Source organism: Sus scrofa, chromosome 14 (assembly GCF_054392235.1).
Source record: "Sus scrofa isolate SSC_HxYL_T2T_F1_AM1 chromosome 14, Sscrofa_HxYL_maternal_Yorkshire_Landrace_v2.0, whole genome shotgun sequence".
In the NCBI taxonomy this organism is placed as follows: Eukaryota; Metazoa; Chordata; class Mammalia; order Artiodactyla; family Suidae; genus Sus; species Sus scrofa.
Genome location: NC_139396.1, coordinates 6,511,925 through 6,656,103, shown reverse-complemented (window position 1 = coordinate 6,656,103; position 144,179 = coordinate 6,511,925). Strand labels below are relative to the sequence as shown.

Sequence of the window (144,179 nt, the reverse complement as noted above, 5' to 3'; positions counted from 1 at the left end):
AACAACAAATATTCACAGACATAAAGGGAGATATTGATGAGAATACAATCACAGTAGGAGACCTTAATACCTCCCTCACATCAATGGACAGATCTTCACAGAAAACCAATAAAGCAACAGAGATCCTAAAGGAAACAATAGAAAAGTTAGACTTAATTGATATCTTCAGGACATTACATCCAAAAAAAGCGTAATACACATTCTTCTCAAATGCTCATGGAACATTCTCAAGAATCGACCACATATTGGGACACAAAGCGAATCTCAACAAATTTAGGAGCATAGAAATTATCTCAAGTGCTTTCTCTGACCACAATGCCATGAAATTAGAAATCAACCATGGGAAAAGCAAAGAGAAAAAACCTACTACATGGAGACTAAACAACATGCTACTGAAAAACCAATGGGTCAATGAGGAAATCAAAAAGGAAATTAAAAACTACCTTGAAACAAATGATAATGAAGACACAACCTCGCAAAATCTATGGGATGCTGCGAAAGCAGTGCTCAGAGGGAAATTTATAGCAATACAGGCCTTTCTCAAGAAAGAAGAAAGATCCCAAATTGACAACTTAACCCTCCACCTAAGTGAATTAGAAGAAGAAGAACAAAAAAGACCTAAAGTCAGCAGAAGGAAGGAAATTATAAAGATCAAAGAAGAAATCAATAAAATAGAGACTCAAAAAACAATAGAAACAATTAATAAAACCAAGAGCTGGTTCTTTGAAAAGGTGAACAAAATTGACAAACCCCTGGCCAGACTCACGAAAAAGAGGAGAGAAAGAACCCAAAAAACCAAAATTATAAATGAATAAGGAGAAATCACAACGGATACAGCAGAAATACAAAAAACCATAAGAGAATACTATGAGCAAGTATACGGCAACAAGTTTGACAATCTGGAAGAAATGGACAATTTTCTAGAATCTTACAGCCTGCCAAAACGGAATCAAGTAGAAACAGACCAAATGAACAGACCAATCACTAGAAATGAAATTGAAGAGGTCATAAAATCACTCCCTACAAATAAAAGTCCAGGACCAGATGGCTTCACAGGTGAATTCTATCAAACATATAAAGAGGAATTGGTGCCCATCCTCCTTAAACTCTTTCAAAAGGTTGAAGAAGAAGGAATACTCCCAAAGACATTCAATGATGCCACCATCACCCTCATGCCAAAACCAGACAGAGATACCACCAAAAGAGTAAACTATCGCCCAATATCATTGATGAATATAGATGCAAAAATTCTCAACAAAATCTTAGCCAACCGAATCCAACAACATACCAAAAAAATTATACACCATGACCAGGTAGGGTTCATCCCAGGTTCACAAGGATGGTTCAACATACGCAAATCAATCAGCATCATACACCACATTAACAAAAAAAAGGTCAAAAATCATATGATCATCTCAATAGACGCAGAAAAAGCATTTGACAAAGTTCAACATCCATTCATGATCAAGACCCTCGCCAAAGTGGGTATAGAGGGAACATTCCTGAATATAATCAAAGCCATTAATGATAAACCCACAGCAAATATAATCCTCAATGGGGAAAAACTGAAAGCCTTCTCACTCAAATCTGGAACAAGACAGGCCCACTCTCACCACTGCCCTTCAACATAGTTTTGGAAGTCCTAGCCATAGCAATTAGACAAACAAAAGAAATAAAAGGCATCCATATAGGAAGAGAAGAGATCAAACTGTCACTGTATGCAGATGACATGATACTATCCATAGAAAACCCTAAGGACTCAACCCCAAAACTACTTGAACTGAATAATAAATTCAGCAAAGGAGCAGGATATAAGATTAACATTCAGAAGTCAGTCGCATTTCCGTATACCAGCAATGAAACATGAGAAAAGGAATCCAAAAATACCATACCTTATAAATTGCACCTCACAAAATCAAATACCTCGGAATACACCTGACCAAGGAGGTAAAGGACCCATATGCTGAGAACTATAAAATCTTAATCAAAGAAATCAAAGAAGATGTAAAGAAATGGAAAGATATTCCATGTTCCTGGATTGGGAAAATCAATACTGTAAAAATTGCCATACTACCCAAAGCAATCTACGGATTCAATGCAATCCCTATCAAATGACCCATGACGTTTTTCACAGAACTAGAACAAACAATCCAAACATTTATATCGAACCACAAAAGACCCAGAATCGCCAAAGCAATCCTGAGAAACAAAAACCGAGCAGGAGGCATAACTCTCCCAGACTTCAAGAAATACTACAAAGCCACAGTCATCAAAACAGTGTGGTACTGGTACCAAAACAGACAGACAGACCAATGCAACAGAAGCGAGAACCCGGAAATAAACCCTGACACCTATGGTCAATTCATCTTTGACAAGGGAGGCAAGAACATAAAATGGGAAAAGGAAAGTCTATTCAGCAAGCATTGCTGGGAAACCCGGACAGCTGCATGCAAAGCAATGACACTAGAACACACCCTCACACCATGCACAAAAATAAACTCAAAGTGGCTGAAAGACTTAAATATAAGACAGGCCACCATCAAACTCCTAGAAGAAAACATAGGCAAAACACTCTCTGACATCAACATTATGAATATTTTCTCAGGTCGGTCTCCCAAAGCAATAGAAATTAGAGCAAAAATAAACCCATGCGACCTCATCAAACTGAAAAGCTTTTGCACAGCAAAGGAAACCCACAAGAAAACAGAAAGACAACTTACAGAATGGGAGAAAATAGTTTCCAATGATGCAACCGACAAGGGCTTAATCTCTAGAATATATAAACAACTTATACAACCCAACAGCAAAAAAACCAATCAATCAATGGAAAAATGGGCAAAAGACCTGAATAGACTCTTCTCCAAGGAAGATATACAGATGGCCAGCAAACACCTGAAAAAATGTTCAACATCTCTGATTATAAGAGAAATGCAAATCAAAACTACCATGAGATACCACCTCACACCAGTCAGAATGGCCATCATTAATAAATCCACAAATAGCAAGTGCTGGAGGGGGTGTGGAGAAAGGGGAACCCTGCTGCACTGTTGGTGGGAATGTAAACTGGTATAGCCACTATGGAGAACAGTTTGGAGATACCTTAGAAATCTATGCATAGAACTTCCATATGACCCCGCAATCCCACTCTTGGGCATCTATCCGGACAAAACTCTACTTAAAAGAGACACATGCACCCGCATGTTCATTGCAGCACTATTCACAATAGCCAGGACATGGAAACAACCCAAATGTCCATCGACAGATGATTGGATTCGGAAGAGGTGGTATATATACACAATGGAATACTACTCAGCCATAAAAAAGAATGACATAATGCCATTTGTAGCAACATGGATGGAACTAGAGAATCTCATACTGAGTGAAATGAGCCAGAAAGACAAAGACAAATACCATATGGTATCACTTATCACTGGAATCTAATATCCAGCACAAATGAACATCTCCTCCGAAGAGAAAATCATGGACTTAGAGAAGAGACTTGTGGTTGCCTGATGGGAGGGGCGGGAGAGGGAGGGATCGAGAGCTTGGGCTTATCAGACACAACTTGTAACAGATTTACAAGGAGATCCTGCTGAATAGCATTGAGAACTATGTCTAGATACTCATGTTGCAACAGAAGAAGTGGTGGGGGAAAAAATGTAATTGCAATGTATACATGTAAGGATAACTTGACCCCCTTGCTGTACAGTGGGAAAATAAAAAGAAATTATAAAAAAAAACATAAGAAACAAAAATGTACACAATAAGAAAGTTTAAAAAAAATAAAATAATATTGAAAATCTATGTCCAAAAAAAAAAAATGTCCTATATGTACATACCAAGTGATGCCTGAATAGTCTGGCTTGACACATACTTCCAACCAAACACACAGATGAGTGGTATGCTGTAAATGCTTATATAAAGCTGTTTAAAAAGTCAGGTAAGGCTTCATTTATGATATCTACATGGTATAAGAATTCCAAGCAAGTGCATATTCAAACTACCAACTTGATGTAACTGAACACAGAGATGACTATCCCAAGCTATTATGAACTAGTTCTGCAGCTACTAACAAATAACCACAGCCCATGTTTCTCATACCTATAAATGCAAGTCTCCAACTCCTCCGAATAAACACAGAAACTCATCTCTCCTTTAGAAACACACATACTCAATTCCCCAAATATTTAATCCTAAAATGTCCCTACTGAAAAATCCAAGTGCATAGCCCCAGCAAATATTCCTCCAAATGACCATGCCCCTTGAATACACACTCAAACTCATACACACAACTATTCTGCATGAGCCCCAAATGTACCCACAATTACCCAGGACCCCACAAATATGGCAGTGTATCACCCTATGCCTTTTGTTCCAAATACATATATAATACACTCTCTGCATCTACAGAAAATCACACTCCCCCTTCCATCATGCAGAATATAGAAGTACAGAAACACAGCACACCTACCTATATAATATTCACCAGTCCCATAAAATAGTCAGACTTGCCCTGTACACATCAAAATACACATACGCAGCTCCTGAAAAATTACTACACAAAAAAGCAAATAACCACACAACATGCTGCAAATATGCAAATAACCATCCTAACGAGAAGGATAGATTCAGATACTTAAAATAGATGAAAAGTCCCACTGGAGACTAAAGACAAGGTTTAAGTTTAGGAAACTGTTGTAAGCTAATGAGCACTCAAGAAAAGTAACCCAGCTGTGATTACAACGGCCTTCACATAATTAATTCTAACCACAGACATGACTGGCCCTGCCCCCAGGCAGGCCACCCCTTGGGAAACTGCCCTCTGCCCTCGTGCATGTGCTACTGGCTTCTCAAGCAGACCAGCCTCAACAGACCCTAGGAGCAGTTGGAGGATGGTAGTCACTGCGCCAGACAGCACCGCCACTGGTGGGCATGTGCATGCTTGCTGGCATGGGATGTGTGAATAGCTAGCCCAAGACGTCGTGCAAGAGAGGAATATTATGGAGGATTGGCATCCCCTGGGGAGATTTCTTGCAATGTGTTCTCATTGGGATCATTTGTGGCCATCTCTGTTTAAAACTGTCTCTTGGGGATGGGATTAAGATGGCAGAATAGAAGGACTGGAGCTCAACTTCTCTCCGAAAAACAACAAAATCCACAACTAAAGACTGAGCACTCTTCACCAAAATGGATCAGAAACCTTAAAAAAGATACCCTACTCCAAAAGAAAAAGAGAAGGCCATATCAAGAGGTAGGAGGGGCAATTTCATGATATAAACAACCCCATACCTCCTGGGGGGGAACATCCACAGACTGGAAATTAACTGGTTCACAGAGACTCACCTACAGGAGTGAGAGTTCTGAGCCACACATCAAACCCTCACATGTGGGGGATCCAGCACAGGGAGAAAGAGCCCCAGAGCATCTGGCATTGAAGACCAGTGGGGCTTGTGTGCAAGAGCTCTATGGGACTGGGGGAAACGGAGACCCCATTCTTAAAAGGCACACACAGACTTTCACATGCACTGAGTCCCAGGGCAAATCAAAGTCTCCAAGGGAATCTGGGTCAAACCTGACTGCAGTTCTTGGAGGACATCCTGGGAAAACAGGGGTGAACGTGGCTTATTGTGAGGGAAGGACATTGAAAGCTAAGGCTCTTAGGAATATTCAGCAGCAGTGCCTTTCTCTGGAGGTGTCCATTTTGGGAAAATCTGGCCACACCCATCAGCCAGCTGTTGAGAAGCCCCAGGGTGAACAACAACCCAGGTGGGATCACAGCCCCACCCCTCAGTAAACAGACTACCTAAAGATCCCTCAGGCACAAAGCTGCCTCTAATCTAATCAGTAAGCTAAGCCACAGCCACCAGAGGGAGTAGAATCAGCTCCTCCTACTGGGGGCAGGCATCAGCCCCTCCCATCAGGAAGCCTACAGCAAGCCCCCATGCTGACTTCAGCCACAGGGGGGAAGACATCAGAAGTAAGAGAGGCTACAACTCTATTATCCATAAGAAGTTCACCACACCAAAAACATATAAAAATGAAAAGACAGAGAACTATAACTCGGATGAGGGATTAAGGAAAAACCCCAGAAAGTCAGCTAAGTGAGGAGGAGATTCTTAGCCTCCAGGAAAAAAGAGTTTAGAATGTTGTTGCTGAAGATAATGCAAGACATTGGGAATAAACTGGAGGCAAAGATGGATAACTTACAGGAAACACTGACCAAAGAGATACAAGATATAGAGCTTAATCAAGAAGAGATGCAAAATACAATCACTGAAATAAAAAATTCACTAGAATCAGCTAACAGCAGAATACAGGAGGCAGAAGAAGGAATAAACAAGGTGGAGGACAGATTAGTGGAAATGATGGATGCAGAACAGAAAAAAGAAAAAAAGATTGAAATGAAATGAAGAGAGTCTCAGAGAACTCTGGGACAACGTGAAATGCACCAACATCCGTATTATAGGGATACCAGAAGGAGAAAGAGAGCAGGGGACAGAAAAAATATTTCGAGAGATAATAGCCAAAAACTTCCCTAACAGGGGGAAGGAATCACTCATTCACATCCAGGAAGCGCAATGAGTACTATATAAAATATACCCAAGGAGGAATACACCAAGACACATACTAATCAAACTGACCAAAATTAAAGTCAAACAGAAAATCTTGAAAGCAGCTAGGGAAAAGAAGCAAATAACATACAAGGGAACCCCAATAAGGCTATCATCACATTTTTCAGCAGAAACTCTTGCAGACCAGAAGGGAGTGGCATGATATACTCAATGTGATGAAAGGAAAAAACCTCTAACCAAGAATACTCCACCCAGCAAGGCTCGCATTCAGATTTGAAGGAGAAATCAAAACCTTCACAGATAAGCAAAAGTTGAGAGAATTCAGCAACACTAAAGCAGCCTTACAACAAATACTAAAGGAACTTCTTTAGGCAGAAAAGAACAAGAGAAGAAGGAAAGGAAAAAGAGCAGCAAAAACAAATCCAAAGTAATTAATAAAATGGCAATAAGAACATACATATCAATAATTACCTTAAATGTGAATGGACTAAAAGCCCCAACCAAAAGACATAGACTGGCTGAATAGATACAACAACAAGACCCATATATATGCTGTCCTCAAGAGACCCACTTCACTTCTAGGGACACATACAAATTGAAAGTGAGAGGATGGAAGAAAATATTCCATGCAAACGGGGATCAAAAGAAAGCTGGAGTAGCAATACTCATATCAGACAAAATAGACTTTAAAATAAAAAATATTTTAAGGGAAAAAGAAGGACATTACTTAATGATCAAAGGATCAATCCAAGAAGATGATATAACAATTTTAAATATCTATGCACCCAACAGCTTCACCACAATATATAAAGCAACCACTAACCACCTTAAAAGGAGAAATCGACAATAACACAATCATAGTGGGGGACTTTAACACCCCACTTACAGCAATGGACAGAAAACCAGACAGAAAATCAATAAGGAAACACAGGCCCTGAATGAAGCATTAAACCAGATGGACTTAATAGATATTTATAGGACATTCCATCCAAAAGCAACAGATACACATTCTTCTCAAGTGCACATGGAACATTCTCTAAGATTGAGCACATCCTGGGCTACAAATCCAACCTCGGTAACTTTAAGAAAATTGAAATCATATCAAGCATCTTTTCCAACCACAATGCTATACGCCTGGAAATCAACAACAAGAAAAAAACTGCAAAAAAACACAAACACGTGGAGACTCAACAACATGCTACTAAACAACCAATGGATTGCTGAAGAAATCAAAGAGGCAATTAAAAATTACCTAGCGAAGATATGACATTCCAAAACCTATGGGATGGAGCAAAAGCTGTTCTAAGAGGAAAGTTTATAGCAATACAAGCCCACCTCAGGAAACAAGAAAAAGCCCAAATAAACAAGCTAACTTTACATCTAAAGCAGCTCGAGAGAGAAGAACAGACAAGACCTAAAGATAGTAGAAGGAAAGAAATCATAAAGATCAGAGCAGAAATCAATGAAAGAGAAACAAAACCATTGAAAAGATCAATGAAACGGAAAGCTGGTTCTTTGAAAAGGCCAACAAAATTGATAAACCCTTAGCCAGACTTATCAAGGCACAAAGAGAGAGGACTCAAATCAATAAAATTAGAAATGAAAAAGGAGAAGTAACAATGGACATCACAGAAATACAAAGGAGCATAAGAGACTACTATATGCAACTATATGCCAATAAAACGGAAAACCTAGAAGAAATGGACAAATTCTTAGAAAAGTACAATCTTCCAAGACTAAACCAAGATAAAATAGAAAAGATGAATGGACGAATCACAAGAACTGAAATTGAAACTGTGATTAATAAACTTCCAACAAACAAAAGTCCAGGACCAGATGGCTTCATAGGCAAATTCTATCAAACATTGAGAAGAGCTAACACCGATCCTTCTGAAACTATTTCAAAAAATTGCAGAAGAAGGGATACTCCCAAACTCATTCTATGAGGCCACCATCACCCTGGTACCAAAACCAGACAAAGACTCCACAAAAAAAGAAAACTATATGCCAATTTCACTGATGAACGTCAATGCAAAAATCCTCAATAAAATCCTAGCAAACCACATCCAACAATACATTAAAAGGATTGTACATCATGATTAAGTGGGATTTATCGCAGGGATGCAAGGGTTCTTCAATATCTGCAAATCCATCCGTGTGATACACCACATGAACAAACTGAAGAATAAAAATCATATGATCCTCTCAATAGACGCAGAAAATGCCTTTGACAAAATCCAACTCCCATTTCCGATAAAATCCCTTCAGAAAGTGGGCATAACATGATAAAGGCCATATACGACAAACCCACAGTGAACATCATTCTCAATGGTGAAAAGCTGAAAGAATTCCCGCTGAGATCAGGAGCAAGACAAGGATGTCCGCTCTCACCACTATCCTTCAACATAGTTCTAGAAATCCTAGCCACAGCAATCAGAGAAGTAAAAGAAATAAAAGAGATACAAATTGGAAAGGAAGAAGTAAAACTATCACTGTTTGCAGATGACATGATACTATACCTAGAGAATCCTGAAGACTCTACCAGAAAACTGTTAGAGCTCATCCATGAATTTGGCAAAGTCGCAGGATACAATATCAATACACAGAAATTGATGGCATTTCTATACACAAACAATGAAAGAGCAGAAAGAAAAACTAGGCAAGCAATCCCGTCTACCATTGAATCCAAAAGAATAAAATACTTAGGAGTAAACCTACCTAAAGAGACAAAAGACCTGTACTCTGAAAATTATAAGACACTGATGAAAGAATTCAAAAATGACACAAATAAATGGAAAGATATACCATGCTTGTGGATTGGAAGAGTTAATATTATCCAAATGACTATACTACCCAAGGCAATTTACAGATTCAATGCAACCCCTTTCAAATTACCAAGGACATTCTTCAGAGAACTCAAACAAAATATTTTAAAGTTTGTTTGGAAGCACAAAAGACCCAGAATAGCCAACGACATCCTGCAAAAGAAAAATGGAGCTGGAAGAATCAGGCTCCTGGACTTCAGACTATACTACAAGGCAAAAGTCGTCAAAACTGCATGGTACTGGTACAAGGACAGAAATATAGATCAGTGGAACAGGATAGAAAGCCCAGAATTCAACCCAAGCACCTACAGACAACTCATCTATGACAAAGGAGGCAACAATAGACAAAGGAGAAAGGACAGCTTGTTCAATAAGTGGTGCTGGGAAAACTGGACAGCCACATGGAAAAGAATGAGATTAGAACACTCCCTAACACCATACACAAAAATAAACTCCCAATGGATTCAAGACCTAGATAGAAGACCAGACACTATCAAACTCCTAGAGGAAAACATAGGCCAAACACTCTCTGACATAAACGACAGCAACATCTTCTCAGATCCACCTATCGGAGTATTGACAATAAAAAGAAAAATAAACAAATGGGATCTAATCAAACTGAAAAGTTTCTGCACAGCAAAGGAAACCCTAAACAACACAAAAAGACAACCCACAGAATGGGAGAAAATCTTTGTGAATCAACTGACAAGGGATTAATCTCCAACATTTATAAACAACGTCTGCAGATCCATACCAAAGAAACAAACAAGCTTATCAAAAAATGGGCCGAAGATCTAAACAGACAGTTCTCCAAAGAAGACATACATATGGCCAAGAAACACATGAGAAGATGTTCAATGTCACTCATTATTAGAGCGATGCAAATCAAAACCACTCTGAGGTACCACCTTACACCAGCCAGAATGGCCATCAACCAAAAGTCTACAAACAATAAGTGCTCAAGAGAGTATGGAGAAAAAGGAATACTAGTACACTGTTGGTGGGATTGTCAATTGGTGCAACCACTGTGGAAAGCAGTGCGGAGATTCCTCAGAAAATGAAAAATACAACTCCCATTTGATCCAGCAATCCCACTCCAGGGCATCTATCCAGAGAAAACCACAAAGACACATGTACTCCAATGTTCATTGCAGCACTATTTACAATAGCCAAGACATGGAAACAACCTAAATGTCCATCAACAGAGGAGTGGATCAAGAAGAAGTGGTACATATACACAATGGAATATTACTCAGCCATTAAAAGGAATGAAATACCAGCATTTTTAGCAACATGGATGGACCTAGAAACTATCATGCGAAGTGAAGTCAGCCATACAATGAGACACCAACATCCAATGCTTTCACTGACATGCGGAATCTGAAAAAAGGACAGACTGAACTTCTTTGCAGAACAGATGCTGACTCACAGACATTGAAAAACTTACAGTCTCCAGAGGAGACAGTTTGGGGGGTGGGGGGATGTGCCTGGGCTGTGGGATGGAAATCCTGTGAAATCAGTGTTATGATCATTATACAACTACAGATGTGATAAATTCATTTGAGTAATAAAAAAATGGAAAAAAAAGATTGCAACACAGAAAAAAAAAAAAAGAAAACAGATTCTTTTCCATCATAAGATGTTGAGTATATAGCTCCCTGTGCTACACAATAGGTCTTTGTTGTTTACCTATTTTATACGTGTGTGTATATGTTATTCCCAAACTCCAGATTTATCTCTCCCCCACTATCCCCTTTGGTTTCCATAAGTTTGTTTTCTATACCAGTGAGTCTTTATCTGGTTTGTAAATCAATTCATTTGTATCATTAAAACAAAAAACAAAAACAAACAAAAAAATAAAATAAAATTGTCTCTTGAGAGATGAGCCCCCATGTTAAAATTGCAAACATGAAACTCATGCATTTAGATATGATCCCCATGGAAGAGTTTGGAGAGCTCCAGCCTAAGCACGGTATCCTCAAATTGGGCCAAGTACATTCAAGCCCTTTGGGCTGCAGTTCCTTAGGTTTCCTTACTGTTTTTGTTGTTGTTGTTGTTTTCCCTAGAAATAGAAGGTTCTTTTCCCTATCAAGCCTGAGGGGTCAATTAAAAAGAATGTCTAGCAATGAATTTTAGACCCGGAAAACACTCTGAACGAAATTTCTCCTGTTTCCATGCCTAGAGTTTTTCCAAATGTATTTGTTCTCCTTGAATGTTTTTTTTTCTCAGGGTAGTTAGTTAATGCCTGGAGGTTTTTTAATAAAGGTGGATTCACAGGTGTTTCTTTTGTAAGGTTTTGGTTATTCTGGCTATGCTGGTGAACTAAACTTGACCCTCTTGGCCAATGACAAAACAGCAGGTACTTTGGGAACAATTTTACTCTCCCTCCTTACTTTTTGACTACATCACAGAATTTCAGCTGGCAATCAACATACAAATAAGTAGGAGCAGATTCACTGTACTGACCTGACATTGTAATGTGTGCTAAAGAAACCTGAACCCTCAGATCCCTTTTATGGTCAGTTGCAACATCAGAGCATTTCTTACTCCACAGGATACCTCCGAAGACACTTACATCTAACAACATGAAAAGCCCCCAAGGGCACAGACTTGAAACGTCCACAAGACACAAACCTGGTATTTCTCTGTGTCCTTAATGTCCATGCAGAAGTGGAAGATTCACTGTCTCCTGATGCTAGTGATCCATTTCCAGAGATGTTTCTCCTCAGTTGCCACTGCCTGACCTGAAGCTCCCGGCAGGAATAATCAGAGATCAGGGTCCAAAGGACATTGAAATACTTACTTCCATGACTGGTTTTCCCTAATTATATGTCAGCTAATTTGATTATCTCTGCCTCTAGGATGTAGAATTTTGATGTAGTGAAAAAATTGATTGTAGAATTGGGGATGTCACTTTTCCACCATGCATTTTATGCTATCATTGTCCCTGGGAAGACTCATCAAATACTATATCAGAGCTATGAGTGAGGATCTTGTAAGTGATTGATTGAATGGCTGAACAAGGGGAGGAAACAACAAGGAGCCTGCCCTTCTTGAGAGCCTGTGTAGAATGCTTGCCTCACCAATCCTCTCATATGAAGGTATTGGTTGAAAAACATCTAAATTTCTCATTATAAAAGCTCAAATACAGAGAAGTAGTTCCAGGTTATTTTTTTTAACCCCCCATCAAGAGTTTCTTGATACAAGGCTCACCATTATATTGCTTGAAATCCTCTCACCTCAGCTTTTCACCCTCTTCTGAGTCCATCTTCCTTTGCAAGGGGCAAGAAGCTTCTGAAGCATCCACACAAGTCTTTTTCTCATTGTGGAACAGTCCTTTAAACCTCTCTCTTTCCTTCCCCAACGCCCTAACATTAGTAGGAGTTGTAGTGGGGTTACAGCAGAGAATGAATTTGGCCTCCCAAGAGATTTGGTTGCAGTCCTATTAGATTTCACCCCTCATCTCCCTTGATGAGTTTCCTAAGAGTCCTCTCTTCTCACCACACAAAACATGAATACTCATTCATATCATTTGGATAGTGATAAGCTGACATTAATTCCCAACACGATAATAAGGCTCAGAGAACTTTTTCTTATTTGTGTCTCTGTTTTGTTTTCTAAGGGATGCTACCATGATTCCCATGCAGTCAGGACCATAGGTAATGATGAGCTTAGATTCTAAAGTGGAAGGTTATGGGATGCAGACAGGAAATTCACCAGCTTATAAGCAGGGCTTGCAGGCCAGGACTTAGATGGGATTGGCTTTGTCCAAAAGGAGAGTGGACAATTGTGGGTAAAATACTGGCACTGTGCCAAGGGAGTTGATTTTTTTTAATCCTAGAAATACGAGGAGTTCCATTGTGGCTCTGCAGAAATGAACTTGACAAGTATCCACGAGGATGTGGGTAGGATCCCTTGCCTCCCTCAGTAGAATAAGGATCTGGTGTTGCCTTGAGCTATGCAGTAGGTCACAGACACAGCTTACATCCCACATTGCTGTGGCTGTGTGTAGGCCTGCAGCTGCAGGTTTGATTTGTCTCCTATTCTGGAACTTCCATATGCTGAAGGTCTGGCCCTAAAAAGAAAAATAAATAAAAAGAAGGGACTCCCCCCCACCACAGATCTCTAGGATATTTACTTCTTTAACATATGGAAAGAGAAGATTTGTCTCCTTGCCCCTTACTTCTGTCCTTAACCCCACTAAGCAAAAACACTCGGTAGTATAACCTGGCTCTTCCATTTCCATTTCATCCAAAGAGCCTGCAGATTTTGGATCCCTTTGTCAATTTATTTAGTGTTGGACCAAAAGGTACATGTCAGTCTCTACTCCAAGTTCTCATCCTCTCAAGAATTGCCCACAACTAATAGTCTAATGTGTTACCCTTTATGGCTAGTGTTCCAGATAAATGCCCATTCTGAGGGAAAGGTAAATTTCAGATAAATATGGAAAGTACTTGCAGTAAAGGTATGTCTGAAATGTTGCACAGGGTATAGTTAAGGCTAAATTAATGCACTATATGTGAAATGAAAAATTCAAATTTAGCTGGACATGTACTATTATTATTGCTTGCCTATGATCAACCTGATCTTTCAGTACATTGAATTTCAATAACTGTAGAATTTCTGGTTATAAAAATTAGGCCAGAAATAAAGGAGCCAGGATATAAGGATGAAGACAACTTTAAATATACTCAAATACATCAGATTATATTTTAATTTTCTTTTTAATTTTAAAAGATAAACTATGTTGTTATTTACAGAATGACTTTTATTTTTTTCCACTACATGTGGTTTACAGTGCTCATTCAAATTTCAATTGTTAACACTTAATTGTTTCCATCATAGTTGATTTAAAATGCTTTGCTCTATTCTGGTGTAAAGTAACCCACTAAAAAGGATATATATTCGGTCTCTTACATTAGCACCATCATTATCCATCACAATGGAAAATCCAGGGATGCATATTTGGGATAGAGGATCTGTATGATAAAAGGAAACAAGGCCTACAACAATGCGGACATGTATTATACCCATGGATGGGAAGACACAACAGAGAAAATGGTCAAAATCCAACAGAAGTTTTTTTTTTGTCAACATGGACAAACCTATTCTAAAATGTACAAAGAAAGATAAAGGAGCCAGAACATCAAACATAATTTCGAGAAAGCACATTAAAGTGCGAGGTGATTCGGCATATGAGAACGCTCTATGGAGGGCAGCTTGGCATTGTTGGAGGGATAGAAGCAGACAGAGTTCAGTGTACAGAGAGAGAATGCAGAAATAGATCCATAGCAATACAAGAGCCTGCGATGTTCTAATACGGAAGCTCAAGGGCAGTAGAATGGAATAGGGATAGGGTTTTTATCCGATACGAAAATGAACTCATCATGGAACATTCAGTGCAAATGTAAAATGTGTATAAATACAAACGATGCAACGTTTACCACACCTAAGAAAAAACAATTGGAGCAAACCTCTGGGTCCTCAGGCTTGGCAAAGGGGTCTTCCACATGACAAGAAAAACATTATCCCAAAAGGGAAGGAAAGAACAGAAAGTTGGACTTCATCAAAAGGAAAGAAAGGCCCTTCAAAACATACATGCACCCCAATGTCCACTGAAGCACCATTTGCAATAGCCAAGACAAGGGAGCAAGCTAAATGTCCATCGGCCGAGGCATGGATAAAGAGGATGAGGTTCATATGTACGGGGGGACATCACACAATCATACAAGAGAATGGAATCATGAACGCTGCAGCAGCAAGGATGGACCTGGAAATTATCATCCTAAGTGAAGGTGGACAGGGAAAGACAAACATCGTATGATGCCACTTCTAAGTGGAACCGAAAGAGAGGACACAAATGAACGTGTGCACGGAACAGAAACAGACTCCCAGCCTTGGAAAGCCCGATGGGTACCAAAGGAGCCAAGTCCGGGGCAGGAGGGACTGGGGGTTTGGGACTGGCTTCTGCACACGGAGTACATGGAATGACCGGCCAACAGGAACCTGTGGTAGAGCCCAGGGAACTCTAGCCAACAGTTAGCGATAGTCGATATGGGCATAGAATCTGAGGGAGAAGGGGTGTGTGTGTATGTATGACCGAATCACTTTGCGACACAGCAGGAAATAGCACAACATGCTACCTCACTGTCCTTTCAATCAAACTGAAGATAAGTACATCAATACTGCTGGAATAGGCAACAACAACATCAGCAACAATGAAAAGATAAGCGTTCTTCCCCATGACAGCCAAAACCCTACCCCAGACAGAAAACGGACCTCATCACATGGAAACATTTTCCTAGGTGAAAAGAAGCTACAGGTTTGGAGAAACTACCTGCCAACCACACATCTGACCCAAGTCTGGTGTCTCGAGGGAAGAAGGCACTGCCAAGACACGACCATAACAGCGGGACCTATTCCACCAGAAAATGGGCAAACGTTAGGAAGAGATGGGTCACCCACCACAGCACTGTGAGTCCTGAAGGCTGGGTCCACTGTGAGGCTTCCCGGGATCCTGCTGGCTACATGAGAACACTGGGTCAGGCAGAGGGCAGGAAGGATTGCAACAACACTGCTTCCAGGAACTCCCTTTGGTTTAGCCTCAGCCAGCTAAGCTGAAAAGGTGACAGCAGGCTCCAAGTGCTGGAGGTGTGGACCCCTTGGGCCAGGCTGGCTGGGACCCTTGGACCGAAGGCAGGTGTTCATGTGGGGGTGGGGGCCAGAAAGGTGGGCAGTGAGTTGTTCCCCATCAGGCTATGGAGAGCGGGGCCATGGGCATGCTTAAAGGAGGGTGCTGGGAATCCAATGTAGGAGCAGAGTTCTGTGAGGCCTGGACCTCATCTCACAGCCTGGCACTGGAACTCCCCTCTCAGCTTCCCTCTCAGTCACCTAGACTCCGTTCCTTCCAGAGCCTTATATGCCATGTGCTGTTACCCCCTGCCTCATGGCCTTGGGTCATGGGCTCTGATCCGGCTCGAGTGCCCTGCACTCTGGAAACGTCCCTCCCTCACTTTGGGGAGTCGATCCTCTTTCATCCCAACCCCAGGACTGATGTTCCTTTACTTTCAAAAGACCCTTCATCCCTTGCACTGGAGACACCTGCCAAAAGGGGCTACAACTCTATCACCTGAAGTTCATATGTGCAAGGCTTCTCCCCCAGGACCTCAGAACATGACCTTAGGTGGAGCAGTCTTTTCTTTGTCTTTCCGTTGCCTACGTTTGTTTGTTTGGATGGGGCAGCTGGGGCGGCATATGGAAGTTCCCAGGCTTGGCATCGGAACAATCCATCGATCGATCGGAGCTTTGGCAGCTGGCCTATGCCACAGCCACAGCAATGCCACATTTAAGCCGGGTCTGAGACCTACACCACAGCTCATGGCCACATTGGATCCTTCCCTTCCTGAGCGAGGCCAGGGATCGAACCTGAACACTCATGGTTCCTTCTCGGGTTCAGTTCCAGGGCACCACCACCGCAAGCCCTGCAGCAGAGTTTGTACAGGACGAGCTGAAATCAGGTCACTAAAGTGGCCCCGAATACAATCGGAAGGGTGCCCCTATAGAAAGGGCAAATATAGACCCTGAGTCCAACAGAGGGAGCTGATGTGAGGGCGCAGGCTGGAGATGGGCATCTGGAATCCAAGGAGAGTGGCCTCAGGGCCAACCCAGCTGGTTTATACCAGGATCTCAGAAGGCTGGTCTCCAAAACGGTGAGTTGATACATTCTTGTTACTTAAGCCCCATTGCCCGTAGGATTGGTGAGGGCAGCTGGAGCTGACCAATTCCCTCTGAAGGCCTGGGCACTCCCAGGGCAGGAAGGAGTCTCAAGGGAAGACACCCTCTCTGTCCCCAGCTGGGCTCCACCAGCATCCCCACTCCTACCTTCATCCTGGGACACTCTCCCTCTCATGTCCTCTCCCTTGTCCAGGGAGTCAGATGGAGGACCCCAACACAAAACGTAAGGACGGAGGACAGGAGGGGCTGTAGGGCCCCAAGGCAGCAGCAGGAGGAGACTTTGCTTTGGTTATTGGAGATTGCAGGCGTGGTTTGTGGGGTGGCCACTGTTGCACAGGAAGGCCAAGATGGGGCCCTGGACAGCTGATGGAGCTGGTGGGGGAGGGGTGGCTGTTTGCCAAATGGAGACTGGAGTTTGAGGCAGAGACAGGAGCACAGGAGCTCGGGGGGTCTGCACCAGGCCTGCTGCAGGACCTCGAGCATGAACAGCAGCAGGGGCCAGTCTCTGGGGGCACAAAGCCTGTGCCAGGCCCAGGAGAGCCAGCAGCCTGCAGAGACTGCCATGGAACCTTGGTGTGAGGAGGAGGGACCGTGGTCTCAGGGAGAGGCATGTGCTTCTGGATCTCATCGGTCCCATGGGAGAAGCAGGTGATATTGATGAAGATGCTGGGGTAGGGGGCATGTCAGCCATCTAAGCCCCAGCAGGCAATCCCCACGAGACACCCTGAAAAAGGGAGGTCACAGATGAGGGCACCCCCCCTGGGACCACCCTCCGGAGGACAGGGGACTTAGGCTGCAAGCAACAGAGCTAGGTCAGAGGAGTCTCTGCCATGCACGGTCACTCAGTTGTACTTCTGGGAAGTTCCAAACACTGGCATCCCATGGCTGATGAGCCTGTGTAAGCCATGCAGGCAGGCATGGGCGTCCTGATGGAGGAAGCTCCTGACTGACCCTCAGGACAATCACAGGTTTCAATCTATCAGCAGATGGGCCTCTGTGCCTGGAGAACCCCTGGAGGTCCAGAAGAAGGCACTGTCCAAGGCCGAGAAGGGACATAGGTACCAACAGGGCCCAAGAGAGCTGGTGTGGGAGTGGAGCCTGGCCAGCTCAAGCCCCTGCAGACCTCAGCTCTGGCAAGGCCCTGGGCTGCACCAGCACACCCCTAACCGGGACCCTCTTCCTTTCTCATTCCTTTAGACATCTGGTGTTCTCTCAAGGTCTTGGTTGAGCCTTTGCAGAAGATGCCCATACCCAGGCCTGGTGGAGGCAGACCGTCTTGCTCGGGATCAGTGGGGCTTAGAAACAGAGCAGCTGGGACTTCCTAGAGTTAATGTGCTCAGGGCCGGGCCATCTGGTGGGAAATCTCCTCATGTCATCAGCCAAAGGGAGGGTCTGGTCCTTGTGGCTGGGGGAGAGGGGCAGGGGCCATTGCCAGTTTCCAGGGCACCACAACAGGGAGTCCTGCAATCGAGGTTTTAAAGCAACAAGTGCAGGAGAGTGATAGCAACATACGGGAAGGACAGAGAGCCCCAAACAAGTTGAACCCAAACAGGCACGCAGCAAGACCTATTCTGATAAATATGGCCAAAGGTAAACAGAAAGGGAGGAGGCCAAAGGAAGCAAGAGAAAAGCAAGGCATTCATGATGAGGGAACCCCAATAAGGTTATCAGCAGTTTTCTCTACAGAAACACTCCAGGCCAGAAGGGGGTGGCGAGACCCACTGAAAGCACTGAAAGAAAGAACAAATAATCTGCCTCCTCCAAATACCCTCTCCAGCAAGACTATCATTTCAAATCGAAGGGGAAATCAAGAATTTCTCCAACAAACCAACACTGAAAGAGTACTGCAATAGAAAACCCATTCTGAAAGAAATACTCAAAGAGTTCTCCAATTATAAAAAAGGAAAATAGAAAAAACCATTGGAAAGCAGTGACTTAGAGAAGCCAGTGTACAGATTTAACCATGAAGATGTCAAAAACATAAAATGAAATAAACTACATCAAATCATACAATGAGGGCGAGGAATGGAAGAAAATGTAGATCCTTTGTCTTGTTTCAATGACGCGTTTGGTCCTATGTAACGGTCAGGCTAAAGTGAGCAGACAAACGAAGGGGTTAACATAATAACAAAACAGGGCAACCCCAAACCAAAAGCCACCACTACATTCAAAAATCGGAAATGGAAAGGACTCCAGCAGAGAATCAACGGAACAGAACCCATCCACCCAAAGGAAAAGAAAGAAGAAAAGAGAAACATAGACTCAACGGGAAAACAAGGCTTCAAATGGCAATCAAGAAACATCTATCAATGACCACCTGAATTGTTCCTGGACCAAACGCTGCCATCAAAAGACACAGATTGCCAGATTGGGTACCAAAGCAAAAACCTTCAATCTGCTGCCTAGAGAAGCTCACCCGAGGGCAAAGGACACGTGTAGATAGAAAGGGAGGGTATGCAAAAAGATATTTCATGCCAATGGACAAGACAGGAGATCAGGAGTAGCGCTGCTCATATCCAACAAAATCGCCTTTAAAACGAAGGCCATCGAGAAAGGCAAAGAAGGACACTAGTTCACGGTTAAGGGATCCATTCCAGAAGAGGATACCACACACTTATATCTGGAATCTCATATACGGCACAAATGAACCTTTCCACAGAAAAGCAACTCATGGACTTGCAGAATAGACTTGTGGTGGCCAAGGGGGAGGGGAGGGGGAGGGAGTGGGGTGGATGGGGAGCTTGGGGTTAATGCCTGCCCACTATTGCCTTGGGAATGGATTAGCAATGAGATCCTGCTGTGTAGCGCTGGGTACAATGTCTAGTCACGTTTGACGGAGCATGATAATGTGAGAACATAGAATGCCTACAGGTATGTGTAACTGGGACACCACGTTGTACAGTAGAAAACAAGATTGTATCGGGGAAATAACACTTAAGAGCCAAAGAGGACGCGGTATATACACACAATGGAATACTCCTGCGCCATAAAACAGAGCACCCTAATGCCATCTGCAGCAACATGGGTGGAACGAGACACTCTCATCCTGAGTGAAGGAAGTCCGAAAGAGAAGGACGACTACCATACGACATCACTCATATGAGGAGTCTCATATACAGCCCAAAGGAACCTTTCCACCTAAAGGAACTCATGGGCTTGGAGAATAGACTTGTGGTTGCCTAGAGCGAGGGGAGGGAGTGGGATGGATGGGGAGCTTGGGGTTATTGGATGCAAACGACTGCTTTTGGAAGGGATTAGCAAGGAGATCCTGCTGTGTAGCACTGAGGACGAGGTCGAATCACTTATGGTGGAGCATGATAATGGTACAAAGACGAATTATACATGTATGGGGAACTGGGTCACAATGCTGGACAGTGGAAAAAATTGTCTAGGGGAAATAACAATCAAAAAACACCTAACAAACACCACACTAGAGGCAGTCATCAAACCACAAGAGCAGAGAACAAGGGAGGACGGGAAAAGACCAACAAAACCCAATCAGACACAGCTAATAACATGGCCGTAAGAACATACAGATCAAGAAGCACCTTCAATGGAAATGCACAAAATGCCCCAAGCAAAAGGCATCGACTGGCTGCATGCATACAAAAAGAAGACGCATCTCCTTCTCTCTGGGTCGAGATCGAGAGCTCCGTCTCGTTCTCCATCTCGATCTCCATCATCTCGATCTCGATCCAGATAGGTAGAGGGATAGACAGATAGGTAGACCTGCTGTCTTCAAGAGACCCCCTTCAGTTTGAGGGACATATACAAATTGAAAGTGAGAGGATGCAAGAAAATATTCCTCGTGCGTGGGAATTAAAAGAGAGACGGAGTAGAAATACCGCCATCACACAAAAGAGACCTTCAAATAAAGCATATTAATAAGACACAAAGAAGGTCATTACGTAACGGTCAAGGGTTAATCCAAGGAGAGGAGATGGGAATTGGAAACCTATATGCACCCAATACAGGATCCCCGCAATGTAGAAGGCAACTGCTACAACCGTAAAAGGAGAAATGGACACTAACACAGTCAGAGCAGGGGGCCTTCACACCCGACTCCCATCAACGCACGGGTCCTCCAGACATAAAATCAACAAGGGAACCCAGGCCTTCAATAATGCATTGGACCACAGGGAACTTCCTCCATAGGTAGAGCGCTTTCCATCCCAATGGAGCAGCATACACACTCCTCTCAAGGGCACACCGGACATTCCCTAGGACAGATCACATGCTGCGTCACCAAGCAAGCCACTGTACATGGAAGGAAATTGAAATCCTATCCCACAGCTTGTAGGAACCCAACGCTATGAGGCTCAAAATCAACCACCAAGAAAACAATGGCAGCAAACACCAACGCATGGAAACTCGACAACATGCTACTCAACAACCAAGGGAGTGCTGGAGAAACCAAAGAGGAAATCTGAAGAACCCAAGAAGCAAGTGACACCAAAGACATGACAATCCAAAGCCTATGGGACGAAGCAAAGGCAGGTCGAAGAGGGACCTTTCCAGCAATACAAGCCTACCTCAGCCAACAAGGAAAACCACCAACAAACAACCTGGCCTTACGCCCAAAGCAACCAGAGAAAGACAAACATAAGGAAAGACATCCTAATGATCAGAGCAGAAAGGAAAGAGCAGCGAAGAAAACCATCGGAAAGATCAATGCAGCTACAACTGCTTCTTTGAATACATCCACCATATGGATAAACCCTTAGCCAGACTCATCAGGGAAAAAAGAGTGGACTCAAATCAATAACCATCAAAATGCACGCCAGCTTCCAATGGACATCCCAGAATACAGAGGATCAGAAGAGACTACTAAAAGCAACTATAGGCCAAGAAAACAGACTTCCTAGACGAAATGGACACCTTCCTAGCAAAGTACAATCTGCCAAGACTAAACTCCGATGACCTAGAAAAGATGACTGGGCTGATGCCAAGAACTGAAAATGACGTTGTGAGGAAAAAACTTCCAGCAGGCATTCCCGTCGTGGCTACACTGGAATGAACCTGACCCGTATAGGAGAGAATGCAGGTGCAATCCCTGGATCCAGGATTGCCTTCAGATATGGAGCAGGTCCCAGATGCAGCTCGGATCTGGGCTTGCTGTGGCCGTGGCTGGCAACTGCAGCTGCAGCTCCAATTCCACCATAGCCAGGGCATTTCCAAAGGACATGGGTCTGCCCTGAAAAGACAAGAAAAGGCCAACCCCCCACTCCACCCACTTCCCCACAAACAAAACTAGACCACCTGAGGTCTTCACATGCACATACCCAACAGGGGCCTGAACACAAACATCGACCAGTGGTACACATTGACTACTACGAATACAGGCTCACTACCACCAGCTCCTACACAGTCGTCTCACGCACAGCCCATAGGCAAGGCCACAGCCCTACAGTACGTCTAGGCCAGGATTCCAGAACACACACATCGCCTATGAGATTTCTTTGTTTCCAAACACACACACCTACCTCTGGCATCCCTCCAAATACATACTACAGAAGCCCCAGGACCTCAAATACACACACAGCCACAATCCGCCTACACGTACTAATACACATGTACACGTCTCAAACACCTATGGACACACACAGACAAATATTTCCAACCATTGAACATACAGATGCCCCAAACACTAGACATGGTGCCACCTCTCCAGAAGAAAACCGCCCTGCCCCACCGCCAAAAGAGACACAAAAGGACACTGCACATGAGTGGGTGTCAACTGCATATGCATTTCAGCCCTCACACTCAATGAGGACACACCATCTCTAGGTGTTTCTACAGGTATCTAGGACCTGTAGAAACACCTCGGCATTCTGCCAAGAAGCAACGTGGCACACTCCCAACACCTCCATACCATAGGAACACAACCTGGTCATGCATGCACCTGGTGATAGACACACAAACGAGTATACACACGTAGGACACATGGACCTATCGCCAGCAAACCACACAGGAAATGACTTCCACATATCCAATGATCCTAGGACCCAGCTCATCCATCTGCAAACTCGTAACACATAACCACAGCACATATTTCTCACACCAAGAAATGCACGTCTCCCACGCCCCTGTAGAAACACAGAACCTCATCTCTCCAGCAGACACACACTTCCCCACGTCCCCACATATATAAGCCTAACATGTCCCTCCTGAAAACTACAAGGGCATAGCCCCAGCGAATATGCCTCCAAATGCCCATGCCCCTGGAATACACACTCAAACGCATTCTACACACAACTCTCCAAAACACCCAAGCAGACCCGCAATTACTCAGTACACGACACAAGTGCAAACCTAGCACCCTACGTCCTTTCCTCCAAACACGCATATAACACACTCTCGGCATATCCATAAACCCACACTCCCCAAGGCTCCATCCAAGGGCATGCACTCTTCCAGCATGCAGAATCCAGAAGCATACCAGTACGGCACCCCGACCTATATAGCATTCACCAGTCCTAGAAGATAGGCCGACTCGCCCTCTACACATCAAAAGACACATGCACGGCTCTGGAACATGTGCTACACACAAAAAAGCAAAGAGCCATATGACAGGCCATGAACACACAAATAATCATCCTAAAGGGAAGGGCAGAGGAGGATCCTTAAAGAGCAGAAACCGCCCACGGGGGATGTGTTAAAGACAAGCTTTAAAGGGGTCTTCGAAATGGTCTAAATGCTGATGATCACTCAAGAAAAGGAACCCAGCCATGACTTACCCGACTTGAAGGAAGACCAGATGCATCGAAGTGCCAGACACGCTCAAGACACAACCCCCAAGAGTTCAAGCACAAGACAACAGATATGGAGGTGGAGTCCTGCTGCATGAGGTCAAGGAGAGAAGAGGTCAAGGAGAGAAGAGTCCTGGACAAGGAGCACCTCACCCAGACAGAAACACAGGGGAGAGGGGACACGCCTAGGTAACAGAGGACAGTAGATGGAAACCTGAGATGAATTACCCCAGTTGACATACGACCAAACTCCTGGGAATACACACCGATTTGAACAAGCACTGTGACAGCCCAGGGCACACCATCCATATAGGGCACAAGGAGGAGCTGGAGATGGAAGCCTTGATATCCACCCCCAAATGAGGAAGAAGGCAGTCTTCTCCCCTCCCCACTGGGCCTTGGATTCTAGATATGTAGCTCTCTTGGTTCTTGGGGCTGCTCTGCCCCCTGGCCAGCTTACATGTATCTCCCCCCAGGGTCTTATGCTCCTAAACTCACTCTTTACCTGGGGCTTCGCTTCATGCCAAATGCTTCCTGCCACGAAGCAGAAGAACCAGAGCTTCATCAAATCCTGACACCTGGTGAGGGGTCTGACAGTGCAAAGACAGTGGGTTTGAGCAGGTCGAGGCGTTCCTTTGTGGCACGGAAGGCTAAGGATTCTGAGTGTTCACTGCAGTGGTCCAGATTGCTGCTGTGGCACTCCGTCCGTGGACGGGGAAACTCCACATGGGGCAGATGCCACCAAAAAGAAGAAGTCTGTGCGCTAGAATCCTCTCTGAACCTGGGATCCTGGATTCAGGTGCCAAGCTGAGGGCAAGGTAGATTCCAGTCCCACTCTCAATTTTGGCTGGGGTCAAGTCCCAACCACGAAATTTCACTACAGGCCCCAAAGGTACAAATACACAGATCGGCCCCTGTACATCCCTAACATTGCCCTGAGGCCTAGGCAGATAATCCTACCAAGTCCACCAGGAGACACACAATCCCCAACTTCATGGCGGAAAACATCCCTGAACACCAACATACAAACACCTAAACGCCAGCTCCTGGACTATGCCTCTGTTACATCTCAGCACCCTCCAAAGACAAACGCTCACCCAAACACGGGCATGATCTCCCCTTACACACATATCCATAGACAAAACACAACCAACCCTCACATTTGACGCATTACCAGATTCCCAACAACCAGGTGGCCTTGTACCAATCCCCCTAGGCTTGCAAATCCATCACGATTTACATCCGACTACAACTAGGTGGTCAGCACTACATTCAGCAAGGCTGCCCCCAAAGAGACCCAAGCATGCCCTTTGAACAGAAGTGCTGACAGACATTGGGATGTGAGAAAGGAAGACACCAGTGAAACCAGGAGCCTGGATGGTACATCTTCACTCCTTTTCCCGTGCCCTGAGCTACTTCTTGTGAACCCCATGAGGGTTTTCAAATTGGAATTTCTTCCTTCGTGCTTTCCTACGCTTTTGAATGGCGGGCACACTGGAATGTCACCCATTTTAATCACTCACACACTTTAGTCCCCTGCCTCCATAGGCCCCACAGTCCCTCAAGTCTCCCAGCAGCCTGATCCACAGTGCTGCTAAAAGCTGTGGTGGAAACACTGTTCCGGACCTGAGATCCATGCGGGCATGAACCCACATGGAGGAGTGCACAAGGAGTCTGCAGCGTTCACAAGAGCACACAGCGGTCACACCCAATGGCTGAAGAGTCCCCATATTCCTTAGCAGGGCTGTCATGGAATGAATGCTAAAGGCCACCATGATGGGCCCCACCCTCAGGCAGGCCACCCCTTGGGAAACCACCCTCTTTGCTCCCACGTGCACTACTGACTACCCAAGCGGACCCTCCTCAACAGACACTAGGAGCGTTTGGAGGATGGGAGTCTCTGTGCACAACAGCTCAGTCAGCAGTGGACAGGTGGGAAGAGGAGGAAGGGAAGGAAGCATCAGAAGAGCTGGCCCAGGAGCTCCCTCCAAGACAGGAATGTCATGGAGGATTTGCATTCGCTTGGAAGCTCTCTGGGGTTGTCTTCCTGTCTTCTCCCCGGGAGCTTCTGTGGCCATCTCTTCTTAAACCCTATCTCTTGGAAGATGAGCCCCCACAGTCACACTGCATCGGTGAAACCCATGCATTTAGATAGGATCCCCATACAAGAGTTTGCAGAGATCCAGCCTAAGCACAGAATCCTCAAAGTGGGCCAAGGACATTCATGCCCTTTGGGCCACAGTACCTTAGGCTGTGTGGACTCTTTGGGTTGGGATTTGCTTGTCTAGAAAGAGAGGGGTCTTTCTCCTAGCAAATTGGATGGATCCATTAAAGAACCATTCTAGCACGCAATTGGAGATCTGGGAACCTCTCTTCAGAGATGGTGCTCCTGTCGCCATGCCTAGAGAATTTCCAAATGCCTCGATTCTCCACGCATGTTTGTTCTTCATGTCTTTCTTTAATACATGGAGCTTGTTCAATAAAGGTTGGTGCACAGGTGTGTCTCCTTTGTACGGTTCTGCTTGTCCTGGTTATGCTGGTGAGCTAAACTTGACCCTCTTGGCCAGTCACAAGACAGCAGGTTCTTTGGGAACACTATTCCTCTCCCTCCCTACGTCTGGCACGACATCGTGGAAGTTAAGGTGGCCATATACCCACAAAGAAGTAGGAGCAGATTCAACATACTGACCTGACTTGGGAATTCTTGCCAAAGAAACCTGAACCCTCAGATCCCTTTTCTGGTCCATGACAACATCAGAGCATTTCTTCCTCCACAGGATACCTCTCAAGACCCTTATATCTCTCTGACAACACCCAGAGCTCCCAAGGGCACAGACTTGAAACGTCCACAAGACACAAACCTGGGATCTCTCGGTGCCTTTCAATTTCCATGTGGGAGTGGAAGGTTCACTGTCTCCTGATGCTAGTGATCCATCTCCAGAGATGTTCTCCTCAGCCGCCAGTGCCTGCCCCGAAGCTCTCTGCAGGAACAATCAGAGGTCATGGTCCAAAGGACGTTGAGACACCCACTTCCATGACTGGTTTCCCTAATTACAGTGCCGCTGATTTGACAACCTCTGCCTCTCCAATGTCGGCATGAAGGGTTCTGAGGTAGTATAAAATAATGAACAACAGAAGGAGTTCGTGTCATGGTGCATCAGAACCGAATCTGACTAGGAACCATGAAGTTGCGGGTTCCACCCCTGGCCTCGCCCGGTGGGTTAAGGATCGGGTGTTGATGTGAGCTGCGGTGTAGGTTGCCATCACGGCGGGGATCTGGCATTGTTGTGGCACTGGCATAGGCCAGGGACCACTAGCCTGATTGGACCCCTAGCCTGGCAATCTCCCGATGCCATGGATGCGGCCCTCAGAAGTCCAAAGTCATTCAAAAATAATGGAAGAAGTGGGAGCACCTCGTTTCCACAATGCAACTTTTGTATCAGTGTCCCTGAGAAGACTCATGCCAATAGGACATCTGGGGAGGGAGTGGGGTGGATTGGGAGCTTGGGGTGAAGGGATGCAAAGGATTGGCTTTGGTGTGGATTAGCAATGAGATCCTTTTGTGTAGCACTGGGAACTTGTGATGGAGCATGCTCATGGGAGCGACTAGAATGTGTACATGTGTGTGTACCTGGGTCACCATGCTGTACAGTAGCAAAACCATTGTCTTGGGGGAAGAACAATTCAAAACCAACCAAACAAGAAACCCCCACAAATACTACATCTGAGCTATGTGTGAGAATCTTGTAACAAATTGCAGGAGTGGCTGAAGAAGGGGAGGAAGCAACAAGGAAGCCTGGCCTTCCTGAATGACTGGGTACAATGGGTGCCTCAGCAATCGTCTCATATGAAGGTCTTGTTTGAAAACCCTTGAAATGTTTCTTCAGTATAAACGCTCCAATAGAGATCCCTATTCCCATGGTGGTCAGTTTTGCAGTGCCCCATCCAGAGTTTCTTCCTACAAAGCTCACCATGGCATTGCAGGAGATACTCTCGCCTCAGCTTCTCACCCTCTTTGGAGTCCATGTTCCTTTGCAAGGGGCAAGAAGCTTCGAAAGCACCCACACAAGGCCTTTTTCTCAATCTGCAACAATCCTTTCAACCTCTCCTTCCTTGCCCAACACCCTAACAGCAGGAGGAATTGTAGTTCTGCTACTGCACACAGGGACTCTTGCCTCCCAAGAGATTTGCTTGCAGTCCTGGGAGGTTTTCACCCCTCACCTCCCTTGATGATGTTCCCGAGACCTCGCTCTCACCACACAAGATGGACATATGCATTTCTATCACTTGCATCGTGATAAGCTGACCTTAACTCCCAATCTGAACGTTTCTTCAGGTGTGTTTCCATTTGGCTGTGTCAGGGATGCTACGTTGATTCCCATGCAGACAGCACCATAGGCAAGGACGAGCCTTGATCCTCAAGAGCAAGGGTATGGGATGCAGACAGGAAATGCACCAGCTTTCAAGCAGGGCTTGCTGGGGAGGACTTTGATGCAAGTGGGTTTGGACACGTGGAGACTGGACATTGGTGGATAAAAAGCTGGCACTGTGTCAAAGGGCACACCCACATCACAGGCAGTCGATGTTGTCACACCTACAAAAGCCAGCAATTCCCATCATGGCTCAGCAGACATCAACCCCCCTAGGATCTCTGAGGATGCACACTCCATGCCAGCCTCCTTCAGTAGAATAAGGATCCGGGGTTTCCCTGAGCTGTGCTGTAGGTCCCAGACACAGCTTGGATCCCACATTGCTCTGGCTATGGCAGAGGCCTGCTCGTGCAGGTCTGATGTGACTCATAGCCTAGGAACATCCACAGGCAGCACGTGTGTCCCCCAAAGGAGAAAGCAATTAAAACAAGAGACCACCCCACACACACATCTGGTTCTTTCACATAAGGAAAGAGAAGATTTTGTCTTCTCCTCCCTTACTTCTGTCCTTAACCACATAAAGCTCAAAGACGCAATAGTATCTCTTGGCTCTTCCATTGCCATTTCATCCAAAGAGCCTACAGATTTGGGGTCCCTTTGCCATTTTCTTTTGGGTTGGACCAAAAGGCACCTTTCGGTCTCCACTCCAAGTTCTCATCCCCTCAGGAACTGCCCACTCCCTGTAGCCTAATATGGTACACTTATGGGCGAGTCTTGCCAGATGCATGCTGATTCCGAGGGAAAGGTAAACTTCAGATACACAGAGAAAGTACTTGCAGTAAAGATACGTCCAATATGGTGCATGGGACACAGGTCAGGCTAAATGCAGGCCCTGTGTATGGGAAATGAAAAACTCAAATGGAGCTGCACATTTACTATTCATATTGTATGGCTTTGAGCACTCTGCCCTTTCAGTACATTGAATTTCAAGAGAATTGAGGAACTCCCATGTTAAAAATGCATCCAGTAACAGAGGAGCCACGATATCAGTAGGAAGGCAACAAAAGTAAAGATACTCAGGTCTACGGGGATGCAATTTAATTTTCTGGTTTCCTTTTTTACTTTTTCTCAAGAGGAACTCTTTGATCTTACAAGAGGTTAGGTTTTCCACTGCAGTTGATTTACAATGTTTGGTCTACTTCTGCTGCGTACCCAAAGGACCATGTCCTACAGACAGATGTATGTATATATGATATATGATACATATATATCTATATAGGATACATATGTAATCACTTTCTCACATTATCCCCCAACCTTTTCCATCACAAGTCCAAGATGGAGTTCCCTGTGCACATGGTACATTTCAACCAGAGACAAAGGAATACTACCTGCAAAGGCAAACGGATGGCATTCAAAGTTGCTTGCCCAAAAGATCTCTGAAAAGATGGGAATGAAACAGGTATCTCTAATCCCTGGTGGGAACGAGGACTGAGTGGACAGGGGAAAGAGGGGAGAGGAGGACTCAGCACTCCGTATGCTATTAGACACACGTGGACTGTGATCCCTGAGAAGGGAGGATTTGTTGAAAATGTTACATTCAAACATTTAACAGGGAAAAGCTCCAAGACGTACCAGCAATGTCATCATACGGGAAACACGTCAGACTGATCTCTGGTCTTGGACACGTGGGCTGTGCAGCAGCTTTTTGGAGAGGCTGGGCCTTTCCAGCACAAGGGAACCTGAAGAAGGTGAGTCCTGCTGGATGCTGGTAGGCACACAAGGACGGTTTCCTTAGGAAAGACGGACACACACCAATCACAAATGGTGGGTCTGCTGAGAGAAGCCAAACCATAAACATTGGGTTCCAGGTGGCCATGAAAACCTAAGTGGTTATCAGATGATAAAAGGTGAATTTTGTTCCGAAAGTTTGGCCTCTGTGGAAGGGAGCCTGGAGCCAGGATGGAAGCTGAGGGGGTTGAAGGACAACAAACAAGTTGATGAATAACAAAGGGAAAGGGAACATCAAGACAAACCTTGGTGCTGTGACTCTGAAAACCAACACATACTTTGCCTGACAAGGCACTCGACAATTGTCTGGCCCCTGCATAAGGTGGAAGAAACGTCTGGTTCTTGCCTCCCTGCAGAGGCCAGCATGGAATGGCACCCCACCCCCACCCAGGCTCACCTGCCCTCGGCCCCTCCCCCACTGCAGAATGACTGGAGGCCCGCATTCTACTGTTGAGATTCAAACTTGGGCTCCTTTACTTGCGTCCTGAGCATCTGTTGGGGCAGGTCCCTCGCTGGGTCCTGCTCTTGACTGCCACGTTGAGGCCACCAGCCCATGGTGGTCCAGGCCCATGCCTGTGGGAATGGCTTCAGAAGGCGGTAAGCCTCTAGACAGGGGCTGTTTTCCAAGAGAAAGGGCCTCCCTCAAATCCCTGGGTTTCTGTTGGGACCCTTCACTGTGGACATGATGTTGGACGGAAGGAGAGGAAGGCGATAGCACTGCACCCCAGGGACATCTCAGCTGGGGAGCCTGTAGAAACCTGAGGCTGCCCTGGGGAGGACAGCTGCTTGGAGGTGGTTCAAGAGGCCTTGCTCTATTTGGGGAGGCGGGATGACAGCAGGCAGGTTGGCGGTTTCTAGAAGGGAGACAAGCCACTTGGAACGTGTGTGTAGCCAGTGTCCTGTGGCTGGCCCTGGGTGGGTCATGGGGAAAGCCTAGCCCCGCCTTGTGGTCCTCAGGCATCTGAAGCTCGCCTCACCAGACCTCTCTAAGGGATTGGAACTGGCGTATACTCTGGCTAATGGGGGCGTGGAATGGGAGGGTATAGTCAGAAAATGATTCAGTGCTGGTGGGTGTTGTCTGTGGCCACATGCTCAGGAAAGGGTCTGCTCTGAGCTGGGCAGGATGTGACTCTCGCTGCCACGGCCCAGAACGTTTCCCTCTATCCCGCCCAGAACTCACTTCTCAGGTCAGGCAACTGTGGCCTTGGATCCCACAAGGGGTGGGCAACCAGGTGACTTCACCCAAGCTAGGACTCGTGGGCCTGAGGTGTTCTGTATTGGTTTCCCTTTTGTGGAAATACGTCTCTGCAGACATGGCACAGCGTGTCAGGTGGCTCACAGCAGAAGCTGAGGCCTGGCTTTGAGATGAAGAGTGTGTTCCTATTTCAAGTCACTACTACTACATGTGGAGAGAGGCTGGTGCAGGTGGAATGCCTAGGAAGGCTGCTTCCTTTGTAAAGGGGGGGTGAAGCAGTGTAGCACAGAAGCAGGAAGATGATCTAGTCTGCTACTCTGAAACATCCAAGGACACCTGTGGAGGTCAATTCGGTGCCTCGTGGTATGTACCTCCTTCTCCTGAATGGGCGGTTTTCTCACAATGGCACCTGACTCCTGCCTGCTTCTCAGTTTGTCCTCACTTTCCATTATTGGGAGCTGGAAGGGGAAGCACCCCAGGCAGCCTCTACTCCGATGACGCATGTCACATGAGCCGCCCTGGGCCCGTGCTCATCTTCGGAAGCCAACCCTGGATGGGAAGTGTCAAAAATGCAGGGAACACACACCGACTTCTCAGACTTCTCTCTGAGGAGCAGAACTGCATGTTGGGAGGGATTCAGGGCCATCGGGATGGGGTGGCACACCTTAGCCCCTGTGAAGTGTCCACTCTGGGTGGTTCGGAGAGGCAGGTGCATGCTTGGTGGGGCTGTTCTGTGTTTGTCTAAGGGTTCTGTGTCCAGAGCGAACTTCACAGCCTTTGAGAGGTGTTGTGTGAGGTCAGGACAGAATGACAGAACAGATGTGTGCTGAGCATCCCGAGAGGAAGGGTTGAGGAGGATGTGAGGCCCTTCGACTTTAGACAGTGGAGTTCCATCAAAGGCCTCACGGTGCCTGGAAGCACCTTGGAGAAGGCCCTTACCTGCCAGTGACCTTGCTGAGGGGCATGCTCAGAGTAGATGGCCTCTCAGGTCCAGGACATGGGGACAGCCTGTGAGGACGAGGTGTCAGGGAGCTCCTCAGGGAGGCTCTCCAATCCCTGCTGCTGAGCTGAGCATTTCTCGGTAGACAGGGGCAGGGAACTTGGTGTGGGGGATCAAGGTCACCAGGGAAGTCATTCTCAAACACAGGTCAGACCATGAAAATCCCCCCACGACATCTGCACAACACACAGCTTCCTCGGGCCAAATGCCCTCTCGCACTGAAGTCAGAACATGAAAATCCCTCCATGACATCTGCACAACACACAGGTTCCTCGGGCCAAATGCCCTCTCCCACTGAAGTCAGAACATGAAAATCCCTCCACGACATCTGCACAACACACAGGTTCCTCGGGCCAAATGCCCTCTCCCACTGAGGTGTGCCCTCTGAGTCCCCAGAGAACTTCCGTCCATTTCACCCCTTCTCCTCTTCCATTCACCCCTTTCCTTTCTGTCCACAGCATCTCCACTGCTGGGCACGGATGTGGTCATGCACCCTGGGGCCTCACGCTCCTATCCTCCCCACACTCCTGGCTCCCAACCCCAGCCAGCTTGGGAGCAGCACCTGCCACCGCCCATGGCCCCATTACTCCTGCCTGGAAGCACCCTATTGCAGCCACCTCACCCCATGACACCTCGGGTGACTCCTGCTGACCATGGCCCCATTGCCCCAGGGCTTGGCAACATCCCTTTCCCAGTCTGGTCAGGAGGGAGGTCAGCATTGCCCCACCAATCTCAGGCCTTTGGGCGTCCTCAGGCCCCCCTCAATGGGAATGCTTCCAGGGCCCTCATGGGGAGTGCTTGGTGTCCTGCACCGCTTTGCATAGCAAGCCCTGTGGGGGACAGTCGGGTGGCTGCCCCGGCTATTGCAACAGCTCAGCCTGGCAAGGGAGACTTGGCCCCAGGCCTTCCTCCTCAAGCTGCACCGCCAGCTGCCCAGATGGCCTTCATCCTTCCCCCAGGGACCTCTGGGCCGTGGCCACATGGCACCTCTGGGGCAGGCAGCCTGCATGCCTCCCAGCACACGGGCCCTCAGGAGGACACCTCTCACCATAAGAGCGTCTATCAGAACTTCCGACGCTGGCAGCGCTTCAAGTCCCTGGCCCTCAGCCACCTGCCCCAGAGCCCCGATGCAGAAGCTCTCTCCTGCTTTCTCATGTAAGTGACCTCTCAGACCCTCATTAGCTCAGCTGGAGCCTTCGCATATACAGGACCTTGGCATGGCCTCCCTGCTTAGGTTTCCAGGCATCCTTTCACCTCGAGAGAAGGAGGGTTGACAGCAATGTCCATGCTATGAGGAGGCACGTCTGCACTCAGATGTGTCCCACGTCCAGTCCATGACATCCCGTCCGTGCCTTAGCTCAGCTACCACCACCATGCAAGACCAGTTCTCTCACTTTCTGCAGTGCCATGATAACATTGAGTGCAGGAGAGCAGTCCGAGTGGGTCCTGCTCGGATGTGAGGAGCCAGAGTTTGAATGGGACCTGCTTCTCTGGTGCTACCTCCTTTCAACATGGACCTGGGCCTCTGGCAGCCAGTGGGTATCACTTCAGATAAGGCTTAGGACATTCACGCCCAGGACAGAGCATTCTGCATGCCCGGTCCTTGTTGTTCTGAAGAAGTCCAGTGTGAACGGGGAGGTGGTCGAGCTGTCCTAAGGGCAATGCTCTTTCCTCCTAGAGTGGTGAGCCTGGCAGGAACATCCCTTCTAGACCCGAGGTCCCTCCGAAAAGGGGGACTAGGCCATCTAGTGCAGATACCTGGGCAGAAGAATCCTTGGAATTCTCAAACCTGTTAGCAGGTAGACTGGTGCCTTCCCTCCCTCATTGAGGGGGCTGCATTTTATATGAGATGGCAAACCCCCCAGTCAGAGTGTCCCAGCTATAGCCAGGGAGTGGACAATCATCCTCTGGTGAGTGGGAGGTGGTGGCACCAGGCACCAGGAAGGCTTGACTTTGCTCTCCAGAGAACCTTGTCTCCCCCCCTTGAGCCTGGGTTTGGCAGGGGTGGGGCCCATGGAGGCCTTGGAGCTGGGTGGGGTTGGGCAGTTGGGGGCTGGGCTGTACCAAGAGACTGACCCTGAGGGCTTACAGCCCAGTGCTTCGCACCCTGGCTCGCCTGAAGCCCACCATGATGCTGGAGGAGGGAATGTGGCAGACCATGCAGGAATGGCAGCACATGAGCACCGTTCAGAGGATGGCCTTTTATGAAATGGCAGCAAAGTGAGTCAGGGTCCTGGACCATGGGCGACATGGTGGGGTGGGTGTTGGGTGATGGGCAGGCCCCAGGGCAGGATCTGGCCCTGGTGCTAGCAATCAGAGAGGATGCAAGAGGAGGCTGGCACCTGACACCTCCTGTTCCCTGAATCCCCAAATCCTATTGGCCTCCAGAATCCCCTCTGCCACCTGGAGAGCTTGGCTCTTCCAGCCTGCCTGTCCCAGGAGCTCTGCCCTACCGTGATGCTGATGTGGGGAGGCCTCAGGATGGCCTTGGGGAGCACGGCAGCCCAGGAGGGGGTCCCCTGAAGGCATGGGGGCTGTGCAGGGGTGAGGACTCCACCCAGCAGCCTGGCACCCCTTCATGCTGGGTGCCTGGCCGTCACGGACCTAGCGTATGGTAGGCCTCTCCTCATCAGTGGTGGCTGGAATGGGTAACCGGCCATCCTTGGGGAAGCCCATGGGTCTCTGGCCCTCCCTGTCATTTCTGCATGTGAACCTCCTAGTTTCCAAACAAAACCAAAGGAGCAGCTAGCTCTCAGTGGCAAGAGATGCCTCACCTCTAATGGTAGGATCCCCACTCCAGCCTGTGCTGGGCCCTGTCTCATGTGTGCTTTCCCGCAATCTCACTCCCAGCCCCAGTTTCTGGGTTCGGGCAAGGGCTCTGTGGGGATACGTGCCTGACCAGGCCACTGGCCATCTCCATTGTTTGGGTCAGACAAGGTCCAGGGGCACATGAGCAGGGGCCCCCACTGCCCACCATGTGTCCCTAAGCCTGGTCCCAGAGATTGACCTGGGTCTCTGCTGGGCCATGCCCTCCAGCTCCAGGGCTGGTCAGGCAGGAGGAGGCCCAGATCCTGGACCTGCGCCAGAGCAGCTCCCTGCTGTGACAGCACCGCACAGGGCCCTGACAGCCCCAAGGACACCCTCTCCTCACCCCCTCAGTCCTGCTGCCCTCGGTGGGCTCCAGAGCCCAGGTGGTTTTCTCACTGAGGCCTGTCCCTCAACACCCCCCAGGTTCATGCAATTTGAGGCAGAAGATGAGATCAGGATTGGGAACGTGACCTGCACAACACGGGCACAGGGCATGCCACCTCCAGCTCCACCAAAGCTGGCTCCTCAGGAACCCACATCCGGCAAAAAAGGCGCACTCAGTCTGTGAATCGCCTTCCACCTGGAGGTCAAGGCACAGGTAAGAGAGGCCTAGGCCTGGTCCCTGTTCCCAGATTGGTCCTTTTCCCTCAAAGGGGGAATTGGTCTTTCTGCATGGATAGCACCCGAGGGGGTCTCAGTCACCACTTTCCTCTCTGGGGTGTGGACCTGTTCCATTTAGAACCTCATCACCCTCCTCCCTGTCTAAGGGGCCCCTGTGAAATCTGCCTAACAAGTGTGCTGGTGGGGAGACCCTTGATCATTAGATGTTCCACATGTTCTCACACCTGACTTTTACCTGTCCCTGACTTGAATCTGGCCTCCCACAAAACCTGAGGCTCTGGCTGCTCCTCCCTCTTCCCACATGCATATCCATTGTCCCACAACAATGCCCTCCCCTGTGCCTGCTCAGGGGTCAGCATCTGGGCGCTGGGTCCCCTCACTTGCCCTTCCTCCTGCTCTGCCTCAGCCTGTGCTCCAAGGAAACACGGCCCCAGGGTCCAGCACACCCACCCAAGGCCACGCAGAGCCTGGCAGCTGCTGGAGAACAAGGCCCCCAAGGAGATTCCCCCTGAGGCTCGCAGGGAGCATGGGGACATCCTGCAGGCACTGGTGGGTCCTGGCCCCTCAGCCACAGGGGAGTCAGATATGGAATGTCGAGAGGATGGATATGAGCTGCCACAGGACGAGGACGGCTGCTTCCCAGACCCGGATCTCCTCAGCTACGTGGACAAGCTGTGTTCCCAGGAGGACTTTGACACCAAGGTGGGCTGGGCCTGGAGTCTGAGACTCCAGGATTCCAGGGAGAGATGCTCTTAGCACCCTAGTTCTGGCTTTGGCCAAGGATAATGGGATTTAGGCTCTGGTCCTTGACCCTGACATCTGTGTGTCTTCCTGTGTGTCTGAGTGTACTTTGGTGCATAGGATGTGTATATGTGGATGTGTTAGTTGTACTTGTGTGTGTCTCTCTCTTTGTAGGCCTTTGTGTGTCTGTGTCGGTGCCTATGTGTTGGTGCTTTGGAGCACATGTGTCTGCATGTACACCTGCTTGTGAGCTTTACGTAAGAGTAGACAATACCTGTGGGAGTTTGAAAGCTCCCCCTTTGTGAGGGGGACTCTGGATTGGCCTCTGCCAGTCACGTTTTTCCCAGACCTTCCTGCCTCCCAGGGCACTCCTGCCAAGGCTGCTAACAGTTTCTTCCTTCCATTCCAGGTGGAGGCGGTCATTCACCCCCGATTCCTGGCAGAGTTGCTTTCCCCAGAAACAGAGCTGGATCTCTCGGGCCTGGCAGAGGAGCTGGAGCAGGAGGAAGGACTCTCCCCTGAAGAGGTGGCCATGGGAGGGACTGACACTTGGGAGATTGGGGGCAGGGGGGGTAGCCAGGTGACCCTGGAAATACAGGAGGAAAGGACCCAGGTCAGCCAGAGCCGAGGAGGGTCCTAGAGCAGGAGGCCCTGAAGGCTCTGTTCCTCCCTCCCCTGATGGAGAGGCCCTGCACCCGGGAGGCTGCCCAGGTGGGTGCAGGGCAGGAGGAATGGAAGGGGAGGAGGGGAGCCGGGGACAAGGCAAGGACCTTGCTGGGGAGAAGGTGCAGGAGGAAGGCTGGAGTGCCACAGGCTCTGTCTGTGGATGTGAGTCCCATCTCATCTCCCCCTGCCCATAAGCCCTGGAACTCCCTGGAGGGTGCTGAGCTTTCACTGTCCACCTCTCTCCCACCAGCTAGTGCAGACACAAGTCCTGGCCTCAGAGGAGGACGACGGGGTGCCAGCCACCCCCAATCACAATGTACCCCATCTGGACTCAAGACCTTCAGAGTCTTTGGCCCGACAAGATGCCCAGAGGAACGAGCAAGGCTCACAGCCCGTGGTCAGAGATGAAACCTGTACACCCCAGATGGATTTCCATGGCCATGTAAGGCACCCCCAAACAGACAGGGGCCTGTTCAGGCACAAAGGCTCTGTGCCCTCTCCAGGATATCAGGAACCCACTCAGGCTGGAACAGCACAGCCATTTCCTCATTAGGGCACAAAGCGCTCGGGCCCTCCATCAGGACCCAGGGCCAGCAAGGTTCTCAGGGAGGCCTCTCCTCTTAGTGAAGCCCCAGGGCTGGTTCACAGGTTCAGTGAGGATGAGGAGGAGCTCCCCAGCCTGGCCTTCCTCTTGGGCCTTCACCACAGCCTGCTGCCCTGGGGGCTGCCACAGAGCCCTGTCCCTGCCTCGGGTCTTGTCTGCACTGCAGGGCAGAGGGCCCAGAAAGCTTCCCAGGCCCCCTTTCCCCAGAGAATGGGCCTCAGCTCAGGCCCCCTGGAAGCTGCCAAGTCTAGAAAGCGGGCTCAGTGTGGAGGCCTGGCTTCTGCTGAGGACCTGGCCAGGCCTAGGGCTGACCTGCGGGGCTCTGGGAGGCACACCCTGGCTCTGGGGCTGGTTGACCCTTCCCAGCCCAAAAGGAGCAGGTGTGACCCATGTGTCACACGGAGGAGGAGGAAGTGGCACTGCAGCCTGTAGGGAACGGTGGGCCAGCCTTCCAGGGCCAGTCCAAGTGGGCAGCCCCCATGGAAGCCTTGGGCTCCTCCAGGACCTAGCAACCATCCTGGCTGCCATAGGGGTGGGGAGGAAGGACAGAATGACCAGAGCCAGGAGGGCGTGTGGGTGGGTGGGGTTAGGTGGTGGGGACTTGGGTCTGGGTGTGTGTGGGTGGGCACAGTAGCTCCTTTGCGATGGGGGATGTAAAACATGGATAAAATCGTTCTGTTGTGAAATGCACTTGGTCCACTGTCGTCTTGCATGTGCCTGTGTCCTCAGAGACGGGTCCTCTGAAGACAGAGAGGGGATCTGAGAGGAACAAAGCATGTGTGAGATCCCAGGCAGTCTGGATCCACAGGTGAATGACTAAGTCTTTCCTCCACAGAGACAAGGATGCCCAGGCTGCTCCTGGGAGTACACAGCTCTCACTAGCCCCAGGGACAGCCTCATCATCCCTGTCTCTCCAGCCTGCTGGGCTAGGGGCCCTCTGGGGCATCGGTTCCATGCTCTGCATCCCGGAACACTCTGGGGATAGAGAGCTGTTTTTGTGCCGTTCAGCCCTCTGGACACTCACCAGTAGTGAGAATGGAGGCTGGAGGCAGCACTTACCTCTAGAGAGTTTCTCTCTGCCTCTCTGAAGTGGGCAGATGACAGGCTGGGGAGATCCTCCACTCCTCCAGTGTGTCCTGTGTGGTTTGCCAGGTCAGAGAAGAAAAGGCTTGGCTGTAAGAATAGGACTTTCTGCTTCAGTGTCTTGTGGGTGGGGGAGCATCATATCGTCTTAGTTGTGTTGTTGCAATGTTCAAAATGGTGGAGGCAGCAGCCTCTTCGCCCCAGTGAGGACCAAACCATGGGGGGAATGAGTGACTCAAATTTCTTGGCCCGTTAATGTATTGGGGGGAGACTTAGATCATGTCCAGCCCACTGGCTTCCACCCCCAGGAAGTTTTTGATAAAGGAAGTCCTAAGACCTTATATAACCAGTGATAATTTTCTGATTTTAGTGAAGAGGGTTAAGGATCTAGGGTTTTTCCTGGGAACTTTCATATGCCACAGTGTCAGTGAGGGAAAAAAATGGTTTTAATTTAATACATAAGGTCTTTGATCAATTCTTTTGAAACCTGAATATATTTTATCTAATGTTTCTTGTGGAAATAAAGTTTTAGCTTTAGTAAACAAATGTACGTATTTGCAATGCAGTAACTTTACTTCTATTCTTTTCTACAAATATTGTGGGTCAGCGAAAATGTCTTGTAAAGGATCACAATGTAAACATTTTCAGGCTTTAAACACTATATTTCATCTGTTTTAAATTGTCAACTCTGCTGTTGTAGGATGAAAGCAGCCACAGGCAACACTTATTTTTAAGTGTGACCATGTTAAAACAAATCTGTATTTACCTAAACAGGCTGTTGGCCTGACTGGACACAAAGGTCGGTATACTCTCACCCCTACATGCATAATCCTTGGTCTTTTAAAACTTAAGTTCTGGCATCTTACATTATCAATGTAGAATTTACATTATCTTTATATCCTATGTTGGAATTTATTTATGATTGAAAAGTAAACTTTAAATACCTTACATAATTTATGCATGATTATAGAATGTCTACACACACTAACAGTGACAATGCCAGATCCTCTCACCTCCTGAGCCATGAAGGAACTTCTACATGTTTTGTTTAATGTACTCATGAATATTCTGCCTTATCCTGAGCAACAAAACACACTTCAACTAATTCAAGAGAAATGAAATCATGAAGAATACATTCTTCAACCACAATGGAATCAAACTACACTTTTAAATAACACACAACAGGAGAACCTCTAAAAACGTTGAAAGTTAACCACATAGTCATAAAAGATGGGTCAAACAGGAAGTCATTTCAAAGATAATAACAAAAAAATACATAGCACTAAGTGAAAACAGTGCAACATATCAAACTTGTAGAACCCTGCTGAAGCCAAGATGAGAGGAATATTTATAGCACTAAATGCTCACATTATGCGATTAAGAAATGTTTCAAATCTGTAGTTTAAATTTGTACTTCAAGAAAATTGAAAGAGCAAAATAAACTCAAAAGAGATGGATAGAAATAATAGAGATAAAAGCAGAAATCAATGTAATTCACACAGAAAAACAACAAAAATGGAAAAAATTTCATTCTTCAAATGGTAAAATACAATTCATTAACCTGTTGTAATTATGACAAAATTAATAGACATGATACAAATCATCAATATCAGGAGGGAAATGGGCTCTCATGATAGATCCTGTAGTCATTAATATGCCAATGAGAGATTACTATGAACAGTTTTACTGTTCTCATGAATTGTGTCCTAGAGAAAATGGAACAACCCCTCAAAAATCAGATACCAACATACCTGATAAAATAGATAATCTGAAAAGTTACATAATCATTAAGGAAACTAAATTCATAATTTAAATTTTTCTGAAAAAGAAATGTCCTGGTCCAGATGATTCCCCTGAAGTATTCTACAAAACATTGGAAGTAGAACTGTCCATCATCTCTTCCAGAAATTAGAAGAGGGAACTTTTCCTAATCTTTTATGAGGCCAGTACTAATTTGATACCAAAAGCAGACAAAGAAAGTACAAAACTGTAAAGGTATAGATGAGTATCTCTCATGAAGATACACACAAGCTCTCTCAAAACATTTAGCATTTTAAATCCATCATGTATATATAGAATGATACCTTATGACCAAGTAGAATTAATTCTTCATATGCAATGTTGATTCAATATTAGGAACTCCGCAATGAAAAAGAGTCCCCTGCTGCTAAAAATAACAACTTAGGTAAATTACCATGCAAGTTACACTGAATGAAAAAGCCCACCCCGAGAGGTTACATCCTGTATGATTCCACTTATATAATACTCTCGAGCTGATAAAATTAGGAAGAAATTCGTCAGGGTTACCTTTGCTTAAAGATGAAGTTAAGGGGACAGAAGAAAAGTGGGTGTGACTAAAAGGGCAACATGAGGGATCCTTATGGGAATGAAACTCTTGTTTTGTGCCTTTACTTTGGTGGCGAATACATGGATACATCCATATGATAAAATTGCATGAGGTAAATACATGCACAGACACACACAGACACATACACACACAAAATTCATATATGAGAAACTTGGAAACCTGAATATAATCGATGGACTGTATCAACGTGAATAATTTTGTTAAACTCTTGTACTATAATTTTGCAAGATGTTGCCACTGGTGAAAACCATGAAGGGTACACAGGAGCGCTATAATTTCTTACAATTGTATGTGGATGTATAACTATCTCAAAATTCAGTTTAAATTTCTCAAAGAGGAAAGGTACATTTTAAGTATGAAAACTAGGTAGAGACTCCTGCTTTGATCTTGCATATCTTCCAACCCTTTAGGGTTAGAAAAGAAAGTTTATGACATATTTCAGGAAATTTTCATTGTGTAAATTTTACAGTATTTGAGTTAGTTGGAACTCAAGTATTCCTGCTACAACATGATGGAACAGAGTAACCAGAAACGAAGAAAACATACTTCATCTCTCTCTGTGCACATGCCTTTCTCCTCACCACGAGTTCTCTTTATATGATGGTTAATTTAGGTGTCAATGTGGCTGGGGCTCAGTGCCCAGATACATGATCAGATGTTCTGGATGTTTCTGTGAAGGTATGTTTTGGATGAGATTAACATTTAAATGGTTGGGCACTTTAAGTAAAAAAGATTACCCTCTATGATATGGGTGGGTTTCATCAAAGCAGCTGAAGGCTGTAAAAGAACAAAGAATGATCTTCCCTGAGCAAAAAGGAATTTTGCCAGCAGACAGCCTTTGGACCCATCAAAATTCTTTCCTGAGTCTGCAGGCCTGCTGGACTCCCCATCAGATTTTGGGTTAACTGTGCCTCCAAAATCTCATGAGTCAGTTCCTTAAAATGAACCAATATCTATCCCTATACACATTTCTATTGGTTGAACCTTCTCTGGAGAACCCTGACCAATACACTTCATATTTCTGCCCTTCCCCCTCTTTTTTCTTTCCTTTCCCTTTCAGAAACACTCACTGCTTTATCTCCCTCTGCATAGAGATGCACTGACATTCTAGGGTCTTAATAAGTTTGGTCTCTCTCTCCCTCCCTCCTCTTTTCCTTTCTTTCAGTCCCATGTTCTTCGATTTGTGAAAAACATCATGAAAAGAATTAGGTGGTAGTAGTTGCAAGTTTTGTCAACTGTGCGAATTATCCCTACCCTTGGTGGAAATTACAAGGGTGCAGCTAGATGATAGCAAGTTAAATGCTCTCTCCATACATCAGCTGTCTCCACAATCCATGGGTTACATATTGGAATCAGAGCTGTATGGCTTTTGGAATATAATGAGGGTTTGAAGCTATGATAAGAGTACACAGACCTCAGCTAGCTGGAAGCAGACAGAGAGGTCATCACCTGGAGGAATCCCCAAGACACATGGACATCCTTTGTAACTGAATAGCTGGGTGCCAGAGTGTTTGGACCACTGATCTCCCCGCCACAACAGGTGGTGGGCTTACTTACCATTTCCACAAGAACAAATCTCAGTTGCATTTCTTGAAGATGTGGTTGATGTAAGGATGCTCCAATAAACCTCAGCCAATTTGGTGTTTTTCATCATCTTGACATTGTGTCACTCCTGACTTCATCCTGCAAAACTGAGCCAAGAGTTGTACCTTGCTGAAACTGTACTTCTTAACTTGGGAACATAGCCAATGCAAAGTATACTGCTAGAAAACCTAACACAAATTCTGAGGCATATGGTTACAGGCAGAATCAAAGTCCAAAACAACTCTTGGAAATTGAAAGTATTCCTGTGAGCCACAATTAAGCTTATTTTCCTTGAGTGTACAAAAGCCAACAATATTAATTTCTTCATATGGGGAAGAGCTAGTACACACAAAGTCACAGTATTCATGTCCTTCCTTTTTTCATATGCCACCTTTTATTTCTTCTATCATCATTCCTGTGTATGTGTGTATGTAGGCATTTATAATCATGCATAAATGATGTAAGATATGTAAAACTTTAATTTTCAATCATAAATAAACTTAAACTTATTAAGAAAATGTAAATTCTGCATTGAGAATGTAGGACTCCAGAATTTAAGCTTTTAAGGAACAAAGACTATGGGAGTTCCTGTCATGGCGCAGTGGTTAGTGAATCCAACTAGGAACCGTGAGGTTGTGGGTTTGATCCCTGGCCTTGCTCAGTGGGTTAAGGATCCAGCAATGCCTTGAGCTATGGTGTAGGTCACAGATGTGGTTCGGATCCCACGTTGCTGTGGCTCTGGTGTAGGCCAGTGGCTATAGCTCTCATTGGACCCCTAGCCTGGGAAACTCCATATGCCATGAGAGCAGCCCAAGAAATGGCAAAACGACAAGAAAAAAAAAAGACAAAAGATGATGCACATAGGGGTTGGCACAGGCCAGCCTGTGGGTCTAGTCTGGCCCACTATCTGTTTTGGTAAATACAGTTTTACTGTAACATGGTCACACTTGTTTGGGTGTTGCCTGTGCCTGCTTTCATGCTGCAACAGCAGAGTTGATTATTTGTAACAGGTAAGGTATAGTCTTTAAAGCCTAAAATATTTTACAGAACATTTTTGCTGACCCCTGATATTTGTAGGAAAGAATAGAAGTAAAATGATTGCATGGCAACTACATATATTTGTTTACTACATTAAAAAATTCTGATTTCCAAAGAAACGTTAGCTAAAATACATTTATTAGGGATTTCTCAAGGTTTCAATTAAAACCTTTCATATTAAATTTAAAAAAAAAAAACATGTTTGCTACTCCCACAGCTTACGGAAATTCCCAGGAAACCTATGCCTGCTGAGGCAATGCCAGATCCCGAAGCCATTGTGCCACAGAGGGATCTCCAAATTCAACAAGTTTTTAAAGAAAAACACGTCAATTTTGATGTTAAAATCTTTAAGGCCACACTTTTAGAATTCATATACACTGTTTATAGGGAAGCTGTATAAGGTCATATGATTTGTACCACTCACTGCAAATCACTGAACCACTGATTTTCTGATCAGTTATAAGGCATATTTGCATTTTATCTTAAATTTGTTGTTGTTTTATCTGAGCAAAAAAACATATGTTCGAAATTTGATATATTTCAGTTAATTAGGCTTTTCATGGGAAAATAGGTCAGAATCTATTATAACGTATATTATGCTCAGTATATTTCACACTATGATATAATCATGAAGATATATTATGAAAGTTGTCTAGTACTAAAAATGTTTCCCTTTATAGACCAAGTCTTAAAATTTTTTAATTGTTTTACAGCAGTGAATGCACAGCATTCTTGATTTTATTGTAACCTAGTGCTGTGGTCATTCATTTAACTCACTGCTATACAGTTCCTCACAATTACAATTGCAGCTAGAGAAGGCGATGTGTCTTTAAGGAGCCCATTGGCATGGATATTTTTTGCTTTTTGTTTGGAACATTTGAGATTATGTATAATTATTGAAGTACGTATTGGTTTGAAAATATCAACTGGTACAAGAACAGCTTTAGATTATTTAACAGAGTTTATACATTGATTTTTTCCTACATTCTGGAAAATGGTATGATTAACTGAAAACTATTTTTAGGTCTCTTTTTATTGAGGAATTTCTGGATGTGGAAAACCGTGTTAAGGTTTAGGGTTTCCCAAAGTGGATATTGTCATTTTTAATCACTTTTAGCTAAACTTTGACACACTGTGAAGTAAGGACAAAAATGATGAGGAGTGAACAGTCTGATTAGAAGCTTTGGCTCCCAGAAGGGCAGTGTTAGCTGTATTTAAACCCATCACCATATTTAATACAGAAGACACTGAACAGGGCGTCTGCAATGATGTGTAGTTTCTTGTTAACCTTAGATTTTGGTAACCCAGCTGGGAACAAAAACAAGCCAAGAGGAAGGCAGTGGGTGCTCTTCTCTTCCCATCACATCACAGACAAGGAGACAAGAGTGAAATGCTGAAAGATCAGCTGTCAGAACCTTAGCATCACAACTAAGTATGGAACCTGCTGGTCAGAAATGCACACACCTGCCATGAGTTCTGAACACGTGGGCAGCCATGCTTAACAAGGAAATTCCCTGAGAGTTCAGTGAGCTGAACTAGAGCACATTCAATGCTGAGAGACCAGCCATGGTGGGACCCATGATGGCCAGATCTGTACACCAAGACTGAAAGGACATGCACAGTCCCAGTGGAAGTCCAGCAGGGCCAGCACTTGTGGATGACTATCAGGGCCATTTCTCAGGAGCCTCTAGATCTAGCAACACCTACACACATATACAGAGAGAGGAAATCACTGAGGAAGGGAGGAGAGAGGACACAAACTAAGTTTACTGGATGGCTTGCCGAGGAGGTAATGGAGGAAGGGGTTTCCTGGAAGCTCTTCTTGTTAGTATTGGTAGCTAGGGTCTTTCCCCAGATGGGAGGAGTAATTTTCTGTAAAGGACCAGATTGTAAACATTTTAGGTGTTGTAGTCTTTATTGTCAGTGTTGCAAGCACTCACCTTGGCTGTTGTATGTGAAAACTGCCATAAACAGTACAGAAAGATCAAGTGCGGCTGTGGGCCAACAGACCTCCACTCACAAAACCCGTGGTTAATTGGACTTTGCTGACCACTTTTGTAGAGTGTTTATTAAACACATCTCATGTTTGGTGAGTCAGGTAGGTCTGCCAAGGCCTGGTATATTGCACTTATAGTTCACAGTATTTTTCCTCATCTTAGGGTGAAAAAAAGCAGTGTAATGGAACAAGGCCTGCAAATTTGATATCTTTAAGAGCTTTTTTTTGGGTGGAAATATTATTTCTTTTTCTTTGTTTTTGTATCTTAGGGTTGCACCTGTGGCATATAGAAGCTCCCAGGCTGGGGGTTGAGCTGGAGCTACAGAGGCTGGCATATACCACAGCCACAGCCATGCAGGATCCAAACCACATCTGAGATGTACACAGTAGCTCATGGCAACATTCGTTCCTGACCCACTGAGCAAGGCCATATATGGAACTTACAACTTCATGGATAGTAGTCAGCTTCATTTTTGCTGTGCCACAATGTGACTCCTGGAAATTCTCCCATTTACAATAATTTGTAAAGGGAAGAAAAGAAAAGAGAGGATCTCAGATTGACTGGGGTCACCACGAACCAAAATCCTTAAAGGGATTGCTGGCCTAGACTGTGTCTCTGAGTTTCTCTACCTAGTCCACATGCCATGATCAAGAACCGAGGATGTAATCCTCTGAAATACTTGTTAAGGATGGAGGAAGAACCTTCCAGGTCATTTCCAACACGCACCTCTCAGCACCTCCTTTAGACTGCTATAACTCATTCCCTCAACTGTTGAGAACACCATGGTATTTGCTGTCTTGGGAGACATGAAAAGAATCAGTGGGTTTTTGTTCTGAATGCTGGCCCTGTGTGAAGGGAGATATGTCTTAAAATGGCCTTCATTCTCAACACTTCCTCAGTCTTCCAACAGCTAAATGAGAGCCAGAAGCTGCACACTCATCTTCCCACAACACAAGTGAAGGACATCTTCCCCCACTGCCAGCCCTGTGATCACTGGCCTCATCCTGTGAGTCTTGCCCCTGTGCCAGCCACCCAGACCCAGGACCAAGGACCTCAGGCAAACCCTCCCCAGTCATCTAGTCACAGGCTAAGGAGCTGGATACCCACTCCTATATCCAGCTCAGGCCATGCCTCCTCAGCCAGGCCCTCACACTCACATCTTCAATACCCCAGTGCTCAGTCTGGGACTGGCCACTTTCTTTTGCCTTTGGCCCTGAATGATCATGCACGATCAATCTCCACAGGCCTGAAGGCTTTGGTGGTACAGGGGGATTTGCATGGAATAAAAGCAGAGTTTGTAGTTTGGGGAAATTAGAAAATCTTGACTGGATGGATTTTAGAAGAACAGATGAAACACTGGTTCTAGTACCTCAACTGGAGTTGTGGAGAATTTGAGTGGACCTTGGCCAGCTTTGTTGGGGGCATCTTGGGAATACCTGGAGATGGAGACTGGGGCACCCTGTTTCCAATGAGGCCTCTTGGCTTTAGTCATGTCTCCCAGACCCAGAGCTAAAAGGGAAGGGATGTGTGTGTGTGTGTGCGCTTATATTCATGTATTCCTGCACTTGAACCCCTTTGCTAGTATATACTTGTACATGTGTGGTGTGGTGTGTTTTGGGGCCAATACAAAGAGAAAGTGGCACCTCTTTCTTCTAAGAAAGTGGTGATAATTGTCTTCCATATGGAATCAAGCAAAGGAACAAAAACCCTGTCAACTTCTTTGTTAAAATGGTTGAATGAAAGGAAACAACACTCTTCTGTTAAATATGCAGAATCCTTTAGAGGCACTGTAATGCCTGGTTTATGGCTGTGCCCAGCCAAGGGCAGGATAAACAGTCTATCTGGTCAGTCTATGTAGGAAGTTTCTGGGTTCCTCACCAAGCCAAATTTTATTCCTTCTTGGGAGGCTGGGGGTTAGGAATGGCACCTACCCTGCCCTGCCACCTACCTCCATGGCTCCTCTGAAGAAATGGTCTGAGGAGAAGAGGTGGTACAGAGGGACATGTAGCTCCAGTATATAGGAGGCCCATGGGTTTCCCACAAGGGGGGATTTCAGGCTTTGGAGAAAGAATTGGGTATTCATTTATGCTTTTAGACCATGAATCTCCTACTCCAATGGCTACAGGGGCTGAACCATTTCTTTGCATGAGAGGCCCAGGCCCACAGTGGGGATTGAGAATGGGGGGCTTAAGCTAACTTTGAGACAGTGCTTGCTCCTTCTAGTCCTGCCCTTAGCCCTTCCTCTAAGTTTTTTGAGCTCCATTGTTTTACTTTATTTTATTTTTAGTGCCAGACCTGTTGCATATGGAAGTTCTCGGGCTATGAGTTGAATCAGAAGTACAGCTGCTGGTCTACAGCACAGCCACAGCAATGGCAGATCCAAGCTGCCTTTGTGACCTACACCATAGCTTATGGAAATGCCTGGTCCTTTACCTACTGAGGGAGGCCAGGGGTGGAACCCACCTCCTCATAGATACCTGTCTGGCTCCTTATAGCTTAATCAAAATGGGAATTCACTTTTTTTCTTCTTTCTTTCCTTCACTTTTTTTTCCATTCTTATGGCATGCATAATTTCCTAGGCTAGGGATTGAACCTGAACAGCTGTAACCAGGGCCACAGCTGTAACCAGGGCCACAACAGTGAAAATACCAGATCCTTAACCTGCAGAGCCTGAGGGAACTCAAACTCCATGGTTTTTGTCCTTCCCTTTAAAGGTCTGTGGCAGAGGCTCTTGGTGGCACCTGGTTTCCTTCACTGGGGTGCCTCTTTCCTGGTGGCTGAGTGTTGTTGCTAAGGGTTCACAGCTGCTTCCTTCACAGGGCATTACCCACACCCAGGCACATACTTCCTTATTCAAGAAGTCACAAGCCTATGCTATCAGCAGAAACTGGTATCTGGCAGGGGGTAGGGTCAAATTGAGCCCTTTCATCTCCAGGGGGACCAACTCTGTGTTCTTCATGCTCCAGAGAGAGGTCCCTTGAGGACCAGGATAAGGTTCTGTTTCGTCCCCTGCCTTATCCTATTTTCCTCAGTCCCCAGTTCATGAGCACATTTTCAAGGATTTTCCCAAGTGTCCCCATCTAAGATTCACGTCTGGTGATCTTGTTCTAATGCACTGGGTATGAGAAGAGTCCTAAGAAACACATGCAATTCTAGAAATGGATCACCTTTTAGCACACAAGCAAGGATGACTCCATGGGTATGTTGTATGGAGTATTCCTAACCTCTGGTGTGCTTCAGCAGTAACTGTCCATGAAGTGCAGACACTGGCCAGGTCATCCTTTAGTCCTGGGTAATAATAACTAAGAGGATAGTAACTAAGGACAATGGCCTTATGCCTTTGTAGATTCATGCCAATGCTCTACTGAGGGAAGATAATAAAGCCTCATATCCCTTACAGGGGAATTCACAGTGTCTCTCTGGGAGTATGGAGGACACTTTCCTCCCAAATCAGCCTCTCCGTGAGTCAGGAGATAGATGGGATCGAGCATAAACATTTCCTATCAGCCACCTATTTACACCTGAAGATAAAAATGCAAGAACAAGTTAAAGAAGTGGAATTGGCCTTTTTGGACACTTAAAGCAATGAACACATCATGGGCATTTAGGGCCTAAGCCCTGCTTGGGTCAAAGATAAAGAGGTCACACACTTCCTATCCTTAGGGCGAAGGAGAACCAACTTCACATGCACAGAAAGACTCCTCTGGGTCAGAAAGGGAGGGGTCACCAGCCAATAAAAACTTAGGCTATGTTACTGCCAGTGAGGAATCCATCTTGACCCAAAGATGTGCACGCATATTGGGGAGGGCCTGGGTCCGATCAGGTGTGAAAAGTGAAATAAGAACTTTGGCCAATGGGAAACAAAGACCCAGATGAACTTCCCTAAATGTTTTAAATCACTTCTCTGGGACACTCCTCAATGATGGGGATGATTGCATTCTCACTCCTCCTTTGTGTGTATCCTACTGCTTTGCCTCTGCCTTAGACAAACAGACAACATAGCTAAGTGTACTGTGTTTCTAACAATAAACTCTGTACCTGATTTCACAGACTTTGCTGGCTTTAAATATTCTTGCCTTCAACAGGGGTGAGAATCAAGGCAATTCAGTTGGTAGTCCCCAGCTCGTCGAGTGGCTAATATTCCTGTTTCATCCAGGCTTCCCAGCTTCCATTCCTGAGCAGAGAATTAAGATCTCACTTCAAGCCATCACTCTCTGCCATCTCTCCAAAATCATCAGCATCCTCATCCATCCAGGCCAGATGTGACCTGAGTTAAACTCATGTGCAGGATTCCAGTTTGTACTTTGGTACATTCCACATGTGAAGAACATCAACGTTTCGCTAAACCCTTTGAAGCTGGTTAACCCTGTGCATCTATCAGCTGGTCTCTATGATCTTTCCCTTCTTCCCTTGAGCCAATTGCCATGGGGCAATTCTGAAAAATACCAGCTATTTGCTTAAGAAGGGCTGGGCAGCCTCATCCTAGGCCCTGTAAATATGGTTGTAGCTACTCTGTAACCTTTTCACTTTGGGTTATATGAAGTGGTGTAGGTTAAGTTTGGAAAGCATGGAAACTGCAGCCAGGCAGGTAGGCTTCAAATCCTGGCTTATTTAACTATGGCTTAAGGGAAAGTTACTTAACTTCTCTGCAACGCTGTTTACAGAACTTTAAATGGAGTAAGAGTGTTGCAGTAATGGCATCCATCTCCAAGGGATGCTGTGAGAATAACATATGTTAATAAAGGTAAAGTGCTTTGATTAGTGTCCAGCAAGCAGGATGTGTCATATAATGTTAGCTGTTATTATTGCAAGTCATTACTCTTGAGTAAATACAGACTGCAATCTTCAGTTACAGAATGTTCTTTTGATAAAACTATATTTCATTCTTCCATGTGTTAGGCAGATTGGTCCCTAAGTCTGAAGTCATCCTAGACTTTGAAGATAGCATAGAAAGTAGGAAAATATTACAAAGCTATATTAAAATTCTAGATCTTTTTCTACATTTCTCTTTATCCGATAGTTTATGTCCTAACATAAGTAGGTATCTGTCCAATCACACCTTTATCACCTTGTATTAAAGAGCTCTAATTTTTCTTTTCTTTCTTCTTTTCTCTCTTTCTTCTTTCCCTTTCTTAAGGCTGCACACATGACATATGGAAATTCGCAGACTAGGGGTTTGTTGACTTCCACTGTGCCACAGTGGGAACTCCTAGATCCCTAATTCTCTTGCCTAGAACAAATTGATATTCTCTCATACTTACCCCATCCAGACTATTTAAAATAGCAAGGTCTGCACCTTGAAACTCCATTTCCTGGTGGGTCATTCTTTATCAAGAGTACAAGCAATACAACACTTTGCTGCACAAAAACAAAATCAAAATGGGTTAAAGACCAAAATGAAAGGCCAGAAACTTACATCAAAGTTCTTGGAGGAAAACAGGCAGATCACTCTTCGATAAGTATGGCAGCAAACCCTTTTTGATGCCCCCTCTAGAATAATGAAAAAGAAAACAAAAATGAAGAAATTGGGAATCGCCCTTTTGGCACAGCCTGTTATGAAACTGACTAGTATTCATGAGGACACAGGTTTGATCTCTGGCCTCACTTAGTGAATTAAGCATCTGTGGTATAGGTCACAGATGAGGCTCGGATCCCACTTTGCTGTTTCTGTGCTGTAGGCTTGCAGTTGCAGCTCCAATTCCACCCCTAGCCTGGGAACTTACATATGCCACCATGCCCTAAAAGGAAAAAAAAATGGACCTATAAACTCAAAAGCTTATACACAGCAACGGAATCCATAAAGAAATGAAAAACAACCCACACAATGAGAGAAAGTACTTGAAAATGAAGCAATTGACAAGGTATTCACCTCCAAAATATAAAAATGGTTCATATAGTTCAGGTTAAAAAATAAACAATCCATTGAAAAATGGGCAGAAGACCTAAATACACATTCCTCCAAAGACAGAATGATTTCCAAAAAGCACATGAAAAGATGCTAAGTGTAAATAATTATGGGAGAAATGCACATAAAAACTACCATGAGGTCTCACCTCACACCAGTCAGAATAGCCATCATCAAAAAGTCTACAAATAAGGAAAGAGAACCCTCCTATCATGTTGGTGGGAATGTAAATTGGTACAACCGCTAAGGAAAACGGTGTGGAAGTTCCTCAGAAAATAAATGTACACCTGTCATATGATACAGCAGTCACCGACAGCCCAAGGTATGGTGTGGCTGTGTGTGTGTGTGTGTGTGTGTGTGTTTGTGTGTGTGTGTGTGTGTGAGTGTGTGTATTTATTCAAAATATCTCCAAGGAAGATATACAGAAGGCCAACAAGCACATGAAAAAATGATCAACACCACTCATCACTGATTATTAGAGAAAAGCAAACCAAAACTACCATGAGATACCACATCACACCAATCAGAATGGCCATCATTCATCAGTCCACAAATAACAATTGCTGGAGCAGGTGTGGAGAAAACGGAACCCTCCTGCACTGTTGGTGGGAATGGAAACTGGTACAGCCACTATGGAGAACTGTATGGAAGTACCTTAGAAATCTATTCATAGAACTACCATATGATCCAGCAATTCCACTCACGGGCATATATTTGGACAAAATGTTCCTTCAAAAAGACACATGCACCCACATGTTCACTGCAGCTCTATTTACAATAGCCAAGACAAGGAAACATCCCAAATGTCCATCAACAGATAAGTGGATAAGGAAGATGTGGTATATATACACAATGGAGTCCTATTCGGATATAAAAGAGAATGAAATAATGCCATTTTCAGCAACATGAATGGAACTAGAGGCTCTCATCCTGAGTGAAATAAGAGAAAGACAAATGCCATATGATATCACTCACATCTGGTATCTAATATACAGCACAAATGAACCTTTCCACAGAAAAGAAATTCATGGACTTGGAGAATAGTCTTGTGGTTGCCTGGGGGGAGGGGGAGGGAGTGGGAGGGATTGGGAGTATGAGGTGATCTGATGCTTAAGTTTAAACTATTGCTCTTGGAATGGATTAACAATGAGATCCTGCTGTGTAGCACTGAGAACTATGTCTAGATACTTACAATGGGAGAAAAATTATGTATATATGTATGTGTAACTGGGTCCCCATGCTGTACATTGGGAGAAAAAAGTGTGTTGGGGGAAATAACCATATAGGATACATTTTAAAAATATATCACCATTGGATACTTCCAAACAAACACTGTGTTTTTGTTTTTGTTTGTGTTTTTTTAGGGCCAAACCTGTAGCATATGGAGGTTCCCTGGATAGGGGTAGAATCAGAGCTCTAGCTGCTGGCCTCCACTACAGCTACAGCAATGCCAGCTCTGAGCCATATCTGTGACCTACACCACAGCTCATGGAAATGCTGAATCCTTCACCTGCTGGGCAAGGCCAGGGGCTGAACCTGTGTCCTCATGGATGCTGGTCAGATTCATTTCTACTGAGCCATGAGGGGAACTCCCAATCAAATACTTTTAAAAGGAAAAGTCCTAGGTCACCATGTATTTAATACTCTTTGTTAAATATTTGAATCTTAAATGTTCGTAGAATGGAACATGAGAATATATCCTCAAAGTAACCCTTTATATTAATTTGCAATCAATTCCCAAAAGCAGTAGAGGCATCTCATATCAGAAAACTTCCAACCAGTAACAACCATTACATCTTCCCAAATGCAAGCTAGACTTGAAGAAACAGGAGCCATACCACCACCAACAACAACCAGACAAACAGCATTAACATCAAATCATGATGAGAAGGGAGAATCTGATTTCTACAATGTCTCCTTACATTTTTTAACACAAAAGGTTTCAACAAAGAATTATGAGGTATGGAAATTAAAAAAGGAAATATGATTCATGTGGTGAGGCATTACAAGGACTTTTAGTCACTCTCTTATATATTCCCATAGTACAAAGTGAAATTTGGGACCAAGAACTAAAAAAACTCAGGAAACTGGTGCCTAACCAAATGGAGAATGCTAATAGAGAGACAGAAATTACAAAAAGGAATCAAATGTATATTCTAGTGTTGAAAAGTACAGCTGGAAATGAAAAAGGCATTGGGGGAATTACTAACAGATTTGAGCTGGCAGAATAATGAATTGGCCTATTTGAAGAAGAACTGACTGAGACTATCCACTCTGAGGAGTGGAGAGAGGCAAGAATGGACAATATTGAGCAGAATGTAACAGACATATAGGACACCATTAAGTAGGCCAACATACATATAATAGGAATCCACATGATACATATAATAGGAATTACACCCAGAAAAGGGAATCAGAAGTCAGGGAAAATATTGGGAGAAAAATGCCCCAACTTCTCAAATATGATGAAATACATGAATGTATACATCCAAGAAACTCAATGAACTCCAACAAGATAAACTACAGGTCTACACAGATACTATAGTTAATTGACAAAACACATGACAAAGAGAATTTTGAAAGCATCAAGGAAAAAGCCTAGTAGATTTTCATATTTACGGAACGAAAAAGAAGAACTATGAACCATGAATTCTGTATCTGATAAAACTACCTTTCAAAAATGAAGGAGAGGAGTGGTATAGGCAAGATGGCAGATTAGGAGGCTCCAGGTCTTTAACCCCATGAAAATATCAAGGAAACAATCAGGTAAGAATAGCTTTGTGGAAGCTCTAGAAGACAAAGAGTAATCTGAAGCAATCAAGTGAATAGCCAATTGAGAAAGGGTCACACTCAAAATGATAGCAAATTCCATGATATTCTGCCTCCTCTATTCCTCACCCATTGTGAATGAATATGGTGCAGTAGAGGACCCAACCACTGGTCCTCCATTGGGAGAAACACAAGAGTGCAATTTGATTGCAGGGTTTGGCAGGCCAGGCACTGTCTCCAGAATCTGATTTCTGTCTCACATGATTTGAAGTTGAGATAGGGATGGTGGGACATTTTACATATCAGTAAAATGATGATGGATTCAATGGCACAGGAGAAGTTCATGGCAACTGTAGACCTGCACACATGTGGAGGTCAGAGATGACTGACAGAAGAATGCAATAAAACATGTAAGGGCCAAGAAGACAAAGGTGAGGTTTTTAGGGAAATTAAATACTTAAAAGCAACTGTGTGTGGGGGAGAGGATTAAGGCGCTGGGGAAGCACACACACACTCCCAGTGAAGGCACATCCTCAGAAAAGACCTGAGAGCACTGGTCTGTTTAGTAAAGGTCTTCATTTGCACATATCCAAGATACAAGACTGGGTAACGTGGTGTTTGTTTGTTTTTGTTTTTTTTTTCCTGCATATGCAACTTTTTTTAAATTTTTTTATTTTTTTATTTTTTATTTTTTTTGTCTTTTTGCCACTTCTTTGGGCCGCTCCCGCAGCATATGGAGGTTCCCAGGCTAGGGGTCGAATCGGAGCTTTAGCCACCGGCCTACACCAGAGCCACAGCAATGCGGGATCCGAGCCGCGTCTGCAACCTACACCACAGCTCACGGCAACGCCGGATCCTTAACCCACTGAGCAAGGGCAGGGACCGAACCCGCAACCTCATGGTTCCTAGTCGGATTCGTTAACCACTGCGCCACGACGGGAACTCCTGCATATGCAACTTTTGATAAATGCTCACAAAATATAGAAATAAAAAGGTAGATGTGGCTCATTCAAAGGAACATTAATAAATCTGAAGCAAATGAGCATAAAGAAACATAGGCTTCACAGTGGCTAGATGAACTTTTTGTTCTTTTTTTCTTTTGTCTTTTTGCCTTTTCTAGGGCTGGTCCCATGGCATATGGAGATTCCCAGTCTAGGGGTCTAATCGGAGCTATAGCCACTGGCCTATTCCAGAGCCATAGCAATGCAGGATCCAAGCCACATCTGCAACCTACACCAGAGATCACAGCAATGCTGGATCCTTAATCCCTGAGCAAAGCCAGGGATCAAACCCGTAACCTCATGGTTCCTAGTCAGATTTGTTAACAACTGAGCCACAACAGGAACTCCTAGATGAACATTTTAAACAACTGCCTTAGGTATTCTGAAATAGCAAAAGAAGAACACACATAATTAACAAAAGGAAGTCAGCAAGGTGGAAGGTGGTGAATGAATAAACGAAGAATATAGACAAAGACATAGAATTTATTTCAAAAAAGAAACAGAGGGTCTTGATCAGGAATGGATGTTGGACTTTGTCAAATGCTTTTTCTGCATCTATGGAGATGATCATATGATTTTTGACTTCTGTTAATGTGGTGTATGATGTTGATTGATTTGCATATGGTGAACCATCCTTGTGAACCTGGGATGAACCCTACCTGGTCATGGTGTATAATTTTTGGATATGTTGTTGGATTCAGCTGGCTAAGATTTTGTTGAGAAATTTTGCATCTATATTCATCAAAGACATTGGCCCGATAGTTTTCTTTTTTGGTGTTATCTCTGTCTGGTTTTGGAATTCGGGTGATTATGTCATCGTAGAATGGTGGGAGTATTCCTTCTTCTTCAACCTTTTGAAAGACTTTAAGGAGGATGGGCACTAGATCCTCTTTATATGTTTGATAGTATTCGCCTGTGAAGCCAGATGGCCCTGGACTTTTATTTGTAGGGAGTGTTTTTATGACTTCTTCAATTTCATTTCTAGTGATTGGTCTGTTCAGTTGGTCTGTTTCTTCTTGATTCAGTGTTGGCAGGCTGTAAGAGTCTAGAAAATTGACCATTTCTTCCAGATTGTCAAATTTGTTGGCATAGAGTTGTTCATAGTATTTTCGTATGGTTTTTTTGTATTACTGCAGTATCTGTTGTGATTTCTCCTTTTTCATTTTTAATTATATTTGAGTTCTTTCTCTCCTCTTTTTAGTGAGTCTGCCCAGGGGTGTGTCAATTTTGTTTACCTTTTCAAAGAAACAGCTCTTGGTTTTATTAATTTTCTCTACTTTTTTTTGAATTTCTACTTTATTGAATTCTTCTTTGATCTTTATAATTTCCTTCCTTCTGTTGACTTTGGGTGTTTTTTGTTCTTTTTCTAATTTGCTTAGATGGAAGTTTAAGCTGTCAATTTTTTGGGATCTTCTTTTTTGAGAAAGGCCCGTATCACTATAAATTTCCCTCTGAGCACTGCTTTTGTGGCATCCCATAGATTTTGAGAGGTTGTGTCTTCATTATCATTTGTCTCAAGGTATTTTTAATTTCCTTCTTGATTTCCTCATTGACCCATTGGTTTTTTAGTAGCATGTTGTTTAGTCTCCATGTAGTAGGTTTTTTCTCATTTCTTTTCCTGTGGTTGATTTCTAGTTTCATGGCATTGTGGTCAGAGAAGATACTTGAGATAATTTCTATGCTCCTAAATTTATTGAGGTTAGCTTTGTGTCCCAATATGTGGTCAATTCTTGAGAAGGCTCCATGTGTTGTTGACAAGAATGTGTATTCTGATTCTTTTGGATGTAGTGTCCTGAAGATATCAATTAAATCTAACTTCTATTGTTTCCTTCAGGATCTCTGTTGCTTTATTGGTTTTCTGTCTAGAGGATCTGTCCATTGGTAGGTATCAAGGGAGCATTCCTGAACATAATCAAAGCCACTTATGATAAACCCACAGCAAATATAATACTCAATGGGGAAAAACTGAAAGCCTTCTCACGCAAATCTGGAACAAGACAGGGATGCCTACTCTCAGCACTGCTCTTCAACATAGTTTTGGAAGTCCTGGCCACAGCAATTCGACAAACAAAAGAAATAAAAGGCATCCATATCGGAAGAGAAGAGATCAAACTGTCACTGTATGCAGACGACATGATACTTTACATAGAAAACCTTAAGGACTCAACCCAAAAACTACTGGAACTGATTAATAAATTCAGTCAAGTAGCAGGATATAAGATTAACAGTCAGAAGTCAGTCGCATTTCTGTATACCAGCAATGAAATATTAGAAAAGGAATCCAAAAATACGATACCTTTTAAAATTGCACCTCACAAAATCAAATACCTCGGAATACACCTGACCAAGGAGGTACCTTTACCTTATATGCCAAGAACTATAAAACTTTAATCAAAGAAGATGTAAAGAAATGGAAAGATATTCCATGTTCAAGGATTGGAAGAATCAATATTGTAAAAATGGCCATACTACCCAAAGCAATCTACAGATTCAATGCAATCCCTATCAAATGACCCATGCCGTTTTTCACAGAACTAGAACAAACAATCCAAACATTTATATCGAACCACAAAAGACCCAGAATCGCCAATGCAATCCTGAGAAACAAAAACCGAGCAGGAGGCATAACTCTCCCAGACTTCAAGAAATACTACAAAGCCACAGTCACCAAAACAGTGTGGTACTGGTATCAAAACAGACAGACAGACCAATGCAACAGAAGAGAGAACCCGGAAATAAACCCTGACACCTATGGTCAATTAATCTTTGACAAGGGAGGCAAGAACATAAAATGGGAACAAGAAAGTCTATTCAGCAAGCATTGCTGGGAAACCTGGACAGCTGCATGCAAAGCAATGACACTAGAACACACCCTCACACCATGCACAAAAATAAACTCCAAGTGGCTAAAAGACTTACATATGAGACAGGACACCATCAATCTCCTAGAAGAAAACACAGGCAAAACACTCTCTGACATCCACATCATGAATATTTTCTCAGGTCAGTCTCCCAAAGCAATAGAAATTAGAGCAAAAATAAACCCATGGGACCTAATCAAACTGAAAAGCTTTTGCACAGCAAAGGAAACCCAAAAGAAAACAAAAAGACAACTTACAGAATGGGAGAAAATAGTTTCAAATGATGCAACTGACAAGGGCTTAATCTCTAGAATATATAAACAACATATACAACCCAACAGCAAAAAAAGGCATTCAATCAATGGAAAAATGGGCAAAAGACCTGAATAGACATTTCTCCAAAGAAGATATACAGATGGCCAACAAACACTTGAAAAAATGCTCAACATCGCTGATTAGAAGAGAAATGCAAATCAAAACTACCATGAGATACCACCTCACACCAATCAGAATGGCCATCATTCATAAGTCCACAAATAACAAGTGCTGGAAGGGCTGTGGAGAAAAGGGAACCCTCCCGCCCTGTTGGTGGGAATGGAAACTGGTACAGCCTCTATGGAGAACAGTTTGGAGATACCTTAGAAATCTATACATAGAATTTCCATATGACCCTACAATCCCACTCTTGTGCATATGATCGGACAAAACTCTACTTAAAAGAGACACATGCACCCGCATGCTCATTGCAGCACTATTCACAATAGTCAGGATATGGAAACAACCCACATGTTCATCAACAGATGATTGGATTTGGAAGAGGTGGTATATATACACAATAGAATACTACTCAGCCATAAAAAAGAATGACATAATGCCATTTGCAGCAACATGGATGGAACTAGAGATTCATACTGAGTGAAATGAGCCAGAAAGACAAAGACAAATACCATATGATATCACGTATAACTGGAATCTAATATCCAGCACAAATGAACATCTCCACAGAAAAGAGAATCATGGACTTGGAGAATAGACTTGTGGGGCTGCTTGATGCGAGAGGGAGGGAGTGGGAGGGATCAGGAGCTTGGGGTTATCAGATACAACTTAGAACAGATTTACAAGCAGATCCTGCTGAGTAGCATTGAGAACTATGTCTAGATACTCATATTGCAACAGAACCAAGGGTGGCAAAAAATTGTATACATGTAAGAGTAACTTGCTCCCCGTGCTGTACAGTGGAAGAAAAAATTTAAAAAATTAATTAATTAAAAAAAGAAAGAAAAATGGGAAAGGGAGAGACAAAGGGCCAACAAAGTGTCTTTTCCCTCTACCTGGTCAGGGCCCTCTGGCCAGTTCTCCATCTCAGGAGGAGCCCAGAAATTAAATGGCCCCAGTTGTGGCTGATGGGTCTGCTCCACTGGTGGGTGAGTTGGCCCTTCAGTGCCCTGAGTGGTTATGATCTGTGGCTGAGGGTTAGCCAAAGAAATGTGGGCTGTCTCTAAAACCCTGAGGAAGGACTGTCCAGGTTAACTGAGGGTCTGAAAGAATATTGTGGTCAGTCCATGTGAATGGAAATAATTCCTGGCATGAAGGGTGTAGAGGAAGGGTAAAAAGGGCATCTTTTAGGTCAAGAACTGAGAAATTAGGAGTGTTAAGAGGTATACAAGACAGAAGAGTATAGGGATTTGGGACCACTGTGTTAATGGGAAGGAGTACCAGATTGATGAGGCCAAGATCCTGAACTAATCGGAAGCATCTGTCTAGATTTTTTACAGGAAGGATAGGAATATTGAACAGAAAGTGAATAGGTTTGAGGACGTTGGCCTTGAGGAGAAGCTGAATTATAGGCTTTCATTCTCTCTGTGCTTCTAGGCTAATAGGATATTGAGATTGGATAGGAAATTTAGGAAGATCATTTAGTCTTATGAGAATTGGAGAATGATGTCTAGCAATGGAGGGTATATGGGTGTCTCAAACAATGGGATTGACATCCGAGGGGAGGTGGGAATGACTGGGGGAGTGGGCCCCAAATCTGACTGGCCCAGATATAGGAAGTTTGTGTTTGGTTGTATAGGAAATTCAATGTATCCCTGGAACTTAGTCAAAATATTCATCCCTATTATAAGCATAGCACATGTGGGAATACCTAGGAATTAGGTGGCAGAAAGTGGTGTTTACAAGTGTGCAAAGTAAAGGTCCAGTCTGTTGGGGTGTAGTGGGCAACCACTTTACCCCCATGATAGAAGTAGGGGAGGTGTAGGTAAGACCCTGTAAAATAGGTAATACCGAGTATAATGCCCCCAAGTCCAATAAGAACAAAATAATCTTATCTGCTCCAGCCAGAGTTCCCTGAGGCTCCAGAGTGGTGGTAGGAAGCTGGGGCCTGGTGGCCTCAGGCCCCACCCATCCTCCATGGCCAGGCCCAACAGGTTGTTCATGTTGATGGTCTCCAAGGTAGGTTTTGTGGAGGAGATGGTGGGCTGTCCTGGCTTCCCACAGTCCACTTTCCAATGTCCATTCTGACTGAATTTTGGAGAAGGGCCTGGCAGGGTTTTGGGTTATGGCATTCATTTGCCCAATGCCCCTCTAAGCCACCTTTGAAATAGGCCCTGGGAGGGGAGGTTGTTCTGTAAGTTTGTATGCCTCAGGGGGTCCATGGTTTGTTTTTGAGGATTTCCCTATATGGCAGAAGCAAGGAGCTGATATTCAGTCATGGACTTCATTAGTTTAGGGGCCTTATGTTCTTCCTCGGCATTATTAAAGACCATTAAAGGCAGCTTTAATGAGATCCCTTGGTGGGAACAAAAGACCGTCCTCTAGTTTCCACATATTTGTTTAATATCTTGTGCTGATTGGGAGGTGAAATGCATATGCAAATGAATTTATCTCTCTTGACTTTCTAGATTTAGGGTAGGATACTTAGGGTAGTATACTATAAGCCTTGACATAAAAATGGCTGGATTTTCTTGGGGTTCCTGTATTATTTCTCTAATTTTATCCTAAGTAACTATTTTTAATGAGGACTTCATTCTTTCTATTAGGCAAGAGTTAAGGTGGCCTCTCGAGCCTCTGTCCTGGGAGTCTATCTGATAGTTCCAATTAGGATCCACACAAGGGATAGCTAGAGTTCCAACAGGACTGTTAGCAGGATCTTGGTATGTAAGGTGTCTGCATGGGCTTGGGCTGCCAGACAAATTCATTCCCTTTCTTCAGGGGACAGAAAACAGCTAAGGATAACACAAATGTCTTTCCAAGTGAAGTCGTAGGAGTGAATAAGATACTGGAGCTCTTTTGTGTAGGTAGTTGAGTCTGAGGTGAAGGAACCTAAACATTTTCCCTATTTGGGATAAGTCTCCCAAAGACAAAGGCACATGAACCCTGACTCTTCCTTCAACTCCAGCAACCTCTCTTAAAGGAAGGTTTGGGGCGTCAGGGGGGATTGCTGATCAAGATCTTGTCAAGGGGGTCATAAAAGGGGTTGTTGTTATGGGAGGGGGCTGCATGTTGGGAGTGGGAATTAGGATTCTTGGGGCATGGAAGAAGAGGAGGAAGAACAATGGTGGGAGGGAGAGAAGAAGGTGTAGGGGCTGTAGTACTTGGGTGCACGGAATTGGTGGGAGGGGGAGGAGGAGGCTTATGGTTGTGCAGGATTGAAGGAGGTGCTGAGGCATCACTAGGATTAAAGTCAGAGTTTGAAGAAACATAAGGGGGAGGCTGTTTAGTTTTGGCCTGCAGGTGAGGTGAAAGGGGAGGAGGGCATGCATTTAACAGAAGAACCTGATATGAGCTACAGTCAGAGCAAAGAGAGGGTTGAGATCTTAAAGAGATAAAAGCTTGGAATTCCTGTCTTGGCTCAGAAGGAACAAATCTGACTAGGATCCATGTGGACACAGGTTTGAACACTGGTCTTCCTCAGAGGCTTAAGGATCTGGTATTGCTATGACCTGTGTTGTAGGTTGCAGACATGGCTCAGATATGGCATTGCTGTGGCTGTGGCCCAACTTCCACACCTCAAGTTCAACCCGTAGCCTGGGAACCTCCAAGTGCCATGAGCACAGCCCTAAAAAGACACACACACACACACACTCATAAAATAGATAAAAGCTTTAATGTAGGGAACATCTGACCATTTCCCATTGTGCTGGAAAAAAAATTCTCAAGATCTCCTGGGATTTTGAAATTGAATGGACCAGTCTCAGGCCATTGGCTCCCATTATCTAATTTATGTTTGGGCCAAGCCACGTGACAGAAGGAAATGAGACACTTGTGCTTAACATCTGGTGGAGTCTCAGAGATGAAAGATTGTCCAAAATCACCCTAAAGCTGTATCTTGTGGAGGTTGACAGGAGGAGGCCCCCGTGGTGTTAATTCGGGAATAGAGGAGTCTAAAAACCCATACAGGTGTTCAAAGAGGTATCCCCCTGAGAGGGCCTAAGATCTAAACGAGATAGACCACCTAGATGGTCAGAGGGGTTCTCCCTGTGAAGTCTATGATCTGAACGATGATTGTGCCTGATCAGGAAATGTCTTTGCTGAGAAGGGGGAGTACCTGTTCCCTGGGACCACATGGAAACGCAGCTGACTCAACATCCAGATTTTAAAGAGGAAATAAAAAATGGCAAGGAGGGGAGTTTCCATCATGACTCAGCAGCTAACAAATCTCACTAGCATCCAGGAGGGCACAGGTTTGAACCCTGAACTTGTTCAGTGAGTTAAGGATCTGGCATTGCCATGAGCTGTGGTGTAGGTTGCAGATGTGGCTTAGATCCTGTGTTGCTATGGCTGTGGTGTAGGCCAGCAGCTAAAGCTGCATTAGACCCCTAGCCTGGGAACCTCCTACATGCCATGGGTGTCACCCTAAAAAGCAAAAAAGAAAAAGGAAAAGAAAAATGGCAATGACATCAGACCAGGTTTGGGGAGAGAGTGGTGGAGGAGAAATCCAGTATTTACTCAACTTCCAATGGCCTTGAAGTGGAGCCCAGTGTGGGGTGCCATGTGATGGGAATCATCAGAAGGCACTTGAGATCCCAGTGCTCAACAGTCACAAGGAAGAGGGCACTTCCACTCATCTGAGCAGTAGTGACTGGGAGAGAGGGCCAGAGAAATCAGAGGTCACCGTGGAGTAGCCCTGGACTAAATCTTCAATTGTCCCAATAGTCTCACTCTGTTCACTGAAAGACTCAGGCTTAGGAGATGGAAAGCAGGGAAAGAGTTTAGAAACAGAGGAGGCATCCACTCTTTCAGACTAAAGCTACTTGCCCCTAGAACCTACAGGGACCTGCAGAACACCCCAGAGTGTAGCCCTGGCTGGTGTTTCAGCTATCCCTCCAAGTCTTGGAGCATTTGTGGAAGCCTGGACATTGGAAAGGGGTGGGTGTGTATCCCTCCAGGGTTTTGGCACCAAAATGTTAGAGAACTGGAGAAAGACAGTTGACCAGAGCAGTGACATATCAGGCAAGATTTATGAACCAGCAGAGAGGTTGGGAGCACTGAGAAAAAGGAACACAGGACCCCTCAGCCTTGGGAAAGAGTCAGGATTTATAGGCAGGGGATCATGTGCTAAGTCCTATATGTTTGGGACAGCAGTTAAGATCCTGGTATAAAACTTAACATTCTCCTTGGGGCAGTCTTTGTCCTTGGGAAGTCAGCCAATTCATGGGCTTTGTTGTGCTGCCAGTGGAGGTCCAATAAAGTGGAGACTGCAGGTCCGGGTCTGAGAGTGTCAATGAGTCATGGGACTTACCATTTCTTAGGCCTTCATTATGTATATATAATTATTTTTTCCCATTCTTCCTAGTTTACAGTGTTCTGTCAAATTTCTACTGTTTAGGCCTTCATTTTAGTTTATGACTAAGAGGTTCCATGTGGCCATTAATACTTATGTGTTTATCAGATGATAAAATGTGAATTTTGTTCAGAAAGCCTAGGCTGTTTTGAAGTAAGTCAAGAGCCAGGACAGAAGCAGAGCGGGTTTAGGGTAAATAAGTGAAAAAGAAAAACTATGCTGATGAATAAGAAAGTGAAAGGGAAGATCAAGTCAAAACTCATGCTATGACTTTGAAAACCAATTTATAAATTGCCCAAAGAGGCATACACCAACTATCCTGCCACTGTGTAATGTGGAAGAAACTTCTGGTTCTTGCCTACCTGCCAGAGGCCAACACGGAGTGTCACCCCAAACCCAACCAGGCCCACCTTCCCTCAGCCCCTACCCCACTGCAGAATGACTTGGGTCCCCCCTTCGAAGCTTGAGACTCAAACTTGGCCTCCTTTACTTGAATCCTGAGCATCTGCTGAAGCAGGTCACTCTCTGGGTCCTGGTCTTGACTTTTTGCTTTGAGGCTACCAGGCAGCAGTGCTCTAGGCCCAAGCCTGTGTGAATGGTTTCACAAGGAGATAAGACAATAGACTTGGGATGGGTTCCCAAAGACCCTGCCATCCCTCAAATCCCTGCGGTTCACATGTGATACTTCACTGTGGACACATAGTTGGATGGAAGGACAGGAAGGAGAGAGAACTGCACCCCAGGGACCCCTCACACTGGGGGGCCTAGAGGGGCCTGTAGAAACCTCAGCCTACCCGTGGGAGGACAGATGCTTGGAGGTGGAAAAAGAGGACATGCTCTGGGTTTGGAGGAAGGATTGCATCAGGAAGGTTGGCTTTTTCTAGAAGGGAGACAAGGCACTTTGAAATGTGTGTGTAGGGAATGTGGCTTGATATCTGCTCTTGGCAGAGGGAGGGTCATGGGGAAAGCCTAGCCCTGTCTTGTGTTCCTTAGGCATCTGAAGCTTGCCTCATTAGATCTTTCTAAGGGATGTGAATGGGTGCATACTGTATCTAATGGGAGCAGGGGGTGAGATGGTCAGTCAGAAAACTATTCAATGGGGTGGGTGACTGTGGCCACATGTGCCTTGAAGTGGTCCTCTCTAAGCTGGGCCCAAAGTTACTCTGCCACAGCCCAGGCCTCTTCCACTCCTTCCAGCCCAGAGCTCACTCCTCAGGTCAGGGAACTGTTGCCTTGGATTCCACAAGGGAGGGGCAACCATGTGACTTCAACCAAGCTAAGACTCCTGTTTCTGAGTTGTTCTGTATTTTTTTCCCTTTTGTGGAAACACATTTCTTCAGACCTACTTCATCCTGTCTGGTATCTCACAGCAGATGCTCAGGCCTGACTTTGAGATGAAGAGTATGTTCCTATTTCACGTCACCATTTCATGGACAGGGATCACATGTGTGGAGGGGGGATAGTTGCGATGGAATGTCTATGAAGGCTGATTCCTTGTTAAAGAGGGGATGTGTTGTAGCCCAGAAGAGGAAGACGATCTTCTGTGCTACCATGAAACCTCCTTTTCCCCTGTTGAGATTAATTAGGTGCATAGTGGTGGGTACCTCCCTCTGCTGAACAGACAGCTTTACCACAATGGCACCTGACTCATGCCTGCTTCTCAGTTTGTCTTCACCTTCCATTGTTGGGATCTGGAAGGGGAAGGACCTCAGGCAGCCTGTACTCCCACGATCTATGCAACACGACACTCCCTCAGCCTGTGCTAATCCTCTGCAGCCAATAGTGGCTGTGAAATGACAGAATCCAGGGGATACATGCTTAATTCTTAGACTCCTTTCCTAGGAACACAACTGCATGATGGCAGTGACTCAGGGTCCTGGGGATGGGATGGTGGAAACTCTCCCCTGTTCAAAGTCCAATATGGGTGGTTCTGTGAGGCGGGTGCATGATGGGCAGGTGCGTTATGCGATTGTATCAAGGTTCTGTGCGCAGAGTGACTTTCTCAGCCTTTCAGTTTTGTTAGGAGAGGTCATGAAAGAAAGGAAGAGCAGATTTATATTGGCAAGTGCAAAGGAACTGCTTATCAGAAGGTGTGGCCCTAAGACTTTATACACTGCCTGTCCAAAAATAGACTTACAATGAGTGGATATTGGCTTGGAGAGGGTCGCTATATGCTAATGACCTTGCTGAGGAGCATTGTTCAGAGTAGATGTGCTCCAAGCTCCAGGACTTGGGGACAGTCTGTGAGGGCTGAGTGTTGGAGTTCCTTAGTGAGGCTCTCTGAGTGAGTGCTGCTGTGCCTAACCTCTTCTCAGCAGACAGGAGGCAGGGAACTTGGTGCATGGGAACAAATTCACCAGTGGAATAATTCTCAACTGGAGATGAGAACATGAAAAACCCTCCAAGACTGCACTGTTTCCCCTGTTCAAATGCCCTTGCCTGTTGAGATGTATAGTCTGATTCACCAGGAAACTCCCTTCCCAGTTGCCCATTCTCCTCCATTCACCACTTTCCTTTGTCTCAAGAGCATCTCCACAGCATGCTCAGCACAGCAGCCATCATTAAGCCTCATGCCTCCCTGTCCCATTTCATAGCACTCCACTTTTCTCCATCCACTCCTGGCCCCCCATTGAAGCCACCCTTGGAGCTACACCTTCCACCACCCATGACCCCATTACTCCCACCTGGCAGCACCTTATTCCTGCCAGCCTTCACCAGGACGTCTCTGGTGGCTAATACTGACCATGACCTCAGTGCCCCAGGGGTTTGCAAAATCACTGTCTAAGTCAGATCAGAAGGAAAGCCAGCATTGCCCCACCAGACACAGATCTTTGGCCTTACCCAGGTACCCCCAAAGGGAGCTCCTGGGGCCCTCAGTGGGAGGGTTTGTTGCTTGTCCTATAACCCTATTCCTAGCAACCCCTGCAGTGGAGAGTGTTGTGGCCACACTGGCTGTTGCAGTAGCTCAGGCTTGCAAGGGAGAGTGGGTCACAGGCCTTCCTCCTCAAGCTGCACAATCAGCTGCCCAGCTGGCCCCAGTCTGCCCCCAGTGAGCTCTGGCCCATGGCTACATGGTGCATCCAGGGCAGACAGCCTATCCTCCTCCAAGAATGGGGTCCTTCAGGATGACTCTTTGAACAGCAAGAGCTGAGAACTCCCAAGGCTGGCAGTGCCTAAAATCTCTGGCCCAGAAGCACCTGCCCCAGAGCCCTAATGCAGAACTTTTCTCTTGCTTCCTCATTTGAGTGCATTCTGGAGAGCTCATGAACTCACCTGGAGCCTTCACTAAAGAGGAACTGGCCATGGACTCACTGGCTAGCTTTCTAGGAATCCTTCAGCCTAGACAGAAGGAAGGTTGAGGGTGATGTCCATGCCATGAAGAGGCATGTTGTCACTCACATGTGTCACATGTCCAGTCCATGACATCCTTTCAGTGTCTTCTCTCACCTGACCCCCACCCTGTGGGTCCAGCCACATTACCTTCTGTGTTTCCATGGTAAATTTAACACAGACTAGCAGTCAGAGAGGGTCCTTCTGTAATGTCAGGAGCTAAGAGGTGAATGGCACCATCTTCTGTGCTGCTGCATCCTTTCAACAAGAAGTTGGGTGTATGGTGGCCAGGGACTGTCACTTCAGAGGAGGCATAGGACAGGCAGGCTCAGGAGAGAGTTTTATGCATATGTGGTCCTTGTTCTGGAGACTTCCAGTTACAACAAGGAGGTGGTAGTGCTCTCTTAAGGCAAGGGTCTTTCCTATTACAGCTGTGAGCATGGAAGGAATCTCCCTCCTAGACTTAAGGTCCTTCATAAAAGGGGCACAATGACACCTAGTTGAGAGGACCGGGCAGAAGAGTCCTTGGGCTTATCTGACCTGTTAGCAGCTATCCTGGCACATGCCCTCCCTCATTGATGATGCTGAATTTTATATGAAACTGCAGTCCTGGATAGGAAAGAGTTCCCCAAGGTACAGCATTCCAGCTATGGCCTGGGAGTGGATGCTCATCCTCTAAGGAGTGTGAGGTGGTGGCAACAGCAACCAGGAAGGCCTGTCTTGCTCTACAGACACCCACCCCTCACACTACTGACCCTCAGTCAGGCTGTGGTGGGAAACATGGAGGAGAAGGAATGGAGGTGCTCAGGCAGCTGGAGGTGGGGCTGTAATAGGAGACTGACCCTGAGGGCTTGCAGCCCAGTGCTTCACTCTCTGGCCCAATGAAGCCAACCATGACGTTGGAGAAGGGACAGTGTTCGGCCATGCAGGAATGGCAGCACACAAGCAGCTTTGACAGGATGAACTTCTATGAGATGGTGGCAAAGTGAGTCAGCATCCCGGGCTGTGGGGTACATGGTGGACGAGGGGGTGGGTGAGGGCCAGACCGCAGGGCAGGATATGACTGTGATGGTGACCAGCAGAGAGAACAGAGGAGGCTCGCACCCAACACATACTGTTCCCTGCATCCCAGAGGCCTTACTCCCCTCACCTGGAGACCTTGGCTATTCTGTCCTTCTTCCACCAGGAGCACTGCCCGCACATGAGGCTGACCTGTCCCTGTCCTGACATAAGGCCTCAGGATGGTCTTGGGAACCCTAGGAGCCCAGGAAGGGTCCACTCTGGGCACAGGGACTGTGCAGGGAAATGCACTCCACCCAAAGCTGTGTGTTGGGTGGCCAGTGATCACTGATCTAACACTTGGAACCCCTCTCCTCATCAGCAGTGGACTGGCCTTCCCTGGGTTTTCTGCATGGGAATCCCCTAGTTTCAAAACCAAAACCAAACAAATAAGCACCTCTCAGAGGAACGTGAGGCCTGTCTGCTAAGTTTAGCATCCCATCTCCAGCCTCTCCTGAGCCCTGTGTCAGGTGTGTGTTCCAGAACTCTCACTTCCAGACCCAGGACCTAGATTTGGGCAAGGCTACTGTGGGGACACCTGCCTGACAAGGCTGCTGGCCATCACCATTCCTGTGGGACACACAAGGATGGGGGGGCATGAGCAGGGGCCCCCATGGGCCACCATATGTCCAGTAGTCCTGGTTCAATTAAGCAACCTGGGTCTCTGCTGGGCCATGCCCTCCAGGGCTGGTAAAGCAGGAGGTGGCCCAGATCATGTACTTGCCCTAGAGTGGCTCCCTGCTGGAATAGCACCTCACAGGCCCTGACAGCCCCAAGGACACCCTCTCCTCATCCCTCAGTCCTGCTGCCCTCAGTGGGCTCCAGAGCCCAGGCCTTTTTCTCACTGAGGCCTGTCCCTCAACACCCCCAAGGTTCATGGAATTTGAAGTGGAGGATGAGTTCCAGATTCAGAACTTGCAGTGGATGAAGGGGGAACAGGGTCTGCTTACTCCAGCTCTAGTGAGTCCAGCTCCTCAGGGACTTCAGCCCCCAAAGTGGGGCCTTAGTCAGTTACCCACCTGCCCAATGGAGGTAAAGACAAAGTTAATAGAGGCCTAGGGGTAGAGGCAAGATGGCACAAGGGTAAGAGGACATGCTCACCCTCTCCCACAAACACATCAAAAAAAAAAAAAACACATCTCCATCTAAAAGGATTCACACAGGACATCAACTGAATGCTGGCAGAAAATCTTAAACCTCCAAAAAGGGCAAGAAACTCCTGACATAACCAGGTAGAACAAAAGAAAAAAGAGAGAGAAAAGGAATCAGGACAGGACTCGCTTTCCTGAGAGGGAGCTGTGAAGGAGAAAGGGAACCCACACCCTGAGAAACAACCTAACAAACAGAAAGATCAGCTGAGTCAGAGGGATCTCCAAGATACTGAAGAAAGCACAGCAGCAGGCCTGAGAACTGAAAAGCAGAGTGAGAGAAGCACAGATCATCTGAACTGCTGGCACAGACACCACAGCCTGAGATTCACGGGGAGGGGGGGTTGCTGGGCACTGAGACTTAGGCTCTGGAGCAGTGAGAAGCTGCTTGCTAGCCCATGGTGGACCAGACCTGTGGGTGGCAGGAGCAAACCACTGCAATTATCCCTGACTCCAGAGGTGGTGTGGCCTACCACACCTGGGGATATCTTAACAAAAATTACTTGCAGACCCAACCATTTCAGAGGGTATCACAGAAAAGGACACTACAATGGAACCTCACCTGATGGTGCTCTCACTCCTCTGGGGGCACACTCACCCTGCAGCCATCACTGCCAAATATTCCAAGAGGTGCCCATATGCTTGATCACTGTCCCTTCCTAGGAACCTGCAACTAAGAGCACCTTGTTCCCACATCCTGTCAGGGCTAAGCAGGACCAGGTGCTTCTTGCATGATTTTACAGGTGATGGGGCAAACCACCAAAGTTATCTCTAGCTCCAGCGGTGGCAGTGAGCTGACACCATTAGGGGTTGGGGAACAGGCACCTACTGCAGCCCCATTCACCTCAAGGGCATCACAGAGGAAGGCATTGTGACCAAATCAACTCTTGGTTCTCTTGCACCCTTGGGAACACACTGGCCCTGCTGCTGCCAATACTGAATGTTCAGGGCAGTACCCATAGGCCAGATCTCTGGCACTTCCCAGGATCCTGCAGCTCGGAGCAGCCTGAGCAGCACCTCCTATGTGGGCTAAGACAGACAGATCACCTCATGCATGGTCTACAGGTGGTGGATGCAAACCAACACAGTTACCACTGAAGCTAGATGGTCATGGCCCACTCCCACTAGGGATCCCTGAACAGGCACCACCTGCCATTCCAAACATCTCAGAGGAGGACACTGCAATCAAACACAAGCTGTTGATGTTCTCACATCCCTGGGAACTCACACACCCTGCTGCAGCTACAGCCAAATTCTCTGGCCACCTTGAAGGTACTTTTGAGCTCATTCCTCCTTCCCAGGGCCCTGTAAATAGGAGTAACCTGTGCCGCCTTCCTGCAGGTCTTTGCTTCTGTTGAGAGCCCAATGACCAGGCCCTGAATGCTGGCCCTACTCATTGCCCTCTTCTCCCTGAAAACATACTGAGCATCATGGGGATAACAGACTTCTCATGCAGAAGAAAGAGACAGCGAAGACCCAAACCCCCACACCAATAATAAAGAGTAACCCCCCAAAAAAGATACAAAGGGGTATTCTTGCATAGACACAGACTTACAAAAATACCGTTTGGCTTCCCGAAATTCACACAAAAAGAAAAACACAAGCAAGATGAAGAACCTCAGAAATGAATTCCCAGTTAAAACAACAGGAGAATTCACCCAAAGCAGTCAACAAGGAAACAGACCTCTGCAGTCTGACAGACTTGGAGTTCAAAAGAGACAGGGTGAAAATACGGAAGGAATTAAGAGAGGATAGGAACAGGAATGCAGATTCCCTTAGAAAGGAATGAGAACATATAAGGAGGAGCCAAGAAAACTAGAAAATTCATTTGCAGAGATACAAACTGAAGGAAAGGCAATAAAGACCTGAATGAATAATGCAGAGGAAAGAATTAGTGATGTGGAACAGAGAATAATGGAAATCACCCAATCAGGACAGCAGACAGAAAACCAAATGGAAAAAAATGAAAGAAATATGAGACCTATGGGATAATATAAAGCAGGAAGATTTATGCATAATACGGATTCTAGAAGGAGAAGAAAAAGAAAAGCAGACTGAAAATACATTTGAAGAAATCCTGGCTGAAAATTTTCCAAGTCTAGTGGATACTGATAACAAGATATAGGAAACACAGAGGGCCCCAAACAAGTGGAACCCAAACAGGCCCACACCAAGACATATTATAATAAAAATGGCAAAAAGTTAAAGATAAAGCGAAGATTCCAAAGGCAGCAAGAGAAAAGCAAAGCGTTAACTACAAGGGAACCCAAATAAGGCAATCAGCTGATATTGCTACAGGTACACTAAAGGCCAGGAGGGAGTGGCAAGATATAATTAAACCACTGAAAGGAAAAAAAATCTGCAAACTAGAATATTCTATCCAGCAAGAAAATCACTTAAAATAGATGGAGAAATAAAGAATTTCTCCAACAATCAAAAGCTGAAAGAGTACAGCAACACGAAACCCATTCTAAAAGAAATACTTAAAGGGCTTCTGTAATTAAAAAAAAAAGGAAGATATAGGATGGAGGAAACCACAATTGGAAAGCCATCACTTAAATAAGTCAGCATACAGACCTAAACATGAAGATGTTAAAAAAAGAAAAGGCATCCAAATCAAACACTGTGGGAAAGGGAAGTAAGAAGAAATAGATTCTTTTTTAATTTTTTCATGATGTGTTTAGTCTATATTACTATCAGGCTAAAGTAAGCAGATATAGGAAGGGGTTAACATACTTAAACAGGGCAACCACAAATCAAAACCGAACACTACATTCACAAAAACTGAAAAGAAAATACTCAAGCATAAAATAAATGGAAATCACCCAACCAAACAAGGAAAGGAAGAAAAGAGAAACATAGAATCAACTGGAAAATAAGGCTTAAAATGGAAATAAATACATATCTATCAATAATCACCTGAAATGTCAATGGGCTAAATGCTCCAATCAAAAGACACAGAGTGGCAGATTGGGATAAAAAAGCAAAATCCTTCAATCTGCTGCCTACCATACACTCACCTTGGGGCAAAGGACACTTACAGATTGAAAGTGAGGGGTGGGAAAAGAGATTTCATGCCAACGGACAAGACAGGAAAGCAGGCGTTGCAGTACTCATATCAGACAAAAGAGACTTTAAAATCAAGGCCATCAAGAAAGACAAAGAAGGATACCATTGAATACTTAAAGGATCCATTCAAGAAGAGGATATTACAATCATCAATATATATGCCCCTAATATTGGAGGACCCAGATACCTCCAACAAATACAACAGAGATAAAAGGAGAAATTGATGGGAATACAATCATAGTAGGAGAATTAACACCCCACCCACATCAATGGACAGATCCTCCGGACAGAAAATCAATAAGGCAACAGAGATCATAAAGGAAATACCAGAAAAGTTAGACTTAATGGACATTTTGAGGACATTACATCCAAAACAACAGAATACACATTCTTCTTAAGTGCACATGGAACATTCTCAAGAATTGATCACATCTTGGGGCACAAAGCTAACCTCAACAAATTTAGGAGTATAGAAATTATTTCAAATACCTTCTCTGACCACAATGGCATGAAACTAGAACTCAGTCACAGGAAAGGAAGTGAGAAAAAAATCTACTACATGGAGACTAAATAACATGCTACTAAAAAACCAATGGGTCAATGAGGAAATCAAGAAGGAAATTAAAAAAAATACCTCAAGACAAATGATCATGAAGACACAATCACTCAAAATCCATGGGATGCCACAAAAGCAGTGCTCAGAGGGAAGTTCATAGCAATACAGGCCTTTCTCCAAAAAGAAGAAAAATCTCAAATGGACAATTTAATCCACCACCGCAATGCATTAGAAAAAGAAGAACAAGAAAAACCTAAAGTCAGCAGAAAGAAGGACATCATAAAGATCTAAGAGGAAATCAATAAAATAGAGATTCAAAAAACAATAGACAAAATCAATCAAGCCCAGAGCTGGTTCTTTGAAAAGATCAACAAAATGGACAAACCTCTGGCTAGACTCACCAAGAAGAGGAGAGAAAAAAAACCCAAAGTACAAAAATCAGAAATGAAAAAGGAGAAGGCACAATGGATACTACAGAAGAAAAAAAAAAACCATGAGAGAATACTAACAACAATTATGTGCCAACAGATTCAACCACCTGGAAGAAATGGACAACTTCCTAGAGACGTACAACCCACCAAAACTGAATCAAGAAGAAATAGATCAACTGAACAGACCAATCACTAGAAATGAAATTGAATATGTCATAAAAACACTCCCTACAAATAAAAGTCCAGGACCAGATGATTTCACAGGTGAATTCTACCAAACAAACAAGGAGGAACCTATACCCATACTCCTACAACTTTTCCAAAAGGTTGAAGAAGAAGGAATACTCCCAAAGACATTCTAGGATGCCACCATTACCTTCATTCAAAACCAGAGATGCTGCCAAAAAAGAAGAGGTAAATCAGTCAACATCATACATCACATCAACAAAACGAAACTCAAAGATGACATGATCCTCTCAATAGGTGCAGATAAAGCATTTGCCAAAGTCCAACATCATTTTATGATTAAAAGCCCTTACCAAAGTGGGTCTAGAGGGAACATTCCTTAGCATAATCAAAGCCATTTAAGACAAACCCACAGAAAATATAATACTCAATGGAGAAAAGCTGAAAGCCTTCCCACAAAAATCTGGAACAAGACAAGAATGCACACTCTCATCCCTATTATTCAACATAGTATTGGAAGTCCTAGCCACAGCAATCAGACGAACAAAGAAATAGAAGGCATCCAAATCGGAAGAGAAGTGATAAAGCTGTGACTCTATGCTGATGACAAGATACAATAAATACAAAACCCCAAGGACGAACCCCAAAATTACCTGAACTGCTCAGCAAATTCAGCAAAGTAGCAGGATATAAGATTAACATTCAGAAATCAGTCGCATTTCTGTATACCAACAATGAAATATTAGAAAAGGAATACAAAAATACAATACCTTTTAAAATTGCAACCCAAAAAATCAAATACCTGTGTATACATCTGACCCAGGAGGTGAAAGACTTATATGCCAAGAAATATAAAACATTAATCAAGGAAATTAAAGATGTAAAGAAATGGAAAGATAGTCCATGCTCCTGGATGGAAAAAAATTAATATTGTAAAAATGGCCATACTACCCAAAGCTATCTACAGATTCAATGCAACCCTGATACAATTACCCACTCCATTTTACACAGAACTAGAACAAACAGTCCAAATATTTATATGAAACCACAAAAGACCCATGATTGCCAAAGCAATTCTGAGAAACAAAAACCAAGCAGGAGGCATAGCTCTCTCAGGCTTCAGGCACTATTACAAAGCCACAGTCATCAAGACAGTGTGCGTCTGGTACCAAAACAGACAGACAGACCAATGGAACAGAATAGAGAATCCAGAAATAAACCCAAAAACCTATGGGAAATTAATCTTTGACAAAGGAGTCAAGAATACAAAATGGGGGAAAGACAGTCTTTTCAGCAAGTACTGCTGGGAAACCTGGACAGTTGCATGCAAATCAGTGAAACTAGAACACACTCTCACACTATGCACCAAAATAAACCCAAAATGGATGAAAAACTTAAATACAAGACAAGACACCATCAAACTTCTGGAAGAGAAAATAGGCAGCACATTTTCTGAAATCAACCTTACAAATGTTTTCTCAGGTTAGTCTCCCAAAGCGATAGAAATAAAAGCAAAAATAAACCAATGGGACCTAATCAAACATACACGCTTTTGCACAGCAAAGGAAACCAAAAAGAAAAAAAAAAAGACAACTTACAGACTGGGGGAAAATAGTTTCCAATGATGCAACTGTCAAGGGCCTCAGCTCTAAAATAGACAAACAACTTATACAACTCAACAGCAAGAACAGCAATAATGCGATTGAAAAATGGGCAAAAGACCTGAAGAGACATTTCTCCAAGGAAGATATACAGATGGCCAGCAAGCACCTGAAACAATGCTCAGTATCACTGATTATTAGAGAAATGCAAATCACAACGAATATGAGATACCACCTCACACCAGTCACAATGGCCATCATTCATAAGTCCACAAATAACAAATGCTGGAGGGGGTGTGGAGAAAAGGGAACCCTCCTGCCCTGTTGATGGGAATGGATGCTGGTACAACCACTAGGGAGAACAGTAGGGAGGTACCTTAGATATCTGTACATCAAACTACCGTATGACCCTGCAATCCCACTCTTGGGTATCTATCCAGACAAAACTCTCCTTAAAAAAGACACAGGCACCCACATGTTCATTACAGCACTATTCACAATAGCCAAGACATGGAAAAAACTCAATTGTCCAAGGACAGGTGATTGGATTGGGAAGATGTGGTATATATACACAATGGAATCCTACTCAACAATAAAATATAATGCCATTTGCAGCAACATGGATGGAAATAGAGACTCACATCCTGAGTGAGGCAAGTCAGAAAGAGAAAGACAAATACCATACAATATCACTTATATCTGGAATATAGTATACGGCACAAAGAAATCTTTCCACAGAAAAGAAAATAATTATCTTGGAGAATAGCCTTGTGTTTGCCAAGGGGGAGGGCCAGGGAGTGCGTTGGATTGGAAGCTTGGGGTAAATCGATGCAGAATATTGCCTTTGGGATGGATTAGCAATGGGATCCTGCTGTGCAGCCCTAGTCACTTATGATGGAACATGTAATGTGAGAAAAACGAAGGTATACATGTAAGTGTAACTGGGTCACAAAGCTACAGTTGATAAAATATATATATAAATAAAAGATAAGAAAAAAGTAAGGTTTTATACATAAAGAAAAGGTATAAATTTTTTATGTATAAATTTTTTATGTATAAATTTTTTATACATTTAAAAAATAAATAGGGACCTAGGGATGACCAATGTCCCAACATTGTTCCTTTAACCGCACTGTGGTATTAGTCTTTCCACTAGAACAGCCCCTGAAGGGGGTCTCACCTGCCCTTTGTCCCTCTGGGTTATGGACATGGTCAGTTTTCTAACTCTTCTCCCTCCTCCATGCCTAAGCAGCCCCATGAGGTATGCCTAAGAAGTGGGCTGGTGGGGACACCCCTGGGAAATTAAAGGTTCTGCACTTCCTCACATGTGACTCTTACATGTGCCCACTTTCCTCTCCCTCCCATGGCACATGAGGCTTCAGCTGGTCCTAAAACCACCCACACACAGGTCTATGGCCCCCCAGCACTGCCCTCCAATGTGCATGCTCTAGGCTTAGGAAATGGACATTAGAGTCTCTCACTTTCCCTTCCACCTGGTCACCCTCAGCCTGTGCTCTTAGGAAGGCCAGCCCTGGGGCACAACCCAAACACTGCAGCCATGCCACTGGAGTGCCACCAGAGACCAAGGCACTCTTCTGCTCCCTAAGGCTGGGGTCAGACTGGGGTCACCAAAGAATCCTGCAAACCAGAGATTGATTTCAAGGCCCTTCTAAGGCACAGCCAGCAGTGAGTGGCCTTACAGCTCAAAGGCTCAGTTCTCTCTCCAAGAGGTCAGGACATCCCTCCATCCTGGGCCAGTTGGCCCTGTCCTCCTCAGGGACCTCGATCAGGACCCAGGGCCAATGAGGTTCTTGAGGAGACCTGTCCTCTTAGGGAGACCTGAGGGCTGGGGAACAGCTCCAGTAAGGAGGAGGAGGATCTCCCCACCCTGACCTTCCTCCTGGAACCTCAGCACAACCTGCTGTCCTTGGTGCTGCCCCAGAGCCAAGTCCCCACCACAGGCCTTGTGGGGACTCTGCAGGCTGGGGGACTCAACGAGCTCAATGGGTCACCCCACCCCCCAGAGAATAGGCATCAGCCCAGCCTCCCCAGCAGCTGGCTCTGTGTGGAGGCCTGGCCACCACAGAGAACCTGCCCATGCCCAGGACTGACCTGGGAGTCTTTGGGAGACCAGCCCTAGACAGGGGCTTGTTTACCCTGACAGACCAAAAAGAGAAGGTGTAACACATGTGTCACAGGGAAGAGGATGTTCCACTGCATCCAGTAGTGAACAGTGGGCCAGCTTTCCAGTGCAAGCCCAACAGGAAGCCTAGGGGCTCTCTTTAGTCCCAGCACTGATCCTGGCTGACATGGGGGCAGGGAGGAAGGGCAAGGCTATCAGAGCCAGGAGAGGGGTGGCCCTGCGGGGGGTTAGGTAGTGGGGGATTTGGGTCTGGGTGTGCACAGAAGCACCATTGGGATGAAGTATGTAAAATGTGGACAAAGATAGTTTTATGGGAAATATTCATGGTCCACTGTCATCTTGCTCATGTCTGTGTTGCTCCACAGAGTGTTCTTTGGAGGAAAGAAGGATGAGGGCTGTCACAGGTGCTCTGGATGTACAGGTGAACCATGAAATCTTTCCTCCACAGAGACAAGGACTCATCAAGCTACTCTGGGGAGCACACAGATTTCACTATCCCCAGGAACCCCCACATTCATCTCCGTCTCTCAAGCCTGCCTGACTAGTGGGCATCTGGGGCATCTCTACCATTATCTGCATCCCTCTACCTTCAAGGGATTTGGAGCTGCTTTTTTGCCTTTCAGCCCTCTGAACACTCAGCAGTTCCTAGAGTGGAGGCTGGTGACAGCCTTTACCTTTAGGGAGTTTCTCTCTGCTTCCCCGAAGTCGCCAGATGACAGGCTGGGATGATCCTACACTCATCCAGGGTGCCCTGTGTGGGTGGCCTGGCCAGAGAGGAAAAGGCTTGGCTGTAGGGACAGGACTTTCTGCTTCTCTGCCTCATCGATGGGGGAGAATCCACTATTCTCAGTGGGATTATTGCAATGGGCAAAATGGTGGAGGCAGGTGCCTCTTAGTCCCAATGAGGACAGAAAGATGGGAATGGTTGAGAGGAAATTCATAGATGATTAGGGACTTGAGTGGAGTAGTCCATCGTGATTTATTTATTTTTTCTTTTTAAGGCTGCACCAATGGCCTAAGTAGGTTCCCAGGCTAGGGGTCACATCAGAGCTGGAGACACTGGCCTATGCCACAGCAATGCCAGACCTGAGATGCATCTTCAACCTACACAGAGCTCACAGCAATGCTGGATCCTTAACCCCCTGATAAGGTCAGGGATCGAACTGGCATCCTCATGGATACTAGTCAGATTTATTTCCAGAGAGCCACTATGGGAACTCTGAGTATTGCACCTTGTCAAATCCCTGCACCACCCCAATGGCATCAACACCCAGATAGCTTTAGAAAGAGCAAGACCTAAGACTTTACAAAGACCAGGAATAGAGTTCCTGCTCTGGGAAAGAGGCCTAAGTATCCTGCCTTGTTCCAAGGAACCCCCATATGCCAAGAGTGTGGCCAAAAAAGGAAAGTAACAAAGCCAAAAAATGAAATAGACTAGGTTTAACATTAAGGTGCATGGACTGCAAATGACAAATTACACTAATGTTCTTCAAACCATAAAAGGAATGAAATAGAAGGAGTTCCTGTCATGGCTCCGAGGTAATGAACACAACTGCTATCTGTGAGGACATGGGTATGATACCTAGCCGTGCTCATTTGGTTAAAGTTCCAGAGTTGCCATGAGATGTGGTGTAGTGTCATGTAGCTTTGATCCTGCATTGCTGTGGCTGTGGCATAGGATGGAAGCTCAAGTGCTAATTCAATTCCTAGTAGGGGAACTTCCATATGTCCAGATAGAACCCCACCAAAAAAAAAAAGAAAGAAAGAAAGAAAGAAAAGAAGAAGAAAGAAAGAAAAAAGAACAAAAAAGAAAAAGAATGAAATTAAAATCAATTAAATGGAATTTTCATTCAACAGAATCAGCTGTAGCTTACATTTGACCCCTAGTCAGGGAACCTCTACATGCTGCAGATGGAGCCAAACTTGACAAAAAATACATACATAAAATAAAGTAAATCAATAGTGGTCTAACGGATGATACATTCATGGAATCAGAGAATTGACTACCATCCACAGGGTGGATAAAGGAGGTTCCTAATTGCAGGGGTAGCATGGCTGCAGCTTGTCTGAGGGAGAGGCAGGTGCTGGACAACCTTTGCATATGATACACACCAAGGGGAAGCCTGCCCATTGACAACACAGAAAGTCTCATCTCCAAAACTCTCAACATGGAATCAGAGCATTGGCTGAAGGAACACACCTGACAGAGGCTGTGGGCTGCCTGGTCTGGGTTCTCCCTACCAAAGGCCATGTTTCTCCAAGAACAAGGTAAGGAGTAACACTTTTCTAAGTCACAGACATCATATATTAACAATACAGCTATTACAATTGTGCAGGCAAAGGGCTCTGAAGGGAATTTTTAAGTGGGGGGCAGGGAGCAGTTGTGTACGAGGGAGGATTTGGGCCCTCTGGCTTGTAGGTGACCTCTTGTCAGACAGGGGAAGTGACACACCTGGAAGCTGGGTAGTGTTCCAAGGCACTGCCTTCCTTCCTCAAATGGCAGGGATATGGAGGGTTTAAAAGTGGGAGCAGAGCAAAGAGTTATCACCTACTGCCTCCTTACCTCCTCTGCTTCTGGGTGAGGAGCTTCCTGCTTTCATAGAAATTATTGCTAGCACACCGATCATTGGAGATCTTGAACATCAACATTTTACTTCTCAGAAGCACATAGGAGAAATCAAAGATAGCCCATGGGTGTAGCTAAGGGTCTTGTCTTAGGGGAAACTTGCTTAATTGCAGTAGCTGCTTCCTGGTTAACTGGGGTTCGGTTGTACTTCTTCTAGAAAATGATGTTACTAATATTCGAAAAAGAACATTTGGGGAGTGACCACCATGGCTCATTGGTTAACAAATCTGACTAGGAACCATGAGGTTGCAGGTTCTAGTCCTAGCCTCGCTCAGTGGGTTAAGGATCCAGCATTGCTGAGAGCTGTGATGTAGGTCGCAGTAGTGGCTCGGATCCTGTGCTGCTGTTGCTCTGGCATAGGCCAGTGGCTACAGCTCTGAGTAGACCCCTGGCCTTGAAACCTCCACATGCCATGTGTGCAGCCCTAGAAAATACAAAAAGACAAAAACAAAAGTTTGGCAATCCCATGTTTTGGGAGGTAGCAAGATGGAGTGATGAGATTTCGGTTTCTGAAGTAGTGAGAGGGCAGGGCTGACTTGGGCAAGACAACCTCCCTGCAGGAGAAAGCCTGGCCTTCCTGGGACTTCAGGGTCACTGCCCATAGCCAGGGCTTATGGCTGACAGACATGGGAAGTGCTGCCTAGTGACTCAGCCACTTTGGCCTTCTGAGACTTATGGCTGCACCCACAGCTCAGACCCACCCTGAGCAGCAGGAAAGAGGCTGGCGCTTCCCCCACCCTGAGTGCTCATCCCGCAGCCAGCTACTCAACCTGCATCCTGCATGTCACCATGCTGGTTGTAGTCCCTGCCCACAGGGGGCCTGGACTTCTCTGATCATGCAATAAAAAGCACCAAGCCCAAGATCTGGGCCCCTCTCCTGAACGCTGGTTCCGAACAGAGTCTCTGGGTGCTGACCCGGAAAACAATGTGCAATGGCGACCCACAAATTCTCCTACTATTGTTCTGTCTGTGAACTTCCCTTGATAAACACAACTTCAGCAGCATGAATTCATATATTCAGGCAATTCCCTTATGGTTACTGTATAAGTGAAAAGTCTGAGAACTCCCATGTAAAATTAATATTCAAAAGGTTCACACCAATGACACTTGAGGAACCTATAAGATAAACAAATAGTCATTACATTTCACTCCACCGTGTCCAAAGTATAAGCTTCCCCTTGTATAACAATGAGAATGAGAAGTGAGCCTCCAAATATGTGGAAATTGAGATGAACACTTCTGAATAACCCATGGTTAAAGATGACTCTCAAAGAAAAATTTTGAAATGAATAGAACTGAATGCAAAGGAAGATACAGTCCATAAAATGTGATTGGATCCAGATAAACCATTGTGAAGATGGAAACAAATGGCACTAAATGCTTCTACAATACAAAAGAAGAAAGGTCTCAAAATCAATAGCTTAAGTTTTCCTGAAAGGAAACTACAAAAAAACATTGCAATACTCAACCAATATCTGAAGAACAAATGAACTGACAATGCATTAGAATCAAATGGAGTTTATTCTAGGAATACAAGCTTGGTTCAGTATTTAAAAATCATCAGTGTAATTTGCTGTTATTAATAGATTAAAGAAGAAAACGTACATGGTCACATCAATTACTACAGAAAAAGCATTTGGCAATGTTCAACAACCCATTCATGTTAGAAACTCTCAGAAGACCAGGAAGAACACTCCTTCAACCCAGTACAGAACATCTACAAAACACCTACACTAAGCATCCTACTGCAAGGTGAAAGAATGAATGTTTTCCTCCTAAACTCAAAAGAAGGTCAGAATGTCCTTTCTCATTTCTTCCATTCTACTTAGTACTGCAGGTACTTGCCAATGCAGCATGGCAAGAAAAAGAAATGAAGACATACAGAATAGAAATGAAGAAATATAACTGTCCATGTTCATGGATAGCATGGCTACCTCCACAGAAAATCCCAACAATTCTCTTAAGGTACACTGAAGAGATGGAGGTTCTTTTACCAAAGTCTCAGGAGAGAAGATCAACACAGAAACATTCATCATATTTGTAAATGCTAAAAAGGGACATCTGGTAGCCCAAACCAAAAACACAATGCAATACAGAGCAGTTCCAAAAAATGAAATATTTGGTTATACATATAAGTTTATGGCTGCTCCTGCAGCTTGTGGAAGTTCTCAGGCTAGGGGATCAAAATGGAGCTACAGCTAGCAACCAACACCACAGCAACAGCAACACCATATCCAACTGGCATCTGCACCCTACACTATAGCTTGTGGCAATAAAAGTACCTTACCCCACTGAGCCAGGCCAGAGAGTCACCCCACATCCTCATGGCCACTATATCAGGTTCTTCATCAGGGACCCATAATGGGAACTCTCGTTAGAAATGTTTTGATAGAGGATTTGATTTGTATGATAAAACCCTATAAGACCTAAACAAAGGTGTAGGCATATACATAGATAATATTCACAGTCTGGAAGACTCCACATAATAAACTGTCCACTTCCAACAGAATTGCTTTTGTCAACATGGACAAGCTTATTATAACATGTGTAAAGAAAAGGAGCCAAAATAGCTAAAATTATTTAGAGAAAGAAAATTAAAATTTGAGGCTATTAGGCTCCATATAAAGCCCTATGGAAGACAGATTAGCATTGGTGGAGGAATAGATTCATAGTTTGGTGTACAGGATAGAGAATACAGAAATAGACACATACCAATACAGCAAACTGGAATGGCTTAATACAAAAGTTATAGAGAAGTAGAACGGAAAAGGGATAGTTTTTAACGGATATTGAAATTCTACAAAATGGGGCATAGATTCAAATGCAAATTTCGAGACTTTGAAATTTTTACCAAAAAAAAAAAAAAAAAAAAAAACTAGGAGAAAAATCTATGGGTTGTTGGGCTTGATAAAGAGGTCTTACACAGGACAAAAAGAAAATTACCCAAAAATAGAAAAAAATGGAAAATCATATTTCATCAAAATCAAACATTTCCCTATACTGAAATGTCCTTCAAAAGGCACATGCACCCCAAATGTCCCTGAAGCACTGCTTACAAAAGCTATTGACCATGAGAAGTAGGTTGTGAGACCTCCCTCTACAGGCCTTCACAACTTGAAGTTTAATGAAGATTTCATTTTCTTAACTGGCACAGTTCTCCTTGATCTGGAATGATCCAGATCTTTCTCTGAAAGCATCACTGATCAAGAGTCAGGTTTTCCAAATTTAGAAGTCTTCACCTCTCAGTGTCAGGAAGGCTCTTTCTCATGCACTGTGTCCCACATAGAAGGGAAAGTAGACAGACCAGAAATCACTTGAGGTCACATTTGAGTAACAGGAAGAATAGTAGGGAGAACCCTCAAGTATGAGAGTCTACAACCCTATTGTTTGCAAAAAGGAGATCACACTCAAAAGCTCTGCAAAATGACAAGGCATAGAATTATGACTCAGATAAAGGAAGAAGAAAAAAAACAGAAAAACGATTAAACGATCTGAAGATTATCAACTTCCACAAAAAAGACCTTAGACTAATGATAGTCAAGATGGCTCAAGAACATGGAAATAAACTGGAGGCAAAGAGAGACAAATTACAAGAAAACCCAACAAATAGAAGATTTTAAGATTAAGCAAGCAGAGACGAAAAACACAATAGCTGAAATAAAAAAATTCACATCAAAGGAAACAGTAACAGAATGCAGAAGGCAGAAAAATGAATAAGTGAGATGGAAGACAGACTGGTGGAAATCACTGACGAGGAACAGAAGAGAAAAAAAGATTGAAAAGAAATGGAGGCAGTCTATGAGAACTCTGGAACAACATGACATGCACCAACATCTGCATTATAGGGGTACCAGAAGCAGAAGAGAGAGAGAAAGGGCCAGAGCACATAACAAAAACTTCCTTAACATGGGAAAGGAACCACTCACTCAAATCCAGGAAGCACAACGAGTACAATAGAAAACAAACCCAAGGAGGAACACCCCAAGACACATATTCATGAACCTGACCAAAATTAAAGACAAACAGAAAATGTTGAAAGCAGCTAGGGAAAAGAAACACATAACATACAAGCGAAGCCCAGGAAGGTTTTCAACACTACCAAACCAGCTTTACAACAAATACTACAGGAACTTCAAGAGGTGGACATGAAAAGGCCACCACTAAAATAAAAAATACTAAAAACGACACGGCTTACCGGTAAACATATACATATACATATAGTAAAGGCAGGAAATCATCCACACATAAATATGCTGAAAAATCCAGAAATCATCCAAAGAGGGTAAAAATGCAGCATACCAGAGTTGCATTTGCAACTAAGAGACCAACAACTTAAAACAATTTGTATATAGATAGAATCCTATATCAAAACTTCATGGGAACTGTGACCAACAATCTACAATCAATACACACAAAAATAATAAAAAGCCGTCCAAACACAACACTATATAGAGTCATCAAACCACAAGAGAAGAGAAGAAGGGAAGGAAAAGAGGCCAACAAAAACAAATACAAATCAGTTCATAAAATGGTAATGTCATTGGACTAAATGCCCCAACCAAAAGATATAGACAGGCTGAATGGATACTAAAGACCCACATATATGCTGTCTCCAAGAGACTCACGTCAGTTCTAGGGACATATGAAAATTGAAAGCGAGGGGATGGAAGAAAATATTCCATGCATATGGAGTCAAAAGAAAGCTGGAGCAGCAATACTCTTTTCAGACAAATTAAACCTTAAAATAAAGAATATTATAAGAGACAAACAAGGTCATTACATAATGATCAAAGGATCAATCCAAGAAGCATGCATAGGGATGGTAAATACATATGCACCCAAAAGACGGTTACCTCAAAACATAAGGCAACAGCTGTTAACCTGACCAAGGAGGTGAAAGACTTCCATGCTGAGAACTCTACAACTTCACTCAAGACACTTAAAGAGGATTCAAAGAAACAGAAAGATGTTCCACACTCCTGGATTGGAAGAATTAATATCATTTACATGACCCTCCTACCCAAATCAATCAACAGATTCAAGGCAATCCCTATCAAATTACCCATGCCATTTTTCACAGAACTAGAACAAACAATCCAAAAATTGATATGGATCCATAAAAGACTCAGAATTGCCAAAGCAATCCTGAGGAACACAAACCAAGCAGGAGGCATAACTCTCTCAGACTTCAGACAATATTACAAAGCTACAATCATCAAGACAGTGTGGTACTGGTACCAAAACGACATACACTCCAATGGAACAGAATACAGAACCCAGAAATAACCCCAGACAACTATGGTCAAACAATCTTTGACAAACGAGGCAAGAATACAAAATCAGGGAAAGATTGTCTCCTCCCCAAGTGGTATGGACAAAGCAGAACAATTCCACGTAAATCACACTCTCATACTAGAACTAGAACACACTCTCATACCATACACAAAAATAAACTCAAAATGGCTTAAAAACTTAAACATAAGAGAAGACATCATAAAACTCCTGGAAGAGATCATAGGCGAAACATTCCCTGACATCAAACATTGAAAGGTTTTCTTAGGTCAGTCCCCCAAAGCAATAGAATGAAAAAACAAAAATAAACCAATGGGAGCTAATCAAGCCCACAAGTATTTGCACAGCAATGGAAAACATTAAAAAAAGCAAAAAGACAATCTATGCAATGGGAGAAAAGAGTTTCAAATAATGTAACTGACAAGAGCTTAATTTCCAAAACATACAAACAACTTATACAACGCAACAGCAAAAACAAAACAAACAAACAAACAAAACCCAGTTGAAAAATGAGGAGAAGGGGACTGGATTAAGATGGCAGGACAGAAGGAATGGAGTTCACCTGCTCTCTTCAAAACAACAAAATTACCACCAAATGCTGAACAACCTTCAACAAAATGGATTGGAAACTTTCAAAAAAGATATCCTACTCCAAGAAACAAAGAGGAGACCACATCAAGATGGTAGGAAGGCCTATTATGTGATATACACAAGCCCATGAGCATCATGTGGGCAGCACACAGACTGGAAAGGAACTGTGTCACAGAGACCCACCTACAGGAGCGAGAGTTCTGAGTCCCACATTGGATCCCCATACCTGGGGGTATGGCATTGGGAGAAAGAGCCCCCAGAGCATCTGGCATTGAGGGTAGTAGGGCTTCTGTGCTAAAGCTCCATGGGACTGGGGGAGACAGAAACCCCATTCTTGAAAGGTACACACAGGCTTTCATATCCACGGGGTCCCAGACAAAGTAGAGACTCCATGGGAATCTGGGGCAGGCCTGACTGCAGTTCTTGGAGGATCTCCTGGGAAAACAGGGAGTGACTGTGGATCACTGCTGGGAAGGACACTGGAAGCAAAAGTCTCAGGAGTGCTCACTGGCATGTGTTCCTCTAGAGGTGGCCATTTTGGGAAAATCTGGCCCCACCTATCAGCGCTGAGAAGCCCCAGGTCAAACATGAATCCAGGTGAGATCACAGCCCCACCTATCAGTAAACAGGCTGCCTAAAGACACCCTAATCACACAACTGCCTCTAATCTCACCCAGAGCAAAGACCCATCCCCCAGAGGGATAAGAAGCAGCTCCACCTACCAGTGGGCAGGCACCAGTCCTTTACATCAGGAAGCCTATAGCAAGCCCCCATACCAACTTCAGCCACAAAGGGTGCAGACCTCAGAAGAAAGAGGGGCTACCACATTGTTTTCTGGAAAAAGGAGACCACACCAAAAACCTATAAAAATGTAAAGGCAGAGAACCATAACCCAGATGAAGGAGAGAGAAAAACCCCAGAAAAACAGCTAAGTGATCTGCAGAGTATCAGCCTCCAGGAAAAAGACTTTAGACTGATGATCATGAATGTGATGCAGGGCATTGGAAACAGATGGGAGGCAAAGACTGATAATTTACAGGAAACACTGAGCAAAGAAATACGAAATTTAAGACTGAAGCAAGCAGAGATGAAAAATACAATACCTGAAATATAAAATTCATTAGAAGCAGCCAACAACAGAATACATGAGGCAGAAGAATGAACAAGTGAGGTGGAGGACACACTATTGGAAATCACTGATGTGGAACAGAAAAAGAAAAAAGATTGAATAGATTGGAAGACAGTCTAAGAGAACTCTAGGACAACATTACATGCACCAACATCTGCATTATAGGGGTGCCAAAAGAAGAAGAGAGAGAGAAAAGGCCAGAGAACCTATTTGAAGAGATAATAGGCCAAAACTTCCCTACCATGGGGAAGGAATCACTCACTGAAATCTAGGAAGCACACTGAGTACCATATGAAATAAACCCAAGGAGGAACACCCCAAGACACATATTCACGAAACTGGACAAAATTAAAGACAAAGAGAACATATGGAAAGCATCTAGGGAAAACAAACACATAACATACATGGGAATCCTGAAAAGCTTTTCAGCTGATTTTTCAGCAGAAGCTCTGCAGGCCAGAAGGGAGTGGCACGATATACTTAATGAGATGAAAGGAAAAATCTCCAACCAAGATTACTCTACCCAGCAAGGCTTTCATTCTGATTTGAAGGAGAAAGCAAAAGCTTTACAGACAAACAACAGTTAAGACCCTTCAGCACCACTAACCCAGATTTACAACAAATACTGAAAGAACTTCCTGAGGCAAAGAAAAGGCCACAACTAGAAACCAAAACACTACAAATGACAAGGATCACCAGTAAAGGCATAGACACAGTAAAGGCATAGACACGGTAAATGTAGGAAATCATCCACGCTTCAATATGCTACCAAATCCAGAAATTGGGAGAAGAGGAGGGTACAAATGCAGGACACTGGAAATGCACTCTCAATTAAGAGACCAACAACTTAAAACAATCGTAGAGTGAGAGACGCCTATCTCAAAACTTCAGGGTAACTACAGGCCAAAATCCTACAATAGATACACACACAAATAAGAGCAATCAACTCAAATACAATGCTAAAGGTAGTCATCAATCCACAAAAGGAGAGAACAAGAGAAGAAGGGAAGAAAAAAGAGCAACAGCAACAAATCCAAAACAGTTAATGAAATGGCAATAAGAACATACAAATCAGTAAATAGCTTACATGTAAACGGACTAAATGCCCCAACCAAAAGATCTAGACTGGCTGAATGGATACAAAAGCAAGACCCATACATATGCTGTCTTCAAGAGACCCACTTCACTTTCTAGGGACACATACAAATTGAAAATGAGAGGATGGAAGAAAATATTCCATGCAAATGGCAATCAAAAACGCTGGAGTAATGATACTCATATCAGACAAAATAGGCCTGAAAATAAAGAATCTGATAAGAGAAAAAGATGGGCATTACATAATGATCAAAGGACCAATCCAGGATCACTTCAATATATAAGGCAACTGCTAACAACCTTAAAAGGAGAAATTAACAACAACACCATAGAGCAGGGGACTTTAACACCCCACTTACTGCAATGGACAGATCATCCGGACAGAAAATCAACAAGAAAACTCAGGCCCTAAATGAAGCATTAGACCAGATGGATTGAATAGAGAGTTATAGGACATTCCATCCAAAAGCAGCAGAATACACTTCTTCTCAAGTGCACATGGAATTTGCTCTAGGAATGATCACATTCTGGGCCACAAATCAAGCCTTGGTAACTTTAAGAAAATGGAAATCATATCCAGCATCTTTTTCCAAACACAACGCTATTCAACTTGAAATCAACAAGAAAAATATTGCCAAAAACCACACACACACAAAGACATGAAGGCTAAACAACATGCTACCAAACAACCAATGGATCATCGAAGAAATCAAAGAGGAAAACTATAGCACAAGCAGTTCTAAGAGGGAAGTTTATAGCAATACAAGCATACCTCAGGAAACAAGAGAAAGCTCAAATAAACAACCTAACTTCACATCTCAAGCAGCCTGAGAGAGTGTAACAGACAAGACCTAAAGATATAAGAAGGAAAGAAATAATAAAGATCAGAGCAGAAATGAATGAAATAGAAAGGAAGAAAAACATAGAAAAGAGCAATAAAAATAAAAATTGGTTCTTTGAAAAGATCAACAAAATTGAAAATCTCCTAGTCAGACTTATCAAAAAAAAAGAGGACTCAAATCCATAAAATTAGAGATGAAAAAGGACAAGTTACAAAGGACATCACAGAAATACAGAGGATCCTACGAGACTACTACATACCAATAAATCTATACCAATAAAAGGGAAATCCTAGAAGAAATGGACAAATTCTTAGAAAACTACAATCTTCTAAGACTAAACCAAGATGAACTAGAAAAGACGAATGGACCAATCACAAGCACAGAAATTGAAACTGTGATTTAAAAAATTCCAAAAAATAAAAGTCTAGGACCAGATGGCTTCACAGGGAATTCGATTCAAACATTTAGAGAAGAGATAACACCTATTCCTCTGAAACTATCCCAAAAACTTTCAGAGGAAGGAACGCTTCCAAACTCATTCTAGAAGTCCACCATCACCCTGATAGCAAAACCAAACAAAGATGCCACAAAAAAAGAAAACTACTGGCCAATATCTCCAATGAATCTAGATGCAAAAATCCTCACCAAAATACTAGCAAACCAAATCCAACAGTACATTGAAAGGTTTGTACATTATGATCAAGTGGGATCTGTCCCAGCAAAGCAAGGATTCTTCAATATCCACAAATCCAACAGTATGATACACCACATTAACAAACTGAGGAATAAAAACCATATCACCCTCTCCATCGGTGCAGAGAAAGACTTTCACAAAATGCAACACCCATAAAATCCCTGCAGACATGGGTACAGAAGGAACCTACCTCAAAATTCTAAAGGGCATATATGACAAACACACAGCTAACATCATTGTGCATGGTAAAAAGCTGAAAGAATTCCCTCTGTGGTGAAGGATGTCTGCTCTCACCACTAATATTCAACATAGTTTTGGAAGTCTTGGGCATGGCAATCAGAGAAGAAAATGAAATAAAAGGAATCCAAATTGGAAAGGAAGAGGTACAACTCTATTTGCGGAGGCATGATACTATACCTAGAAAATCCTAAAGATGCTACCTGAAAACTGTTAGCATTCATTGATGAATTTGGAAAAGTCACAGAATACAAAATTAATACACAGAAATTCATGGCATTTCTATATACTAAGAATGAATGATCAGAAAGAGAAATTCAGGAAACAATCCCATCAACCATCACATCAATGAGAATGAAATTCATAGGAATAAACCTACCTAAAGAGACAAGAGACCTGTACTCTGAAGACTATAAGACACTGATGAAAGACATCAAAGGTCACACAAACAGATGGAAATACCATCTTTTTGGATTGGAAGAATCAATATTATCAAAATTACTGTACTACCCAAGGCAATCTGCAGATTCAATGCAATCCCTATCAAACTACCAAGGACAGTTTTTGTAGAACTAGAAGGAAATATCTAAAAGTTTGTTTGAAAGCATGAAAGGCTCAGAATAGCCAGACATCCTGAGAAAGCAAAACAGAGCTGGAAGAATCAAGTTCCCTGACTTCAGATTATTCTACTAAGCATCAAAACCATTTGGTACTGGCACAAAGACAGAAATGTACATCAGTGGAACAGGATAGAAAGCCCAGAATTAAACCCACACGCCTACAGTCAACTAATCTATGGCAATAGAAGCGAGAACATACAATAGAGAAAAGACTGTACCTTCAATAAATGATGCCATGAAACCTGGACAGCCACATGGAAAAGAATGAAATCAGAACACTTCCTAACACCACACACAACAATAAATGCAAAATGGATGAAAGACCTAAATAGAAGACCAGATAACCTAAAACTCTTGAAGGAAAACCTAGGCCAAACACTCTCTGATATAAACCAAAGCAATATCTTCTCAGATCCACGTCCTAGAGTAATAACAATAAGAACAAAAAAAAATCAATGGGACTTAATTAAATTTAAAACTTTCTGCACAGCAAAGGAAACCCTAAACAGGACAAAAAGACAACCCAAAGAATGGGAGAACATATTTGCAAATGAAGAGACTGACAAGGGGCTCATCTCCAAAATTTATAGCTACCCCTGCAGCTCAATTACAAACAAGAAAATAACCACATCAACAAATGGGGAGAAGACCTAAACCGACAATTCTCCAAAGAAGACATAACAGATGGCCAAAAAACACATGAAAAGATGTTCAACAGCACTAATTATTAGAGAAATGCAAATCAAAACTACTAGGAGGAACTACCTTACACCACCCAGAATGGCCATCATTAAAAAGTTTACAAACTGGAAATGCTGAAGAGGGGTGGAGAAAATGGAACCCTTATCATACTTTTGGTGGGAATGCAAATTGGTGCAATACTATGGAAAAGAGTGTGGAGATTCCTCAGAACACTAAAAATAGAATTACCCTTGATCCAGCAATCCTACTCCTGGGCATCTCTCCAGAGAAAACATGACTTGAAAAGATACCTGTACTCCCATGTTCATTGCAGTACTAGGTACAATACCCAAGCCATGCAAACAACCTAAATGTCCATCGGCAGTGGAGGAGATAAAGAAGATGTGGTCCATATACACAATGGAATATTACCCAATCATACAAATGAATGATGGGAGTTCCCACAGTGGCCCAGTGGTCATGAATCTGGCTGGTATCCATGTGGATGCAGGTTTGAACCCAAGCCTTCTTCCATGAGTCAGGGAGCTGGCATTGCTGTCAAATGTGGTGTAGGTCATAGATGTGGCTGATGCCATGTTGCTTGGACTGTGGTGTAGACCAGCAGCTGCAGCTGGGATTAAATCCCTAAATGGAAACTTCCATATGCCCTAGGTTTGGCCCTAAAATGCAAAAAAATAAAATAAAATAAATCATAAAGAATGAAATAATGCCATTTACAGCAGCATGGATGGACCTAGAAATTATTGTCCTAAGTGAAGTTAGACAGTGAAAGACAAACATCATATGATATCACTTATAGGTGGAATCTAAAAAAGGGATACAATGAACATCTTTGCAGAGCAGAAATAGACTAACAGACTTTGGAAAACTAATGGTTTCCAAAGGAGACAAGTTGGGGAGTAGGTGGGGTGGGCTGGGTGTTTGGGATGGAAATGCTGTAAAATCAGGTTGTTATGTTTGCTGAACAACTATAAATGTAATAAAATTCAATACAGCCCTGGGAACTATGTCTAGACACTTATGATGGAGAATAATGTGAGAAAAAAGATATATATGTAAGTGAGACTGGGCCACCTTGCCATAGAGTAAAAAATTGACAGAATCCTGAAAAACAGCTATAATGGGAAAAAAAAACATTATAATCTAAAATCAATGAATTAAAAATAATAAAAAAAACAAACAAATGAAAACATACATACATACATACATAAACTTAGAAGGTTTTGCACAGGAAAACCTTGTTTGCACCTAAACAAACCAAAAAAAAGACAACCCATGGAATGGGAGAAAATATTTGCAAATGAAGCAACTGACAAGGGATTCATCTCCAAAATTTATAATCACCTCCAAAAAAATGGGCCGAAGACTTAGACAATTCTCCAAAGGAGACAGACAGATGGTCATAAAGCACAAGAAAAGATGTTTAACATCACTACTTATTAAAAAAAAATACAAATCAAGATACAATGAGGTACTCCCTCATACCCACCAGGATGGCCATCATCAAAAAGTCTGCAATAAATAAGTGCTGTAGAGGATGTGGAGAAATGGGGACCCTCTTAACAGTGTTGGTGGGAATGAAAATTGATACAGCCACTGTGGAAAACACTATGATCATGTCTCAAAAAAACTAAAAACAGAATTATCATATGATCCAGAAATCCCACTCCTGGGCATCTATCCAGAGAAATCCATGACTTGAAAAGACCTAGGCACCCAAGTGTCCACTGAAGCACTTTACAATAGCCAAGATCTGGAAGCAACCTAAATGTCCATCAACAGAAGAATGGATAAAGAAGAGGTGCTACATAAACACCATGGGATATTAGCCATTAAAACGAAAGAACTAATGGCACTTGCAGCAACATTGACGGATACAGACAGTATCATGCTAAGTGAAGTTAGTAAGACAGTGAGACACCAATATCATATGCTATCACTTATATGTGGGATCTAAAAAATATGGATACAACTTCTGTGTAGAACAGAAAATGACTTTGAAAAACTTTCCGTTACCAGGTGGGATTCACCCCAGGTTCACAAGGATGGTTCAACACACTCAAATCAAACAATGCCATGCACCACATTAACAAAATGTCAGAAACCACATGATCATCTCAAAAGATGCAGAAAAAGCATTTGACAAAGTCCAACATATATTCATGATCAAAACTCTTAATAAAGTGGGTCTAAGAGGGAACAATCCTTAACATAAATAAAGCCATTTATGACAAACCCGCAGAAAATATAATACTCAATGGAGAAAAGCTGAAAGCCTTCCCATGAAAATATGGAGCAAGACACGGATGCCCACTCTCAGCACCAATGGTATTCAACATATTACTAGAAGTTCTATCCACAGCAAACACACAAAAAAAAGAAATAAAAGCCATCCAAATAGGAAGAGTAGTGGCTAAAACTGTCAGTGTAAAATGATCACAGTAAACCTAGTTAATATCCATTACCACAAAGTTCTTTCTGTGATAAGAACTTTTTTTTTCCTTTTGGCTGTGCCTGTGACATGCAGAAGTTTCTGAGCCAGGGATTGAACCTGCGCCACAGCAGTGACCTGAGCCACAGCAATGATACCACTGGATCCTTAACCCACTCTCCACTAGGGCATCCAAGGACTCTTAAGATCCATTCTCTCAGCTACTCTCCAACACACAACGCGGTATTAACTGCAGTCACCATGCTGTACATTACCGTCCATGATTTATTTTATTTTATTTTATTTTAATATTATTATTTATTACTCATCTGTAATTGCACAATGACCATAATAATCCAATTTCACAGGATTTCCATCAAAAGCCCAAGCATTCCCCCCACCCCCCAAACTGTCTCCTCCGGAGACCATTATTTTCTGTCTTTTATTTATCAATCTGCTAAAAGGGAAGCTGAAGCAGGCTGAGTGACCTTTTAAATGTATGGAACTCCAAATGCTACAAAACGAGATTCCACAGGCTCCAAAGGCTGCCACAGATTCACCCTTCTTTGTGACTATGATGGAATTGTCCACCTATCAGTGTGAGCAGGGAAGATGTTAGGAATGGCTTATCAAAAGTTACTATTTTGCAAGCCCGTTCAGCTTGAGGCTCTTGAATATCATCCTAGAGGTCACTAACAGTTCACTGTATGGAATCCAGGAGCTGAGTCAAAATAGAGGGGTCTATTTTGGGAAGGGAAGCAGGAGGCTGTAGGGTCAGCTGGTGGACATGGTGAGCATATGGCTCCCTGTTGGGATGATGGCTGGATGTGGAATAAAGAAAAATAGGGTCAGGTCATCTGAGAACCAAGGACCTGAGATGACCTACCCATTGTTAGAAGCATCCTGAACCTTCAGAAAAGAACAGGGACCATGTCTAAAGGTTTGGGAATATCAGAGCCATATCTCCTCAGAGAAGGACTCCCCAGGCTCTCCAGGCCTCACTCCCCAAGCCTCCCTTAGAGACAAGGCCTCCCCACCTTTGTCCTTGTCAGCTCACTGACCCTAGAGGTCCTGCCTATCCCTGAGGACTTAGGTTTCCACAGAGATATGGTGGTGGAGAATTGCTCATACAGCTTACCAGCCTGACCAACAGTAGTTCCCACCACACTGGGGCAACTGGGCACAGGGACACATGGCTCTAGAGACTTGAACCATCTGGACCCCATGTGCACGGTGTCCTTGCCTACCAGCTGTGCCACAGAAGAGCCAGGAATACCTGTGCTTGCCCAACTGATTCTCAGGGGGTTTTCCTGGGAGAACACTTGCCCACCTTACCTCTTATCCATGAATCCCCACGACTTCCTGACTGCTGCTTGTCGGCCAACCACACACCTGAGAAGCTTCTGTGCTAGAGAGTGATCTGCAATCAGCCTCACCCTTCTAGGGCCCCAGATTCTAGGACCATACAAATGCTGAAGGTGTGTCCCTGCCTAAGGTACAGATACCCTAAATCCATCCACATGATTTCCACTGGAATTCACCAGCATTTGGAGGGAGGAATTCTTGACCCTAAAGATTGAATCAACCTGAGAGGAGCAATGCTGTGATTCAGAATGAAGGGCCAAGGCACACATAAAATGGCACATCACCCAGGATGCCCCACTCACAATTCAAATATAATGTGATATACACACACACCAATGATGCCTGAATATTCTGGCTTGGCACATAATTAAGTCACAACACACAGATGAGTGATATGCTCATATCATGCCTTTTTGAAGCTCTTCAAGAAACTCAGGTGACATTTCAGATGTGATATCTGCATGGTATGAATATTCCAAACATGAGCAAACTCAAATTACAAAGCTGAGGTAACCGAACACAGAGCCGATTATCCCAAGCTTGTCTGAACCAGTTCCAGTGCATGTGCACACAATCCACTTACACTCTGAGGAGGACCCTCAACACCCACCAGGGGATGTAAGCAAAGGACATCACACATAAGTATGTGTATGTATGTGTGTGTGTGTGTGTGTGTGTGTGTGTGTGTGTGTCTTCTGAGCACACATGTACCTTTTAATCCTCAGTGTGAATCACCATACAAAATGACCGCCTAAGTTTACATATCTCAATAGACACAACTTCTAAAGTTTTACAGACAAATTCCTACTCACCTGGAATTTTCCACTGCCTCTCCTACTGAGACAGGTTGGGACCTGGCACCCTTAGCTGCGGTGGCTGCAGTGGCTGCAGGGAATGCACCTGGACAAACATCTCCTGGGGAACAAAATACAGCAAAAGTATAAACAATGAGAAAGAACTCTGCTTGCACATTGCGGACAAATCATGAGAAAAATACAACTGCCACTTCTGAAGAACAGAGAGCAAAAGCAGAGGACTATGCATGCCCCCTACATGCACCACACTAAAGGGGTGGGGTGGGCAAGCCCCCTCAGCCACCCCCCGGCCCAATCCCTGGACATGCCCCTATCCTCACCCCATAGAAGGAACTAGCTCACCGCTACTCAGTGAAAAGGTGAACGAGGGAACCTGGTGATTGCTTCAGTGCCTCTATGCTGAAGCAGGTGTCCTGAATAAAGCCTTCACTGAGTTTCTCCTCCAGCATCTTATCAACTGCTCTTGATTAAGGAAGGCCAAGAACTCTAGCTGGTAACACTCCAACTCTATACACATCCAAAACATGGGCCTGAATAAAACAGGTGCAACCTACCTACCAACCAGTTGTCCATGTTTAATACCTACATGTACAGGCTCACAAAAACCAGCAAGTCCTCAATTGTCTCATGCATAGCCCGTATGCCATGCCATAGCCCTAAAACACAGCTAATCCAGCACTCCTGAACACACACACAGCCTACATCATTTCTTGGTTTCCAAACACACAGACTTCTCACACCTCTCAGAATACATACCACATAAGCTCCAGGAACTCAAAAACACACACAGCCACAATTAGCCTACACTGACTAAGATACATATACAAATGTCAAACACTTATGGACACACACATACAGATATTCCCAACCCTTGGACATTCAGATGCCCCAAACACCAGGCGTGATGCCACCTCTTCAAAATACAACCACCCTCCTCCTCCCCCAACATAGAAACGAAAGGGCACTCTAAGTGTATGTGTGTCAAATGTATGTATGTTTTTACCCTCCCCTGGATAGACACAGACAGACCATCTCTTAGTACCTATTAACAAACACATTAGCAACAAACACATAACACCTTAGCATTCTCCAAAGGAACATACTTTGCACACTCCTAACAACTCCAAGCCATGTGAACAAGACTTGGGCAGTCATGCACCTGGTGATAGACCTACAAACATGGATATGCAAGTAAGACCCATGGACATATCTCCAGAAAACCACATATGAAATGACTTCCATCTATCAAATGATAAGAGAAGCCAGCTCACACACCTGCATTTACTAACACATAACCATAGCCCATATTTCTCCTACACATCAATGCAAGTCTCCAACTCCCCTGAATAAACACAGAACCTCATCGCTCCATTAGAAACACACATACGAACTCCTGGAAGAGCACATAGGCAAAGCATTCTCTGACATCAACCTCATGAATATGTTCACAGGTCCTTCTCCCAAGGCAACATAAAGAAGAGCAAAAATAAACCAATGGGACCTAGTCAAACTCACAAGCTTTTGCACAGCAAAGGAAACCAGCAAGAAAACACAAAGACAACTTTCACAATGGGAGAAAATAGTTTCAAACAATGCCATGGACAAGGGCTTCATCTCTAGGATATACAAGCAACATATGCAACTCCACAGCAGAAAAGCCAACCACCCAATGGAAAAATGGGCAAAAGACCTGAAGAGACATTTCTCCAAGGAAGATACACAGATGGCCAACAAGCACCTGAAGCAATGCTCAACATCCCTGATTATTAGAGAAGTGCAAACCGAAACGACCATGAGATACCACCTCACACCAGTCACAATGGCCATCATTCATCAGTCCACAAATCACAAGTGCTGGAGGGGCTGTGGAGAAAAGGGAACCCTCTTGCCCTGTTGGTGGGAATGTAAGCTGGTACAGCCACTATGGAGAACCACATGGAGGTACCTTAGACATCTATACCTAGAACTACCCTATAACCCCGCAATCCCACTCTTGAGCATACATCCGGACAAAACTTTCCTTGAAAAAGACACATGCACCTGCATGGTCATTACAGCTCTATTCACAATAGCCAAGACATGGGAACCAACCCAAATGTCCATCAACAGGTGATTGGATTGGGAAGATGTGGTATACATACACAATGGAATCCTACTCAACCATAAAAAAGGACATGAGGCCATTTGTGTCACCATGAATGGAACTAGAGACTCTCATCCTCAGGGAAATAAGTCAGAAAGAGAAAAACAAAGACCATAGGACATCACTTATAACTAGAATCTAGTATACAGCACAAATGAACATTTCCACAGAAGAGAAAATAATAGACTTGGAGAATGGACTTGTGGCTGCCCGGGGAGAGAGGGAGGGAGTGGGAGGGATTGGGAGCTTGGGGTTAACAGGTGCAAACTATTGCTCTTGGAATGGATGTACAATGAGATCCTGCTGTGTGGCATTAAGAATTCTGTCTAGATACTTACATTGCCACACAACAATGCGATGAAATCCTGTGCGTACATGTATGCATAACTTGGTCACCATGCTGTAGAGCGGAAAAAAAAATAAATGAATAAGTAAATAATAAATAACAAAGAAACACACGTGTGCACTTCCCCAAATATTTAGGCCTAAAATGTCCCTACTGAAAAATACAAGCGCATAGCCCCAGCAAATATTCTACCAAATGACCATGCCCCTTGAATACACACACAAACTCATACACACAACTCCTCTCCACAAGCCCCAAATATACCCACAATTACCCAGGACATTACAAATATGGCAACGTATAACCCCTATGCATTTAGTTCCAAATACACATATAATACATGCTCTGCATATACATAAAATCACACTCCCCCCCCACCCAGCCTTCATGCAAATACAGAAGCACAGAAACACAGGACAGCCACCTATGGAATATTCACCAGTCTCATAAAAGTTTCAGACTTGCCCTAAACACATCAAAAGACACACACACAGCTCCTGAAAAACTGCTACACAGAAAAGCCAAGAAGCATACAACATGCTACAAATACACAAATAATCATCCTAAAGATAAGGATAGATTCGGATACTTAAAATACATGAAAAGTCCCACTGGGGGTGAAAGACAAGGTTTATGAGTTTGGGGAACTGGTGTAAGCTGAGGAGCACTCAAGGAATGGAACCCAGCTATGATCTACACTAACTTGAAGGAAGACCAGGGGCCTGTATGAGTCAGACATGCTGAAGCCACAAACCCCCATACTTAAAACATAGGACAACAGATAGGAAGAGTAAATCCTGTTGCATGAAGTCATGGAGTTAGTAGTCCTTGAAAAGCAGCATTTTTTCACATACCCAAGACAGAAATATAGATGACAGGGGACAAAACTAGGTAAATGGGGACATTAGCTGGAAACCTGAGATGAATTGCCATATTGTACATGTTACCACACTCCTGGTAATACACACAGGACTTCAATAGCATTGTTGACTGACCTGGTTAAGCCATGTAGGGGCAAAGTGAGGGACAAAAGATGTAAGCCTTGACATCTGCCCCCAAATGAGGAAGAAGGCAGACTTCTCCCTTCTCCTCTTTTCCTTGGATTATAAAAATGGAGCTCTCGTGGTTCTTGGGGCTGCTCTGCTCCCTTGCCAGCCTACTTCTCTCTCTCTCACAAGTGTCTTATGCTAAAAAAGCTCGCTCATTGCCTACTGCTTTGTCTCAAGCTGAATTCATTCTGCAATGAGTCAGAAAAGCCTGAGCTTCATGAGTCCTGACACTGGGAGAGAGGTTTTTCCTTAAAAGACAGTGGTTTTGAGGAGTTGGAGTCATTCTTTTGTGGCACAGAAGGTTAAGGATCCAACTTTGTCACTGCAGCCATCCAGATCGCTGCTGTGGCATTCAGTCCTGGGCCTGGGAACCTCCACATGTGGCAGATAATATCAAAAAAAAGGAGAAAAAATAATCATTGTGTTCCAGTCCACTCCTAACCTGGGATCCTGGGTTCAAGTGCCAAACTACCGTGCAGGTTGATTCAAGTCCCACTCTCAATTTTGGCTGGGTTGAAGTCCCAGCCACGGAGTTTCACTACATTCCCCACATATACAACATAAATGGATTGTACACCCAAACAAACAGACCTCCCTAATGACCAAACATGGCCCTTATGCATAGGCAGATAATCCAAGTCCACCTTTAGACACACAATCCCAAAACTCATGGGTGAAAACACCATGTGCCAAATATTCCCCTGAACACCAACTTACAAACACCTAAACACCAACTCCTTGAGTGTGCCTCTGTTACATCTCAAAACCCTTCAAATATAACACTCACCCTTAAAAACGTTCACCAAAACACAGGCATGAACTCCCCTTATACACACATATCCATAGACCTAACCAACCCAGATATCTGACCACCCACCAGACTCCCAACAACCTATCAAATATGTATGAACCCCATCTAGGCTTGTGCATCATTCATGATTTACATCAGACTACAAAGAGATGGTGAGCACTACATTCAGGAAAGTTGTCCCCACCATGGACCCAAGCATGCCTTTTGAATATGAGCATTGACAGTAATTTTTATGTTCTGAAGGAGACACCAATGAAACTATGATCATGTACCTTGGCTCTTCACTGATTTTCCAGTGACCTGTGCTACTTCCTGGGAAGTGCATGAGGGTTTTCCAGTTGGAAATGTTTCTGTCTAGCTTTCCTACTCTTGAGAACTGCATGCTGGAATGGCACACATTTGAATGGCCCACAAACTTTATGCACCTGCCTCTGGAGGCCCTGCAATCACTCAAGTCTTCATGCAGCCCGACCCACAGTGCTGCCAATAAACTGTGGTGAAACACTGCTCCGGACCTTAACTCCATGCTGGCATGAACCCACACAGAGGAGGGCCCAGATATCCTACAGAATGAAAAAGAGTGCTGAGGGATCACACCCAACACGTGAAAAGTCCCCATATGCCTTACCAGGGCCTTCACAGAATTAAGCAGAAAGGCCGCCATGACTGGCCCCACCCCCAGGCGGGCCACCCGTTGGGAAACCACCCTCTGCCCTCATGCATGCACTACTGGCTTCCCAAGCAGACCCGCCTCAACAGATGCTAGGAGCGGTTGGTGGAGGGTAGTCCCTGCACCTGACAGCCCTAGCCACTAGTGGACATGTGCATGCTTGCTGGCGTGGGATGTGTGAATACCTAGCCCAGGTATTCTTGCAAGAGAGGAATATAATGGAGAATTGGCATCCTCTGGGGAGTTTTTTGATATGTCTTCTCATTGAGAACTTTCTGACCTTCTCCTCTTCAACCTCTCTCTTGTGAGATGATCTCCCACATTCAAATTGCAAACTTGAAAACCGTCCATTTAGATATGATCCCCATGAAAGAGTTTGGAGAGCTCCAGCCTAAGCACGGTATCCTCAATTTGGGCCAAGGGCATTCATGCCCTTTGGGCTGCAGTTCCTTAGTTTTGCTTACTGTTTTTTCTAGAAATATTAGGTCCTTTTACCTAGCAAGCCTTAGGGTTCCATTAAAAAGAATTTCTAGCAATGAATTGTAGACATGGAAAACACTCTGAGAGAACTTTCTCCTGTTTCCATGCCTAGAGCTTTTCCAAATGCATTTGTTCTACTCGAATGTTTTGCTCTCCGTGTAGTTAGTTAATGCATGGAAGGTTTTCAATAAAGGTTGATTCATAGGTGTTTCCTTTGTAAGGTTTTGGTTATCCTTGTGAAGTAAACTTGACAATCTTGGCCAATTACAGCACAGCAGGTACTTTGGGAACAATTGTACTCTCCCTCCCTACTTCTTTGACTACATCACAGAATTTCCGTTGGCAATCAACCAACAAATAAATAGGAGCAGATTCAACTTACTGACCTGACATTGTCATACTTTGCAAAGAAATGTGAACCATCAGGACCGTTCTCCGGTTAGTTGCAACGTTGGAGCATTTCTTCATCAACAGGATACCTCTCATGAGCCCTTACATCTAACAACACCCAGAGCACCCAAGGGCACAGACTTGAAACGTCCACAAGACACAAACCTGGAATCTCTCAGTGCCTTTAAATTTCCATCAGCAAGTGGGAGATTACCTGTCTTCTGATGCTTGTGATCCATTTCCAGAGATGTTTCTCCTCAGCTGTCAGTGCCTGCCCTGAAGCTCTCTGCAGGAATAATCAGATAAGGGTCCAAAAGACATTGAGACACCCACATCCATGACTGGTTTTCCCTAATTACATTTCAGCTAATTTGATTATCTCTGCCTCTAGGATGTAGGGTTTTGAGGTAGTAAACAAAAATTGATTGCAGATTGGGAATGTCACTTTTCCACAATGTGATTTTCTATCAGGGTCCCTGAGAAGATACATTCAAATACTATATCAGAGCTATGAGTGAGGATCTTACAAATAATCAGTTGAATGCCTGAACAAGGGGAGGAGACAACAAGGAGCCTGCCCTTCTTGAGAGCCTGGGTACAATGCTTGCCTCACCAATCCTCCCATATGAAGTTATTGGTTGAAAAACATTTAAAATTTTCATTATAAGAGCTCAAATACAGAGAAATATTTCCAAATTGTTTATTTTTTCAATCCCCCATCAAGAGCTACTTGATACAAGGCTCACCATGATATTGCTTGAAATCCTCTCACCTCAGCTTCTCACTCTCTTTTGAGTCTATTTTTCTTTGCAAGGGGTAAGAAGCTTCTGAAGCATCTTCCCAAGTCTTTTTCTCAATGTGGGACACTCCTTCTAAAACTCTCTTGCCTTCCCCGACACCCTAACATCAGTAGGAATTGTAGTGGTGCTACAGCAGAGAATGAATTTCACCTCCCAAGAGATTTGGTTGCAGTCCTATTAGGTTTCCACCCCTTATCTCCCTTGGCAAGTTTCCTAATTGTCCTCTCTTCTCACTACACGAAACATGAATACTCATTCATATCATTAGGAGAGTGTAAGGTGACATTAATTCTCAACATGAAAATAAGAGTCAGAGAACTGTTTCTCATTTGCGTCTCTGTTTTGTTTTCTAAGGGATGCAGATGGGACCATAGGTAATGATGAGCCTAGATTCTAAAGTGGAAGGTTATGGGATGCCGACAGGAAATTCACAAGCTTATAAGCAGGGCTTGAAGGCCAGGTCTTAGATGGGATTGGCTTTGTCCAAAAGAAGAGTGGACATTGGTGGATAAAATACTGGCACTCTCTCAAGGTGCACATGCATTTCACGGGTAGTTGATTTTTTAAATCCTAGAAATACAAGGAGTTTCCAATGTGGCTCAGCAGAAACGAACCTGGCAAGTATCCACGAGGATGTGGGTTTGATCCCTGGCCTCCATCAGTGAAAGAAGGATCTGGTGTTGCCTTGAGCTATGCTGTAGGTCACAGACACAGCTTGCATCCCATATTGCTGTGGGTGTGCAGAGGCCTGCAGCCGTAGGTCCAATTTGACTCCTATTCTGGAACTCACATATGTTGCAGGTCTGGCCCTAAAAAGGAAAATAAATAAAAGACAAAAAAAAAAAAAAACAGATCTCTTGGATATTTAGTACATTAACTTGTCTTCTTGTCCCTTATTTCTGTCCTTAACCCCACGAAGCACAAACACTCAATCCTATATCCTGCCTCTTCCATTGACATTTCATCCTGCAGATTTGGGGTCCCTTTGCCATTTTATTTTGGGTTGGACCAAAATGCACACTTCAGTTTCTAGTCCAAGTTCTCATCCTCTCTAGAACTGCTCACTACTAAGCGCCTAATATGTTACCCTTTTTGGCTAGTCTTGCCAGATAAATGCTGATGCTGAGGGAAAGGTAAATTTCAGATAAATAGGGAAAGAACTTTCAGTAAAGATATGTCCAAAATGTTGCATAGGACAGAGTTAAGGCTAAAGGCAGGCACTGCGTATAGGAAATGAAAAATTCAAATGGAGCTGGATATTTACTTTTGATATTGCCTGGCTTTGAACACTCTGTTCTTTCAGTTCCTTGAATTTCAAGAGAATGTAGAAACTCCCATAATAAAGGTTAGTCCAGTAACAGAGGAGCCACAATGGCAGTATGAAGGTGACAAAAATAATATACTCAGATATACAGAGACAAGATTTAATTTTCTATTTTTCCTTTTTACTTTTTTTCAAGATGAACTCTTACCTTATAATTGTTAAGTTTTCCATTGCAGTTGATTTACAATGCTTTGTCTATTTCAACTTTACAGCAAAAGGACCCTGTCATACAGACACACACACACATATATATACATATATATTATACATATATAATTGCTTTCTCTCATTATCCTCCAACATTTTACATCCCTGTGCACATTTTAATTTTCAGAGACAAAGAAATAATTTTTGAAAAGGCGAATGGATTGCATTCAATGTTCCTTGCCCAAAAGATCTCTGAAAAGATGTGAATGAAACAGGTATCTCTGATTACCAGTGGGAACGAGGACTGAGTGGACAGGGGAAAGAGGGGGGAGGAGGACTCAACACTGCAAATTCAATCACGCACAAGTGGACTGTGATCCCTGAGAAGGGAGGATTTGTTGAAAATATTACATTCAATCATTAAAAAGGTAAAACATACAATACTTACCAGCAATGTCATAATATGGGAAACACGTCAGACTGATCTCTGGTCTTGGACATGTGGGCTGTGCAGTGGCTTTTTGGATAGACTGGGCCTTTCCAGCACAAGGGAACATGAGGAAGGTGGGTCCTGCTGGATGCTGGTTGGCACACAAGATGGCTTCCTTAGGAAATACGGATACACACCAATCACAAATGGTGGGTCTGCTGAGAGAAGCCAAACCATAAACATTGGGTTCCAGGTGGCCATGAAAACCCACGTGGTTATCAGATGATAAAAGGTGAATTTTGTTCAGAAAGTCTGGCCTGTGGGGAAGGAAGCCAAGAGCCAGGACTGAAGCTGAGGGGGTTGAAGGACAACAAACAAGTTGATGAATAACAAAGGGAAAAGGAACATCAAGACAAACCTCGGTGCTGTGACTCTGAAAACTAACACATACATTGCCTGACGAGGCACTGGACAATTGTCTGGCCCCTGCATAAGGTGGAAGAAATGTCTGGTTCTTGCCTCCCTGCAGAGGCCAGCATGGAATGGCACCCCACCCCCACCCAGGCTCACCTGCCCTCGGCCCCTCCCCCACTGCAGAATGACTGGAGGCCAGCATTCTACTGTTGAGATTCAAACTTGGGCTCCTTTACTTGCATCCTGAGCATCTGTTGGGGCAGGTCCCTCGCTGGGTCCTGCTCTTGACTGTCCACGTTGAGGCCACCAGCCCGTGGTGTTCCAGGCCCATGCCTGTGGGAATGGCTTCAGAAGGCGGTAAGCCTCTAGACAGGGGCTGTTTTCCAAGAGAAAGGGCCTCCCTCAAATTCCTGGGTTTCCGTTGGGACCCTTCACTGTGGACATGGAGTTGGACTGAAGGAGAGGAAGGCGAGAGCACTGCACCCCAGGGACATCTCAGCTGGGTAGCCTGTAGAAACCTGAGGCTGTCCTGGGGAGGACAGCTGCTTGGAGGTGGTTCAAGAGGCCTTGCTCTGGTTGGGGAGGCAGGATGGCAGCAGGCAGGTTGGCGGTTTCTAGAAGGGAGACAAGCCACTTGGAACGTGTATGTAGCCAGTGTCGTCTTGCTATTCAATTTTATAACAAAACTTACTAATTTCAACCAATAGAGGTGAGTCGTTTGAAACAGGAAGAGATTAAATTTTAGAAAATTTGTAAGAAATGACATCTTGTGGAGTTCCCACGGGGGTGTAGCAGGTTAAGCATGTGGCATTTCCACAGTTCCAGCTTAGGTGGGATTCAGTCCCTAGCCTGTTTATCTATGCTGCAGGTACATCAAAAAAACAAAACCCAGAAAACCTGACATTTCATTGTACTCATGCCTACAGAATCTAGGCAGAGAGGCTGTTTTCACAACTAGACAATTAATTGTTATCCCTAAGCCATTCATTCCTTAACAGTTCTAATCTTTTTTATGTATTAAACTCTCTTTAAGAAACATAAGAATCTTGCCAATACCTACGGTTTTATCAATGAACCCATTTTATCAACTGTCAGTGCCATGGCTATACATGTAAGAAATCTAAAATATATATGTGTGTATTGCATATCCCGAGTTTGCTATTTTTCTGCCTTTTGCTTCTTAGGGCCACACCTGCAGCATAGGGGAGTTCCCAGGCTATGGGTCTAATCAGAGCTGTGGCTGCTGGTCACAGCCACAGCCACAGTCACAGCAATGAGGTATCCAAGCCATGTCTATGACCTATACCAGAGCTCACGGCAATGCCGGATCTCTGACCCATTTAGTGAGGCCAGGGATCAACCCTGCATCCTCGTGGATACCAGTCAGATTTGTTTCCACTGTGCCACAACAGGAACTCCTTGGGTTTGCTATTTTTCATATCACACTCTCCCTCCCTCAATCATTCCAATGGTGCTGTGGGGTGATCAGTCTTGACACAGACACCTTTCCTGGGTTCCCCTCACAGAGCCCTGTTCTGGACCCCATACCCACTTCAGCCACCCCTCTCTCCACACTCCTTTCTGCAGTGAGCTGCTCTAGGCCCCACCGGACAGCTGCTAACATAATCTACATGGATGAAACATCGCAGTAGGTTATGTGACAGCAGGTTATCTGGTAGAGCTGCATGAACCAGAGGGACTCAACTCTTGGCCACGCTCAGGCTGCACACACCCCAAACACTTTGCTTCCTGATAGCAGTGACTTTCAAACAAGATTCTTACTCAAGTCCCAGAGAATAATGCAGACATGGGTGCTAGCTGCATGTACATTTCATAAGAAAGGACTTATGATCTTAGACTAAATCTAATCACACATTATAAAATTCATCAACCAATAAATGAATCATCTGGGGGACATCTACGGTACAAATACTTTCATCTCAGTCTTTCAGAGGTTTCTTTAAATAGTTTTGGAATTTATTTGACCAGGGGGAGGGGTTGGTCAGGGGATTTAGAAAGACCCCATCACACATTCCCCATCGGACAACAATGTCCTGGAAGGCAGCAACAATGGCTTCCTGCCACCAGCACAAGAGCAACAAGACTAGGGTCAACTCTGCACCCCCTGAAAACATGCCCAGTAACTGGTAGAGAGTATTTATGCTCCAACAATATGAGACTTCCTCCCCCAGTACGAGGATACTCCAAGAATCACTCACAGAGCCCCATCCTCTCAGTTTACAATGAAGAAACAATGGCTGGAAGAAGTGGAGTCATTGGACCAAGGTCACCCAGTAGCTTGGAGTCCAAGTAAATATATTTATTTAGCAAACAAGGGTCTGGAAACCAGTGCAGTAAAGTCCTCATCATCAGAGTGATTTTATTATTCCTCAGCCAGCCAGCCATATATTTGTTCTATTAAACTTTCACCACACAGCCTTGGCTTTAATATTGTCACATGCATTCCTCTTCTCTCCCCAGAAGAGTGATGCTCTTTGAGGCACAAGATTCCCTCCAAATTCCATGTTAACAGTCCAGGAGAGCCTGGCTCTGCTGGGTGAGGAAGGACCACCACCTGACTGAGTGCTGCTGGTGGCAGCAAGCCAGCTGAGCAATGCCGCAGGTCCTGAGTGGACTCACTGGGAAGGCTGGTCTTGGCACTCATCAGGGGCTGTCGCAGCAGCTGCATGTCTGTCATATACACATTAGGTGTCTAGGGCTGATTGAGGGGCCAGAGTGTAGGAGGAGGCTGAGTGTTGGCTGTACTCTTAAGACCTAGGAGAGGTACAGGACAACACCCACACCCTCACTTCAACACTGGGAGAAAGCCTGAGACCAAAGTGAACCATGAAGGTCAAGGGTGGATGCTGCAGGAATAAGGGGATAAAGCTCTGTCTTCCTCATTGAGCACCCTTGCTGGGTAGATCTCTCCTCTGGGACTGTGACCCTCTCTCTGTAAACCAAACTGTCACCAGTCTGAGGTCTTATGTGAAGATGGATCTTCCACATATCAAATTAGGTTTTAGGCTTATCAAGAGTCTTCTTGGCACATACTTAGTGGGATGACATTGGTGATGGGGGCCAAAACCCTGCTGTAAGCCATGGTGCTCCATGGCCTGCAGGGTCCTTCGGTGGGGGAGAACTGTGGTCCAGTGACTGCAGGGGCCTACTTGCCATGGGCAGAAACCCAGGATGTCAGTCATCACATATGTGTTTCATCAGAGGGGTCACGTGCTTCATGGTAGGCGAACCAGGAAGGAGCATGTGCCAGGAGCTAGGATGCAAGGGCAAGGCTGTCTGAGAACCTCAGTTACTGACCGCAGCTGCATTTTCCACGGGCCACATGCTGTTGGAACTAGACTTTGGTGCAAGCAAGTTTAGAGGGGTTCTCCATGGTGGGAGCTGTGTTCTCTCCTGATGGCACTCTGCCCATGCCAGCCTTGTGGTGTGAAGACAGAATGAGGATTGGGTGGGCTGTTTCTCAGCTGTGAAACCTGCATAAAAGGAGCTGAAACTCAGATATTCAGGCTTATGGACTGTCAGTGAGACCATGCTCCTTGCCTCTGATCCTTTCCTGCTTCCTCATCCTATTTCTTCACCAGTGAGCCTGAAAAGTAGGCATGGATATAGGAATGGAGGATGGAGGCTCCATCCCAGCAGCACAGTGGTGCTGACCAGTGAGGCATGGAAGTCCTCGTGTGTTGCCGAGGCTCATCGTCCAGCATAGATGCAGGCAAAGCCCAGTGAAGATTTCAAAGTCAAGAGGAGAGTGTACTCAGAAGGCTGTGCCTGGACATCTCTGACTCTAGAATGAAGCTTGCTCAGAGGCAGAGGGGAAACCAGTCAGTTGGTTAGAGAAAAGCCTTTAGCTCTGCCACTTAAACTAACAGACTTACACATTACCTGACAGGCTTTGGGACAACACGAGGAATCCTCAGAAGACTAGGGTCAACTTCCTAACAAGTTTTGTTCTAACAAGAGGGGGAGGAAGCCCTGTATTTTAGCAAATAGCTGGGAGAGGAGGAACAAGCCAAGTGAAAAGGCAGATGAGGCTGGCAGCCCCGGGCAATCTTCAAAAAATTACTGGGAGAAACCCAGGGGGAGCGAGGAAGCTGTTGATGGGAGGTTCTGTTCCTGGTGGGGGTGGGCGGTTGCTGTTCTGCTGCAGAACTTGGAAAGCTGAGTCAAGCCATGGTGCTTGATTTAGCTTGGCTTGGTCTTTCTCAGGTGGAGCATTTGACAGGCACCTGCAGAGCTCTCTCTGGACCCCAGAGAGCTCAGACTACAAATCATCATTAGCAAAAGGTTCACAGCTTAGGTTAAGAAATGAGAAGGGACTAGGTCCATCTTCAGCAGATGAAGAAACCAGGAGGCACTCTTTTCTGCACAGAAGCCAAAGACAGCAGCCTTAAAATGTCTTGGGCCAGTTTGAAGAAGTATAGGGAAAAGAGCAATGGTTGTAAGGAAAGCAGGGCCCTTAATTTTGTTTGGAAGTTGCTTATTATAATTGCGGATTCCATCATCATCTGGGGTGTGGGAACCCTTGAGAATAGAAAAGGGGATTTCGGAAGTTTTAATGCACAGCCTATACATGGTGAAGAGACAGGAAATGCCATGAAACCTGAAGGTGCCACCAATGCAAGTTACACACTTGTTAGCTGACAGTGGGGCTTTGGATGCCACTTTTCAGGGCGAAAGGCAGTCTGTCTAAAGGGTAGAAGGTGTCCCTAGAACATAGAAACTCTGTGTCACAACCCATTGACCGGAGACAGCTTTTAATTGACCATGGATGTTTGAGGCTAGAGTCTGGTGAAATTATGCACTTTTAATGGCAACTTGGAGGAGCTGAACCAGGACATGCGCTGCTCTTTTCTCTCTTTGACTCCTTGTCCATTGTCCTCCTCTACACACTGCAAGCCATCTGCCATAGTCTGTAACTGGTGACAACCGTGCAGATTTAAACTGCAGGAGAGGCATCAGGCTCTGCAAACTCCGCATTTCCAAAATCGCTGTTTGGACTGTAAGCTGACCAAATAGACACATTTAGGATTTGGGCTCCTGTTTCCCAGCCAGAAATGCAGGCCTTGGAAAAGATGCTTCTCTATCTTGACACAAAGCTTTGTCTTGACAATTCATTGGAGCATTGAGAAAATGGAACACAGAAGTCTCAGAGTTGGTGCAGCCCAATTTGGAAGCACTGGGAGGCTCCACATCCATTCCGGGGAAAATGAATTATGCTGCAGGTTCCGAAGAAGATCCTGACATTATCAGGAGCCGCTCTCACTAGGGCCCTCTGGTCAGGACCAGCCAGAGGAAGAAAAAGGAGGAGAGAAGAGATGCTTTTCCGGTATCTTAGGTCTTGAGTTGATGATGGGAGGGAGCTGGGTGAGAAATTTTACAAAGTTATAACACATTGTTACGATCCCTCACCTCGTCAGCTCCTGTCTGCTTGACAAGGACAATATCCCTTCAGGAAAATATGAAATAAAATGGAAAGTGGCCTCACGATGAAGTTACCTGAAGCAATGGCCTGATATGTTACAGAGTGTTGGGAGCAACATTAAAAAGGCATTTGTAACTGGCCACCTCCATGGCTCCAAGTGGAAGCTGATGCAGGCCTTCTCAGTCCCAGGGCTTTTGTGAGAGTTGGCCCCTCATGACCACTCTTGGCAAGCCAGGCCTGGGACACTGGGGACCCCACCAGGGAAAAATTCCTTTTAAAGAGTCACAGCCCCTCTAACATGGACATTCTAGCAAGAGTCACGTCTGGGCAGAGGGTCAGAGGCATTCGCACCTGTGAGAGGACGAAGGAGGAGCCCAGCACCAAAGGGGGCTGGAAGTTGGCGACTGTCACCACAATAATCTAATTATTACTCTGCTCCTGTCCCCTCCTGAATAACTTTTTTATTGAAGTAGAGTTGATTTCCAATGTTGTGTGTCAGGTGTGCAGAAAAGTGATTCCATTATACCCCTGCATGTGTATATCTAGTCTTTTCCAGATTCGTTTCCATTACAGGTTCGTACAAGATGCTGATAGGTTGTCTATTTGATATTTAGTAGTGCTGATAACGTCCTCAATCTACCATAACTGGGCCCATCTGAATGACACCCAACACCGCTCCTTCCTGAAGGCTTTCCTCTCAAGCTGGATGCCTGTCAAGATTCCTGTGCTGTGTGACAGCCCTCTCACTGCTGGCCCTGCAGTCAGCCCCTTCTCCACTTCCTCTAGCTGTCCTCTCACCTCATCACCATCCACCCCGCCTTATTCCCACCTCATTACGGACCTCCCACTTCATCACAGCTGTCACCATCCCATCGTCACCCTCCTCCTTCACCCCCATCCTCCCACCTCACCGCAGATCTCCTAACCACCCTCTCTCTCAGCTCAACTCCACCATCCTCCCACCTCATCTCCGTAACCCCACCTCATCGCTGTCCTCCCCACTTCATCACTGGCATCCTTCCACCTCACTACTACCCCCCCATCTCATCACCAACCTCCCACCTCATCACCATCCTCCCCACTTCACCACCACCCTCACATCTCATCTCCGTCTTCCCCACCGCCCCCTCACTCCCTCAGCACCACCACCTGCTCCCCACTGGCTCTTCTGGCGCCCTGGACTCCTCTGCCCCACCCCAGGCCTCCTTCTTCTCCTCAGCAGTTCAACTGTCACCTACAAAGCCCATTAACAATTCCCTCCTCATAAAAGTACAGTCTGGGAAATAAAGCAAAGTCTACCTTTTCTTTTCCTTTGTGCTTGGCCGGGTTTCAGTTGCTTGCAGGGCGCAGTGCAGAGACACCACGCCTGCACTGCAGACCCCAGTTAGGGAAGCAGCTGCGCCAGCCGTTAAAAAACGGTTCCTGAGGAAATAAGAGCAACACCGCGATTCAAGATGGCTGCGGACTGTTAACTAGGCTGTGCCTGGGATTGGGTGTGAGCCGTGTGTCCCCGCCTCCCGCGGCCTGCCGAGGCCCCGCCCCCCGGGCACATTCGAGCCAACCTGGCACACGGCCGGCCGAGGCCCCGCCTCCCAGGCACAAGGCCGGCGGAGGACCCCCTGTCCGCGCGCGGCCTGCGAGGCCCCGCCCCCCCAGGAAAAGGCCTGCCGAGGCCCTGCCTCCCTGGCTCGGCCTGCAGAAGCCGCGACCCCCAGTCATATAGCCTACCGAGGCCCCGCTCCCCCCGCGCGCGGCCTGTCGAAGCACCACCTCCCCGCGCGCGGCCTGCCGAGGCTCCGCCCCGCCCCCGGCACAGGGCCTGCCTAGGCTTCTCCTCCCTGGCAAGCGGCCTGCCAAGGCCCTGCCTCCCTGGCACATGGCTTGCCGAGGCCCTGCCTCCCCGCGCGGGGCTTGCAGGAGCCGCGTCCACCTGGCACTTGGCCTGCTGAGGACCCGCCCCCCCGGCACACGGCCCGCCGAGACCCTGCCTCCCTGCGCATGGCTGGCCCAGGCACCGTCCCCCCAGCACAAGGCGTGGCTAGCTCCGCCTCCCCCCGCGGCCCCCAGAGCCGCGCCCCCCAGTCACATAGCCAGCGGAGGCCCCGCCCCCCCGGCGCAGGGCCTGCCGAAACCCCGCCTCCCCGCCCGCAGCCTGCAGAATCCTTGCCCACCTGGCACGTGGCCTGCAGAGGGCCCCCCCCCCGCCCCGTCCCCGCGAGTCCCGCAGAAGCCGCGCCCCTCAGTCACACAGCCTGCAGAGGCCCCGCCTCCTCAGCACGCGGCCTGCTGAAGCCCCGCCTCCCCCAGGTCGACCTGAAGAAGCCGCGCCCCCCAGTCACACAGCCTGCCGAGGCCCCGCCCCCCTGGCACCTGGACTGAAGAGGCCCTGCCTCCCCGCAAGGCCTACTGAGGGGGGGTCCCCCTCGCACCCTACAGGGCCTGCTAAGGCCCCGTCTTCCTGCCGAGTCTGCCCGCCCCCCGCCGCCACCCCACGCCGCCTGCAGTGGCTCTGCGCCCCACCGCCGAGCCCCAGCGCGCCTGCCTTGTCACCTCGCCAACACCCCCCCACCCCCGCCACCCGCCCATGAACTGAGGAGACACTGTGAAGCTCCCAGGCCCGCCTGACTGCAGAGTGCGTGCTTGGAGCTCACAGCCCCGTCTTCGGGTAATGGAGAATGCTTTCCTTTCCTTCGCTGGGCCGGAGCCACGAGGGCAGGTGGCCCCTTGATGCGGCCCAGCTGGAAAGTGTCAGGAACACAACTTCCACCTGGTCTCTATGCCTACTGCTGGAAGCCACCGTGTCCAGCTCCCTTGGCCCATCCCCAGCTCTACCTGCAGTGGTTACCCTCTGCTCCCCGCTGCTGGCCAGGTCCCACCTAGGCCACCATCCCTCCCTGCACCTGCTCCCTCCAGGCCTCTTCCACCTTGTCCTCTGTCCCCCACAACCACACTGTTCCCACCCCTCCCTCACTGGTCCCCAGCTTCAGTCTCATCCACTCAGGTGTCCTTTCCTCCTCCTGGTCCCTCTCTGGAGCACACTGCCAGGTCCACCAGCAACACTCGGTCCCCGTCTCTTGTTTGTTTTCTCTTTTCTCCACTAGAATGTAAGCCCCAAGCAGGGATTTTACTCTCCTGTCCTCTTTGCTGTGTTCCCAGTACCTCGAATAGTGTCTGACGTGAGCTGAATGCTCCATAAACACTTGGTGAGTGAAAGGTGATGTGATGTGATGTGACAAGACAGTCCTGATTAGGAGAGGAGAGAAAGGTGACCAATGGTGAGCAGTCCTCAGGGAAGTGCTGACCCTTTCATGAGTGGGATGTTGGTGACAAGGTAACCAACTTGGACAGAAGACTCAGAAAGGTAGAGAGGGTGCCCAGGAGCTGAACAGAAGGAATGATGTGTTTACATTCAGACTCTCCCTGAGGAGTAGATGGGAATGTTTTGATTGCTCACCAGAGAGTCAAAGGGCATCTAAAGAAATTGCTGACAATTTTGCTAAGTACAGTGCTTTTCGCTTGGTAGATGCACAAGGCAACTAACATATATAGCATCTACCAGCTTAAAAGCAATACTACCAGAATTATATAAAACTATATTTGAAAGTTTCTTTTAATAACATCTTGGGTGTTTTCTTTAAGTCTAATTTTGTTCTGCAAAAGGGATGAGGTGTTGGTTCCTAGTAAAATAAGTCTACTTCCTCAATGTCTTTATTCCCATATACTAGATCTTATAACTACACTGGAGCTAAAAATTGCAAAACATAATTTCCACATTTGGCCGATAAAATCTAATGTACATTTAGAGTGTTATACTTTGCAAAGCCAAAGAAAAGGAATGTAGGTTATGGGACCTGGATACTTGGATTTGAAGAGTGTATCCGACATCCTAGCCATTCTGAACCTTGGTTTCATCAACTGAAAAATGGGAATCCTGTTGTGTCTAGAACCAGTATAATTTTAGTGACTAACAGCGTGTGCTACGGGTAGTACATGCTCCAGAGTGCTGCTAACAACCTATACTTTCTCAGTTACTAAAATCCCAAACAAAACGGCCTACCTAATCTTGATGCTATTAAACAATTTTTAGGGGTTGTGATGCTATCACAACTCAAAAATTCTTTTAACTCTGAAAACCCAAATCATTCATAAAAACCATCCAAAAAGTTTTTATGCAAATGAGTCAGCTTTTTAAGTGGAGAAGATATAAAGCACATATTGCATTATCTCCTGAATACTTTCATAAAGAACAGGGCTCCTGAAGTTCCCAACGTGGCTCAGTGGAAATGAATCTGACTAGCATCGCTGAGGACACAAGTTGGGTTCCTGACCTCCCTCAGTGGGTTAAGGTTCCAGCATTGCTGTGAGCTGTGGTGTAGGCTGCAGATGTGGCTTGCATCCCTCATTGCTGTGGCTGAGGTGTAGGCTGGTGGCTACAGCTCTGATGCAACCCCTAGCCTGGGAACCTCCATATGCCACGGATGCAGCCCTAAGGGGGGGAAAAAAAAAAAACAGACAAAAACAGGGTTTCTGAAATGGCATGCAAGTACCTTGTTACACAATTCCATCCGAGTTTCTCAGAATTACATTATTAATTCTTTTTTTTTTCAAAAAGGACTTTAGAACCATAGGATTTCCCTAAACAAATGACCTTGTTCTACAGATGAGGACGTGAAGAGCAACTCCTCCCTGGTTGTACAGGCAAGACCTGGCACAGTCTCTAGACTGCTAATTCATTCCTCTGTCATCTGCATGATGGCTGGGGCAGCCAGTAAACCAGACAAAAAGAAATCCATGGAAGGGAGACAGGCCAATAATATCTTTCAGATGAGCCTTGCCCACCTCCAGTCTCCTGACGCAAGCATTTCCATATTGCAGATCTTCTCACACGTGGCTCACCCACCAGCTGTGGATAACTGCCCTGAACATGGGGCCCTGGCTCACCCTCCACATCTGCACAGCCTAAAAGGATAACAGGTCATACACCTGAAGAAAGCATCACTCCAACACACACTGTAGGTGCCTTGCAAGGAGGATAAAAGCCAGGGCTTGAGGAGCCAGGGAGTAGGGAGCTCATTCCCGGAGTGCTCAGAAGAAGGAAGTGCTCAAGGGACAGGAAGTGTACAGTATGTTCTGGCTGGCAGAGGTCTGCCCTGGCTTCCACATGGTTCAGCACTGGATCTTCCATCTGGTGGGAAGATGTTATTGATTTTATATATATACACATACAGTTGGTTCTCATTAGTCACAGATTCCATATCAGAGAATTCACCTATTCACTAAAAATGTATTTGTCACCCCAAGTCAGGGCTTGGGGTGCTTTTGCTCACATGTGGACACACGCAGAGAAGAGAAAAATTCATCTACCTACAAATGCATTTCCAGCTAAGGCTGAACAAAGCGAAACTCTGCCTTCTTGTTTCCACTCATACTGTAAGCAAATGCCCCTTCTCTGGTCTATTTAGTGCCACATTTCCCCACATTTTTGTGGTGTGTGTGTGTGTGATTTAACTCTTTCAAATGGCCCCCATGTTTGGTGCTGAAGTGTTGTCTAGGACTTTATGGGGGGGGAAATACATTGGTTAGATACATTTTGTTTACACATAGGATTACAGTGCAATTGGCTGTGAGTTCAGTGCCAATGAAACAACAGTGTATATTAAACAAGGTGTCTTTAAACAGAAACACACATAAAATAAGCTTTTGTATTTATCAAGAGACAAAAAAGTGTGACCAGAGGCTGGCAGGAACCTAACCCTGAATTTCCCATGGGCGCAGTGGTTCAGCGTTCACTGATTCCATGTTTGTGGTGACTACAGACCCCAACCACATGACAATGAGGACTGAATAGGTATGTATATACCCATGCACTCATACATAGATATGCACTCATCCATGTCCGTGTAATGATGCAAACATGCGTGGGGGCATATGGCATGTGGCTCCAGTCATGGTTTCATGAAGAGACTGTCATGGTTCTATAACCTATATTGTGAAAGCAGGAAATTTCAGGAGACGAAAGTGAAAAAAGAAATGCACCAAGACTCTGTGCATAAACCATTCATCAGTGGCCTGAATCCAGGATAAGACATGAATGAGATGGGCCATTCCACATGGCTTTGCAGGGAGATTTTATATCTTCCTGATAACAACTCTGACTCCATCAGGCCTGTGAGAGTTCCAGCACACAAGCGATTTTAATGCACCTAGATGGTAATACTTTTCCCCAAATTTCAATATTCTAAATATTTTAAGAGTCACAAATTATTTGCTCCCAAATAATTTATATGGACAAACTTTAAACAGTAATGATCTAAGCAAAATGTGCATCCCATGGGCATGACATAAAAAAAGAGGCTTTTCCAATTGTCAACCTTTTGAAGCAGCATTATCATCTTTGCAGTTCCCATAGCAACATGTTCCATTGCTTGGGTGACAGTGATCTTGTGCTAAACTAACTTGGAAAACAAACGGACATTTCCTCCTGAGTGTCCTCACATCTCACAGTTGCCTCCAAGCCATAGAGGGTTGATGTACCCAGTGCAGCTTCGTGAAGAGTTATGAGGACATTTCATAAACAAGTTTCCAGGATTTGGCCTGTTAAAGCAGTTTTCAACTTCAAGAGCTTTCCAACACGAACCACATCGCCCTTTGTGTTATGCCATGGAGATTGTCCCAGCTGCAGAACAGATGCCAAGGGAAGACATGCCATCTTGGGTGGATTACAGCAGTTCCACAAAGGAGAGGGTGGGATGGAAGATGCCCAGTCCTACCGTCACCAACTCAGGCAGCAGGAGCCATTCTGGGAAAAGTGGATGAGATGCAGCAACCATGAAAGGCCAGTTTCTCCTTCCACAAACCACGTGGGAGAGCCACAATGCAGGACGGTACTCCCATGTTGGTTTCATCCTATCCATATTTTCATGAGTATGGAATCTCATAAGGGAAGGTCTCATACATGCACAGGGGTGGAAGAGATAGTTATAGGAGTGGAGGGGCTATTTTAAAGTACATTTTAGCCCAGAAACCTAGAAAGGGCTCCATGCTTTCTCCCAATGCCTCTCACAACTGGTTTGTTTGAATGACACATGTAGTCAGGACATTTCTTGAGAAAAAGTGGAATGTAGAGAATGGAATGTCAGTCAGTGGATTTGCAGGCACAGACACACTGTCCTAGTGCAGATTTTTCTCCTGAAATAATCAAATATAATTTAGGCACTTTATAATTAACCCAAAGGGGGCTTTTAACAAAGAGCACAGAGCTCTAAGTTGAAAACGTACACTTGCAGAGTGTGTCCAAAGCCAACTTTGTTTTTCAAAAGGAAAATGTGTTCTCTCACTGCTTGAGTTCAACCAGAAGGATGTGAACCAGGCTTAGAGAAGGAGGCCTGGCCTCTCAGGTCCCTGAGATAGTGTAAGGCTGAGTCCTATGGGAGAAGACAGGGTCTCATCTCTCAAATTGTAATGGTTAGAGAAGCCAACTGGTGGACTTTTAAATAATTATAAAGGAAAGATAAATAATTTGGGAATAAGGCAAGAAACTATAATGAAATCCTAAAACCTGATAGAGACCATACACTCCATGTGAAGGCTAGAATGAGCAGTTCCAAATCACAGAGGGCTAAAGAAGGCGGGGAGCCTTCTCACACCTGCTAGAACTTGTCACACTTCAGGCTATGTTTTCTCTGCAGAGGAGAAGTAGCAATACTACAGGACCGAGGAAGGTGGAAGGCACCTCCCCTTCCTAGTACCGAGTACTGTGACTTCCTCCTTGATTTCTGTTTCCAGTGGCTCAGTCAGTCCTAAAAGGCTCCTGCATACTGAGTGCCCAAGACATTGCAAATAAAATCAGACGCCATGGTGGTGCATCACTGGGCCTCAGGGTCCAGTGTGCTAGCTTTTGCTTCCCTAAAAGCCAAGATCATTGCTATGAGCCTAGGTCATTGCCACAAGCATACTTCAAAGCTTCTTCAGCATTCTTGCCTCTTCAATACCTCACTCAGTCTGTCTATTCAGACACTATTCAGCGACGCAAGATCTGAGCCATATCTTTGACATACACCACAGCTCTCGGCAACACTGGATCCCCCACCCAGTGAGCAAAGCCAGGGATAGAACCCGAATCCTCATGGATACTAGCTGGATTTGGTTCTGCTGTGCCACAATGGGAACTCCCTGAAACCCAGGTTTATATCCTGTTAGATTCTCATTCTTACTCTTTTTCCCTTGGTATGCATTCATGTTCATATTCTCCCTCTCTCTCTTTAAAAAAAAAAAAAAAAAAAAAGGAAAAAAGAAAGAAAAAAAGGGGTTCCCATCATAGCTCAGTGTCCTCTGACCAACGTCCATGAGGACACAGGTTTGAGCCTTGAGCTTGTCCAGTGGGTTAAGGATCCAGCGTTGCCATGAGCTGTGTTGTAGGTCTCAGATGTGGCTTTGATCCTGCATTGCTGTGGCTGTGGTGTGAGCCGGCAGGTATAGTTCCAATTTGACGCCTAGCCTGAGAACCTCCATATGCTGCGAGTATGGCCCTGGAAAAAAGAAAAAACAACAAACAAATGTATATACATACTTTCTGTTTAAAATATATATGTTTTAGGGCCTCTAGGAAGTTCCCAGGCTAGGGGTTGAATCGGAGCTGCAGCTGCCAGCCCATGCCACAGCCACAGCAACAGCAATGCTGGATCCCAGCCACAATGGCAACCCATGCGGCAGCTTGCAGTGATGCTACATTTTGATCCTTAATCCACTGAGCAAGGCCAGGGATAGATCCCACATCTTCATGGACCCTGTCGGGTTCTTAACCCACTGAGCCAATTTAAAGTATGGAATTCCTGAAGTCCATACTTTAAAATCCATACTTTTTATTCAAACTTCCTTAGTTTTCACCTCATGTGTTTTTTCTGTTCTAGTATTCCATCTATGATACCAGGTTACATTTAGTTGTCATGTCTCCTTAGGCCCCTCTTGGGCTGTGACATTTTCTCAGACACCTTGTTTTTGATGACCTTGACAGTTTTGAGGATGCTGGTCACTTAGTTTGTAGAATGTCCCCCGCTTGGAATATGCCTGATGTTTCTTCATGATTAGATGCAGTTTATGGACTTTGGGGAGAAGATCACAGAGGTAAAGTGCCATTCTCTTCACATATCAATGATACACATACTCTAGGAAGGACTTAGCACTTGTGTTGTTGACCTTGACTCCTGTTAGATTTTTCCACTGTCTTTTTATTTCCTTTCTATATTGTCCTTTTTAACAATAAGACATGATAATCAGTCTACAGTTAAAAGCAGGAAATTGTGCTGCACGTCCTGAGAACAGAGTACCTACATAAGTATTTGGAATTCTTCTGTACAATATATTTTTATTATCCCTTATTGATTGACTGAATGATTAATTTAGGCATTTATTGATTAATAGGGATTCATAACCATTTATTTTATACTTTGGGTTATAAACTACTACTATATTACTTATTTTCTTTGTCAAATTGCTTCACTTTGGCCATTGGAAGCTCTTTCAGTTGGCCCATGTACACCGCATTTTTTTTTAGTAGTTTCTGACTTTCTGTTTTAAATATTGTTTGCAAATACATTGAGAACCACTTCAAATGCCACAGTAGTTTTTTGTTTTGAAACATCAAACATCATTTTTAAAACCTCAGTGGAGGAGTTCCCGTTGTGGCGCAGTGGTTAAGGAATATGACTAGGAACCATGAGGTTGTGGGTTCGATCCCTGGCCTTGCTCATGTGGCTTAAGGATCTGGCATTGCTGTGAGCTGTGGTGTAGGTTGCAGATGTGGCTCAGCTCTGGCATTGCTGTGGCTCTGGCATATGCCAGTGGCTACAGCTCTCATTTGACCTGTAGCCTGGGAATCTCCATAGACCACGGGAAGCAGCCCTAGAAAAGGCAAAAAGAGAAAAGAAAAAAGAAAAAGAAGGAAAAACCTCAGTGGAGAATAATGTTATCCTCATCAAATATCAACACTGGATATTCCTCTTTTTCACTCCTGATATTCCATGTTTCTTCCTATAATCATTCCCCTTCTATCTCAAGAAGATCCTTTAGGAATTTTTAGATTAGATCCACTGGCAACTAATTCACTCGGTTTTCCTTCATCTGAGAATGGCCATCTAAGGCACCACCAAACAGACAGGGGTCTGTTCAGGCACAGAGGCTCTGTGCCCTCTCCAGGATATCAGGAACCCCCTCAGGCTGGAACTGCACAGCCATTTCCTCGCCAGGGCACAAAGCGCTCGGGCCCTCCATCAGGACCAAGGGCCAGCAAGGTTCTCAGCAAGGTTCTCAGGGAGGCCTCTCCTCTTAGTGAAGCCCCACGGCTGGGTCACGGGTTCAGTGAGGATGAGGAGGAGCTCCCCAGCCTGGCCTTCCTCTTGGGCCTTCACCACAGCCTGCTGCCCTGGGGGCTACCACAGACCCCTGTCCCTGGCTCGGGTCTTGTCTGCACTGCAGGGAAGAGGGCCCAGCAAGCTTCCCAGGCCACCTTTCCACAGAGAATGGGCCTCAGCTCAGGCCCCCTGGAAGCTGCCAAGTCTAGAAAGCAGGCTCGGTGTGGAGGCCTGGCTGCTGCTGAGGACCTGGCCAGGCCTAAGGCTGACCTGCGAGGCTCTGGGAGGCACACCCTGGCTCTGGGGCTGGTTGACCCTTCCCAGCCCAAAAGGAGCAGGTGTGACCCATGTGTCACATGGAGGAGGAGGAAGTGGCACTGCAGCCAGTAGGGAATGGTGGGCCACCCTCCAGGGCCAGTCCAACTGGGCAGCCCCCATGGAAGCCTTGGGCTCCTCCAGGTCCTAGCAACCATCCTGGCTGCCATAGGGGTGGGGAGGAAGGACAGAATGACCAGAGCCAGGAGGGGGTGGGGGTGGGTGGGGTTAGGTGGTGGGGACTTGGGTCTGGGTGTGTGTGGGTGGGCACAGTAGCTCCTTTGCGATGGGGGATGTAAAACATGGATAAAATCGTTCTGTTGTGAAATGCACTTGGTCCACTGTCATCTTGCATATGCCTGTGTCCTCAGAGATGTGTCGTCTGAGGACAGAGGGGGGATCTGAGAGGAACAAAGCATGTGTGAGATCCCAGGCAGTCTGGATCCACATGTGAAGGACTAAGTCTTTCCTCCACAGAGACAAGGATGCCCAGGCTGCTCCTGGGAGTGCACAGCTCTCACTAGCCCCAGGGACAGCCTCATCATCCCTGTCTCTCCAGCCTGCTGGGCTAGGGGGCTTCTGGGGCATCGATTCCATGCTCTGCATCCCGGAACACTCTGGGGATAGAGAGCTGCTTTTGTGCCGTTCAGCCCTCTGGACACTCACCAGTCATGAGAATGGAGGCTGGAGGCAGCCCTTACCTCTAGAGAGTTTCTCTCTGCCTCTCTGAAGTGGCCACATGACAGGCTGTTGTGATTCTCCACTCCTCCAGGGTGTCCCGTGAGGGTGGCCAGTCCAGAGAGGAAAAGGCTTGGCTGTAGGGACAGGACTTTCTGCTTCGGTGCCTTGTGGGTGGGGGACCATCCTATCGTCTTGGTGGGATTATTGCCATGTGCTAAATGGTGGAGGCAGTGGCCTCTTAGTCCCAGTGAGGACAAAACAAAGGAGGGAGTGAGTGACTGTAATCTCATGACCTGTTAATGGCTTGGGGGGAGGTTCCATCATGTGAAGCTCAGTGGTCCCAACCTCACCAGCCCACTGGCATCCACCCCCAGGGAGCTTTTGATACAAGAAGACCTGGGACTTTATGTGATCAGGAATTAAGTTTTGGATTTGGGTGAGAAGGGTTAAGGATCTTGGGTTGTCCCTGGGAACGTCTGTGTGCCACAGGGGCAGCCAACACTTACAAAATAAAAAACAAGCAAACAAAAAAAAGAAAAAGAAAATGCCCCAAACGCCAAAAATCTAGGATTAATGCCAAGTGCAGGCACACTTAAAGTGAGCCATTTACTCATGCTTTTCAATCCATTAAAACATGAAAGAGCAGGATTGTGTGTGGCTCGGCTCTAAGGACACTGATTAGGATCCATGGGGACGTGGGGATTAGACATGGCATGGCTTACTGGGCTAAGGTTCTGGCATTGCCGTCAGCTGTGGTGTAGGTATGAGACATGCCTCAGGTCCTGTATTGCTGTGGCTGTGCCATAGGCCAGCAGGTGCAGCTTGGACTTGACCCCTGGCCTGGAACAGCCCACAGGCCCCAATGCAGCTGACTCAAAATGGAAAAGAAAAGAATGCAATAGAATTTGCAGAAAGGAAAGATGTACAGACCATCACCAAATAGTATTTTAGGGAGTTCCCATTATGGCTCAGAAGATGAAGAATCTGACTGCTATCCATGAGTACGTGGGTTTGAGCCCTGGCCTTGTGCAGTGGGTTAAGCAATCCAGCATTGCCTTGAGCTGTGGTGTGGGCTACGGATGTGGCTTGGAACTGTCATTGCTGTGGCTGTAGCGTAGAACAGCAATGCCAGCTCTCATTCAACCCCGAGTCGGGGAACTTCCCTATGCTGCAGGTGGGGCTCTCCAATGCCAATCAGAGACTCCATCTATCCAGGCATCACTCCATCCAACAAGGAAACAGTGGATTAATGGATGGCACATTCACTGCATCACAGAAATGGCCGCCATGCCCAGGGTGGGTGAAGGAGCTTCCCAATTTCAGGGGCTGGATTGGTGCAGCTTGTGTGAGACAGAGACAGTGGCTGGACACTCTTTGTCTATGACAGACACCAAGGGGAACTAAACCCTCTGATACCAGGGAAAGGTTCATCTCCAAACCCCTCAAGGGGGAGTCAAAGCATTGGCTGAAGAAACCCATTTGACTTAGGATGTGGGGCCCCTGGCCTGGGTTCTGCCTTTGCAATGCCATGTGTCTCCAAGACCAAGGCACCGAGTCCCCTGTGTCCCAGTCACAGACAGCATACTTTCAGTGTCCAGCCATTCCAACGGCCAGGCCATCATGCCTTATTGGAAGGGCCTGTTTGGGTGGTGGGGATGCAGCAGTGTGTTCCAGAGGGGATTCGGGCCCTCTGATCACAGATGACCTCTTGCCAGACAGGCCAAGTGACGCATCTGTCACCAGGGTGATTTCCCAGGCAGTGCCTTCCTTCCTCAGATGGCAGGGATGCAAAGGGTTTGAAAGGGGGCACAGAGCACAGAGAAATCACCTACGGTCTCCTGACCACCTCTGCCTGGGGGGGAGGAGCTTCCTGTTGTCACAGAAGCTATTGCTAGCACACCAGTCGTTGGAGGAGTTCAGGATCCCCAACAATTTGCTACTCAGCAGCAGGCAGGAGAGAGCAAGGATGGTCCTTGGAAGGAGCTAAGAGTCTTGGGTGAGGGGAAACTTGCTTATTTTCAAGAGGTGCTTCTTAGTCAGTCGGGGTAAGGATGCCCTTCCTTTCACGAAGTGCTTTGGAAGAGGTTTGACAAAGAAAGACTGGCAACCGCATGGGTTGGCAGGATGCAACAGGGAGGGATGGAAATGTTGCTTGCTGAAGACGAGAAAGGGCAGTTCTGACTTGCTCAAGACCACCTCCCTGCAGCTGGGAGGTGGGCCTTCTTCCTTGGGACATCACGGTCCCTGCCAACAGCCAGGAACTGTGGCTGACAGAGCTGGGGAGTGCCTCCTGGTGCATAGGTCATCGGCCTTCGGAGCCTGGTGGCTGCACCCACAGCTCAGACTTGCCCTGGGCAGTAGGAGAGAGGCTGGAGCTTTGCCCACTGGGAGTGCTGATCCCCCTGCCAGGGACTGCACCCGGCTCCTGCATGTCAGCCTTCTGGTGGTAGCCAATGCCCACATGGGACCACGGCCACAGAAAGCAGCAGACCACTGCATCTGGGCCCCTCCTGGACCCTGGCTCTCTCTCCACTTGTAAGCTGATCCAGACAACAATGGGCAGGGGTGTCTGTGAACTGGCCCTGTCAGACACATCTTCAGAAGCCTGGCATTTCCATGTTCAGGTAATCCCCTTATGGTTACAGTGTAAGGGAAATAGGCAGAGAACTCCTCTGTCACAGTCATATTGGAGCCGTTCCTGCCTGGGATGTTTGGAGAACCTCTACGATAAGGAAACAAAGAGCCACTGCATTTCACTCCACTGGGTCCAAAGCATATGCTGTCCATTGCAGAACAACGAGAATGAGAAGAAAGGAAGCCTCCAGATATGTGGACATGGAGATGCACCCTTCGAACGACTCCATGCTCAAAGAGGCCTCTCCAGGAGAACTTGGAAAATATATAGAACGGTAGGCAAAGAACGTGCAGTAGCTAACAGGTGGTAGGACCCAGACAAACTGGTGTTAAGAGGGAAGCAAATGGCACAAAATGCTTACAGAATACAGAAGATGCCAGATTGCCCATCAACAACCTACGTTTTCACACAAGGCATCAGGACAATACAAATTGCAAAATACAACAAACGCAGGAACAAATAGCTCACGACAATACCCTATGTTCAGAGGGACTCTAGCCAAGGAACACTAGCTTGGCTTACTATGCACAACCATCAACTTTATAGGCTGCATGAAGACATTACAGAGGAAAACCTACATGGTCACAAAGGCGCTTGCAGAACATGTGCCACGCCCATTCATGTAAGAAACGCTCAGAAATCTAGGAAGAGAAGGACACTCCTTGAACCCCGTAAAGAACATCTCGACAAAAAGCTACACCAAGCCTCCTGCGTGATGGTGAAGGAATGTACGTCTTCCTCCTCCATCCAAAACAGGTCAGAAAGTTCTTTCCAATTTCTCCTTTTCTACTTAGTACTGTAGCTACGAGCCAGGGCAGCATGGCAGGAAAAACAAAGAAAGACCTACAGATGAGACAGGCACAAACATAATTCTCCATGCTCATGGATAGCATGGCTACCTCCATGGGAAGGCCCACTGAATCTCCAAGGCACACGGAAGAGATGGAGGTCACTTTATCAAAGTCTCAGTATACAAGGTCCACACAAACACCTTCATCATGTGTGTAAATCCCACAAAAGAACATGACACCAAAACGAAAAACACCATGCAATACACAAGACTTGCCAAAACCTTGAAGCATTTGGTTCCATCGGTCATTCTATGGCTGCACCCACGGCTTCTGGAAGGTCCCAGGCAAGGGGGTCAACCTGGAGCTTCAGCTACCAGCCTACAGCAAAGCCCCACCAACACCAGGTCCAAGCCACACTGCCACTGGTGGCACCACTGGACCATCATCCCACTGAGCCAGGTCAGGGATTGAACCCACATCCTCCTGGACACTCTTTCAGGTTCATCACAAACTGAGCCACAATGGGAAATCCGGGGATACATATTTGGGATAGAGCATCTGTATGATAAAACGAAACAAGGCCTACAACAATGCGGACACCTATTATACTCATGGATGGGAAGACTCAACACAGAATATGGCCAAATTCCAACAGAAGTTTTTTTTTTATTTTTTATTTTTTTTGGCCCACATGGATGAAATTATTCTAAAATGGATAAAGAAAAGATAAAGGAGCCAGAAAGTCAAACATAATTTCGAGAAAGCACATTAAAGTGGGAGGTGATTCGGCTTATGAGAACGCTCTATGGAGGGCAGCTTGGCATTGCTGGAGGGAAAGAGGCAGACAGAGTTCAGTGTACAGATAGAGAATGCAGAAATAGATCCATAGCAATACACCAACCTGGGATGTCCTAATACAGAAGCTCAAGGGCAGTAGAATGGTATAGGGATAGTGTTTTTATCCGATACGAAAATGAACTCATCATGGGACATTAAGTGCAAATGTAAAATGTGTATAAATACATATGATGCAACGTTTACCACACCTAAGAAAAAACAATTGGAGCAAACCTCTGGGTCCGCGGGCTTGGCAAAGGGTCTTCCACATGACAAGAAAAACATTATCCCAAAAGGGAAGGAAAGAACAGAAAGTTGGACTTCATCAAAAGGAAAGAAAGGCCCTTCAAAACATACATGCACCCCAATGTCCACTGAAGCACCATTTCCAATAGCCAAGACAAGGGAGCAAGCTAAATGTCCATCGGCCGAGGCATGGATAAAGAGGATGAGGTTCATATGTACAGGGGGACATCACACAATCATACAAGAGAATGGAATCATGAACGCTGCAGCAGCAAGGATGGACCTGGAAATTATCATCCTAAGTGAAGGTGGACAGGGAAAGACAAACATCGTATGATGCCACTTCTAAGTGGAACCAAAAGAGAGGACACAAATGAACGTGTGCACGGAACAGAAACAGACTCCCAGCCTTGGAAAACCGGATGGGTACCAAAGGAGCCAAGTCCACAGCAGCAGGGACTGGGGGTTTGGGACTGGCTTCTGCACACGGAGTACATGGAATGACCGGCCAACAGGAACCTGCGGTACAGCCCAGGGAACTCTAGCCCACAGTTTGTGATAGTCGATATGGGCATAGAATCTGAGGGAGAAGGGGTGTGTGTGTATGTATGACCGACTCACTTTGCGACAGGAAATAGCACAACATGGTACCTCACTGTCCTTTCAATCAAACTGAAGATAAGTACATCAATACCGCTGGAATAGGCAACAACAACATCAGCAACAGTGAATAGATAAGCGTTCTCCCCCATGACAGCCAAAACCCTACCCCAGACAGAAAACGGACCTCATCACATGGAAACATTTTCCTAGGTGAAAAGAAGCTACAGGTTTGCAGAAACTACCTGCCAACCATACATCTGACCCAAGTCTGGTGTCTCGAGGGAATAAGGCACTGCCAATCATGACCATAACAGCGGGACCTATTCCACAAGGAAATGGGCAAACGATAGGAAGACATGGGTCACCCACCACAGCACTGTGAGTCCTGAAGGCTGGGTCCACTGTGAGGCTTCCTGGGACCCTGCTGGCTACATGAGATCACTGGGTCAAGCAGAGGGCAGGAAGGATTTCAACAACACTGCTTCCAGGAACTCCCTCGGGTTGGCCTGAGCCAGCTAAGCTGAAAAGGAGACAGCAGGCTCCAAGTGCTGGAGGTGTGGACCCCTTGGGCCAGGCTGGCTGGGGCCCTTGGACCGAAGGCAGGTGTTCATGTGGGGGTGGGGGCCAGAAAGGTGTGCAGTGAGTTGTTCCCCTTCAGGCTATGGAGAGCGGGGCCGTGGGGGTGCTGAAAGAGGGTGCTGGGAATCCAATGTAGGAGCAGAGTTCTGTGAGGCCTGGACCTCATCTCACAGCCTGGCGCTGGGGCTCCTCTCTCAGCTTCCGTCTCAGTCGCCTAGACTCCGTTCCTTCATGAGGCTTATATGCCATGGGCTGGAACCTGCTGCCTCATAGCCTTGGGTCATGGGCTCTGATCTGGCTTGAGTGCCCTGCACTCTGGAAACGTCCCTCCCTCACTTTGGGGAGTCGATCCTCCTTCATCCCAACCCCAGGACTGATGTTCCTTTACTTTCCAAAAGACCCTTCATCCCGGGCACTGGAGACACCTGCCATAAGGGTCTACAACTCTATCACCTGAAGTTCATATGTGGAAGGCTTCTCTCCCAGGACCTCCGAACATGACCTTAGGTGGAGCAGTCTTTACTTTGTCTTTCCGTTGCCTACGCTTGTTTGTTTGGATGGGGCTGCTGGCACGGCATATGGAAGTTCCCAGGCTTGGCATCCGAATGATCCATCGATCGATCGGAGCTTTGGCAGCCTGTCTACACCACAGCCACCGCAATGCCACATCCAAGCCGGGTGTGAGACCTACATCACAGATCATGGCCACATTGGATCCTTCCCTTCCTGAGCGAGGCCAGGGATCAAACCTGAACACTCCTGGTTTCTTCTCGGGTTCAGTTCCAGGGCACCACCCCCGCAAGCCCTGCAGCAGAGTTTGTACAGGAAGAGCTGAAATCAGGTCACTAAGGTGGCCCCTAATACAATAGGATGGGTGCCCCTATAGAAAGGGCAAATTTAGACCCTGAGTCCCACAAGGGAGCTGATGTGAGGGCGCAGGCCGGAGATGGGCATCTGAAATCCAAGGAGAGAGGCCTCAGGGCCAACCCAGCTTGTTTATACCAGGATCTCAGAAGGCTGGGCACCAAACGATGCGTTGAATTACTTTGGTTATTGGAGATTGCAGGCTTGGTTTGTGGGGTGGCCACTGTTGCACAGGAAGGCCAAGATGGGGCCCTGGAAAGCTGATGGAGCTGGTGGGGGAGGGGTGGCTGTTTGCCAAATGGAGACTGGAGTCTGAGGCAGAGACAGGAGCACAGGAGCTTGGGGGGTCTGCACCAGGCCTGCTGCAGGACCTAGAGCATGGACAGCACCAGGGGCCAGTCTCTGGGGGCACAAAGCCTGTGCCAGGCCCAGGAGAGCCAGCAGCCTGCAGAGACTGCGATGGGACCTGGGTGTGAGGTGGAGGGACCGTGGCCTCAGGGAGAGGCATGTGCTTCTGGATCTCATCGGTCCCATGGGAGAAGCAGGAGATATTGGTGAAGATGCTGGGGTAGGGGACGTGTCAGCCATCTAAGCCCCAGCGGGCCATCCCCACGAGACACCCTGAAAAAGGGAGGTCACAGATGAGGGCACCCCCCTGGGACCACCCTCCGGAGGACAGGGGACTTAGGCTGCAAGCAACAGAGCTAGGTCAGAGGAGTCTCTGCCATGCACGGTCACTCAGTTGTACTTCTGGGAAGTTCCAAACACTGGCATCCCATGGCTGATGAGCCTGTGTAAGCCATGCAGGCAGGCATGGGCGTCCTGATGGAGGAAGCTCCTGACTGACCCTCAGGACAATCACAGGTTTCAATCTATCAGCAGATGGGACTCTGAGCCTGGAGAACCCCTGGAGGTCCAGAAGAAGGCACTGTCCAAGGCCGAGAAGGGACATATGTACCAACAGGGCCCAAGAGAGCTGGTGTGGGAGTGGAGCCTGGCCAGCTCAAGCCCCTGCAGACCTCAGCTCTGGCAAGGCCCTGGGCTGCACCAGCACACCCCTAACCGGGACCCTCTTCCTTTCTCATTCCTTTAGACATCTGGTGTTCTCTCAAGGTCTTGGTTGAGCCTTTTCAGAAGATGCCCATACCAGGCCTGTTGGAGGCAGCTGGTCTTGCTCAGGGGCTCAGTTGGGTTTAGAAACAGAGTGGCTGGGACTTCCTAGAGTTAGTGAGCTCAGGGCCGGGCCATCTGGTGGGAAATCTCCTCATGTCATCAGCCAAAGGGAGGGTCTGGTCCTTGTGGCTGGGGGAGAGGGGCAGGGGCCATTGCCAGTTTCCAGGGCACCACAACAGGGAGTCCTGCAATCGAGGTTTTAAAGCAACAACTACAGGAGAGTGATAGCAAGATACGGAAAGGACAGAGAGCCCCAAACAAGTTGAACCCAAACAGGCACGCAGCAAGACCTATTCTGATAAATATGGCCAAAGTGAAACAGAAAGGGAGGAGGCCAAAGGCAGCAAGAGAAAAGCAAGGCATTCATGATGAGGGAACCCCAATAAGGTTATCAGCAGTTTTCTCTACAGAAACACTACAGGCCAGAAGGTGTTGGCGAGACCCATTGAAAGAAAGAACAAATAATCTGCCTCCTCCAAATACCTTATCCAGCAAGACTATCATTTCAAATCGAAGGGGAAATCAAGAATTTCTCCAACAAACCAACACTGAAAGAGTACTGCAATACAAAACCCATTCTGAAAGAAATACTAAAAGGTTTCTCCAATTAAAAAAAAAGAAAAAAGAAAAAAACCATTGGAAAGCAGTGACTTAGAGAAGCCAGCGTACAGATCTAACCATTAAGATGTCAAAAACATAGAAGGAAATAAACTACATCAAATCATACAGTGAGGGCAAAGAATGGAAGGAAATGTAGATCCTTTGTCTTGTTTCAATGATGCGTTTGGTCCTATGTAACGGTCAGGCTAAAGTGAGCAGACATACGAAGGGGTTAACATAATAACAAAACAGGGCAACCCCAAACCAAAAGCCAACACTATATTCAAAAATCGGAAAAGGAAAGTACTCCAGCAGAGAATCAACTGAACCCATCCACTCAAAGGAAAAGAAAGAAGAAAAGAGAAACATAGACTCAACCTGAAAACAAGGCTTCAAATGGCAATCAAGAAACATCTATCAATGACCACCTGAACTGTTCTGGGACCAAATGCTGCCATCAAAAGACACAGAGTGCCAGATTGGGTACCAAAGCAAAATCCTTCAATCTGCTGCCTAGACAAGCTCACCCGAGGGCAAAGGACACGTATAGATTGAAAGGGAGGGGATGTGAAAAGATATTTCATGACAATGGACAAGATAGGAGATCAGGAGTAGTAATGCTCATATCCAACAAAATCGCCTTTAAAATGAAGGCCATCACGAAAGGCAAAGAAGGACACTAGTTCACGGTTAAGGGATCCATTCAAGAAGAGGATACCACACACTTATATCTGGAATCTCATATACGGCACAAATGAACCTTTCCACAGAAAAGCAACTCATGGACTTGCAGAATAGACTTGTGGTGGCCAAGGGGGAGGGGAGGGGGAGGGAGTGGGGTGGATGGGGAGCTTGGGGTTAATGCCTGCCCACTATGGCCTTGGGAATGGATTAGCAATGAGATCCTGCTGTGTAGCGCTGGGTACAATGTCTAGTCACGTTTGATGGAGCATGATAATGTGAGAACATAGAATGCCTACAGGTATGTGTAACTGGGTCACCACGTTGTACAGTAGAAAACAAGATTGTATCGGGGAAATAACAATTAAGAGCCAAAGAGGACGCGGTATATACACACAATGGAATACTCCTGCACCATAAAACAGAGCACCCTAATGCCATCTGCAGCAGTATGGATGTAATGAGATCCTCTCATCCTGAGTGAAGGAAGTCTGAAAGAGAAGGACGACTACCATACGACATCACACATATGAGGAGTCTCATATACAGCCCAAAGGAACCTTTCCACCTAAAGGAACTCATGCACTTGGAGAATAGACTTGTGGTTGCCTAGAGCGAGGGGAGGGAGTGGGATGGATGGGGAGCTTGGGGTTATTGGATGCAAACGACTGCTTTTGGAAGGGATTAGCAAGGAGATCCTGCTGTGTAGCACTGAGAATGAGGTCGAATCACTTATGATGGAGCAAGATAATGGCACAAAGACGAATTACACATGTATGGAGAACTGGGTCACAATGCTGGACAGTGGAAAAAATTGTCTCGGGGAAATACAATCAACAAACACCCAACAAACACCCCACTAGAGGCAGTCATCAAACCAGAAGAGCAGAGAACAAGGGAGGATGGGAAAAGACCAACAAAACCCAATCTGACACAGCTAATAACATGGCCATAAGAACATACAGATCAAGAAGCACCTTCAATGCAAATGCACAAAATGCCCCAACCGAAAGACATCGACTGGCTGCATGCATACAAAAAGAAGACGCATCTCCTTCTCTCTGGGTCTAGATCGAGAGCTCCGTCTCGTTCTCCATCTCGATCTCCATCTCGATCTCGATCCAGATAGGTAGAGGGATAGACAGATAGGTAGACCTGCTGTCTTCAAGAGACCCCCTTCAGTTTGAGGGACATATACAAATTGAAAGTGAGAGGATGCAAGAAAATATTCCTCGTGCGTGGGAATTAAAAGAGAGACGGAGTAGAAACACCCCCATCACACAAAAGAGACCTTCAAATAAAGCATATTAATAAGACACAACGAAGGTCATTACGTAACGGTCAAGGATCAATCCAAGGAGAGGAGATGGGAATTGGAAACCTATATGCACCCAATACAGGATCCCCGCAATGTAGAAGGCAACTGCTACAACCGTAAAAGGAGAAATGGACACTAACACAGTCAGAGCAGGGGGCCTTCACACCCGACTCCCATCAACGCACGGGTCCTCCAGACATAAAATCAACAAGGGAACCCAGGCCTTCAATAATGCATTGGACCACAGGGCACTTCCTCCATAGGTAGAGCGCTTTCCATCCCAATGAAGCAGGATACACACTCCTCTCAAGGGCACACCCGACATTCCCTAGGACCGATCACATGCTGCGTCACCAAGCAAGCCACTGTACATGGAAGGAAATGGAAATCCTATCCCACAGCTTGTATGAACCCAACGCTATGAGGCTCGAAATCAACCACCAAGAAAACAATGGCAACAAACACCAACGCCCGGAAACTCGACAACATGCTACTCAACAACCAAGGGAGTGCTGGAGAAACCAAAGAGGAAATCTGAAGATCCCAAGAAGCAAGTGACACCAAAGACATAACAATCCAAAGCCTATGGGATGCAGCAAAGGCAGATCGAAGAGGGACCTTTCCAGCAATACAAGCCTACCTCAGCCAACAAGGAAAACCACCAACAAACAACCTGGCCTTACGCCCAAAGCAACCAGAGAAAGACAAACACAAGGAAAGACATCCTAATGATCAGAGCAGAAAGGAAAGGGCAGCGAAGAAAACCATCGGAAAGATCAATGCAGCTACAACTGCTTCTTTGAATACATCCACCATATGGATAAACCCTTAGCCACACTCATCAGGGAAAAAAGAGTGGACTCAAATCAATAAACATCAAAATGCACGCCAGCTTCCAATGGACATTCCAGAATACAGAGGATCAGAAGAGACTACTAAAAACATCTCTATGCCAAAAAAACAGACTTCCTAGACGAAATGGACACCTTCCTAGCAAAGTACAATCTGCCAAGACTAAACTCCGATGACCTAGAAAAGATGACTGGGCTGATGCCAAGAACTGAAAATGACGTTGTGAGGAAAAAATTTCCAGCAGGCATTCCCGTTGGGGCTACACTGGAATGAACCTGACCCGTATAGGAGAAAAGGCACGTGCAATCCCTGGATCCAGGATTGCCTTCAGATATGGAGCAGGTCCCATATGCAGCTCGGATCTGGCCTTGCTGTGGCCGTGGCTGGCAGCTGCAGCTGCAGCTGCAGCGCCAATTCCACCATAGGCAGGGCATTTCCAAATGCCATGGGTCTGCCCTGAAAAGACAGGAAAAGGCCAACCCCCCACTCCACCCACTTCCTCACAAACAAAACTATACCACCTGAGGTCTTCACATGCACATACCCAACAGGGGCCTGAACACAAACACCGACCAGTGGTGCACAATGACTACCTTGTACACAGGCTCACTACCACCAGCTCCTACACAGTCGTCTCACGCACAGCCCATGGGCAAGGCCACAGCCCTACAGGACTTCTAGGCCAGGATTCCAGAACACACACACATCGCCTATGAGATTTCTTTGTCTCCAAACACACACACCTACCTCTGACATCCCTCCAAATACATACTACAGAAGCCCCAGGACCTCAAATACACACACAGCCACAATCCGCCTACACGTACTAATACACATGTACACGTCTCAAACACCTATGGACACACACAGACAAATATTCCCAACCCTTGAACATACAGATGCCCCAAACACTACACATGGTGCCACCTCTCCAGAAGACAACCGCCCTGCCAGGACACTGCACCTGTGTGGGTGTCAACTGCATATGTATTTCAGCCCTCACCCTCAATGTGGACAAAACATCTCTTCGTAACTAGGACTTGTAGAAACACCTTGGCCCCACAGTCCCTCAAGTCTCCCAGCAGCCTGATCCACAGTGATGCTAAAAGCTGTGGTGGAAACACTGCTCTGGACCTGAGCTCCATGCGGGCATGAACCCACATGGAGGAGGGCACAAGGAGTCTGCAGCGTGCACAAGAGCACAGAGCGGTCACACCCAATGGCTGAAGAGTCCCCATATTCCTTAGCAGGGCTGTCATGGAATGAATGCTAAAGGCCACCATGAAGGGCCCCACCCTCAGGCAGGCCACCCCTTGGGAAACCACCCTCTTTGCTCCCACGTGCGCTACTGACTACCCAAGCGGACCCTCCTCAACAGACACTAGGAGCGGTTGGAGGATGGGAGTCTCTGTGCACAACAGCTCAGTCAGCAGGGGACAGGTGGGAAGAGGAGGGAGGGAAGGAAGCATCAGAAGAGCTGGCCCAGGAGCTCCCTCCAAGACAGGAATGTCATGGAGGATTTGCATTCGCTGGAAAGCTCTCTGGTGTTGTCTTCCTGTCTTCTCCCTGGGAGCTTCTGTGGCCATCTCTTCTTAAACCCTATCTCTTGGGAGATGAGCCCCCACGGTCACACTGCATCGGTGAAACCCATGCATTTAGATAGGATCCCCATACAAGAGTTTGCAGAGATCCAGCCTAAGCACAGAATCCTCAAAGTGGGCCAAGGACATTCATGCCCTTTGGGCCACAGTACCTTAGGCTGTGTGGACTCTTTGGGTTGGGATTTGCTCGTCTAGAAAGAGAAGGGTCTTTCCCCTAGCAAATTGGATGGATCCATTAAAGAACCATTCTAGCACGCAATTGGAGATCTGGGAACCTCTCTTCAGAGATGGTGCTCCTGTCGCCATGCCTAGAGAATTTCCAAATGCCTCGATTCTCCACGCATGTTTGTTCTTCATGTCTTTCTTTAATACATGGAGCTTGTTCAATAAAGGTTGGTGCACAGGTGTGTCTCCTTTGTACGGTTCTGCTTGTCCTGGTTATGCTGGTGAGCTAAACTTGACCCTCTTGGTCAGTCACAAGACAGCAGGTTCTTTGGGAACACTATTCCTCTCCCTTCCTACGTCTGGCACGACATCATGGAAGTTCAGGTGGCCATCCACCCACAAAGAAGTAGCAGCAGATTCAACATACTGACCTGACTTGGTAATGCTCGCCAAAGAAACCTGAACCCTCAGATCCCTTTTCTGGTCCATGGCAACATCAGAGCATTTCTTCCTCCACAGGATACCTCTCAAGACCCTTACATCTATCTGATGACACCCAGAGCTCCCAAGGGCACAGGTCTGAAACGTCCACAAGACACAAACCTGGGATCTCTCGGTGCCTTTCAATTTCCATGTGGGAGTGGAAGGTTCACTGTCTCCTGATGCTAGTGATCCATCTCCAGAGATGTTTCTCCTCAGCCGCCAGTGCCTGCCCCGTAGCTCTCTGCAGGAACAATCAGAGTTCATGGTCCAAAGGACGTTGAGACACCCACTTCCATGACTGGTTTCCCTAATTACAGTGCAGCTGATTTGACAACCTCTGCCTCTCCGATGTCGGCATGTAGGGTTCTGAGGTAGTATAAAATAATGAACAACAGAAGGAGTTCGTGTCATGGTGCATCAGAACCGAATCTGACTAGGAACCATGAAGTTGCGGGTTCCACCCATGGACTCGCCCGGTGGGTTAAGGATCGGGTGTTGATGTGAGCTGCGGTGTAGGTTGCCATCACTGCTGGGATCTGGCATTGCTGTGGCACTGGCATAGGCCAGGGGCCACAGCTCTGATTGGACCCCTAGCCTGGCAATCTCCCGATGCCATGGATGCGGCCCTCAGAAGTCCAAAGTCAGTCAAAAAATGTGGAAGATTTGGGAGCACCTCGTTTCCACAATGCAACTTTTGTATCAGTGTCCCTGAGAAGACTCATGCCAATACGACATCTGGGGAGGGGGTGGGGTGGATTGGGAGCTTGGGGTGAAGGGATGCAAAGGATTGGCTTCGGTGTGGATTAGCAATGAGATCCTGCTGTGTAGCACTGGGAACTTGTGATGGAGCATGCTCATGGGAGCGACTAGAATGTGTACATGTGTGTGTACCTGGGTCACCATGCTGTACTGTAGCAAAACCATTGTCTTGGGGGAAGAACAATTCAAAACCAACCAAACAAGAAACCCCCACAAATACTACATCTGAGCTATGCGTGAGAATCTTGTAACAAATTGCAGGAGTGGCTGAAGAAGGGGAGGAAGCAACAAGGATGCCTGGCCTTCCTGAATGCCTGGGTACAATGGGTGCCTCAGCAATCTTCTCATATGAAGGTCTTGTTTGAAAACCCTTGAAATGTTTCTTCAGTGTAAAAGCTCCAATAGAGAGCCCTATTCCCATGGTGCTCAGTTTTGCAGTGCCCCATCCAGAGTTTCTTCCTACAAAGCTCACCATGGCATAGCAGGAGATACTCTCGCCTCAGCTTCTCACCCTCTTTGGAGTCCATGTTCCTTTGCAAGGGGCAAGAAGCTTCGGAAGCACCCACACAAGTCCTTTTTCTCAATCTGCAACAATCCTTTCAACCTCTCCTTCCTTGCCCAACACCCTAACAGCAGGAGGATTTGTACTTCTGCTACTGCACACAGGGACTCTTGCCTCCCAAGAGATTTGCTTGCAGTCCTAGGAGGTTTCACCCCTCACCTCCCTTGATGATGTTCCCGAGACCTCGCCTCTCACCACACAAGACGGACATACGCATTCCTATCACTTGCATCGTGATAAGCTGACCTTAACTCCCAATCTGAACGTTTCTTCAGGTGTGTTTCCGTTTGGCTGTGTCAGGGATGCTACTTTGATTCCCATGCAGACAGCACCATAGGCAAGGACGAGCCTCGATTCTCAAGAGCAAGGGTATGGGATGCAGACAGGAAATGCACCAGCTTTCAAGCAGGGCTTGCTGGGGAGGACGTTGATGCGAGTGGGTTTGGACACGTGGAGATTGGACATTGGTGGATAAAAAGCTGGCACTGTGTCAAAGGGCACACCCACATCACGGGCAGTCGATGTTGTCACACCTACAAAAGCCAGCAATTCCCATCATGGCTCAGCAGACATCAACCCCCCTAGGATCTGTGAGGATGCACACTCCATGCCAGCCTCCTTCAGTAGAATAAGGATCCGGGGTTGCCCTGAGCTGTGCTGTAGGTCCCAGATGCAGCTTGGATCCCACATTGCTCTGGCTATGGCAGAGGCCTGCTTGTGCAGGTCTGATGTGACTCATAGCCTAGGAACATCCATAGGCAGCACGTGTGTCCCCCCAAATGAGAAAGCAGTTAAACCCAAGAGACCCCCACACACACACTTTTGGTTCTTTCACATAAGGAAAGAGAAGATTTTGTCTTCTCCTCCCTTACTTCTGTCCTTAACCACATAAAGCTCAAAAACGCAATAGTATCTCTTGGCTCTTCCATTGCCATTTCATCCAAAGAGCCTGCAGATTTGGGGTCCCTTTGCCATTTTCTTTTGGGTTGGACCAAAAGGCCCCTTTTGGTCTCCAATCTGAGTTCTCCTCCCCTCAAGAACTGCCCACTCCCTGTAGCATAATATGGTACCCTTATGGGCGAGTCTTGCCAGATGCATGCTGATTCCAAGGAAAAGGTAAATTTCAGATACACAAGGAAAGTACTTGCAGTAAAGATATGTCCAAAATGGTGCACGGGACACAGGTCAGGCTAAATGCAGGCACTGTGTATGGGAAATGAAAAACTCAAATGGAGCTGCACATTTACTATTGTTTTTGCCTGGCTTTGAGCACTCTGCCCTTTCAGTACATCGAATTTCAAGAGAATGGAGGAACTCCCATGTTAAAAATGCATCCAGTAACAGAGGAGCCACGATATCAGTAGGAAGGCAACAAAAGGAAAGATACTCAGGTCTATGGGGACGCAATTTAATTTTCTCGTTTCCTTTTTTACTCTTTCTCAGGAGGAACTCTTTGATCTTACAAGAGGTTAGGTTTTCCACTGCAGTTGATTTACAATGTTTTGTCTACTTCTGCTGCGTCGCCAAAGGACCCTGTCGTACAGACAGATGTATGTATATATGATATATGATACATATATATCTATATAGGATACATATGTAATCACTTTCTCACATTATCCCCCAACCTTTTCCATCACAAGTCCAAGATGGAGTTCCCTGTGCACATGGTACATTTCAACCAGAGACAAAGGAATACTACCTGCAAAGGCAAACGGATGGCATTCAAAGTTGCTTGCCCAAAAGATCTCTGAAAAGATGGGAATGAAACAGGTATCTCTGATCCCTGGTGGGAACGAGGACTGAGTGGACAGGGGAAAGAGGGGAGAGGAGGACTCAGCACTCCATATGCTATTTGGCACACGTGGACTGTGATCCCTGAGAAGGGAGGATTTGTTGAAAATGTTACATTCAAACATTTAACAGGGAAAAGCTCCAAGACTTACCAGCAATGTCATCATACGGGAGACACGACAGACTGATCTCTGGTCTTGGACACGTGGGATGTGCAGTGGCTTTTTGGAAAGGCTGGGCCTTTCCAGCACAAGGGAACATGAGGAAGGTGGGTCCTGCTGGATGCTGGTTGGCACACAAGGACGGTTTCCTTAGGAAAGACGGACACACACCAATCACAAATGGTGGGTCTGCTGAGAGAAGCCAAACCATAAACATTGGGTTCCAGGTGGCCATGAAAACCTAAGTGGTTATCAGATGATAAAAGGTGAATTTTGTTCCAAAAGTCTGGCCTCTGGGGAAGGGAGCCAAGAGCCAGGACTGAAGCTGAGGGGGTTGAAGGACAACAAACAAGTTGATGAATAACAGAGGGAAAGGGAACATCAAGACAAACCTTGGTGCTGTGACTCTGAAAACCAACACATACATTGCCTGACGAGGCACTCGACAATTGTCTGGCCCCTGCATAAGGTGGAAGAAACGTCTGGTTCTTGCCTCCCTGCAGAGGCCAGCATGGAATGGCACCCCACCCCCACCCAGGCTCACCTGCCCTCAGCCCCTCCCCCACTGCAGAATGACTGGAGGCCCACATTCTACTGTTGAGATTCAAACTTGGGCTCCTTTACTTGCGTCCTGAGCATCTGTTGGGGCAGGTCCCTCGCTGGGTCCTGCTCTTGACTGTCCACGTTGAGGCCACCAGCCCGTGGTGGTCCAGGCCCATGCCTGTGGGAATGGCTTCAGAAGGCGGTAAGCCTCTAGACAGGGGCTGTTTTCCAAGAGAAAGGGCCTCCCTCAAATCCCTGGGTTTCCGTTGGGACCCTTCACTGTGGACATGGAGTTGGACGGAAGGAGAGGAAGGCGAGAGCACTGCACCCCAGGGACATCTCAGCTGGGGAGCCTGTAGAAACCTGAGGCTTCCCTGGGGAGGACAGCTGCTTGGAGGTGGTTCAAGGGGCCTTGCTTTGGTTGGGGAGGCAGGATGGCAGCAGGCAGGTTGGCGGTTTCTAGAAGGGAGACAAGCCACTTGGAACGTGTGTGTAGCCAGTGTCCTGTGGCTGGCCCTGGGTGGGTCATGGGGAAAGCCTAGCCCCGCCTTGTGGTCCTCAGGCATCTGAAGCTCGCCTCACCAGACCTCTCTAAGGGATTGGAACTGGCGCATCCTCTGGCTAATGGGGGCGTGGAATGGGAGGGTATAGTCAGAAAACGATTCAGTGCTGGTGGGTGTTGTCTGTGGCCTCATGCTCAGGAAAGGGTCTGCTCTGAGCTGGGCGGGATGTGACTCTCGCTGCCACGGCCCAGAACGTTTCCCTCCATCCCGCCCAGAACTCACTTCTCAGGTCAGGCAACTGTGGCCTTGGATTCCACAAGGGATGGGCAACCAGGTGACTTCACCCAAGCTAGGACTCGTGGGCCTGAGGTGTTCTGTATTGGTTTCCCTTTTGTGGAAATACATCTCTACAGACATGTCGCAGCGTGTCAGGTGGCTCACGGCAGAAGCTGAGGCCTGACTTTGTGATGAAGAGTGTGTTTCTATTTCAAGTCACTACTACTTCATGTGGAGAGAGGCTGGTGCAGGTGGAATGCCTAGGAAGGCTGCTTCCTTTGTAAAGGGGGGGGTGAAGCAGTGTAGCACAGAAGCAGGAAGATGATCTAGTCTGCTACTCTGATACCTCCTAGAACACCTGTGGAGGTCAATTCGGTGCCTCGTGGTATGTACCTCCTTCTCCTGAATGGGCGGTTTTCTCACAATGGCACCTGACTCCTGCCTGCTTCTCAGGTTGTCCTCACTTTCCATTGTTGGGTGCTGGAAGGGGAAGGACCACAGGCAGCCTCCACTCCCATGACCCTTGTCACATGAGCCACCCTGGGCCCGTGCTCATCTTTGGAAGCCAACCCTGGAAGGGAAGTGGCAAAAATGCAGGGGACGCACACCGACTTCTCAGACTTCTCTCTGAGGAGCAGAACTGCATGGTGGGAGGGATTCAGGGCCATCGGGATGGGGTGGCACACATTAGCCCACATGAAGTGTCCACTCTGGGTGGTTCGGAGAGGCAGGTGCATGCTTGGTGGGGCTGTTCTGTGTTTGTCTAAGGGTTCTGTGTGCAGAGCGATCTTCGCAGCCTTTGAGAGGTGTTGTGTGAGGTGAGGACAGAATGACAGAACAGATGTGTGCTGAGCATCCCGAGAGGAAGGGTTGAGGAGGATGTGAGGCCCTTCGACTTTATACATTGGAGGTCCATCAAAGGCCTCACGGTGCCTGGAAGCACCTTGGAGAAGGCCCTTACCTGCCAGTGACCTTGCTGAGGGGCATGCTCAGAGTAAATGGCCTCTCAGGTCCAGGACGTGGGGACAGCCTGTGAGGACGAGGTGTCAGGGAGCTCCTCAGGGAGGCTCTCCAATCCCTGCTGTTTAGCTGAGCATTTCTTGGTAGACAGGGGCAGAGAACTGGGTGTGGGGGTCAAGACCATGAACATCCCGCCACAACATCTGCACAACACACAGGATCCTCGGGCCAAATACCCTCTCCCACTGAGGTCAAAACATGAAAATCCCTCCACGACATCTGCACAACACACAGCTTCCTCGGGCCAAATGCCTTCTCCCACTGAGGTGTGCCCTCTGAGTCCCCAGAGAGCTTCCGTCCATGTCACCCATTCTCCTCTTCCATTCACCCCTTTCCTTTCTCTCCACAGCATTTCCACTGCCGGGCACGGATGTGGTCATGCCCCCTGGGGCCTCACGCTCCTATCCTCCCCCCACTCCTGGCTCCCAACCCCAGCCAGCTTGGGAGCAGCACCAGCCACCGACCATGGCCCCATTACTCCTGCCTGGCAGCACCCTATTGCAGCCACCTCACCCCATGACACCTCGGGTGACTCCTGCTGACCATGGCCCCATTGCCCCAGGGCTTGGCAACATCCCTGTCCCAGTCTGGTCAGGAGGGAGGTCAGCATTGCCCCACCAGTCTCAGGCCTTTGGGCGCCCTCAGGCCCCCCTCAATGGGAATGCTTCCAGGGCCCTCATGGGGAGTGCTTTGTGTCCTGCACCCCTTTGCATAGCAAGCCCTGTGGGGGACAGCGGGGTGGCTGCCCCAGCTATTGCAGCAGCTCAGGCTGGCAAGGGAGGCTTGGCCCCAGGCCTTCCTCCTCAAGCGGCACCACCAGCTGCCCAGATGGCCTTCATCCTGCCCCCAGGGACCTCTGGGCCGTGGCCACATGGCACCTCTGGGGCAGGCAGCCTGCATGCCTCCCAGCACACGGGCCCTCAGGAGGACGCCTCTCACCATAAGAGCGTCTATCAGAACTTCCGACGCTGGCAGCGCTTCAAGTCCCTGGCCCTCAGCCAACTGCCCCAGAGCCCCGATGCGGAAGCTCTCTCCTGCTTTCTCATGTAAGTGACCTCTCAGACCCTCATTAGCTCAGCTGGAGCCTTCGCATATACAGGACCTTGGCATGGCCTCCCTGCTTAGGTTTCCAGGCATCCTTTCACCTCGAGAGAAGGAGGGTTGACAGCAATGTCCATGCTATGAGGAGGCACGTCTGCACTCAGATGTGTCCCACGTCCAGTCCATGACATCCCGTCCGTGCCTTAGCTCAGCTACCACCACCATGCAAGACCAGTTGTCTCACTTTCTGCACTGCCATGATAACATTGAGTGCAGGAGAGCAGTCCGAGAGGGTCCTGCTCGGATGTGAGGAGCCACAGTTTGAATGGGACCTGCTTCTCTGGTGCTACCTCCTTTCAACATGGACCTGGGCCTCTGGCAGCCAGTGGGTATCACTTCAGATAAGGCTTAGGACATTCAGGCCCAGGACGGAGCTTTCTGCATGCCCGGTCCTTGTTGTTCTGAAGAAGTCCAGTGTGAACGGGGAGGTGGTCGAGCTGTCCATAGATAGACGGGCAAGGGTCTATCCTCCTAGAGCTGTGAACCTGGCAGGAACATCCCTCCTAGACCCGAGGTCCCTCCGAAAAGGGGGACTAGGCCATCTAGTGCAGAGACCTGGGCAGAAGAATCCTTGGGCTTCTCAGACCTGTTAGCTGGTAGACTGGCGCCTGCCCTCCCGCATTGATGGGGCTGCGTTTTATATGAGATGGCAACCCGCCCCCAGCCAGAGTGTCCCAGCTATAGCCAGGGAGTGGACAAGCATCCTCTGGTGAGTGGGAGGTGGTGGCACCAGGCACCAGGAAGGCTTGCCTTTGCTCTCCAGACACCCTCGTCTCCCCCTCTTGAGCCTGGGTTTGGCAGGGGTGGGGCCCATGGAGGCCTTGGAGCTGGGTGGGGTTGGGCAGTTGGGGGCTGGGCTGTACCAAGAGACTGACCCTGAGGGCTTACAGCCCAGTGCTTCGCACCCTGGCTCGCCTGAAGCCCACCATGACGCTGGAGGAGGGAATGCGGCAGGCCATGCAGGAATGGCAGCACATGAGCACCGTTCAGAGGATGGCCTTTTATGAAATGGCAGCAAAGTGAGTCAGGGTCCTGGGCCATGGGCGACATGGTGGGGTGGGTGGTGGGTGATGGGCAGGCCCCAGGGCAGGATCTGGCTCTGGTGCTAGCAATCAGAGAGGATGCAAGAGGAGGCTGGCACCTGACACCTCCTGTACCCTGAATCCCCAAATCCTATTGGCCTCCAGAATCCCCTCTGCCACCTGGAGAGCTTGGCTCTTCCAGCCTGTCTGTCCCAGGAGCTCTGCCCTACCGTGATGCTGATGTGGGGAGGCCTCAGGATGGCCTTGGGGAGCACGGCAGCCCAGGAGAGGGTCCACTGAAGGCATGGGGGCTGTGCAGGGGTGAGGACCCCACTCGGAAGCCTGGCACCCCTTCATGCTGGGTGCCTAGCCATCACTGACCTAGCATGTGGTAGGCCTCTCTTCATCAACGATGGCTGGAATGGGCAACCGGCCATCCCTGGGGAAGCCCATGGGTCTCTGGCCCTCCCTGTCATTTCTGCATGTGAACCTCCTAGTTTCCAAACAAAACCAAAGGAGCAGCTAGCTCTCAGTGGCAAGAGATGCCTCACCTCTAATGGTAGGATCCCCACTCCAGCCTGTGCTGGGCCCTGTCTCATGCGTGCTCTCCCAGACTCTCACTCCCAGCCCCAGGTTCTGGGTTCGGGCAAGGGCTCTGTGGGGACACGTGCCTGACCAGGCCACTGGCCATCTCCATTGTTTGGGTCAGACAAGGTCCGGGGGCACATGAGCAGGGGCCCCCACTGCCCACCATGTGTCCCTAAGCCTGGTCCCAGAGATTGACCTGGGTCTCTGCTGGGCCATGCCCTCCACCTCCAGGGCTGGTCAGGCAGGAGGAGGCCCAGATCTTGGATATCTGCCACTGCAGTTCCCTGCTGCGACAGCACCTCACAGGGCCCTGACAGACCTAAGGACACCCTCTCCTCACCCCCTCGGTCCTGCTGCCCTGGGTGGGCTCCAGAGCCCAGGTGGTTTTCTCACTGGGGCCTGTCCCTCAACACCCCCAGGTTCATGCAGTTTGAGGCAGAGGATGAGATCAGGATGGGGAACGTGTCCTGCACATCGTGGGCACAGGGCATGCCTCCTCCTGCTCCAACAAAGCTGGCTCCTCAGGAACCCACATCCCGCAAAAGGGGCACTCAGTCTGTGAATCACCTTCCCCCTGGAGGTCAAGGTACAGGTAAGAGAG

The 144,179-nt window shown here is 46.1% G+C and overlaps 1 long non-coding RNA gene and 1 other non-coding gene across 2 annotated transcripts; both read right to left on the bottom strand.

The window, feature by feature from the left end:
• Positions 1 to 16,383: 16,383 nt before the first annotated feature.
• Positions 16,384 to 16,474, bottom strand: MIR9791-1 (microRNA mir-9791-1). Its single transcript, NR_128472.1, has one exon. It is a non-coding gene; the product is annotated as a microRNA 9791-1 (primary transcript).
• A 23,801-nt stretch (positions 16,475 to 40,275) lies between these two features.
• On the bottom strand, positions 40,276 to 111,946 carry LOC146396270 (uncharacterized). Its single transcript, XR_014826603.1, has 11 exons — positions 111,776 to 111,946; positions 107,253 to 110,414; positions 105,190 to 105,647; positions 104,638 to 104,837; positions 103,333 to 103,527; positions 102,133 to 102,204; positions 100,804 to 100,941; positions 98,511 to 98,572; positions 96,027 to 96,129; positions 42,685 to 42,818; positions 40,276 to 41,797 (listed from the first exon to the last, which is right to left on the bottom strand). It is a non-coding gene; the product is annotated as an uncharacterized LOC146396270 (long non-coding RNA).
• Between the last annotated feature and the right edge of the window lie 32,233 nt (positions 111,947 to 144,179).